Source organism: Crassostrea angulata, chromosome 3, assembly GCF_025612915.1.
Source record: "Crassostrea angulata isolate pt1a10 chromosome 3, ASM2561291v2, whole genome shotgun sequence".
NCBI lineage: Eukaryota > Metazoa > Mollusca > Bivalvia > Ostreida > Ostreidae > Magallana > Magallana angulata.
This window is the reverse complement of record NC_069113.1, coordinates 35,404,747-35,530,967: the sequence shown is the minus strand read 5'-3', so window position 1 is coordinate 35,530,967 and position 126,221 is coordinate 35,404,747. Positions and strand designations below refer to the sequence as shown.

Below are 126,221 nucleotides of genomic sequence, written 5' to 3'. Positions count from 1 at the left end.
TAATGAGACTGCAATGAGATCTGCAATTTTCTAACTTACCTAATTTCCCTTTTTATGTATAAGAGAAAGAACTGAACATTTTTGGGTAGAAGTTGATTCTTTTTCGATATAAATATGGGATATAAATGTAGCTTCATATAGAAAATTCTGGATATTTTTCAAAAACATCAAATCCAAATCCAAAACATTTACAGCTTCTGCGCATTCTTGTAATGTCGGGAAATTTTCACAATATTTTTCATCATTTTCTGATAACACAGTGGATGTATTAATTCAGGCAAGATATGATTCAATTTCATGTCCGGTATATCTTTTGAGGAATATAGATTTTCATAGAACTTACATACTTCATTTATTATATCGTAAGTCTTTACAAAGGTCGATCCTACATTGCTAACTTTTACATTTTTTGATTGATGTTTATTTTCAAGATGATTTTTTTCTCCCTCGTCATTCCATTGGACCCTTCACCTTATTTGTGCTCCTTTTGATTTGATTTCATATAATGTGTCTAATTCATTATCTAATTCTTTTTTTTGGTATCATATTCATATTCAAATGTCATTTAACCACTTAGGTAATACAAAATTCAAAGACGATATTTCAAAACATATTATTTCTAAATTGCAAGGGCTTATTCAAAAGTATTGTCACACAATGCACTCCATTTCTTGTGGGCACTTTATTAAATAAAATGATCTATCAAAATTTTCCCAATTAAACTCTAATTTGAATTATAAATTTGATTTAATTTTGCTGAATGACTTCATTACATGGTGTGTATGTGACATCATCGCATCACAAATTCACTCCTTTTTTAAATGTACATAGCATGATACACATTTTAAAAGTCTCCAAACAACACCATATTTTAAAACAGATATGGCGTGTATTTTTTCTCCACATTATTTTTTTTTAAATCAGGAAACGTTACTGCCAAATCCGTTATAACATTATGGGCCTTTTTATGTTTCTAAATCTTGGAATAAAAATGCCGGAAATACGATTAGTGATACGATGCATTTGTGCACCCCTTTTACATGTAAGTGTGTGCCTGCATTTTGGGAATAACTTAAGCTTCTATCACGTCCATTTTTTTATAGTATTTGTGTTTGTTCAAAAAAGTGTAAAAAAAATGGTGTAAATGTACCATATAAACTTTTATCTAACTTTATTTTTCTTTTCTTTTTTTTTTTTTACCAATTCTGATCGTTGATACCCCCAAAAAGCTATTTTATTTGTAACAGTATGAGAGTGAATCAAATAACCGTATTCCAGATCATTTTAGAGAATATAGTATGTCTACAAAACACTTGTTTAGTGTTCGTCTGTATCCTCACCAGTCAGTTACATGTAGTATCAGATAAAACTGCGATTAACTTTTTTCTGTCATACTCAATGTTTACGAAAACGTTGATTATGGTATTGAGACTTGACAAAACACTTAACAAACGCTGATTCTAGTGATTATGGAGATAAATATGGGCTGCATTCATGATTGTGACATCTATCCTTTCCTACGGAGAGCTATGTAGATGCTATGAATTTCTTTGCACCTCTGGGGACACAACTTCTAGGTTTAAATTATTGTGTTTCAACTTTAGCCATGTGTTGTTATCTGTATTCAAATTCGTAAATTCAAATAGTGAATTTCGAGTTTTGAAGCTTGTTTTTAAATTTAAGATTTTGAAACTTCAATGATTCTTATAAGCTTTGAATTCGTAAAACTTAGAAGTCCCATTTGACAACTTACCACAAATTCAATTTACTAGTTATTAACTTGAAATAAAATGAACAATTATGTGACAATGACATTCTTTAATTAGTGACAGAAATACATTTATCTTTAACATGTTTTACAAATAACGGGGAAATTAGTTAAACCTTTACGAATGTATTATCTTTAACAAAGATATACACACACTGGTTCTAATTTTGAACATACATAACAGATCGCATATTATTACGTACTGATTACAAGAGAAAAAAAAGATATTGATTATGACAAACCTTTCACATAAAAAAAACACAGAGATGATAAAACATATGGCATCTTGACAATTCCCCATCACATTTGATGTTACTTATTACAAAACACCATAAAAACAAAATTTAATAAGACCGCAATAAAAATTTAAACAAGTAAACAATACAGATTAAGAAAAAGAATAACATTATTGTAACCAAAAAATAAGTTTAATTGACAAAATTTAAAAAAACAAAATTAGTATATTTTGATAATATAACTGTAAAAACTTAATCCTTATAAAAAGAGCACAATAAACAAAAAGGAACACATCATCTATCAATTTATAAACTTTAAAAATGAGCCCATTTGATATAAGTAAGGATAAACAACATCCTTGTAATAATATGTACAATTTTCGTAAATGAGATGTGACATAGTGGACAATATTACATGGACTTACGCATAAATGATGCCTCTTTATCAATGTCATTGACAAGAAGCGCGACTGGTGTGAAACAAACTATATGACAATCATATAGTTCCATTATTCAAATGGTTAAACGTGAACCTTGATCTGAGTGATCAATTTAATTAAATGATAAATTTCATATGCAATGAATTCGAAAAATAAATGCAAATGAATCTCTCTCTCTCTCTCTCTCTCTCTTTCTCTCTCTCTCTCTCTCTGTGTGTGTGTGTGTGTGTGTGTGTGTGTGTGTGTGTGTGTGTCTCGTTGTCATATGTCTCGTTGTTGTTATATATATATATATATATATATATATATATATATATATATATATATATATATATATATATATATATATATATATATATATATATATATATATTCTCGCTATTGTTTACGTAGAGTACAATAAATGTTTATGTTGTTTAACTTTCTTTGTCAAATACTGTACACAGCGAAATAATTTTTTCCAATTTCGCCCTAAATTTCACGGGGCGAATTTAAGACTGGGCAAATTCAAATGTCTCAAATTAAATATCTTTAACATAACTGTATCTGGGCGTATACAAGACGGAACGAAAATGTTTGCAAAACTTACACGGTCAAAATAACCCTGCATTCAGTAAGTATATCTGATATCTATAAAGAGCGACATCTGGAAAAACATAATGCTTTTAACTTTTAAACTTTTTAAGAGTAAGGTACATAATTATATATATAGGAAGTTGAAGACTGTTACCTATTGCATTTTAAATGTTTACGAAACTGGGACGTAACACATTGAAATGTATCACGACATTTTCCTACAGATAATGAACAATGCAATTATTGCAATCATATTACATTCAAGCAACGCAGCCTTTGAACCAAGAGGAAAAATGCCGTTTTTGTCCGAAACACATTTTATAACACTGAATGTAACGATAGCAGAGGATCCGGCCAAAATACTCCTGAAATTCAAAGGTAATATTGTCCAAGGCTGTAGTTCGTCATCACTTGGAAGAACCGAACTTTGATTTGCACAGTAGCCTCTATCAGTGACATTTCCAGAAAAACAACCTCGCATTGTTCCTTCGTAGCGGACTTTCACTGTAAAATATAGATTCAGGAAAAACATTAAATACATGTAGTCGGAGATTTTCATTAGCTAGGTTATTTATTTCTGGGAAAATCTTCAAGAAAAATTGATAAGTACCTTGATATTAACGTCCAGCTTTAATGAACGCATCGACTGTCCCATTATAATAATAACATCTGGAATCTTTGGGACAACTCGAAACAGGCATCGAGGTTAATTGTTCTTCCATTTTTGCAGATACACATACCTGGTTTAAAGCAGATGAATTCAAGGATTTAGTATCCCACATCGATTTGGGAACTGTATTTTTCAATACTTGCATTTTTCGAATACCTTTGCAATTTCGACAATTCAGACCTAGAAATAAAGTAAGATTGATGCAATCTCAAATGGTAGTAAAATGTACTGTATTTATAAACATTTGACAATTATTAGCCTTTTTCAGAGGCTTTAATTTATTTGTAGTGATACATTTTTGTTTTATTTTTTCGGTAAGCTGTTTTCAATATAAATATAGGAAATAATTGATAAACATGCATGAATATTTTGCATATAATTATTAAAAACTATTAGGGATGGCAATCTCTAACCAGTTCGCATATTAATCGGTCGGAACAAAGATAACTGGTTACAAAATTAGTAATTGGTTAGTCATAAAAAATAAATATAATGTATATTTTACCTAACTTTCAAAATAAATTTTACTTTTGGTCGTTCAAGACCTTTATATAATCAGGTTAAATTGGAAACTGTTAGGATCCCAGGGCTGATTTCTTGGAAGAAAATTGGTCAGTAGATGTTAATTATAATGAATGTTAAAACAACATGTCACTGCCTAGTCAGTTCAGCCTTTCATATATCAATACTAAATGATACTAATATTACTGTTGAGTAACGTTACAATTATCATTATTGTATCTAGGTATATAATGCGTTTATTTTACTTTCTCCTTTAGTTCATGGTAGAGTGAACTGGACTGGCATGCCATAGGACCCAGTTTCAAACTCTAGCAGAGGCAAAAAGTGTCTCTGTTTCACCAGTAACCCTTACTCGGTCGAAACTAATTACGATTAACCGATCAGCAATTCTGCACTCGATTATCATCCCTAAAAACTATATTCAAAATTACAATACATATCATTTTCCAATTGACTTGCTTTGTGACTACAAGGATACAACTCAGATGTTTATCGTCATGTAACTCCAGCTACCCTTTATTTCAGATAGGACGTCATGATTTATATGACATGTAAGGTGTAAGTGATTTCTGTAAATATTTACGGTGTTTAATATTTCACGATGAAAACATGAAAAGTCATTTTCCACCTAGGTCATAAACAAATTGCTTTAAATATATCTTCCAGGAACATTGCGTTGCACAGATAATATCAAAATAATAAGGTTTCTCGTGATATCGTTATATTTGGAAAGGCTTTAATTTTTTGTTTTCTTTTAACCGAAAGTATTCTTAGATATTTATTTGTGTCGCATTTTTTTTAAAAATTTTTTCAAATAAGTCATTAGATATTGAAAAGAAATGAAATATGTTTCTGATCACTTAAAATTAAACAACTATAAAACCTGCCAAATAAATTCATGTTTTGACGAGTTTGTTTACATATAAATTTTTAGGTAGATCTGATGTTTAATTTTGTTGACCATCCAGCCTCCTTTTTATGAACACTCACTCTGATTGTCCAGGCGAATGATATTCTTATAAAGCCATGTCGTTGCCTATTGTTTTTGCGTATGGGATGTGTGGAAAACATTTTGTTCAAAATAAACAACACTTTTAACCCATTAAGAGTACAGTAGCCAGCCACGACAAAATACCTCCAAAATGTTGTTTTATAGAACATTAAAACAAAATACCAATGGTCATTAAATGAGAAACGTTATGTATTAAAAACAACAATGGCGATTGGTTAAAAGTCATTGTAAAGGGGAAGTAATAAAATGATTATTCAATACAAATTAACAAAATAATTTACTGTCAACAGCTCTTGCTCCTCACCGTCCACACTATTTATTTCAACAGAACGTTCTCCTTGGTTTTATTTGTGAAAAATTAGGGAGATATGTTTAACAATATTATTAAGCCACTAACTCAATACAGAAATCAAAGAAAATATTTCAAAACATCATAATTCTAAATAAATATTAGCATCTATTTTCTTCCATTGAAAATAGGTGCCTTTATTTCACGAAAAAATATTTGAATTACTGTATCTTGTATGTAATAACAAAAAATTAAGTCGGGATCTGTTGAGGGCCCCCTTTTAACTTATCGGGTTTGTCCTTTCAAATCATCATACTAAGCTGAAAAAATCCGAAAAAAGTTAAGCAAAGTATTTTCCAAAAAATTAAGCTCGTTTTCTGCATCTGTCAAAAAATAACAGATTATAATTTCAACTTAATCTTATTTCCTTACAAATTTCATAAAATTTTCAGTATCTCTCAAATGTCATGCAAATGAGTTGTTCAAAAAACAACGACACTTTTGTTGCCATCGATCCCTATTTTTTTTTTTACAGTTTTTCGTGTATCAAATAGAATGTGACTGATTTTTGTTTCTATTCAATGGTCGGGCTGTTAAAGTAGATTGGTTGATACTGGATCTACGTTAAATTACATGTATTTTTCAGAGGGACATAAATAATGTGATAAGACAAAATGAAAAGAATGACAAATTCAAAGCAGAGCAACACCGACCTCCAAAACGATACAGGTATAAACGGGTGCCTAGGAGGAGTAAGCATCCTCTGCTGAAAGGTCACACCCGCCGTGCGCCCAATGTCATATATCGGTAAAAATGTTATTATCGGGAAAAAATGTCGTAATTTGGGGGAAATATCATGATCCGTGGACAATTCGGTATAAAAATCCGTGGACAATTCGGTATTCAATCAATAGTCTAGAGCAGAGTAATCATGGGCCTCTGGAAAACCCCAGAGGCAGTATCAGGTGCCTAGGAGGAGTGAGCATCCTCTGCTGGCCGGTCACACCCGCTCTTTGTCGTAATCGGGAAATAAACCGGAAAGTCCGTAGACAATTAGGCAAAAGATTCAAGGGTATTTTTTTTTTGTAAAATCACATTACATTATATGTATGTGTGTGATGAGCAACAATAAATTAGGTAAAAGACGCTGCTACCACCATTCTTCTTCTTAGAGAAAAAGACAAAGTGTTGCTACATGCAGAATTAAGTTTACAAAGCAGCAACCAATGCATTGTTTTGTCTTGATTTAATATTCATTGGTTTTATTTCTAATGAGATTATTTGTAGACATTAACTTATATATACATTATTGAGGTATTATAACATTGGAAAAGAAACACATTATGCAGTTTTTAAGTCTTTTGGTAGATACTTTAGTTGTAAACACTTATTTTGAGATATTATCACAATGGAGGGATATAGATTATGAAATTTATACAAAAACGAACAAAATTTTAGTAATCTTATTCCCAAGGAAACGCATAAATTATGGAAATTGTTCATTTCTTATGTCACTTGTGAAATAAATTGATTGCAATTTATTTCACAAGTTATTGCAATCATCACTTACAAGTATCTTAACCAAACCCCTTCCCTTTATTCTTACACCATTGAACGATTCTGCCAGAAGGGTCCAATAAGCATCGTTAAAACATCAACATCATAGCTGTCTGTCTGTCTGTATATCCTACGTCTCTCTCTCTCTCTCTCTCTCTCTCTCTCTATCTCTCTCTCTCTCTCTCTCTCTCTCTCTTTCAAATGCTTGTTACTAAAAAAAATATACGAATTATACGTAGTTTGCTTTCATTTTAAATTCAAAAGTTAAAATAGCCATGTTTTGTTTTCGTATTAATTTTTATGTATAAATTGTAAACTGATCAAAACAACACTAACAGTCTGCATGTAATCTTTTGATTATCGTTGTGAAATAGCAAAACTCAAGCAGGTCTCATTTAAAAATAATGCAGATTTAAACGTTAAGATCAGGTACAAAACAGTGTGAGTAAAATAACATTGTTACTAGAGTACTTCATCCAATTTCATCGTTAAGACCTCTGAATTTTGTCCATTTTGCAAGGGAAATAAATTATACTAAAATGTAAAATTTACTTTTTTATTCTAGTACGATACTGAAAAAGTATTTACTTAAATCTAAAAAAGAAACTTAATGATATGTATCCTTATCCTTTTCTAGTGTGTGACTGCATTTTTGGAGTACACCAGTCTTCTATCTCCTCTATTTTGCTATGCATTTGTACCTGTTCAAAAACATAAAAAGCACGACAAAGCCCAATTTCCCTTAAAACACAGTGTACACTCTCTCTCTCTCTCTCTCTCTCTCTCTCATGCATTTCATATGTTCGTGTATATGATTGTGTATTTAACTCTATGGAGAGCTACAAATGTAGGTATTTGGTATGATTTTCTACGCAGCCCTGGGGACCCAACTTGTCGTTTAAGTCATTGTGTTTCAGCTTTAGCCATGTATTGTAATCCTTATTCTAGCTTGTTGATTTAAATATTGAGTTTTAAGTTATAAATTTAGCTCTTTGAATTTTATATTTTGAAGCTTCGAGGATTCTTATGAGCTTTTATATTAATTAGAAATCACATTAGACAACATTATAAAAAATTGATTTTTACTATTGATTTGAAATAAAACCAACAACTTTTTGACAAAGAAATGTATTTGATTTGTGACAGTAAATATCTAAAACATTTTTTTTTACAAAAATGGGAAAATCAGCGAATTATTTTAAGATATACACAACTGGTTCTAATTTTCAGCATGCATAACAGGTCACACATTATTACGTACTGAAAAGGTGAGAATAATTTTTTGATAAACCTCTGACACAAAATACAGAGATGGTAAACATATGGCATCTTGGCAAATCCCCATGGCATTTGATGTTACTTAATACCAAAATAGATAAATTTAATAAAACCATTGTAGAAATTTAAAAATAGTTTATAATTCGATTAAAAAGAAATTAACGTTATTGTAACCCCAAACAACGGGCTCAATTTACAGAATTAAAAATTTCTGATTTATCGATAATTTAACCGCAAAAACTTAAAATAATTGACGGAGCATTAATGTCAGATAAAAAGTATATTTCAATTTTTTTTCCTTTAAAAATTGAGAAACGTTGGAAGGACAAAAATTACAGTATCTATCTGTAGTGTTACCCTTAAAAATTGAGCAAAAATATAAAAGAAATGTTAATGTTAACATTTTGATCCTGAAAAATTAACACAATGGACAAAAAGAATACTTCATCTATCAACATTATAAACATTAAATGAGCCCAACTGAATAAATTATGGATAAATCGACATTGATATCCTGACAACCATGTGTACAATATATTGACGTTAATGAAAAATGATGTGGTGGACAATATTACATGTACTAGCACATAAATGATGCTTCTAAATCAATGTCATCGACATCGTCTGGTAAATATGACAATTATTAATAAGTTACATTAACCACTAAAACGTGTGCTTTGATCTGTGTGATCAACTTAATTAAATGACATATCTATGTGTCCTCAATTTGAAAAATAAATGCAAATAAATCTCTCTCTCATTTTGATGAGTTACTCCCAGAACTAAAAGTCCCAGAAGTATAAGTACAAAATACCGTAAAAGCCAACGTTTCAAAGTGAAGAGCTTTAACGTGTTTAAGTACGCCACTTTCCAATTATTATCTTGTGTACATTGTATTATTATCATTATATTATGGTTTTAACTTAGACGACGAAACAATTTGATCTTCGACATGAAAAGATTCAACTTATTACGAAATTTCCTACAGATAACGAAATCGAACAATGCAATTCTGGCAATCACAATACATTCTAGCAACGCAGCTTTGAAGCGGATCTATTAACAAAAGGGAATGTGCTGTTTCTATTACATACACATTTGTTTAACCACTAAATGCACGATACGATAGCAGAGGATCCAACCAAAAGACTCCTGTAATTTAAAGGTAATACTTTCAAAGAATGTAGTCACTTAACACTTGGTGGAAGAACAGAATTTTGATTTGCACAGGAGCCACTATTAATGACATTTTCAGGGAAACAACTCGTAGCGGACTTCCACTGTAAAATATAGATTTAAAAAGAAACATTTTATAATAAGCAAATAACACATAGCTGGTTGGTAGTGGATGCATTCATTAATAATGACCTTCATTCGCTGAAAATTTGACTTGTTACATATTTATTTTGTCGTTTTGTTGTTGGAGTTGTAGTCTTCATTTTCTCTAGTACTTACCTTTCCTCAGAAGCTTTAACTGATTTGTAATTAAAACTTTTTGTTTTATTTTTCTGTTACCTGTTTTTAAATGAAAAAGTTCAAAATGTAAGAGATAACTGATAAACTTGCAACAGTTTTTCAAACTGGAGACAATATTTAAATTTACACATTCATGTCATTTTCCAATTGACTTGGTTTGTGGCTACAAAGATACAACTCAAAGTTTTGTTGTCGCGAAATTTCAGCTACCATTTATTTCAAATGGGACGTCATTTTAAGTGACATACTAGTTGTAAGTGATTTCTGTGAATGTTTTGATGTTGAGTTTGATAATTAACCATGGAAAAGTTATTTAAAAGGGCATGGTCACGATTTTGGTCAAATTCCATTTTTTTAAAAATTTACAATGCTTTAGAAATATATTTCTAGTTATCAAATGGAATTTAAGAGTTAGTAATTAAGTTAGAAGCAAGATACAGAGCTCACAATTCTTTGGCTTGTAAACAAGGCTCGTGCCCTCTTTTTGTTTACATAGGTTCAATAATCCTGCAAAAAATCTTTCTTGAGCGGATTTGTAGATCTTCTTATTCATTTATAGAATATATAAACAATTCCTAACGTTTCAGTCATTCATTTCAGGTCTAAAATTAGAATTTTTACTTTAATATTGAAAATGTTAACAAAACCTTTGTTTACATAGCGAAGAATTGTAAGCTCTGTAACCCGCTTATAACTCAACGAATGGCTCTAAAATTTTGGTTGCCTATTACAAATGCTTTACTGAAGAATTGTAAATATTAAAATCGGAAAAAATTATTTGAGCAAAATCGTTACCATGTCCCTTTAAGTGTTTCGTCAATTTGCACCGAATGCATTAAATAATTGCTATGAATATGTCTTATAGGAACCTTTCGTTGCATTGATGCTATGATTTTTTATAATATCGTTGGATTTGGAAAGGTTTCAATTATTTTGTTGTCGTTTACTTGGAAGTATTCTGAGATATTTTTTTTTTGTGTATTTCAATTTTTTTTAATAATTCACTAGAGATTAAAGAGAAATAAATTAAATTTTCTGATCGTTTTAAGTATAAATAATTATGAAACCTGCCATATTTATTTATGTTTTGATGAATTTGTTTTCATATTAATTTGAATGACAGTTTGTAATCGATATCTTTGACCTTTATTGTCATACAAGAGGCCCATGGGCCACATCGCTCACCTGAACAGCAGTTCATTTCGTAGCATATGCTTTTTCTATTTTAAACATTGAACCCCTTTCTGGGGACCCAGTATTGGTCCGAGGCTTATGGTTGGCTTGAACAACATAAATAGTAACATAAGAATGAAAATGTGTAGCACTGCGGTGGGACCGCACGTACACAGCCTGAAAAACTGAACGTAGAAGAGTTCCACTTCAAGAGGAATAACTCTCAGACTGTACAGAACATCAAGAAAGATAACTCTTGGTTCCACTACATTAGAGTTTACACAATTTGAGGATCCTTGCCTAGTAATCTCACAAACTGTAGCATGATATTTCTCGAGAAAAACTTTTAAAAACATTTTCAATATATCTTTCTATGTTAAACTTTGAACCCCTCTTGGGGCCAGAGTATTAGTCCAATGCTAAAGCTTCAATTATTTGGAATCTACATTATCTAAGGATGCTTGCATAGTAATCTCACAAGCTGAAGCACTATAGTTCCCTAGAAAAAGATTTTTCAACATTTTCCCTCTATATTTCTATGCTAAACTTTGAACACCTCTTGGGGCCCCAGTATTAGATTGAAGTCACGGCTTTTGTAATTTCGAATCTTCACTATTTGAGGATTCTTACGAGGTTATCTGACAAATTGATGCATTGTAGTTCTTGAGAAGAAGATTTTTAAACATTTTCCATACATACTTCTACATTTAACTTTAAACCCATCTTGGCTCCCCAGTATTAGTCCAGGGGTCACTATTTTAAAACTGTCGAACCTTCATTATCCAAGGTTGTATGCATGATAGTAATCTCACAAATTGAAGCATTGTAGTTCTCGAGAAGAAGATTTTTTAACATGTTACCGTTATAGTTCTATAATAAACTTTGACCACCTCTTGGGGCCCCAGTATTGGTCCGGGGGTCACGATTTTACCAATTAGGAATCTACATAAGCCAACTTTGCATGCATAGAAATTCCACAAACTATAACATTTTAGTTTTTGAGAAGAAAATTTTTAAACGTTACCTTTATGTTTTTTAAAATATTTAAATTTTGAACCCCTCTTGGTACCCCATCAATTGTCAGGGAGTTACGATTTTTACAAATTAGAATCTACATTATTTAAGGATGTACATGTATGCATAGTAATATCCCAAACAGTTGCATTATAGTTCTTAAGAAGAAGATTTTAAAACATTTTCCTATATATGTTAAAATCTAAACCCCTCCTGGGGCCCCACATTTTGTTCGGGGGTCACGATTTTTACAATTTAGAATCTTCACTATATATAAATCCTTTTGTGTAAATATTGGCATTTTTGGTGAAGTAGTTCTTGAGAAGAAAATTTTTAAACATTTTTCATATATAGTTCTATGTTAAACTTTGAACCCCGCCTTGGCCTGCAGTTTTAGTCCGAGGGTCACGATTTCTACAATTTAGAATCTTCATTATACATATCAAAGGCCGGAACGCCCACAAAGGCCTCGAGCTGACATTTTCTTTAAAATAGGTATCATTAATTTAAATTTCTGTACCAATAGTCGTATATCAAATAATATCAGACTAAAAATATTTTGTGTAACTATATTCGTACATATTATAGTATTTATTGCCAAGCAGACAACATACAAATACACATAAAACATGGGTTCATCAACAAGATTTCACAATAGCCCTCGCCATGCACCGGGACACATCTGTCCTCGACCAGGGATCCCGCGAGATAGAGATCCGTCCACGCGCTGTCTGAGTTAGGTCGTACGTACAATAAGTCCATTAATACCACAATATGCAACTATATCTTTATATGCAATTTTAACATCACCATGTGATTGTATACTCAGTATATTTCCTTATAAAATACGTAGTGATGCATTTGTAATACAATGAATCATAACTCATCATGGTTACAAAAATCGAAGAAATTTCAAAGTTCAAAAATAGATTATATATATCTATATATAGATTCTGCTTTAAACACTCTTTGAGCAAATTTTACGGGTTTATCATTTGTATACGAGGGGAACACATTAACAGTGTTTCCCTAATTATAAAAAACATACTTTTTTTTAAAAATTGAATTCCCGTGTGAAACAAGATTATCTATAGTATGGTTGTTTATAAATAAATCCACACCACGTGCGTTCATCTGCCGTATCTATAATGCTCAACCAAACTAGCTGCAATATTGCAACAGAATCACAAGATAAATTAATCGCTTACATTTATTTTGGAGACCGTGCCCGATAACAAATCAATTTACATATTAATGTTTATTTTTATCGGGCATGGTATCCAAATTAAATGTAAGCGATAAATTAAATAATATTTAGTGGATTTTTACACCTTATCGTATTCATCCGTCATTTCTTGATTTAACAACCTGATATACTTATGCAATGAGTTGTCAATAATCAGGGAGACACAGTTGGTTTTTTTGGTGCACAATTTAGTTGAATAAATGGAATAAAAGTCATGAAAACATTTTTCCTATGTATTTATATGTTAAACTTTGAACCCCGCCTGGGGCCCCAGTTTTGGTCCGGGGTCACGATTTTTACAATTTAGAATCTTCACTATATATGCAAGCTTTTGTGTAAAAATTGGCATTTCTGGTGCAGTGGTTCTTGAGATGAAGATTTTTAAAGACACGCACCCTATACTCACTGTTTCGCAATTATCTTTCTTTTGAAAAGGACTGTGCCCTTTATTTTAACAATTTATAATCCCCTTTTCATAAGGTTGCTTTGTACCAAATTTGGTTTAATTTAGCCCAGTGGTTTTTGAGAAGAAGTCGAAAATATGAAAAGTTTACAGACGGACGGACGGACGGACAACGGGTGATCAGAAAAGCTCACTTGAACCTTCGGTTCAGGTGAGCTAAAAACGGGTAAAAAATATAAGAGGAAGCAAAATTTACAGTTTACTAGTGTATTGTGGTAAAATCAAACCCTTCGGATCTGGAACACAAAATTCCGGATATATGAGACAAAATAAGATATAAAAATCTGTTTCCAAATAAAATAGTCCGTAAACTGAAGCGTACGGATATTTGGCGTATAGATTGACACCTTTGATTTATGGAATGAATGTATGAAAGGTTTAGACAAAACATTAGGGTTGTAGTTCATTATAACGAAATTATTGAAGACCAGAAGTATATATGTACATTAGTATGTTTTAGTAATGGATTGTGCTTTAACCATCGGCCAATTTCAGTCACAATAGAGGCGCTCTTTTAACGCTATATGCGTCGTTGGTCACCAATTTATAAACTTATGGTATTATTTTTTCTAAAGCGTTCGATTGTTAAGATACAAAATGATATATTTGATGTGTATAGTGGATCATCTCTCCACGATTATGTTGAATAAAATCGGTTTGTTTTCCATCAGAATTTAGTAAGACTATGACAAAAATATGAAGCAATGACCCACTCTATTAATCAAAATCGTCTAAGTTCTAATAATTTACATTATTTGGATGTTTTGATGCGAATGCGCCCCTTTAAATCAACATATGATATGTATTTGACATGGTTAAGGACTACAGATCGATGTTTTGTTAAGTATACATTAATTGGAATATTTTGAAGAAAAAAAATATCGGATTGATATTATAATATAATATAATATTGATATTATAATTTTTCAGTATCTTATCCGCCTTTTATAGGCATTTGCATACCCCATCCACCAATATTTTGATCCTGATAAAAATTGTTACTTAAGTGACGTCACTTTCGTTCGGAATTAACGTCAATCGTCATTGTTGGTTTATTTAGCTATCATAGAGATCATATATGTAATAACATACGATTAGAAAGATTATATTGTCATTGAATGCTGTTTTGCTTTATCCCTTGGCGGAACACATGAATTGTTATTGTTACTTGTACAAATCATCGTTCGTAAAATTTATTTTGTAATAAATGTTTATAATTTAAAAAAAGAATAATCAGCTAATTCCATTCTTTGATAAATATTTGATATGTTATTATTGACCATTATTACGATATAACTGGTTGGTCATTATCTATCTAATGTCATACAAATGAGAACAGAACAAAAACGACTCTTAAGTTGTAAGTGGTCTCTGTTTTCAAAGTTTATCTTTTCCTAATCAGTGAACGGGTTGTAAAGGAAGATTGGTTGATATCGGATATAGGTTAAATTACATATAATTTTCAGAGGAAAATCAATAATGGAAAGAAAATAAGCGAAATATTAAAGATGTTTTGTAATATTTTTCCCATAACATAAAATGTACGTGTGTGATGAGGCACGTACGTAGCAACAAGGGATTAGGTGGAAGACACTGCTATCTTCATACTTTTTCTTAGACAAAAAAATGATGACATTAACTATTAGCTATTATCACATTGAAAAAGAGACAAATTATGCAGTCAACTGTTGTGTCATTTTGTAGATGCTTTATTTAGTTTGAAAAAAAAACAACTTATTTTGATATATTATCACATTAAATGGGATATAGATTATGAAATTGATACAAAAAATTAACAACACTTTACTTATCTAATTCCTAAGGAAATCAATTATCAAAATTGTTCAGTTCTAACGTTATTTTGAAATAAATTAATCGCAATTTCATACTTCACACTTTATAATTGGTTTACGAGCAATCAATTATTTTTTTCCTGACCTCTTCTCTCCATTCTTACACTTTTTTTACGTTTTTTTCGGAAGAGTACAATTAGCATCGTAATATCATCATCATAACTCTGTCTATCTATCTGTCTGCCTGTCTCTTTCTTTTACTCAGAATAAGGATTTGTTTAGATGAATTAGAATTTGTTTGAACAAAGTAAGATTTGTTCGCATAAATTAGTTATTTGTTCGCATTATTAGTTATTTGTTCGGACGAATAAGGATTTGTTCGGATAATATAGGATTTGTTGCGACGAATTAGGTATTTGTTCAGACAAATAATTTATTTGTTCGGACGAATTAGGATTTGTTCGGATAAATTAGTTATGTGTTCGGACGAATAAATTACATTTGTATATAAAAACATTGTTTTAATGAGTACTTTAGAAGACTTATCTGGGAATGATGTAGATTTTGAAAGGGGAAAGGGTCTGTGATCAAGCCACCCATTTCCTGGATCACGTTTTCCCTTCAAATGATAACACCCAAATGTTATACAAGTATATGTACTAGTCACTGATATGCCAAGGGTGTTGGAACAGGGGCGGCAAAGGCAGCAGTCGCCCCAATAATGTTGCCAAAAAATGAATATTAAAAATAAGACCGATTTGAAATTTAGTAACGGCGATCTGTATTCATTGGAACTGCGATGATAAGAGCGATTTATGTTCAATGGAGCGGCGAAGTGTTATCTATATTGTTTACACAGTAAAATGTGGGGTATAAACATGTATTCATGAACATGCCTGTAGCTGGCATCCCCCTCCCCCTCTAAATCCATGCATGATAAACATAAACTTCTTATTATAAATTGGAGTTGCGTTATCTTGATACAAAGGAAAGAACAAGAGGCCCAAGGGGCCACATCGCTCACCTGAGCAACAATGGGCGTTCAAAAGATATTGTGCCATATAGCCCTCGGTAGAATAACAAAAAAAAATAAATATTGTAAAGTATTCGAATTTTACACTTATTTTTGCGTACACGTAATCTTTGACATTGTACCTTCATGAAATACTCTTTTTACACAGAATAAGAAAATCCTATGCAAAATATAGAACTAAATATTTGGTAGGAATACACTGTTATATAACTTCTAATTCCCTGTATTTTCATTCTGCCCCCTCCCCCACTTGATAAAGCGATCAAAATATATGAGAGCATATAGGTACATTTTCTTCCTCAAATACTTACTAGTTATTGTATTTTTATTAATATAATAGTTACTGTATTTTATAAAAAGAATCCTACATGTATATATGTGAAGAAGAACATTGCACCTCAATGTGCTCAATTTCTCAAATTAAATATATTCAACAATTTAATTTGTCTTCTCCATTATAAATAAATGACTCTTGTTTACCTTGCGTAAACTCGTGACTTTTATAACTTTACTCACACTTGATTGATAAATACACTGGAATAAAAAATGTTGTCACGTGACATGTTAAAGAGCTTTAAATATCAGTGTTATCGTATTGACAGGCACATCACTCTAATTAACTATGGCCCACCCATTATTTTCATTTTTATTCAAAAATAACAAATGGCTACAACCCAGGATAATTTTCCGCTGTAATATTTTCTTAGGAATAGCGATAATTCTTTTATCCTCGCAACAGAAAGGTGTCAGAATTATGGAAACTGTTTTAACGATATCGTTTTTATTAACTCACATTTCACATTATTCATTGTATAAAGAGGGGGCCCCAGAGAGTAGTTATATACAGCATATCATTATTTTTTTGTGTACAAGTATTTAACATACTCTTATTCATATAGAATTTCTAATGATCAACCAAAATTTCAGCGTCAATTGTAGAATTATAAGCAAGATGAGCTCAAAATTTTGCTAGGTTTGAGTCATATTTTGTTCACATGAGTTTATTACATTCATGCAGCTTAAGATTTTTAACTTGGTATTTCCTATTCGGCATTTAAAATGGAAAAAAAACATATGGCCTCAGATCTGTGTACAAACATAGAATTGTGAGCAAATCTCTGTATCTTGCTTATAATTCGAAGCTTAACACTCAAATATGGTAAGTAAATAGAAATTGTAAACAATTAAACACAAGAAACATGCACTATAACAAATAAAGAACACAATTTATTTTTCAAAATGAATCATATACATGTATATACCTACATATTTCCGTCAGCGATATTAAACTCTATCTAAACTGAATAAACTCGAGAAAATGCCGAGCATCTCAACAAAACATATTGCATTATTCTACCATTACGCAAAAGATGATACCGAATTACCGATAGCCTGAATGAATTGCATTTTAGTTCTTTCTTCATACATCAGATGTTGCTTAATTTGCGCAGGTAAACAGTAAACTGTTTGATTTACCGAAGTCTCTGTTTGATTTGATACGTAAAAATCAGGAAATACAAGCGACAGTTCCCAGGTTAACGCAAAGCATAAATGAAAACGAAACGAAAATCACAAGCTTAAACCACTGTCATATGTGAAAACTGTCAACGCATTGAAATATTTAGCCTCAATTTACTTCACAAAATGTATTTTGCATGTTTCAAAGATTCCCTTCGTACACGGACTGTTGCACAATAAACAAATTCATCATTGTCAGATCAACCGGTTAATCATATAGTGTCATGGCTGCTGTAAACAAAGAACCTCGTTTTAGAATTATGGAATACGAGTCTTGGTAAAATGGGTATGCAAACCCGGGCCGTGGCAAAAAAAAAGCCGGGGCAGATCGGCAATCGTCAATTCCAAATACGCATTATTTTGCAGCAATATTTACAGCGAATACAAATATACTGGTCCATCAAATGTCTTGAAATTTTAATGAGATTAGCAGATTAATAACTGCCAATCTTTTGTTTTGCCCAGGCAAAGTCTTGCCTACCCATTTTACCGGATGCCGAACCCGAAGCTATTAAACTGATTGAAACACGCCTTTCCTTTATTATTATTTTCGTAATAACTCAGATTTGAAACAGAATTAGCACTTAATTTTTGCAATTTATATCTTCCTTCCCATAAGGATTATTCATGCTAAATAACGTTGAATTTGCCTCAGTAGTTCTTGAGAAGAAGATTTTTTAAAATGCACCCCCCCCCCCTTTTTTTTTTTTTTACAGTTTTGAGGTTTTCTCCGCTTTCAATGAAAATTTTTATTTCATTTCTGCAATTTATTTTCATCTTTCCATATGAATGCTTTGCGCCAAATTTGGTTGGATTTGGTTAAGTGGTTTTAGAGAAGAAATTCAAAATGTGAAAAGTTTACAGACGGACAGACAGACGGAAGGCAGACATACAGACAGACAGACAGACAGACAGACGGACAGACGGACGGACGGACGGACAGGCGGACAGACAGACGGACGACGGACAAAATGTGATCAGAATAGCTCACTTGAGCTTTCAGTTCAGGTGAGCTAAAAAAAGATAAAGTACAATATAATATCATCAAAAAAGAGACAATAAACAAATACCGACTTGGGTTGAGGGCAACATCGATTATATTGTCCCCAAGGAACAAAATATATTCGTCCAAAAGGGGAAGGGTTGGGGTTACGTATCCTTGATTATGAAATATCTCTCTCTCTCTCTCTCTCTCTCTCTCTCTCTCTCTCTCTCTCTCTCTCTCTGTGTGTGTGTGTGTGTTTGTGTGTGTGTAATGATCATTAAAATATTTACTGATAAACTAATTCGTCCGAATAAATACCATATTTGTCCGAAAATAGCTCATTCGTCCTAACAAATTGTAATTCGTCCGAACAAATAACTTATTTGTCCGAACAAATAGCTAATTCGGCAAACAAATCCCAATTCGCCCAAACATGTAACTCATTTGTTCGAAGAAATAGCTGATTCGTATAACAAATCCTATTTCGCCCGAACCAATATTTTTTTCCTCCGAACAAATCCTAATTCGTCCAAACAAATAGCTAATTCGTTCGAACAAGTAGATAATTCGTGCGATTAAATAACTTATTTGTCCAAACAAATAAGATTTATATATTTTTAGCCGGGCTCTGCTGAAAGCAGAGTCCTGGCTGTAGGCAGGCAAACCGCAAATATTACTATAAATAGCACAACTTCAAAAGTAAACAAAAAACCAAAACAGCGTCAAAGTAAAAGTTTCCGCTATACCAAATAATTACAGAAAAAGCCACGTTTTGTCAAAAGTGCTGGCATCTTCCGCTAGACCAAATAATTACACAAAAAGCCACGTTTTGTCAAAAGTGTTGGCATTTTGTTTTTTTTTTTATTTCTAAAGACTTGTCAATCTTTTTTATTTTTCGTATTACTAACGTGTTTTAAAAACAATGCATTTTCGGACACATACAATGCGCATGAATTTCCATGAACTACTTTTCTGCGCGTTGAAAAAATGGGGATTGAAAATAAAACGCTTGGTGCAAAATTCAAGGCAGCAACTGTTGAACACTTTTCTACTAGACAGACATAATTTCATTTATAGCCGCCTACAAAATTTGGTCGCTCTCTGACACTTTGCCGACATTAAAAGCATGAGAGAGAGAGAGAGAGAGAGAGAGAGAGAGAGAGAGAGAGAGAGAGAGAGAGAGAGAGAGGTGGAGAGAGAGATTTGCAGTCTTTACTACACAACATGCATAAAGACACACCAAAGGAGACCGGCTTTCAGTACTTTGATTTTATTTAGCCCTTCCAAGCCGCCATGAAATAGGAATACAAAAGCAGGTCTCATTTGAATATCTTACAGATTAAAAAGTTATGGTCATATACAAACAGTGTGAATTAACTAAAATGTGCAAATATCAGGGTACCCAACTAATTAAATCAATGTTATATCTAGAATAATTCATCCAATTTCATCAGTATAGCCTCAGAATTTTTACAATTTTACAAGATCAGTAAATCGTACGAACAGGAAAAAGGACGAAGTGCGGTATGGTCAAATATCTGCCCAAATTTTAACCAATTTTTAAATAGTGTCGTATAAATTCAAATCTTCACAAATCAATGTTCAGTGGACGCCTTTAACTTTAATCTTGATTTTAGTCATCATTGCTTAATCGCTGTTTGTCTATGACGTCACCTAAATGACCTAATTCTCGCAAATTTGCAAACAAAGGAAAATATTATCTTTTTTGTTTTATATTTTGCATTCGGAAATATAGAGCGCAGGTCTGCTAAGAACGATTTTAACATATGTTTTCTTCAGATAGTTATACACATTATACTAAAAAAAAGGTACTTGAGCAAGCCTGCGCTCGATGTCGAAAAACCATTGGAAAACACCCATATTTTGCTACCAAACTTCAATTTATCAAAATAATCCAATCTTCATGACGTCATTTGTACATTATGAGGTCACTGTGGTGATAACCTTTTACATCTTTATTTCCAATATGATTTTAACTATCTTTCACCTTATTTTTAAAGCTCTTTCTAACACTTTGATTCGAGGGGCAAAAAATGCATAAAACCGCACATAGTCCTTTGCTGTTCTATTCAATGCACAGTACTGATATAGTATTCCTCAAATTAAAGAAATAAACTTCATGATATGCATCCTTATCCCTTTATACTGTGTGACTGCAATTCGGAGCACACCAAGTGTCTATCGTCTCTATTTTGCTATGCCTTTGTGCATGTTCAACACGGTGTTCTGAAAATATAAAATGTACCATATAAACTTTAGTCTCACTTTTCTCTTGACAATGCAATTGTTTGTCCCTGATAAATGGCAAACTGGGATTGGCATTGGTATGCCTTTCAGAAAAAAATGTTAATTTCCACGTGGACACGTTCAATGCTCTCTCTCTCTCTCTCTCTCTCTCTCTCTCTCTCTCTCTCTCTCTCTCTCTCTCTATATATATATATATCAAAGATTATTTGATAAAATGTAACGTTTTTTTACAAAAAACACTTGTTCGAAATACGATATACTAAACTTTCAGCCATTACTGTTTCTTTGTTGTCTGAATCTTCAGCAGTCAGTTTCATACAGCATCAGTTTTAAAACTTGCAATGAAGTCTTTTGTCATACTAATTGTACATGTATATCAAAACGTTGATCATGGCCTGAAAAAACACTTGATGTTAGTTAATGGGGGTATATATGCGTTGCTTTCAAGATTGTGTCTCTCACTCTCACCTTCAGAGAGCTACAAATGTAGGTAGCTGCTGTTATCTCCTACGCAGTCCAGGGCACCGACTTGTTTAAATCATTGTGTTTCAGCTTAAGCCATGTTTTGTTATCCGTGTTCTAATTCGTTAATTGAAATATTGAATTTCATGTCATAAATCTTGCTTTTTTAAATTTTATATTGAAATTTCAACAATTCTTTTGAACTTTCTTAAAACCAAAACATCCCGTCAGACAGCCCGCAACAAATTGAAGTTTACTATTAATTTGAAATAAGACAAACAATTTGTGTGACAAAGAAATGTCCCTAATTAGTGACAGTTTATATCGAAAACATGTTTTATAAAGAAGAAATCAATGAAATATTTTAAGAACGAATTATCTATAAAGAAGGTGTAAATACACTGGTTCTAATATTGCACATAATTAACAGATCATATATCATTACTTACTGATTAAGCGGGGGGGAAGACAAAAAATACCGACCTTTTTGTCACTATTGATATCTATTTTTAAAGTGTTTCCTGTTTCAAATAGAATGTGAATAATTTTCTTCTAATCATAGGTCGGACTGTTAAAGTAGATTAGTCGATTCTGGATCTAGGTTAAACTACATGTATACTGTAGACGTACTTTTGTCCGCGTTGTATAAATTTACGCTATGAACGCGGGCACAAATTTTCCACGGAATTTTTTCCCAGTGTACTTAAAGTGCATTTTGGAATGAAATTTTGAAATGGCATGACATGAATAAGGATAATCGGAAGTTACTACATTATATAACACTTGCATATACGTGTACCCAATGTATATCATTTTTATCTATGCAAAATGTCAAACAAATTTGTATTGAGAATTCATATAATAGATAAGTTAATCTCCTAAGGATTTGAATTTTCTGTAAAGAATGTGGGCGCTTAAGATGTAGATTCGGCAGGAATATGGGCGCACAAGGAGAGTGAAAATTTCATCAATTAATTTTGAATATATTTCGAATTATAACCGTTATTTGGTTTCTGTTAGATGTGGAATGAGTGGAAAAATATTCGAAATGCAAAAGGTTTTATCATAATATGGGTCTAAATATAGCAACACGATGCAATTCATGCAAAGTCCTACTTATTTACAACTGTTTTAAATGATTTTGTTGTCTCTGGGTCTTCTCTCCACAAATTTGAAACGTGTAAAGATAACATATTTCAACATTTAAAATGTTGCTTTTTAAAAAAAGATGCAGAGATGACCCAGAGATGACTAATTATGTACTTTTTCAAATTATTTTGAAGGATAAAAAACTAAGTCCATTGAAATGACAGTGTTGTTTCAAACAGTACTTTATAGAGCATATAATGACAAGTCTCGCATGGCTCAGTGGTTTCGTTCTGGATTAGTGAATACATACATTCAATGTTTTGGGTTCAAATCCAACTGGTGGTCTTTTAAAAAAAAATTAGACTTTTTTGTTTTAAATGTTTGTTATTATAACATCATGTTGAATTATAATATACCGGTATATTTTAATTTGTTGTTATTGATTTCTAGATCTGCTGTATGAACACTATAAAAAAATTCTTTTTTTATTACTAGTTTTTTAGGATATACACAATATAACTTCATTAAAATATGTTTGCATTAACATTTCCAACAAGTTATCGGTTTACCTCTCATTGCCATTTTTTGAAAGCTTTGTGAGTTTTTTAATAACCGGAATAGTCATGTACTTCGACTCTCAACATAATATATTTTTGTTGAAACCTGTACATAGCCTTTCGAGGTTATAGACATTTAAATCCCAATTGATTCGTGTCGAGGATTCCTGCAAACTTACAATATTGTGCGCTCACTTTCTTTACTTGCATGAAATTTAAACTTCTCCCAGCTTGAGATAACGGCACGTGTCAGACGGGTCTGTCATTCAATGACCCACTACACGCTAAGACCCATGTTTTTACTGCAATTTTTAGATCCCTTAGTGCTCTGACTTTTAATTGATAAAACTGATCAACTCATAATTTAAACGATGTGGTGTTTCACAAGACGATTTTAGCCAGTGTCGTAACATCTTGACGGCTAACTAATGACTACCGACCAGAGCACAACCGATAATTACTGTTCACTGTGAACAGTTCTTACAATTTAAGTCCAAAATTGGACAAATTCTAGGTAATGAAATCGCTCTGAACTAAATTGAATAATAATTATTCAAATGATTTTTTTTCATTCAAAGAATCCGCGTAAATTTTTACCCGCGGATTAAATTGATATTGTGATTCCGCGGAATTATGACCCCGTGGAAAAAAATACATCTACAGTATTTCAGTGGGGAAAAAATGTGATAAGACAAGAAATTTTAGGTTATTATAATTTTTACGTGTGTGTTGAGACACGTAGAAACAAGGGATTAGGTGGAAGACGCTGCTACCACCATTTTTTTTTCTTAGACAAAAAAGACAAAGTGACCCTCTGCAGAATTGAGTTTATGAAGCAACGACCAATGTTGTGTTGTCTTGATTAGATATTCCTTGGTTTTAACAATAATAAGATTATTAGCCTCACATCTAAGTATTTTGTCATTTTGTAGACATTAATTTATAAATACATAATTGAGATATTATAACATTGGAAAAGAAAGAAATTATGCATTTGTTTAAGTTATTTTGTAGTTTTGAGATATTATCACATAAGAACGATAAAGATTATGAAATATACACAAAATCGAACAACATTTTAGTAATCTTGTTCCTAAGAAAACGCATCAATTATGAAAATTGTGCAATTCTTGTGACATTTTTCAATAAATTGATTGCATTTTATTTCTAGTTTATCGCGACCAATCATTTATAAGTATCTTTATTGAGCCCCACCCCCTTATCTTACACCATGTTGTACGATTTTGCCAGGAGGTCCAATAAGCATCGTTAGATCATCATCATCAGCATTGATAGCTGTCTGTCTGTATGCCTCTCCGTCTCTTTCTCTCTCTTTTTTTTCTCAAAAAGCTTGTTACTCTATAAATATTTCACGTAGTTTGCTTTCATTTCAAATTCAAACGTTAAAATAGCCATAATTCGTGTTTATCTCAATGTAAAAATTGCAAACCCATCACAGCAAAAAATCACCGGTATGCTCGTAATCGTTTGATTATCGTTGTCGAATAGCAAAACTCTAGCAGGTCTTATTTATATATAATGCAAATTAAAAAATTAAGATCAGATGCAAAACAGTATGAGTTGTTAAACATTGTAACTAGAATACTTCATCCAATTTCATCGTAAAGACCTCTATATTTTCAACATTTTTGCAAGGGCGATAAAATCATACTAAAATGTAAAATTTGCTGTTTTATTCTAGTACAACACTGCAAAAATATTAACTTAGATTAAAGAAAGAAACTAAATGATATGCATCCATATTCTTTTTTAGTGAGTGACTGCATTTTCGGAGCGCACCAAGCGTCTATGGCCTCTATTTTGATATGCATTTGTGCTTGTTCAAAAACGTGTCAGTGGCGTCGGAAGGAAATTGAAAGTGTGTGTGTGGGGGGGGGGGGACTCATCCCCAGAAATCTTGACAAGCAAAACCAAAAAAAAAATCTCCAAAACCTAATTCCTAAAATCATGAAAATCCTAATCCGTTGCGGAGGGGTGGGGGTATACCTATAGTTCAAAAAAAAATTTGTTGCCTACCAAAACAATTTTTTTTACGCATCATGAAATTCCTAATCGGGTGAGGGGGGGGGGGGAGGGGACGGCTAGTATACCTATTGACTCCAACTTTTGAATACTTCAACCTTTTCAAGATAAATTTTGGAAAAATTATGTTTGCTGCGATAAAAGGGGGGGGCTGGACCCTCCCTGATCCTATGTGCCAAATGGTTATGTCTAACTTTGCAAGAAGTGGGGGGGGGCTGTGCTGCGTGTTGACATAAGTATGGTATAAATGTACCATATTAACTTATATCTCACTTTTTTTCTCTTCACAACAATTATTCATGAAAGAAACTGGCAAGGCAGTATTGATACAAACGTGCCCTTGAGAAAAAAAAGACAAAGCCCGATTTCCCTTTATACCCAACAAGATGATTTTTCCGCATAAGCTCAGGAATTTACATATTTAAATAATACAGCGCTTAATACTTGTACGTTAAATTATATTTTTGTTCATTTTTGTATATAATGTGTCCAAATTTTTTCTAAATAAATTTCATAACATACATACATCTCTCTCTCCTTTTGTCTCTCTCTCTCTCTCTCTCTCTCTCTCTCTCTCTCTCTCTCTCTCTCTCTCTCTCTCTCTCGTTTATTTGTTATTTTATTTTTGTACGTTTATACATTATTTAATAACTTAATTTTGTTACATTATGAGAGTAAAAATCAAAATAACGTATTCGGATAATTTGATTTTAGTGATTTTTGGGGGTGAATCTGGGCAGTGTTCAAGATTGTGTCTCTTACTCTAGTCTATGGATAGCTATATGTACAAATGTAGGTAGCTGGTAAATCGATCTCCGACGCAGCCCTGGTCGTTAATATCATTGTGTTTCAGTTTTAGCCATGTATTGTTATCCGTATTCTAATTTGTTGATTTACTTAAATTTTAAGTTATACATTTTGCTCTTAAAGTTTCGTATTTCGAAGCTTCGAGGATTCTTTTGAGTTTTTCTTTTACCCAGAAATCACATAAGTCAGCTAATAGCAAGTTTTACTATTGATTTATAATAAAACAAACAATTTATGTGGCAAAGAAATGCTTTTAATTAGTGAGAGTAAAAACATGTTTAAAAAAGAATGGGGTAATAAGCGAAATATTTTAAGAATGTATTATTTATATGGAAGATATACACAAGGGTTTTACAATTAAACATGCATAACAGGTTACACATTAGTACGTACTGATTAGGTGAGAAAAAAGATACTAATTTTGATAAGTCTTTGACATAAAACACAGAGAAGGTAAAACATATGGCAACTAGACAAATCATCATTACAGTTGATGTTAATAAACACCAAGGATACATGAATTTGATAAAACTGGTGCAGAGGTTTGAAAAGAGTTCATAATTAAGATTAAGAAGAAATTAACATTGTTGTTTAAATGATACAAAGAGTTGCCTTCTTTGGACAAATCTTTTAAGCAATATGAGCTGTATTTTTTGGAATTTAAGTTTGCTGCAAAAACCTGCTAGTATGATAAATCTGCATGTAACTTAAACTTTGATGAGAAATAAGCTTAAAAAATCATTAAAGAACATATAGCAGATCAATTTATGTACAGGATGACAATAATTCAATTTTGCTTCAGTTAAGGCTTTTAACGGCTTTTCCCACAAAAGTAAAGCTAACAGAAATTTAAAAACCATGGTATTTTTGTCATTTTAGTAGAAAACAACATTCTCGTAGAAAAAAAAAATCAACATAAAAATTGCAGTTCATATTGCTTTAACAAATTTATCAGAAATTCAAACAATAAAACAATTCTAAATAAAAAAAGACGCTTTTGACTAGTGTTTGTCAATCAAAAAAGCAGGTCTGAAAGTCAAGCCATCTAGTTTTTTCGAAAAAAAAATCGGTTGAATATTGAATAAATCTAAGTATTATCTTCTACAACTTGGTCGCGTACGGGAAGTAACTCCTGCTTAAATATTTCTAAAAAAACTATCTTTTTTTTAATTTCCGCATGTCTCTAAGTTTCTTGTTATTTTCACAGTTTGATTCAAAATACAATTTACTTCCTTTCAATGAAACCTTTAAATACCTTTCTAATTGCAGCACGAAATGTCAACAGCGTGAAGTATAGGTTACTGTATTATATATATTTTTTAATTTAAGGCATAATTAATGAATTCGTCAAATCATTTAAATCGCCAGGTTAAGTTTCAAACGAATATTTAAAAAATCTCATTGAATTTAAGATCATACCAATTTTAAACTCATTTTATTAGGCATACAAAGCACGATTCATAAATCAGTTGAAGGTGAAAATGTATTGTAAACAACATTAAATTTTAGAAAAGATATTAATGAAAAATGACAATAAAACACTGTTAACCATCTCCAAAATCCATAAAGCTAAATACAATTCAAAGCAGAGCAACACCGACATCTAAAAAGATAGAGGTAGGATCAGGTGCCATCAAAGCGTGCAATATAACAAAATCAAAAACAGGCACAATGAATATACAATTACTCTCTACTCTTTTACACGAGAAACGTACCTACTATTATTTTAATACATTATATTGATAAGGAATTTTCTCGTTATCAAACATACTTCTTGTAACAAGAAATTTATGAAATTTTGACACAGTCAAACGGATCATATTACCAAATGATTCTATCAGGTTAGTCAAATTTGACTGTTTTGCTTTTGCATAAAGGTCAGGTCAAGGTCACTACCTTTTTTCTCAACGTAAAGGATGATAAAAATAAGTGTATCTCTTTATAGTTCTGTAGACATTTGTTTAAGATTTGAAGATTCTATTCTTCAATGAAATGATAGAATATCAGAATGTCTATCAGCTTAAAGTACTTAATTGAAATAAATATTTATACTAAAATTGATATTAATTAGCCCGTATTTCCTCATTTTCTTATATTTTGAAGAAATTTTGATTATTTTTTATGCTTCTAATAACAAAAATATTTCTGATTTTTATGTATAATGAAGACTTTATATAAAGATATAAATTTACAGATAAACTAATAAATTGACCATTTAATAAAAGAGAAAAACTGATTTTAGTGTTTTTTTTCACAAGTTATTTTCTAAACCCTCACGAATACGTAAAAAAGAAGAAAGACTTTGGAAGACATAAGATACGAGAAAAACGTGTTTGAAGGAATATTTCATTCACGCATGAATTATATATTTTGCATAACTAAGCATTATTTTTCTTGAGGACAAGACAAACTATCTTCTTATTTCTTCACTTCTTCCTATGAATTATTAGGGAAAAAATCACATCTTACCACACAAGAGAAAATTTAGCAATTTTAAAAATTTATCTATCAAATTTTCAAAATCGACCACAGGTATGTGATGTACAAATTCTCAAAGAAATTAATATATTTCGTATCATACTTAGGTAAAAACTTCGTAAAAAAAATATCGTTTTCGTATAATAAATTAAAAGAGCATTTTAACTATTCAATGAAAGCAGAATATTACGAATACACTTTACTGATGATGTACGAAGCAACAATGACAAACATATTACAACCGGTCATTGCGACGATCAAAGGGGATTTATTTACAGCTAGGAAAATTCCTTGGTTATCCGAGACACATTTTCTCCCGTTGAATTCGACGGTGACGGAATATGTACTCAAATCATACGGTGAAGTTGATATCGCTGCAGCACGTAGTTTGCTATCGTATGGAAGAACAGTGACCTGGTCCGCACAGGAGCCACTAGCAAATATATTTTCCAGAACACAATCTCGATATGTTCCTTCATAGCGGACTTTGACTGTACAAAAATGATAAATGAAATATTTCATTAGTGCGATTTTCTGTAAAGATATTCATTTTTATAAATGTTATAGGTGCGAATACTTTTCATATATGTATTGAAATTTACCCTCTCCTGATGTGCCGACTTTAATTGTCAGGTCGAGCGTTCCACTGTAATGAACACATCTATTAACAAGGGATCCACTTGGGGAATTTTGCGGGCATTTAACAACTGAGACACCCTGGGTAGACTCGCATTGTCGGTTTGATGGCAAAATTAAGGATCCAATATCCAACGTGAAATCCGGGACTGTATTTTTCAAAATTTGTGCATTTCTTATATCTGCGCATTGTGCACATTTAAGACCTGAAGAGATTTTTTTAAAGAATAGTTCTAATATGGTCTAAAATCAACTTTGAATTTGACAATCACAAAACTCAGTACATTTTAACAATTAGTATGCAGTCTTAACTTACCTTCGGAAGGGAAATTACCGTTGGCATCTGAGACACATTTTTCACCACTGAAATCAACGGTAACGGAATATGGAGTCAAATCGTGTGGTGAGGTTGATAAAGCTTCAGCACGTAGTTTGCTATCTTCTGGAAGAGTATACATTTGATTCGCACAGGAGCTACTTGCACTGATATATTCGAGAAGGCAATCCCTGAATGTTCCCTCGTAGCGAACGTTGACTGAAAAAATATTAAATCAATCATATTTTTTTTACAAAGGCTATTTCTCAACACTTCATTAATTTTGGAAAAGATTATATTTGCGAGAATATCATTCAATAATTTTTAAAACATTACCTTCTCCTTGATTCACCTTTACTGAAATATCGAGCGCCCCATTGTAATGAACACATCTGTTATCACGGGAACCTTCTAATGATTTTTGGGGACAATCGACAATGGACACTCCCGTTACGTCTTCTCCGTTAGTTGATGTCTCGCATAGAGAGGATCTTGGTGGCAACTTCAAGGATCCAACAGTGAAAACGAGACCCGAGTTTGTATTGTTTATTTGAACACTTCTAATGTCTGCACATTTTGAGCATTTGAAACCTTGAGAGGAAGACAAAAAATAGTTCTAAAGTATTAAAAAATCCTTCAAAATCTTACTGCTTTGCGTTTTAAAATTGAATACTTAACCAAAAAAAATTTTATTTGTTGTTTCAGTATTATCCAGACGTGAATTATTTGTGATGGATACAATATTGTCAATCAATTAAATACTAGGATGCTTGATTGTGTTATTGGGTTTTTGTATATTCCATGTATTTTATTGAGTATCGTAATGAGTAGTCTAAGGTTAGAAAAGCGGTACTTTAATTGAACATCCTCTCTCTCTCTCTCTCTCTCTCTCTCTCTCTCTCTCTCTCTCTCTATATATATATATATAAGAGACTTATTTTTTCTCGAGAAAAAAAAACATAATATCCACCAGCACAAGTAGCCATTGATGATCGTAAAGCAGTAACTGATGTCAACAATTTACGTGTTCGAAAAAGATTTAACAAGTTAATCAATCAATGGCGCACAGAACTGTTAATCTTACAAAGATATCTTTAAGAAATAAAGTAAATATCACTCGATTGGAATAATTTGAAATAAGCATAGACCGCCCAGCAGAATGCGTTCTACATGTACCTTAAACATCACGCGATTGGTGTCTTGCATTCACAAAGTTACCTGGGGCTAGAAATCACGTGGTGAATTATAATATTCAAAAGGTCAATAGGTCGAAATACACCATTTACAACAGAGAACGCAAACGCAAGAAGAAATAGTGTTTTGTCTGTTTAACAATAAGCGCATGTTTGTCTATTGATCTCCTCTAAACATAAGCTTATGTATTAATATACAATTACACTTAAAGGAGAACAATAGAAAAACATTCGCCGACTATGTATTAAGTCAGTAAAAATGTGGGCGTCCTCATTATCCTATGGAGATACAAGAAAATGTAATGATCCCTACCTATGAAAACAACTTCGTTCTTTATAAATATGAACTATTTTGATTTAATTACAAAAAATTGCAGTTAGGACTTTGGCGATTTCTACATTTAAAAGAAATATGCCCAGGTTTAACATTTAGTTTTGTCGCAATTTTTTAATGTCCTTAAGTGCAGTTATCCTTTAAATGAATTTAGATTATTGGTCTCCTTTTGTACCAGTTTTGCAATTATTTCGCATAATATTCACAATATTTTTATAGAAGCTTAAGAAGATCTTCGATAATGTTTAGAATGCCTGCAGGAATCTAAATATTTTATTTGCTCGTAACAGAGAAACATTTTAAAAATTCCAAAAAGAGGGTATGTTTACTGCTTCTCACAGTATCCCCATTAAATGGTAAGAAAGAGATCATGAAATCTATGTTTATTATAATGCACACCCTAGCAATTAAAAAAATATTGAGAAATTTTTGGATGTCGCATTTTGATGAATTTAAGAGTCTAAAACGGTAATTTTGAAGTACTGTATTAGTTTTTCAAAGTTTTTTTGGCTCATGATATATGGAAGCCAACATTCTAACTGACTCTAAGTATATTGCTATTTTTATCGATATGTTACTAAATACGCCTTTAAAGTCAATTTATTAAAAGAAAAAAAAATATTGAGTAATCAATGAGTTGCACCATCTAGGTCCCTTTTTAATTGAATTTGAATGAGTGGCTCTTAAGAAGAAAAATAACACCCCTAATGTATTGTATAACACGATATTGGTGAATATGATATGATATTGAAATTAATCATATGATACGAAATTTAAAAAATGGAATTGAAGTGTATCATGTGATACGATAAAGTATCATAAAATATGATATTGCACACTATTATAAAATATGATAAAGTAATGTATTTAAGATACAATATTTTATGATATGTATGATATGGATAAAAAATCATACGTTTATGTCATAAAATATCATATTGAATCATATAATATGATATCGTATGATAATTTGATATTGTATTGCGTAATTATGTTACATTACGGTATTGTTTCGTATGAAATGACATTGTTTTGCATGATATGTTATGATAAAATAATGTATTGTATAATACAATTTTGTGTCATACAATTACACTTGCAAATAAATTTGATATTTTAATATTTTCATAACACAGATTACTTAAAAAAACAGAAGTTAAAAGTTTTCGTAAAGAACTAGGTACAGTTTCTGTTAATATATTTTACCCTGTTTGAAGCGATTTTTTTTTTCACAGAAAATTCAAATGTACAGTAGCATTTATTTACACAAAAATGCCCATAAACTAAGAATATATACAGCATTTTCAGATTAAACTTTTTTTCACAAGGGTAATTGTGACGTCAAAGACAGTACATTTCTTCGTAATTTTCTTAAAACTGAGCAGAGGATACCAATAAACGAGGCCGGACCTAATTTGTTCTGCCCTAAATTTTTGAATGAAATTTTTTACATGAATTTCTATTGATATAATTATTAGTTTAAGATGACAAAAAAAGATCTTTACCACAATGTTTGTTTTTGCTTGAAATGTATCTTTTTTTTGCACATTTTTTACATTTTTTTAAACCTTCTGCCCTAGGGATTTCTTTTTCTGTCCTACATATTACAGTTACTGCTAAAAGGCATCAAATGGTCAAATAAAAAACCCTTTTACCTCCTGGTTTGTTCCAGGGGACTTATCAAAGTTGTTTTTTGTATGCCCAATTTCCCAGATTTGTCAGATAATGGCTATTTTTTATTTGATAAAGGAGGAAATGGTGATCTTTATAGTGTTATTAAATTATCCAGACATATTTAAGTATATAACATCACATATTAAGGGTAATTAAAATAAAATACATGTCTTGAAATGTATGAATTAAGCTATATATCTAGGCGGGTTAAGAAAACGTGACAGAGGGCTAGGCTTGCTAAATCCTCTTCACGTTTATGACCCGAGCCCAGATATAGCTTAATATGCTTCGAGACATTTATGTTGATTCCTCAATATATTATAAATTTTACGCATCAAACTAGCGATTTTCAACAAATTTCGCAGAATATCTGCAGTTGAAACTATCAAGTCATGGCGTCAACCAAGCAAAAAGGTGACGTCCCAATACAAATGAAACGCTGCGTGAAAGCGTGCGTACTCGATTTGCACTCAGCCTCGTTAATAATTCGGTGGGTTTGTTTTTTCTTTTATTAAAAACTGTGTCAGCAGCTGTCGTCCACGATGAAAATCACATTATAACTTTATTATGTGATATCACATTAAAACGTTAATTTCGTTGTGGGCGACGGCTGCAGACACATTTTCCTCTTTAAAAAACAGCAAGAACATGCGCCATTTTTCATCACTTTTGACTTCATTTTTAAAATATGCCAAAATGTCAAAGTCATAATTATTGTTAGAAAAGTGTATAACTTGGTACTTTATTTACACATGTATTCTCGATAGTATATATATACTGTAATATTTTAATGAGATTAAACCAACTTTTGAATTTTGGGGCGAATATTTTAAGAAACTGTACACTCTTCTTTCTGTTTGTCTATTTTCCTGCCATCAGTCCTTGTCTTTCTTTTCTTGATATCATAAAAAATGGCCAGAGTTCTACATACTGGTATTTTATTATATCATTAAAACTGGAATTGAAACGATTAATGATAAAACAGTTTGCATCATAAGGGACTGACCATGAAGCTTTTGGCTTGTTTCATTAAGCGTTTAGAATGCTGTGCATTTGCAACGTTTAATGATAAAATTGCATCATTAAGCGGCGATTTATCATTAGCGGTTGATGTTGTCAACTGTTAATGCAAAAATTTACATGTACAGCATTAGGGGTTGCAATTGCGACGCTTAATGATATTTGCATCATTAAGCGGCGTTTTATCATTAGAGGTTGATACAAAGCCGCAAATGGCGGGTCGCAGCAGGCCCACCGTAAATATATTTTAAGATCAATTCTATGTAAGAATCAATGATTTATAAAAGGGTCTGGCAACGCATAGTCACCAATTTTCCTTATATTTCACACATGGACACACCTAGGTGTAAAACGCAAAAAACCACTAAAAGTTGGTTGCTATGGGTAACCGTTGCCATGGTAATCGAGGCTAAAGATGGGAAAATTGCAAAACTTACCTACTTTGAAGCCATATTAGAAGGTTTTGCCCACTAATGTAAACTATCAAAGACATAAAACAGCCTCTTTCCTATTTTCAATTATTTAATTATATAAGAAAATTGATGGAGAAACCAATACTTTTAAAATGTTACCATGGAAACCGATACAAGTTTTTGAAATCAGTTTTCTGCGGTTTTTTAATAAGCCCAAATGGGAAACTGTTAAATTTTTACATCCATTTAAATGTTTATGTAATATACATTTTATCATGAAAATTGACATCCGTTGCTATGGCAACAAGGCCAAATATTAAGAAAAACTGAGAAATTTAAGATTATTTTGATATGCTTTCATTCCTGATTTTAGATTTTTTTTGCAATTGTTTTAGTTGGAACAGGTAAAAAAATATCTAAATTTTCATTATACACCACAAAAACCTTTGTTATGCAACAGAGAAGTGTTGTTACTATGGAAAATTAAGTTGCGTAAAAAATCACACACAAATTCTTACTTTTTGAAAAGTCCATAGCAACGGCAGTTATTTTTAGAAAATTTCAGAATTTTTTTAAGTGTCATTAAAGTTAAGGACATACTTTATTTTTTCTCACCATTTGATTTTATATATTTATTCATTATATCTGAATAATATCCATTTAAAAATGCCTAAAAATATTATAATTTTCCTTATTCTTAAGCTTGTTACCATAGCAACGGTTCTCAATTTTCATATTTAAATTTTTAATTGCACAATCATAATAGTGTTTACCAAAAAATCCAAGATTTGCACTTTTTATTAAAACTAGATGAAGAAAACATATTTTAAAATTTCTGTTTAGTAACCATGGAAACGCTCTAAAAATATGCGTTTCTCCATGAATTTTTTTGTTTCATTTGAAAAATGACAACTATTTGAAATAATACATTCTACCCTGGAAACCCCAAGTTCTGCACATTACTCACAATATGTTGTCAAATAAGCATTAAAATGCCATTTTTACATCTTTACCCTCGGTTACCATGGCAACGGGACCACATAGCAACAAACAAATGGTGTTAGGCTTTTTTACTCACCAAAGTCTATCAAATTGTCAAGTATGAAGAAAATCCGTGACCATGCGTGGCCACCGAATTTTGATTCTTACATAGAATTGATCTTAAACAAGAGGCCAATTGGCCTTAACGGTCACCTGAGTAGCATACCGGTATATCCCATACACAAACTTGTCATGGAGTCTCATATATGCATCTAATTAATTAGGTTTCATTTTTCATAGAAAAATTATAAATTTGTAATGACGACCACGTTTCAAAAAGAACTGTGAAACCTATTATTTTGGTGAAAAACTAAAAGATCTGGTCAACAAAATCATGAATTCAGTTTTCCTTTCAGGTGTGTGGGAGTAAAGAAAATAATTTTTTAATGTTATATGCATTAACATCTATATATCCATTTTGGCCCTGCCCTAGAGTCAAAACCCATCCTTGAGGGGACATGAAAATTAAAATTTCAGTAGAGGACTTCCTGGTAAACATAATTATTAGTCAGTTTTTTTTTATACAGATGTGTGAGAATAGAAAAGAAAATGCCCCCCCCCCTTCATGTTTTGAACCCCTGACTCAGGGGCCATGAATTTCACAATTTAGGTCAAGGAGATTGTGGATATCATAACCATGTATTCATTTTTTTGCCCACATGTGTAGGAGTAGAGAAGATTTTTTAAGATTTAAAACATTTTTACTATATGGCCATATTGGCCCAACCCTAGAGCCTGAACACCTAACAAAGGGGTCATGAATTTCACAATTTTAGTAGAGGCCCTCATGGACATCATAACCATGTATTCAGTTTTTTGCTCACATGTGTGGGAGTAGAGAAGAAGATTTTTTAAGATTTAAATTTTTTTTACTATATGGCCATATTGGCCCAACCCTAGAGCCTGAACCCCTGACCCAGGGGTCATGAATTTCACAATTTTGGTAGAGGACCTCATGGACATCATAACAATGCATTTAATTTTTAACAAATATATATGGGAGTAGAGAAGAAGATTTTCTAAGATTTAATACATTTTTACTATTTGGCCATATTGGCCTCACCCTAGAGCCTGAACCCCTGACCCAGGGGTCATGAATTTCACAATTTTGGTAGAGGGCTTCATGGTCATCATAATCATGCATTTAGTTTTTAACAAATATATATGGGGGTAGAGAAGAAGATTTTCTAAGATTTAATACATTTTTACTATTTGGCCATATTGGCCCAACCCTAGAGCCTGAACCCCTGACCAAGGGGTCATGAACTTCACAATTTAGGTAGAGGGCTTCATGGACATCATAATCATGCATTTAGTTGTTGACAAATATATATGATAATAGAGAAGAAGATTTTCTAAGATTTAATACATTTTTACTATATGGCCATATTGGCCCAACCCTAGAGCCTGAACCCCTGACCCAGGGGTCATGAATTTCACAATTTAGGTTGAGGGCTTCATGGACATCATAATCATGCATTTAGTTTTTGACAAATGTATATGGTAGTAGAGAAGAAGATTTTCTAAGATTAAATACATTTTTACTATATGGCCACATTGGCCCCACCCTAGAGCCAGAACCCCGGACCCAGGGGCCATAAATTTCACAATTTTGGTAGAGGGCTTCATGGACAACATAACCATGCATTTAGTTTTTTCCTCACATGCGTGGGAGTAGAGAAGAAGATTTTTGAAAATTTGGCTTTTTTTGCATATTTGGCCCCGCCCGTGGCACCTCAGGGGTGGTAGAGCCATGAATTTCACAATTTAGATTCTTCTTACCATAGAGATGCTTTACTCCAAAAACGGTAACGATTGGCCTGGTAGTTTTCAAGAAGAAGTCAAAAATGTAAAATTGTTAACGCACGACGCACGACGCACAGACGCACGACGCACGACGCACAACGCACGACGACGGACGAAGACCAATTGCAATAGGTCACCTGAGTGACTCAGGTGACCTAAAAAGATAAAATCATAATTTAAAAAATTTGACGCGAAAGAAATCCAACAGTTTTTTTTGTCTTGTTGCACAATTGTCTTAGGCTATGGTGCGCATACAAAGTGATCTATGAGAGGAGGCATTCCGCGAGAGGATCGTACACATTGACCGTGGTTTGCGACATTGATAAATAAGATAATCTATACGGGAACAATATTTGCAGAGATTTTTTATTCAGGCACTGACTTGACACAACGTTGTTGAACAAGGAATTTCCCTGACTTAAAAAAAATTATATGTCATGCTTTATCGTCATAAGTATATCGCATATATTTTGTTTTTATCATTCATAGTACACTGTTGAAGACTTTTAAGTCTATAAACACAATGTTTGTAGTACTGACAAAGAGCTGGGAAAAGGAAATAAAAATAATGAAGTACATCTATTCTATCATCTTCGCTAGCCGAAGATTTTCCGTCCACTTGGACCATTAACTTGTTTCTAGCGAAGATGCTATGAAGTTGAATGCATGCTACTTTGAAACATAGTTATTTTTAAAATTATTGCACGTGCAAAATGCTTTGCAAGCGCAGTCATTAATCAAATGTAGGTAACGAAGGTAATTGTTTACAGCATACAGGGAATAACAAATTTTATCATGACTATTAACCAATTTTTTATTTAAACTGATGAAAACTATAGGTCGAAATGTACAAAGCTGGGTTTCCTTAATCATGAAGGGCAGGTTGTAAATAGATAGTTCTTGTGATGATGCTGACTTATATCTAAGATAGAGTATAATTCGAGGAAAACATTGTTTTTCGGGGGAGGGGTTTCTTTTACCATGCTTTATCAGACACTTGTTTGATTTGTTTCTAGTGTTAAATACATTTTCATTTTTACAAGTTTCTTCCTGTTTTAGAAAAAACAGTTTAAGTACATGTCTATATGCATAAGTATAACGATTGTCCCGAAAGTGACCCGTTATTGTTGTATGCACAGTATGAATTTAGTCGAGCATGTGATCAACAGCCAGAGGCAAGCTGAATTGTTGACAAATTGATTTATATGTATTATTATGTGTGGATAGAATATAAAGCTGTAATATAATTTGACTATTTACTATGTCATGTTAAATGCACGCAGTAATATGTTTTATAAATACAACTAAAATAATCCCTTTCATTTGATTAGGTATGAACGGTCTTAAACGCTACGTTCTATATGATTTCAAAAACTAAAAAGACCATCTATATTTCGATGGAATTGGTTAAATATGCACAACACACTTCACTTAAAAAATCATTTTTTTCCTACACGTTATCGCAAGTGCGATGTTGGAAAAAGGATAATGTCGTACAACAAAAGTTGATGTAAATTTGCTGTAACGTCACAATGATCGAATGGGCAGAGACCATTGGCGTATAACATTTTGTAGATTAGAAGGTTTTATTTCTCGGGTGTATTTCATTTCAGCAACTCAAATATACAAACTTTATAACTTTTGTAACAAATTCCATGAATAGATTAATTAAATATAAATACAAATGTAGTTTAATTGAAAGCAATATGACCTGCAATTTTCATGTTGATTTTTTTTTAAGTAAATGTTATTTTCTACTAAAATGACAAAAAATATCATGGTTTTAAAATTTCTGTTGGCTCTGTTTTTGTGGGAAAAGCCATTAAGAAGCCTTATTTGGAGCAAAATTGAATTATTGTCGTCCTGTAAAATATTTGATCTGCTATATATTCCTAATAAGTGAAATCTTTCTCCTGACAAATATGAATGATTTTTTCAAATCTTATTTATCATAAAAGTTTAAGTTACAGGCAGACTTATCCTATTAGCAGGTTTTTGTAGCAAAATAAATTTCTAAAAAATACAGTTGATATTGCTTTAATGTAATTGTAAATGTAAATGTTACTTACCGGCCGTGGATGGTACGGTTATCAATGCAACATTGAGTAATAAAAAGCCTTGAAATACTTGAAAAACCTGCATCTTGCAAAGATATGCTGCAAAATCTATAATGAAAGTTAAAGGCTACGTCACATAATGGTTAATTTTTTTAAAACACAAAATATACATCAATGTAGAATGACTTAATTGTATCCTTTATTCAAGAAAATTGAAATGGGTCAATTACCTTATATACTTAGATTTATAAGTAAAGTTACCTTATGAAGCAAAGTACACACAACACTACAAAATGAAATCCCCGTCCTTTATGATGATAAGTGCATCACGCAACTAACTAAATAAGGACGATTTTTTTTTAATTCTTAGGCCACACCAATTTAATTTCCTGCTCGTCGGACCCGCACGTTCCACCCATTTACGACGCTTAGGAGGTATTTAAAGAAAACTATACAAATTTAATTTTGTTTTATTTTTTGCTCGGTTATCTTTATTCAAAATATTATTACTTTACATCCAATAAAGAGAAAATCAAAAGCGTCGGCCTAAACTTATTGTCCACGGTCTGAACTGAAAATTTCGCCTACAAATTAATACTGATAATCACCCGTTTTTCAATAAATGTCCGAAAAAGAACTTGAATTTTTGTGGCCTTACCATTTTTCGACGTTTTTGATTTCGGAAAAGAAATTGGAAAAAAAAATGGAAAAAAAAGTGATTTTTTAAAAATCAATGTCATTTACTTCTAAAAACTAGTTATTGCTCAACTTTCGTTTTGAGCTGATTTAAATGAAAACAACAGAACTGAAACCAAAACTGTTGGCGTGGGAACGCAGGACTGGTTAATTTTTACACCTGCTATTTTGAATAATAAAACGATTGTTAGGTAAAATCCTAAGCTTTTGAAAATAGGTCATTGCGACTTGTGCTCATTAAATCAATTTAACTTATTTTTCTCACAGGCTGATTTTTCCTTTCTCCTTAAAACTCTGCGCTACGCATATTAAAATCTAGATTTATACAGGATTTTAAAAAAAGGGGCTAGGGTTAGCACTTTTTTTCATACAAAGGATGATATAAGCTAAACCTTGAAGTAAATTCTGCCAAGTGTTTCATATTTATATATATATATAACAGTAATTGCAAGTTGAGTGATAGTTCATGTTCTTTTTTATATTATTTCAAAGAAGTTTTAGAACAACCTTTATTTGTTCGATATTTTATTTTTAGAATTCCCAGTAGTGGAACCGTAAATTTTGACATTTAGCTACTCTTTTTCTAAAAGAGTAATATTCATGATATATCTGATCACACTTTTACTGCTTTTTGGGGATATGACAATAATTAGCTATTCAGCAAAATATATCATGAAATACGAAGAAAATACCATAGCAAATAGCAAACATTTCAAACTTTTCAGATATTTCACAGTAATGCACAGAAAGTCTACGAAACACTTTGAAATGTTATTCATCAGTTATTTTTAAATAACATCTCTATATAATGCAAATAATTGCGTTTCATTCGGAAAAAAATGATAGAAGATTTTAGTAGAGATGTGTCAGAGTTGCGATTATATATATATATATATATATATATATATATATATATATATATATATATATATATATATATATATATATATAATTTACTGTCTCTTGTTCCACAGTCATACAGGTGTCACGATATGCTTACCTTCAATGTATGAATTTAAACGAGAATAACTCTAGACTGTTTAATTATTTAACATTGTTTCGATATTATCGGAATTGCCTAAAGGGCAATCCAAATGAAATTACTTCTTCGTGTTTTTTTATTTGGTTGCTTTCTTTAATTTGCATATAGAATTTTAAAAAAAATGAACCTTGAATAAAACAACTTCTCAGAGCTAATCTCGAGAAGTTCAACTTTGATAAGATAACTGTATGATTTTCAAAAAATCAAGAACTGTTTTTAAGATTACAGTAGGAAAGAATATGCGCACTTGTTTTCTTACAAAGTCATGGGCTTTGCCTATAGTTCGTGCTTTAGGAACGTGCGCAAAATATTTCGTTCATCCAATATATTTTACCTCATCTTTGAAATCGACTGTTCAAAAACCCTCCAGTAAGAGAAAAAATCCGAATTTTTTGGGGGGTTTAAATAAATGTGACACTAACATTAATGAGAAATTCAATCTACCAGGGTATAAGTTATAGGATGTAAAAAATTCTCAAAAGAAGTGTATCATCACTCTAGATGGAAATTTACTGAATTTCACACAAGGTTTAATCTTTTGGGTGTAAGTTTTTCAGTAAAACTGGGAGAGATGATAGATATAAATTATATACTAGTAATGGAAACCATTGATAAACTCTTATCCAGATGGAATTCTAGAAATCTTACACCGATAACGAAACAGTTATTAACAGTTATTAAAACACTATTAGTCCTAAAAATTAATCATTTAATCTTAACTCTACCGAGCCCAACATTAGAATTTATTAGAAGTTTTGAAAGAAAACTTTTTAAATTTATTTGGAACGAAAAACTAGACAAAATTTAGAGAAGCACTCTTATTCAAGGATATAAGAATGCCGGATTAAAAATGATAGATTTTGAAAACTTTATTATAGCTCTTAAATCAAAGTGAATTAGAAGGCTTATATTTTCAAATTCAAAATGGACAAAGTTGTTTAAAGTTAATTTTAGATATAAAATGCAAACATTGATGAAAGATGTATAACAATGTTGGAGAACAATTATTGATGTGCAAAGAGGAAATTGTAGTAGTCACCACTGGGCCTCCATAGCACACAAAACACATAAACAAAATATCCTGTCTCCAGTCCCGGACTCGAAGGTCTCTCACTGGAGAACTATCCACACAGGGCCTCTTAACCATAGACGTTTGTCAAACACGAGCTCCTGTGCGTCCCACTTGCGTCACGCGCTGCTCCGTAAATAGTTCTCGGTCCTAGTCCTGCCCCACATATGCTACGCTAAGCCTTCACTGACGTTTCACCACTGATATAACTATCCCTGCACTGAAACAATAATTACCTATTCTAAAACCTATAGACATACTCATTTATATAAGAAAAATAACAAAGACAACAACCTCGTAAATATACCATGAAACTGACAAAATATGTACAAAAACTTACCGGCTGGAGAAAAGCAAATGCCCAAACAGATTTACAGTAATTTATGGCTACCAGTCTACCAGACTAACTTCTGGAATTCGCCAAAATTAACAAACTGGAGGACGAATTCAACAACGTGGCCGCACACTTGACATGCAGCCACGGCTCTAACTCACCAAACCGGTTATACTAAAAATAGCCCTAATACCGAACACTCTCGATTGACAAATATGGAAGACAACTTGGTCAAAAGTTACAACTATTTACAAAAACAAATACAAAACTGAAATAAACTGAATTCAACTTTATCACAACTTCAAAACAAATTTTGGTCAATATCTCGGTCTAACAAAAGCATTTCAAGAATATGTGAAAGTATTATATTAACAGTTAACTAAGAATTGTAAAATTGGTTACCCAAATACAGTAGAAATATTTTATAGACCTAAGAAGGGTTGTAGTGACATGTACAACAACCTTTTAATATCAAAGAAAAGAACTTATCCAAAATCTGAAACAAAATGGATTTCAGAAATCGGATTAACACAAAAACAATGGAGAAATATTTATAGTATTTATAGTGCACAAATGATTCAAAATTACTGTGCCTCCAAAACAACTATTGCATAGGATCTTGCCAATCAATTATTATTTACAAAGAGTAGGGATAGTAAATTCTTCATTGTGTTACTTTTGTCAACAAACCCCTGAACAATAGGACATATTTTCGTCGACTGTTATTTAGTGAAAGAAACTGGGATTGAGTTGGAGAAATGGATGTCAGATATCTTTGTTTACAAACAAATTTTGATAAATATTCATAATAGAGATTTTCATAGGTTAGAAAATTAAATAATTCTTTTCACAAAACCATAATATCTGCAAAGTAAAATGAAAACATCAAGGCTAAATGTAAATATCATTAAGAAATCTATAACCAAAAGACTGTTTATCTAAAAAAAACTTTTGCTTCTAAAAAACTGTAATTATCATTTGTTTGATACTTATTGGAAAGATATATATATTTAAACGTTTGGAACATCCTTCACCATCTATATTCTCTCCGTTATGTCCCCGTCTCTTATTATTATTATTTTCTTTATCTTTGAATTTTTTCCTTTTCTTTTTTTTCTAAAACGAAAACCATTTTCACATATATTATATACCACTATAGCTACTCGTTCAAATTATATTGTAACTCTTCTGAGGAGTAATATGTATATGTACATATACTTTATATCACTGTTAATGGTGTAGTAATAAAACAGTTTTATGTGTTCAATTATCACAAAACTACAGCTTTTTTCGCAGAGCATCACTGCAGAGTCATAAATCTGACTGGATTGTAACCTTTTGTTCACAACAGACCCTGATTTAAAAAAAGCTACTCCCATGGGAGAAAAACTGGAGCGTTAATTGTTAATTATTATAGCCTTTAGCATCCAAAAATACAACAAATATATCAACATTGTTTTTAAAAAATATTTTAAAAAATCAAAGAAGACTTTTAAAGATAAGGATGATATTTTTATTCCTTAGGCCACACCAATTTAATTTCCTGCTCGTCAGACCCGCGCGCTCCAGCCCGTTACGACGCTTAGGAGGTATTTAAATAAAAGTGCAAACAAGATATTTTGTTATAGTTTTTGCTTGGTTATTTTTATTTGTAATATTATTTCGAGGGTTTTCCAAAATAGCGTAGACAAGTGGCGTTATTCAGTTAATCAAAGACACAGAAAGATGAAATATGTGCCATACACGGTTCAAGCAATTTGCATTCAAATAATTTTTTTAAATCATATATTGTTTGATATTAAGTTAGTGAAATAAAAGCATGTTAGATCAGAAATTCGATATGCGGCGCAATGTCAAAAACAAAAAGTTAAATTGAACATAATGAAATGAAAATTGCGAGGAAAAGTACTTATTGAATGAAAAATTAAAATAAAACATACATTTATATTGGATAATAATTTTATTTATTCAAATTTTTTTTCTTGTTATAACAATACTTTTAAATATTGTATAGCGCGTTTTGTGACAAGTTGAAGAATAAGGTATCCGATCCATATTAGGACCAAATTTTTCCAACCTTGAATATCCATCATATATTTAATACTTTGATATTTCTTTATAGCATTTAAGGTTAGAAAAAGATTCACCGAGAGAAATTTCCAAAAATAATATTAACTAAGCAGTAAATAATTAATGAAAATTGCATTAAGGTCTATGGAGACGAGCACATTTTTCAAGATAAAAACGTAATTACTAGGAATATCAAAAAATGCTTCGGTAGAAAGATGTTTTCTTTCATAAGGATCACAAGAACTATTGAAAAGAAATCTTATACCGTGTAGATTTTTTTAGAATTTTTTTTAGAATAAAAACAATGGGGGCAACTCTTCAAAAAAAGGAAAAGGTCATTAATTGGGACACATTCCACTCTTACATCTTGATACCTGAATAGAAAAATTATGTCCAAATATACTGAGTATTAAGCCCATACATATCTGTTATGCACCCAGATTCATTGAATCTGAGGTTATTATGGATCAGATACCTTAACTCGTAATAAAATTACGACGTCAGCGTTTGAGGCGGCGCAACAGTATCTGATCAAATTTTGCAAAGGCCTTGAAACAAATCCTAATCGGCTTTTCAAGTAAATAAAATTAACAAAATTGATTCGAAATGCGTTTTGTGAATAAGTAGTTTAACAACATTGAAAATATTGAGACGAGTATGATAAGAATAGGTTGAAAGAAGAAACACCGACCGATAGCAATGGACGTCAAAATGTTGAACGACACATTGCGGTAAGTCGGATGTCAGACAAAAAGTCATGCAGGGCATTTTGGAGTCGTCAGATCGTTAAGACTTATAAACTATTTTTTAAAAAATCGAAATGTATGTTGAATGTGCACTCATGGTACATGTTCAAAGAAAATATTTCTTCCGAGACATTTTCGGAAATAAACGTAAATGTTATCGTAAACATTAACGATGTGGAGGGTCTTAGCAACAAAAAACACTGGACATTTCTCACGTCGGACATTGCGCCGCCTGACAAAACCTGTTGTTACTAATTATTCATTTTCTTAAGAATTAAATAAAGTACAGATTTGAATTTTTCAGTATTGTTTGCCAATGCTTCATTAAAGAAAACTAAGAAGTCTAATGAAATTGCAGTGAACAGATTTTAAGTTATGTGTCATGTCTACGCTATTTTGGGACAACCCTCGTACTTTAAATCCGATAAAGTAATAAAAAGCGTCGGCTTAAATTTCTACCGCCTGAACTGAAAATTTTGCCAACAAAATAATACTGATAATCCCCCGTTTTTCAATAAATGTCCGAAAAAGAAATTGAATTTTTGTGGCCTTACCATTTTTCGACGTTTTCGATTTCGGAAAAAAAATAAAAGTGGAAACAATTGCGATTTTGTAAAAATCAGAGTCATTTACTTCTAAGAATTATTGTTCAACTTTCGTTTTGAGCTGATTTAAATGAAAACAACAGAACTGAAACCAAAACCGTTGACGTGGGAACGCAGAACTGGTTAAGTTTTACACCCGCTATTTTGAACAATAAAACAATTGCTAGGTAAAATCCTGAGCTTTAGAAAATAGGTCATTGCGACTTATGCACATTAAATCCATTTAACTGATTTTTCTCACAGGCTGATTTTTTCCTTCTCCTTAAAACTCTTCGCTACGCATTCTAAAATCTAGATTTATACAGGATTTAAAAAAAACAGGGCTAGGGTTAGTACCTTTTTTCATACAAGGGATGATATAAGCTAAACCTTGAAGTAGATTCTGCCAAGTGTTTCATATATATGTAACAGTATTTGCAAGTTGAGTGATAGTTCATGTCTTTTTTTATATTATCTCAAAGAAGTTTTAGAACAACCTTTATTTGTTCGATATTTTATTTTTAGAATTCACAGTAGTGGAACCGTAAATTTTAACATTTAGTTACTCTTTTTCTAAAAGAGTAATATTCATGATATATCTGATCACACTTTTACTGCTTTTGGAGAATATGACAATAATTATCTATTCAGCAAATATATCACGAAAATACGAAGAATATACCATAGCTAATAGCAAACATTTCAGATATTTCACAGTAATGCATAGAAAGTCTAAGAAATACTTTGTGTTTTTTTCAAAATCTTTTTATGTTCGCTATACTTTAACAGGTTTCAAAACTTTCATTTAACTGCAGCCACTCTCATATACCGAACGAACAATGTTATTTATTAAATAACATCTGTATATGGCAAATAAATTTTATGTTAGCATTGAGTTTTATTCGGAAAAATGATAGAAGATTTTTGTAAAGATATGTCCGAGTTGCAAAAGCCAGCCAGTAAGAAAGCCAGCCAGTTTTTTGTTTTTGCTTTTTTTTTGGGGGGGGGGGGGTGGGTTATATAAATGTGACACTAACATTAAAGAGAAATTTAATCTACCAGGGTGTACGTTACATGTAGGAGTCACTGTTAATGGAGTAGTAATAAAAAAGTTTTACGTTTTCAATTAACACTAAATGTATCTTTTTACGCAGTGAATCACTACAGAGTCATTAATTTGACTGGATTGTAACCTTTTGTTGACAACAGACCCTGATATAAACGTTTTACGGTGCGACCGTCAGGGGCGAGAGCAGCATTTGATCAAATAATGAATTATGAAATATCAATACAAATAAAAGTAGCAACGTATCATAAATAAATTGGAATGCAAAATACAATAAAACATACCAATTTTTGCATTAAAATTTCATTTTTCATAATTAATAAGATTTTTTATTCATTTATATTTAAAATTTATCTCAGATACAATGTTTTTTAATAATAAAGATTTTAACATAATGTTCATTGCAGTGTATTTCCGTTTTTCTTGCAGCAGACACTTTTCTTACATTAGAAAAATTGATTTATCATAGAGTTGCCCTCCCCCCCCCCCCCCCCTGCAACCACCCCTTTAAAAAAATATTTATTTTTTTGATTTACGTATTTAAAAAATTTGCTTGTCATATAAGATACCATCGAGCAGCTAAAGAGCTAAAGGCTTGCTATGCACTCCTCATTTCTCACCCCGGATTAGAGTTTTCCTGTTTTTGAGAATTTTTTTTTTTTTCCTTGTGAATTTTTTTTATTTAATGAGACTGCAACGCCCCTTTTAAAAAACGTTCCTGGAAATTGTAAATTTAGTGAATAAAATTAATGTAAGCATTCATCCAAATGAGAGCAAGTTACAAATGTTTCCTATCTCTGAAGAAATGTCCCCATTCGATAGCTCTGCAAGATTTTGGGAAGATTTTGGTATTTATATTTCAGCAGTTTTACAATAACTAGTTATAGTAATTTCCCCTTATTGTGACGTCAAAGTTCACGTCGGTCAAGTGTCGTCTGTCTCTTTAAAAACTACCCTGAAAAAAATACGCAAAATATACTGTTTTATTTACTTAAAAAGCATGATGTTCTTGAAATTACACATTTTACTATATATAAAGGCATGAAGTTTCAAGAAAATAGCATACTTGATATCAAGTCCTACGTAAAGCAAACAAACGATTTTCAATATCTTCAAAGAATACCATTAATCATTGTATTTTTTCTTTTTTTCCTATTTTTCATTTTTCATCTACAATTCTAAAGGATTTCAAGACACACCTATCAAAGAGAGGTTACTTTGATTAGGAAATAGATCCCATTATAAGTACATTGGAAAACACAAATAGAAAAAGTATATATACTTGGTGAAAACAGATCTGTAATGAAAACAAAGCCAACCAAGATAACTATGATAACCAAGTACAACCCACATTTCAAGGGTCTCAAAAAACTGGACCGTCCTTTAAAATGATGCAGTATGCAAAGAACTATTTACGAATGGACCTATAATCACATGCAGTTAACACACGAATATCGACTAAATGACAATTCAATCACCTTTACTATAACTTAAAATCATAATAGGTAGACCCCTAATGAGGTGGGCCTTAAGAGTTAAAATCATAACTCTATTAAAAACCGCCGAAACACTCTATGCATCCATAATAACAATATCATTGTATAACGTGTACTCATAATAACAATATTATTGTATAACGTGAAGTCATAAGAACAATATCAGTGTATTACGTGAACTCATAGTAACAAATTATATATATATATGTAAATCCAACAAATTATATATATATATATGTAAATCCAAAAATCTGCTTTACTGTATTACATGCAACCACTGTGGCGAAAATTACATCGGCCAAACCGGAACACAACTTACCGCCCGCATGCGCGTCCATCGCCAACAGATCAATGATCCCAGTACCAGAAACACCCCATGCAGTGAACATTTTGACAGATGTGCTAAGGGAGATTATAAAGTATTCCCATTTTATAAACTTAAAACCGATTCAACCGCCATGAGACTTGTGAAAGAGAACTATTTTATTAAATTATTTTCCCCAAAACTCAACAAACATTAAATATCTGTGTAATCATCTTTGTTCTAGCCAGTCTTTGTATTTGTAAATTTATTGATGTCATTATGATCATACTGTGTCTTATTCAGTTTTCCCGAACTTTGACGTTTTATATTGTATTATGACGTCATGGATTTATTCATTCCCTGAAAAGACTCTCGTTACATCCTGACGTCATAGTAAACGTTTCTAAGGAAAACAAGTTCATAACTTATGTACATTCACCTGAAGAAGGATGTAAATCCAGAAAGCGCTAGCGAATAGAAACTTTGGAACTGTTCATTTTCTTTTTCTTTTTTGATTATTTATACTGTGTGATATCACCTTTCACTCATTTTGGATTTTATATATATATATATATATATATATATATATATATATATATATATATATATATATATATATATATATATATATATATATATATATATATATATATACAATAAAACAAAAAACCGGTACAGTTTTATAATGATTTAAAAGAAAATATATCCAGAATAAAATCACAATTCGATCAAACTAAAAACGTTTTGCAGTATGATCGAATTGTGATTTTATTATGGAAATATATTCTTTATATATAGGTTTTCTGACTTTGCATATAATGATGCGCATTTCTTGAATTTTTAAAACCGCTATTCAGCAGTGTAAGATAAGATAAGATAAGATAAGATGTTTATTTGGTACTTAAAGGCCATTGCCCACTGTACATCTAGGCATCATATTTATATGCAACATAAACATGTTATATGAGCCAATCCTATGATATCGCAGTAGTTAAATTATTTTGTGGAAAAATCTATCAATACTGAAATATTTCCAAAAACTAATGTTATTGGGGGATTCCTCTATTATATACTCCAGTGATGTTCAGCGTGCCTCTGTTTACTATGTCTAAAAATATCCCAACCTCAAATGTCAATTTCAGCGCGTGCTACTATTCGTAAACAGAAATACCGCGATACAATAGAACCCGCGATATGATAGGAAGCTACTATATACATAATGCATATACATAGAAAATTTGTAACAATACTGTATTGTTTAACATAGATTGTCATAGAGTTAGCATTTCTTGTCTTATTGACAGACCTTTTTTGATAAAAATTGCTGTACATTTGATGACATTTTGGTCATTGCTGTTAAAAAGATGATCGATACAAATTGGAACATCTTTTCTTTCTGATGGACAGTGAAATAAAAAAATTTCTTAAGTCCGCTAACATTGGACAGTGAAATAGAAAATGTACTTCATTTTCAATTTGTCTTAAATTACGAAGTTGACATAATCTATCCGCACTATCAATTCCCTCAAATCTACCTTCTTCAATACGTAATTTATGTAAGGAACACCTGAAAGAGGCTAATGCCTGTTTTAAGGGGTAGCTTAGAAAGGTGAGGTAACTTTAGCAGTGTAAAAGACATTGCATCAATATAATTAAGAAATATGGTTATTGCAAGTTTTAATTCCTTTTTAATATCCATATTTGAAAATAGTTTTGATTTTGCATTCTGATTACAGTTTATGACCTGAAAACGATGTATATTGATGCATATTAGCTGGTCCACTGAAATCTCCGATCCAAGCATTATCTCCTTGCTCTAGCTTCACTATGGTCATTTTGCTACAAGGTAGCCATGTCTTAGAAGCACCGTCATAACAGGTGTTCCATGACTTGATCTGGTCGTTCACGAAAAGGGACGTGTGGGCATATTCACCTTGCCATGCAAGAACTGTCCAGTCAAACACGTAGATCCCGCCGCTAGGGGCCGTGAAGACTCCTGTAGATAGGTTGTATCCAAGTCCTTCGTTTAGATCAACTGTTTCGAACACAATGCGGGCTTTTGTAGCAAGATTTCTTTTATGATTTTTTAATCGAACATCAAAAGCAACCACTCGGTGATCTATAATCATCGTAAGAAAATAGGTAAGAATCATATACATGTATCACATAACTTTACATACTTAGAGAGTATAGTTTTAAGTAATTTCCAAAGCTACTGATACGCTAGGATTTTTAGTTAAATATGAACATAAAGTTATAGCTTTTTTATGTTATCCGGAACAAAGGCAAAATAACTTACATGAAGGGAAGATTTAAAAAAAATAGTATTATTATTTTTATTCCGATCATTTAACAAGAGAAACAATAAAACCCACAATTATCATTAAGATTGCATGCAGTATTGCAAAAAGGTAATACTTTCACTTGTCTTTGTAGTCTTAGAATCATTTTTACAGTTGTTTCTGACGAATCCAACAGCCAGGCAGGTCTCCTCCACGCTTTTATAATCCTCTCTGAATACTTTCAGGCCTGGTTTTGGTGACACCTTGTCACACTATCCACATTGTATAGTGATCATCAGTACGACAAATGTCAACGACATCCTCAAACTTATCAAATATATTTAGAAATTAATTGAAAGTAAGACATGTCAATTTATAAATCATAATATTTCAAAGAAAAGTGAGTATATACTCCGATTAACGAAAAAACTGCATGCAGATAGTAGAAAATACTACTTTATTATTCTATTTTATCCCAAGAAAGCAACACCCCGAATTTGAACAAATTGTTTTTCCTATTTTTAGATAATTTAAACATTAGAAACTTCTAAATGTATTTTCACTTGCACAGAGAAAAATTCTATACTTCAAACAAATTTTAATTTTATACACATATTGTTAGTTATTGATTGAAATTATCTGTAAGTTTTTGTCAGTTGACATGGATATTAGATCGAATGCATTGAATGATACTTTATACCATTAAAAAAATAATACAATTAGAAGAGCTTTAAACAAGAAATGGTCAGTACTTACTTGTATAGCAACTCTCAGTTCAATCGCAAAAGATTTGTACAATTATGAAATGAACATCCGTCATATATATATATATATATATATATATATATATATATATATATATATATATATATATATATATATATATAGTATTTCATTTATGAAATAAATATATAGAAAAAAATCACTTTACGTTTTCTAACAGCTTGGACATTAAACTGTAACATAATACCAGATATATATATATATATATATATATATATATATATATATATATATATATATATATATATATATATAAAGCACAGAGAAATTCACTTTTGTTGGAGCTCCACCTTCCGCCCCGACCGAGGCTTGAACTCACGACCTCTGGCACTATTCTCCTAGCAGTGAGCGGCCACTGCGCAACCCACTCCCACTCGGCCATCTAGGCAAGACTAAGTGTGTGCTTATATATATATATATATATATATATATATATATATATATATATATATATATATATATATATATATATATATATATATATATATATATATATATATATATATATATATATATATATATATATATATATATATATATATATATATATAAATATATATATAAATAACTTTAAGTTACTGTCTCTTGCTCCGCAGTCATACAGGTGTCACGATATGCTTACCTTCATTGTATGAATTTAAAAAAGAATAACTCTAGACTGTTTAATTATTTAAGATTGTTTCGATATTATCGGAATTTCCTCAAGGGCAATCCAAATGAAATTATTTATTCGGGTTTTTTTATTTGGTTGCTTTCTTTAATTTGCATATAGAATTTTTAAAAAATGAACGTTGAATAAAACAACTTCTCAGAGCTAGTCTCGAGAAGTTCAACTTTGACAAGATAACTGTATGATTTTCAAAAAATCAAGATCTGTTTTTAAAATTACAGTAGGAAAGAATATGCGCACTTGTTTTCTTACAAAGTCATGGGCTTTGCCTTTAGTTCGTGCTTTAGGAACGTGCGCAAAATATTTCGTTCATCCAAAATATTTTACCTCATCTTTGATATCGACTGTTCAAAAGCCAGCGAGTAAGAAAAAAAAATTTTTTTTTTTTTGGTTTAAATAAATGTGACACTAACATTAATGAGAAATTTAATCTACCAGGGTGTAAATTACATGTAGGAGTCACTGTTAATGGGGTAGTAATAAAACAGTTTTACGTGTTCAATTAACACAAAATGTATCCTTTTACGCAGTGAATCACTGCAGAGTCATAAATCTGACTGGATTGTAACCTTTTGTTAACAACAGACCCTGAAAAAAAAACAGCTTCCCCGTGGGAGAAAAACTGGGGCGTTAATTGCCAATTATTATACCTCTTAGCATCCAAAAATACATTAATATATCAACATTGTTTTTTTTAAATATATCTTTAAAAAATCAAAGAAGACTTTTAAAGATTCTTATTTACAAATTTATATATTCTTTGTAGCATGAATAACCATTAGATCTTTACCCAAAATGTTGGTCAAAATATCCCGAATGTCAAGCAAACAGAACAAAAAAATTTGGAGGACATTAGTTGTATTTTTTTTGTATGTTTCGTGTATGAAATAGAAACTGACATTTTGTAATTAAACTTTAGTTATTTAAAAAAAAATAATAGTGGAAAAAACAATGTTGTTAAAAAAATATAAGTCAAAAAATTAAAGGGTATTGTAGTTTTTTGATAATCGCACTGCACTAAGCGTACATAATACATGATATAAAAATAAATTTGTACATGTACATATTTGATTTTGGATAATAAAAAAATTGACAATAATACGTCTAGGCTTGAAATGGAAGCACTAGCCGCCAGTCTCTGAGAAACAATAACAATTTTGTAATAAAAAAAGTGGACAAAGGCAATACAATTGTTATTACGGACAAAGACCAATGTATCGCAGAGACCTTGCGACACTCAAATCAAAAAACTTCATGTAGGTTGATGAAGTAGATCTACATAACTTCCATCATATCATACAAATTAGAGTAACGCAAATGTACTCTGAGTGCTCAATAGATAAAGATACCTATCGTTATCTCTGCGATATTTAATCTTCGTTAAATTCGGCCATCTTTTCTTGCTCCCTAAAATACACAAAAATCAAAGATGAAGTTCGATATGCCCTTCAAAACAGCATATGCAGCATCAGACAACTACTACCTGGCCAATCATTTTACAGTGTGATACGCAAACTCGAAAAATCGACGCACAGTGTGATTACTTTCTCATTCCTATAGTACTAAATCAATCAATACCGCCGATTTTATCAATAAAGTTGAGACTCGAGAACTTCCAGCAGAAGTGTTACCTATTACATATGATGTGACTAGTATGTTTACCAACATAGAACTCGGCGAATGGCTCAGCGCCGTCGATGAAACATACAAAAACGCTAACAAACCACAAATTGACATTCCTAACCCAGACCGAAGATCTTATCTTATTGAAATGCGTCTTAGAAAACAATTCCTTTGAGTTCAATGGAAAATATTTTAAACAAATTATAGGATGCAGTATGGGTGCAACACCATCTCCAGAAATTTTAGATAAATTAATTTATCAAATTACCAACCATATCATGTCAAATTCAAATTTTCCTATCAAGTTCTTGACTATGGTGATTTAATGGCCATTTTTAAGCCTTCAGCGACACGCAAGATGAAATTCAAGAATTTTGTGATATCGACAATGCATGTTTCCAAATATTTCAGACACAAGAACGTATCAAATCACCAACTATGTCATCAAGTATCAAATTTTCCTAATATGTTTTACGGTGCGACCGTTGGGGCAAGCGCAGCATTTGATCAAATAATGAATTATGAAATATCAATACAAATAAAAGTAGCAACGTATCGTAAATAAATTTGAATGCAAAATAAAATAAAACATACCTATTTTTTTCATTAAAATTTCATTATTCATAATTAATAAGATTTTTTATTCATTTATATTTAGAATTTATCTCAGATGCAATGTTTTTGAATAAGATAGATTTTAACATAATGTTCATTGCAGTGTATTTCCGTTTTTCTTGCAGCAGACACTTTTCTTACATTAGAAAAATTGACTTATCAAAAAAATTCTGATCATATAAGGAAAATGGAGTGCCCTCACCCTCCCCCCTTGCATGATGTAATAAATGGAAGTGAAAATAAAGATACCGTTGAGCAGCTAAAGAGCTAAAGGCTTACAACGCACTCCTCCTTTCTTACCCCGGATTAGAGTTTTCCTGATTTTGAGAATTTTTTTCTTTTTGGCTTGTGAAATTTGTTTCGAATGAGGCTTCCACGCCCCTTTTAAAAACGTTCCTGGAAATTGCCGTAAATATAGTGAATAAAATTAATGTGAGCATTTATCCAAAAGAGAGCAAGTTACAACTGTTTCCTATCTCTGAAGAAATGTCCCCATTTGTTAGCTCTGCAAGATTTTGGGAAGATTTTGGTATTCATATTTCAGCAGATTTACAATAACTAGTTATAGTAATTTCCCCTTATTGTGACGTCAAAGTTCAAGTCGGTCAAATGTTGTCTGTCTCTTTAAAAACTACCCTAAAAAACTACGCAAAATATACTGTTTTATTTACTTAAAAAGCATGATGTTCTTGAAATTAAACATTTTACTATATACAAAGGCATGAAGTTTCAAGAAAATAGCATACTTGATATCAAATCATATCTAAAGCAAACAAACAAATTATCAATATCTTAAAGGAATACCATTAATCATTGTATTCTATCCTTTTTTTACCTATTTTTCATTTTTCATCTACAATTCTAAATAATTTCAAGACACACCTATCAAAGACAAGTTACTTTGATAAGGATAATAGATCCCATTATAAGTACAATGGAAAACACAAATACAAAATATACTTGATGAAAACAGATCTGTAATGAAAACAAAGGCAACCAAATGCTATGATAACCAAGTACAACCCACATTTCAAGGGTCTCAAAAAGCGCATTCTGAAATACTGGACTGTCCTTTAAAATGATGCAGTAGGCAAAGAACTATTTACCAATGAACCTATAATCAGAAACAGTTAACACAAGAATATTGGCGAAATGATAATTCAATCACCCTTACTTTAACTTAAAATCATAATAGGTAGACCCCTAATGAGGTGGGCCTTAAGAGTTAAAATCATAACTCAATTAAAAACCGCCGAAACACTCTATGCATCCATAATAACAATACCATTGTATAACGTGTACTCATAATAACAATATCATTGTATAACGTGTACTCATAATAACAATATCATTGTATAACGTGTTCTCGTAATAGCAATATCAGTGTATTACGTGAAATCCTGATAACAATATCAGTGTATTACGTGAAATCCTGATAACAATATCAATGTATTACGTGTACCCATAATATGGTCTAGAGAGTCGGGTCTTCATAAATTTACAAAAAATTTTAATTGACTGGTGTCCTTTTTATTCGGTTTTGCCTCGGGGAATAGTTGCCGTCGCGGATGACAATAAACTTGCTGTCGTCCTCATAGCCAGTAAATAGTTATGTACTATTCTAATACATTAAAAACGTTGTGGATAGTACATGTAATACATGTATCTATCTCTTACTGTCTCCATTTCTTTCATCATTTGAATGTAGGTATATATTCTTGAATTACTTTTCTTGTATAAGAGATCTGAACAATAAACGATAATAAATGTATTTGCTTGTTTATGTCGTATGCTTAACCACTGAGCTTTTTCGTAATCCTGTTAAATAAACTCACGAGGCCTTCAAAGAAATGAGATATAATTTCCCCTGATCTCGACTATTCACTCGCTGTTTCATGTGACTGTCTAGACCAATCAGATGACGCATTAATTAGGGCCGCTCCTCTCGTTTGTGTAACTATTTTATGTCATCTCTTGACTAAAAATTCTGCATCATATATTAATTGCACTTGTGTATTAACATTTTACAATGCCAAATAAGTCATATTGAATGAAATTGTTAAAAGAAAATTATATATTTAAGAGTTTAGTAAGGAACTATATTTTGTGGCGGAAGGTTTTCAAGAAGAAAATAAACAAATCCAAAAAATGGCATGTGACATAGTTCACAAATAAAACAAATGAACATCTTATGTCCCCATCGTTATATCCAAGATGTTTTAGATGATTGACATTACTTCTATTTCAGGTGCCAACCTTCTTATATAGAATTTTTAATGGGGTTAAAATGATATTTTTGACACTCGATCTAGTGTTAATATTACTTTTTGTACAAAATGTTCTAATACAACGCATATTTTGCTCAATTAGTTCATGCGAATGGATGCTGAAGGAAGAAAATGGACCAAGATTACAAACAAAACTCATAACTGATTTCCCGAATTTTTTTATCCCGCGCAATTGTTCTAGAGATGGTCCGGGGAGGGGGGTTTACTGGTAAGAAATTATAACATTTTTACTGGCTTTATCGTAGGTTACATTAAGAAAGTTGTACATGTTTTACATTGAAATGTCTTAATACATGTAATTCACACAGTACCATACGACAATTACTAGCATATGTAACGTACGTTAGCGTAGAATTTTAATACATCGCACATGCTTGTACATCTAGTACGTGTATTCAAAATGAAATTATGATGATCACGACAGAAAAGTGTGCCCTACATCATAAAGGCGCAACTCCTTAAAAACAGAAAACTTTCTATATGTTTCTCAAATCATCGAGGTGAAGTGTCATCACTTCTAATTTATTCACGTGAGAGACAACTATGAATTGCTTTAATGTACTTCTTACAACTAATTTGAACTATGGCATAAAGAATTACTCGTAAATATAATAGGTGTTTTATTAAACTAAAACATTAACTCTCTCTCTCTCTCTCTCTCTCTCTCTCTCTCTCTCTCTCTCTCTCTCTCTCTCTCTCTCATTTATGACATGTACAAAATACAGTGACAGCTAACGGTTCAATTACGATAAAATCCCAGACATAAACTATAATAAACTATTACTTTTAAAAGTGAATTACCTTAGAGTGTTTTGAGGATTGTATGCATAAATACCCAAATATTATAATTGTTTTACATGTAATTGCATCAAACAATACGTGAGCATTTCTATATAACTAAAGTATAATTTCATACCTTTTATTTTATTTTATGAAAACAAATAAACAATCTCCAAACATTTGTTAAAAAAAATAATTAAAAAATAGAATTTTTGGATGGTTGGGACGCAGTGTCAATTGCCCACAATTAGGTCCTGCATTAAATTTCCTCTGTGTAAGCTCTAAATAGCTGACATAAGAAAAAGCGTTTTATTGTGTTTACGCATGCAACTCTCTGATTTTAAGGGTACGTAGGTTACAAGTACGTAAATCTGCTGGCCCACGACTGCGAATGTTAAGTAGATCAAGTAAGAAAACAATAAGGAAGTTTGAATTGATTTATTCTCTGCACGACTTTAAACCATCCTTCAAACTTTGGAATAAATAAAATTCTAATACAAGGTATGGAAACCACTTTAAGTTAGTGATTTGAAAGAGCCCGCATGCCTTAGCGTAAAAAAGGAACTATTTTAAAACTAAATGCAATTAAAGCTATATTATTAAAGTGCAGGTAATAAATATCAAGCCACTTTACAGGTTGTTTAAAAAAAACAATACAATTCAAATTAATGTTCTGTATTAAAGAATATAATAAAGACTAGAACCAAAATTATCTAGAATATCATAAAGTGCATGATGAAAAGCGATGACAATGTGGAATCCTCGTATTGCGTACTATAGAACTGAACTTAACTGGGTATTTTGACTTATTAACCGGACATTTGTGTACTTTAGTTTACATTTAAAGTACATTTTCTAATTTGCTATCGTTGGAAGAACCGGCTTATCTAGAAATACTAGTAGTCAGTTAGATCTGGTATTCGATATGCATATATACTTACAATGTATATTTTTTAATCAAATGAAGAATCGATACAGTTTTGAAATTATTCAGATAAAACTAAACATTGCAATTGAAATGATTATTACAATTCATTGATGTTTCAAATTACTGTAAACCTCCCTGCCATTATTCCTGGCTCATCAGGCAGTTATGTACAAGACATGTACAGTTATACAAAAGGTATATACCTTAATCCATGTATAAGGTAGAAAAATACCCCCCCCCCCCCCCCATTAAACAAAACATGGGGCTAAGTTCAAATTTAAGCCGGTCCGATATTGATGTGTCATTGATTCACGTGAGTCAATTATATGTGTTATCCCATCAATAAGGGGGGGGGGGGGGGGGGGGGGTAGAGGGGGGGGGGTGCAAAACTGATCGATCTCAAAACACAGTATAGATTGTACATAAATCAATAGAATTGCGGATACTATCCCATTACAACGCTAAAATTTCCCATCCACACTCATTTGGAAAAAGTAATTAAAGTTATTTATAAGCGAACTGTAATCGATCGAAAAAGGATTAAACGGGTTAACAGTACCACATTGTATATACTAATATAATTTTGTAATTCAAGGATAAAACTTATTTTATCTTTATACATTTAAAATATGTTTATTCATATCAACAAAATGAAATTTATATCAAAATACAGCAAATAAAAATCGTAATGGAAAAATGTTTAATAACACAAAATCAAAGAGCATACAAAAATTTCTAAATCAAATTATGATAATGAAAACAAATACAAAGGTATGTGCGTCCAATTTAAAGCAAACTGTACTATAAATCAAATGAGAGTTTGGCCTACAAGAAGTTTTAAATGATGAATCAGTTGTTCATTTTAATATAATAAATAAATGCTAAAACATTGTGAAAATGATGACTAGTATATTTACAGCAATCGCAAACAGATTACTTTCTATAAATACAGCTTTTGAATTGGGTTTAAAGACAGCAAAGAAGGTTCCGTTATTATCTGATACACATTTTTTCCCGTCAAATTCCACGATAATTGAAGGCGAGGCCAAGGGTAAAGTTGATAAGGCCTCAGCACGTAGTTTGTCATCTTCTGGAAGAATAGACTTTTGATTCGTACAAGAGCCGCTTTCACTGACATATTCGAGAATACAATCCCTATATGTTCCTTCATAGCGGACTTTGACTATAAAAAAAAGGATTGCAATAAAATTTTATACTTTCGTTTTTTGGTTTTTTTAATGTTTATTTTTTATATATCAAAAAAAGCCAATCGTATTTGAAAAATCTCAAAGATAAAGAAATTTAATATGACATTTTTGCAAAAAAATTACTTTCTCCCGATGTGCTTCCCAGGTCCAAGGTAAGTGACATATCGAGCGTTCCGCTGTAGTGAACACACCTGAACTCTTGGGAACTACTTGAGTTATCTGGGCATTCAACAACTGAAACACCAGCTGCAACTTGTCCATTTTTCACAGATTCACATAGCTGGCTAGTTGGTATGTTCGCGGGATCAACAGTGAAAGTAAAACCGGAGACTGTGTTTTTCAGTACTTGCACATTTCGAACGTCTACGCATTTTGAGCAATTCAGCCCTGCAACAAAAATTGGATATATGATCTAAAATCAACATATAAAAGAGAATGTACAGTGATATCATTTTGTTAATGGTAATTTTGGATCAAACTGCATATTCAAAAAATGTTTAAAGATGAGGAAAAATGTCTTCATTGTTTAGTGTCAGAGACATTTTTAACGTCGCAATAAGAAAATGAAGAAAATCGTTGCAAAATGTCTGGAATTAAAGCGGTTTAGAAAGTTGTCTCTTCTTGATATAATGATAAAAACAATGTATATTTCACAAAGCACTACATGAAATAGTAAAAAATAATACACCTCAACTTACCAGCAGTTAATGATATCGTAATCATGGCAATGCTGACTGATAGTAAACCTTGATGAACTTGAAAAAACTGCATTTTGAATGGAGACGGTGATGAAAAAAACTGTGCCAAACGAAAAATAAGAGAAAAATGAAATTATGATGATCACGACAAAGTTCATAAAGTCACAACTGCTTAAAAACAGAGAACGTTCTCTATGTTTCTCGAATCATGAAGGTGAAGTGTGTGTCATCACTTCTAATTCAATCACGTGAGAGAAAACTTTGAATTGCTTTAATGTTCTTACAACTTACGTGAACTATGGCGGAAAAAAGGATTACTTGTAAATATAATAGGTGTTTTATATAACTTAAACATTAACTCTCTCTCTCTCTCTCTCTCTCTCTCTCTCTCTCTCTCTCTCTCTCTCTCTCTCTCTCTCTCTCTCTCTCATATTACACACTGTATGTAACCCAAATATATATTTACATGATGGAATCCAAAATGCACACAACTATGGGGCGGGAATATTACATCGCGTAGTGAAGATTAATTACGTTCAAAAACTAAACCAGCTAGTAAAAGGTAACAAACAAAGGGGCCGTTTGAAGGGATTTTGATACATAATGAAAACGCTTGGTAATAAAAGCAGATTTCTATAATTCATCGTTTGGAAAATAAATCGTTAAATATTCAAGTTTAATGGTTGGTTTTAAAAACTACAGAATGATTTACAAAATACATATTGAAGAACATGCATGATTTAAGTGAAGTCTACAGAAAACAAACATAAGCACACTTGTGTTCGCGCATCCGCACAGACTCTCACACGAATTTGTTGTCTATGATAATGCGCTCACTGCAAAATAAAACACATTATACATACAGTGTAATTATCTTTTTTTTCTAATCAGGATGCGTCAATCGTTTCAGCAATTAATATTTAATCAAAAATAGAGAGAAGGCATCGGTAGGATTTTTTTTTAAGTTTATTCAAGCCATACATATATTCAATCTGAATAATAAGAAAAATTAATTCGTTTTACTATAATATGCATCACTATCATAAAAAATTACTATTATAAAAAACCCCGACAGATTACTTAATTATGTGTATTGGTATAACTCAGGTTCTACTGGGGAGAAACTATATAGACAGAAAGCAGAGAATTAAAAAAAAGATTATCTGCACACCCTTCTCCATGATACAAACCTCTTGTGCCAGTTAAAAATATACCCACTGGTAGTTTAAACCAAAATTTCTACAAACCTGCAATCGTGCTGATAAACATTTGCTCACATATCAATTTCAGTCAAAGAAATAAATTCTTTAGATAGAAAACATTTAGGAGGCAACATTTTAGCAGAAAAGTTAATGTACGTGTGTCTGGTTTGAAACAATGTACTCAATTGGCGATAACATTGGGAGCATGTATTCTCTGGAAAATACTTATTTCTAAAACAATTAATACATTGTACTTTGTTCAAATGAATACATCCATGATTTATTGTTGATAAGAAATGTTTACAAGTGTTAGCTTTTTAAGCTTCATTATGAAAATAACACTGTAGTTATAAAGTAGGGAGGGGTTGATTTTAAAGATGCAATTCCATTTTCAAGTGTTATATCCGTAAAGGAACCTTTCTAATGACTCGTACATTCATGCCGTTTTTCAGTGTCAGCGTCATATAATTACTGCGTACATACTTGTAAACGTCGAATGAAATAAAATTCTTAGTTCATGTAAGGAGTATAATGGCATATTATCAAATTAACAATATATATATATTTTTTCAACCCCATTCCACAACATGTTCATCGGTTGTATGGAGGAAAAACAATAATCGATAGGCTTCGTGCAGCAGTATCGAAAAATATCCACAACTGAAATCTTGTGAATTAAATGAATAATTATGAGGACATTGACAGAATAGCTGCCAGAGATTGCAATCGATATGCCTATATATTTTTAATGTTCAACCTATCAACCAAATTATCCACCTATCTTTTATCGATTCATTCCACTCACCCCCTTTAACTTAAGTCTCATTCGAAATTTACGTTCATGTACCAAAATATACACTGCGCATTGGCGGATCCAGAGGGGAGGGGGGGGGGGGGGGTTCCGGGGGTCGGAACCCCCCCCCCCCCCCCCTTTCTCTGGGACATATGAATTTTTTTGAAAACGTTCAATGCCTATTTAAAGGCAATTTTCCCATTTTTAATAGAAATACTGTAATTATCTCAAAAGAAATGCTTTTAAAATTGTTTATTTAAAGAATTTCGTACTGCGTCCCATAATTTTGTTCTTATATGAAAATACCCTACCGATTTTTTATCGAAATAAAGTACATTGTACTACTTTTCAGCATCTGGTGTTTACTACACTGAGTAAACATGTGGAAAATCAAAGATAAAAATACACAAAATTAAGCAGTATCGCTAATAACATAGATTTATAATAACAGCTACAATGTATTTTCTACTCTATTTCTTGTTTTAAAAAATTGATTAAAGTTCATACAGTTTTGAACTGACAAGCCATCAAGTAAAACGACGTTCAAGTACGAGTACACGCATTAGTTTTACTTTAAAAAGCCTCTTTCAAATGTATTATTTAGTTAATTAACTAAAGTAATTATAATAGATGAGTTTTACTTCGTTTCATACGAAAAATACTGTACAAAGAAAATTACATGATTCGCTTATGCGGGTTATGCTATTTTTCTGGAGTGCTAGTTACCTTCATACCCACATGAAACACAAAAGAAAGCCATTTTTTGTTTCCAAGAATCGGAAATTCTGTAACAAAAATACCGTGTAAAGGGTTTATATGTAAATTATTATGAAAATGCCCAACTTTTCAAAACTTTTCTAAATATGATCGCATCTTCACTAGTGCCGGATGATGTAGCGCACCCATTACACAGGTCACATCAAGATCCCTGGGACGACAATTGCTTTTACCACTGTATTACACACGTACCATTTATTCAGCAGATAAATCATCCCCTCTCTCTTGTCATATTCTATCATTTAGACCTTTATTTAAGAAGGCAATCGATAGAAATCAAAATCGATAAATAATTCAGAATTTAAAAACATCAAATATACAGAAAAAGTTACCAAAATATCCATTTTCATAATAGTTTGTCGTAATTAGTCTGAGTTATTTTTTGTTTCTTAGTGTTTCTTTTCTATCGAGCATAGACGTACTTTCTCATTGCTGGATACTTGAGTTTCTTTAGGCTAGATATGCAAATTTTCCTTACCTACACTAAAACGGCAAAACGCTCAATAATGCAGTGCACTCTGCTGTTGAAATAGATGTGAAATTGATAGTGATGAGATAAATGTTTATTAAATACAGTTGTAAACGCACGGAAAACGTTCAAAAAGTCCTTGTTTATTGACAAATGATAAATATTACACTTAGGCCTATTGGTTTTCATCAAATGGAACCCCCCCCCCCCCTTTTCCAAATTGCTGGATCCGCCTCTGCTGCGTTTATCTTTATCGTAGGGCTTTGTGTTATCAGATGGCCATGCATAGATACAATTTTCATGATTTTATTATGTTTTATATTAATTCAACTTATTGCTTGCTTATTATGCATTTGATACATGTACTTCATTATACTAATGCAAAGGAAGAAGCGCTTATGATAGACTATCTAGTAAACAGTGATAAAGGTCATAAAGTCAAGTATATTGACAAGGAAGAATAATTGACAATGATCGGATTCATTAAATCAAAGTACTGAGAGTACTGAAAGACGGGGTCTTGAAAGTTTGAATTTGTAATTGTCCACGTTTTCCTCGAATATGTTCCAAAAATTATGAGTTTGAATTAGTTGTTTCAATCTATATAGTATGTTAAAATTCGGCTTTTTGCAATGCCTGATTCACGACCGGGACTGTTTTTCATAATTGTAGAAAATTGACACAACGGTATTTTATGTAAAATAAGACCCCAAGGAAAATTTTTAAAACTACAACTAACCGGGAAAATTAAAACAGCTAAAGTTTGGTAGATACTTTAAATCATTAAATTTATTTAATTTTACGATCCAAGGGAAAATCCACAAGTCGGACGGTATCTGTTATACCATCGTCGAATACCCACGGGTGATCGCGTCTTTTACTTATCACCCGTGGGCAAACCAGCCGAAATATCGCTGTAAAATATGCAAATTCGTTCATATTTAACAACCGCACTGTCACATAAAGTTATATACAAAAAATGACGTCACAAAGTACTGGCGAGAAACGGTACTTGGTGAGAACTGGTCGCACACCAGTACACAGATACAACATTTTATTTCATAGATTTTAAACTATGTACTGGCGAGAAGATTAGAATTTAGATTGTAAAAAATGTACTAGCGAGAAACGGTACTTGGTGAGAACTGGTCGCACCCAAGTACACATATTCAATGTTTTATTTCATAGACTTTAAATTATAGCATAAAAAGCAGGAGATTTGATATCTATGACTATCAAACAAATTCAAATTGGTGAACTTTTTATCATTGTTATCTTGAGAAAATCAGGTTATTAAAATTGACAAATAAATTTACTGTATTCAACATGTTCAATATCATGTTTTATATACCTGGTACATACATAATAGAATATCAAAAATAAAATAAGCAATTATAAAATGTGCAATGATCATTGTGGCATCATATTATGACCTCTTGATCCTTGGCAAAGTTCACTTAGATATGAACATATACCGGCATATGTACAGGACGTTTTGTAAAGATCAACGATTCATTTATTTATTTTTTGATAGATCACAGTCAAGTACCCACATGGTGAACGCTCCAAGTATGTTAACACTGAACCTGAAAAATCGGCCTTGAAAGCTATGATGAACAGCAAGAAACCTGAAGCAATTATGAAACATCACAGGAAAAATGATAAATACAAGGATGCTATTATGAATGTTGTGAAAAAAGAGATTCAGAAAGAAATTAATGTTTTTGTTAGTAGAAATGGAAATGTCTTCCAAAATCAAAGTTCAGAAAACCTTCTTAAATTTGATTGGACAGCTGTTTCTCATGAATTTCAAGCCAAAGCTCCTTACTTGCATAATATTCTATGTGGTGCGGCTAACCTGGATTTGAGAACCAAGAAAAAATTGCCTGGTGTGATAACCTCTGCAGCTATATTACTTTACACAAGATCCCAAGGACTTAATCAGCTGCAGTATATCTTAGGACTTATTGCAGACAAATGTGGAATGACCAAAGAGGTGATAGATTTTTAATGTTTGATATTATGTTCATGAATGTAAAAATGGGACTGAAACTCAATACTTAAAATACAAGTCATTTGAATTATTACAAATTGAGTTAAACTTCCAAACAATATACAAAATTTTGCTGAAACAGATACAAAACAAAATAGTACATGCACAGTACTATAATTAAAAAGTTAAAATTTTAAGTTCAACACTCATGGATTGATTAAATTGTTTATCTTTTCAGGGTTTGAAAATACTTCATGATCTTGGTGTAGTTGTGTCGCCTACAAGCATAATGAAAAAGAAAAAAACAACTTGTGAAACAGCAAGAAAAACAGATTATGGAAACAGTTTCAACATATGTAAATCACAAACAAGAGTTCACAAGGAATGCTTCAGGACTGCCTCCTACTGCAGGGCTTGAAAGTGATACAGAAGTAACTTCGCTTGCTGCTTGTGGAGACAGTGAGACACAAGGCTTACCGTGCCATGCTGCTGTTGTTGAAAGTGAAGCAGACAAAACACAGTACCATACTGGTAGAACTGAAAGTAGTGCAGAAAACAATTTGCTTTTTTCTGCTGCATGTGAAATTGATGATAAATCTGATACAGGAGATCATTCAGTTCAGAACATTATTTCAAAACCAAAGCCAATAGAAATTCTTGGGGATAATTTGGACGTCACGATCAGTCCAGCAAAGATGACCATGGAGAAACAGCGCAAGAGCTTACTCTGGTTCCTAGTCATGGCCAAGCAAAAACGAATTACAGCAGAGGACTTGAATTTACCGTCCGATGTGTTGAGAGAAAGAAATGATGTTTTACGTGTACCAACAAATAGTTGGATACCATCAATGGTACAGACTGACAACCTTTGTAAAAACATTGTTTTCCATGTATCTCACATCCTGCTGAAGTATATTGAATTTTTGAAACCTGCAAGTGCAAGCTTTCCAACTTATATTTCACATCCATACATAGAGAAGACAAAGGAGAAGTCTATTTTTCTCAATTGTGACCTAATTGAAGCCAGTGAGAATTCTTCTCAAGGTATAATTAAATGAGAAAAAATTAAATGTAATGGAATTTTTTCTATGTGCATATACATGTTTTAATATGACAGTGAGAGAACATTTCTTAAAATTAGATCTCCACACTCTCTAAGGAAATATTTTTCATTATCTTTTATTATTTAGGCATGATTACTATACTTCAAAGAATCCATCACCTAGCAGTTCCACATGTAGACAATGAAACGCCAGAAAGAATTGTGTTCGGTGGAGACGTTCTGACGAATGAGAGAGCTTTTTCTGCGCAGGAGGCCATGCAGAATGTCCCATCTGAATTTGAGAGCCTTAGTGGATTAATTCACAGGCCAGAGGGATTGCACAGGGAAATGAACTTTCTTTTGGTATACTGAGCGTGGATGTTTCAAAAGTTGACAGTTCAAAAAGTTTGACGTTTATTTTTCACCTTGTTCACATGTAAGTTTTTCTTTTGTTTTCATTTGTGTTTGTGTTTTACTAGTTGATTATTATTGTTGTGTGTTGATATAGACTGGAAATCTTACAAATTAAGTTCACATAGTAATGTTGATGAAAAATAGGTTTTAATGGCTTCTCCGTCCTTATATACAACACCCCCCCCCCCCTCCCCAGAAAAATGGAATTATTTTTAGAGAAATCACTGGTCCATTGAGGACAGTTTTTATGTGTAAAAATAAGAAAATTTATTGATAAATTGTTATAACATAAACCAAGCCTTTATAACACATGTATTAATTCAAATTGATTTAAAATGTTATTTTTAAAAAAATGCAGTTTGTTTTAAAGACATTGCCATATTAGATATTGCTTTACTTTTCAAATGCATGATAATTTTATTTTGGTTTAACATCATCTCTCAATTTTATGGTATTGCTTTTGTGATAATATGTAGACAGACTTCAATGAATTTATTATTGGGTGGAGGGGTTGATTTTAAACCTATTGGGTATTTAACAGATGCCCATGAAATTGAGAGGGTTACTTTTTTGCTGATTTTTATGTTTACAATAAATTTTAATGTTTGTAATTCTAGATGAAGAGGAATAAGGTAAACTTTACAATAATTTGCCATTAACTTTTATTTCTACAGAGCATTTACCAACTCTTCTACAAAGAAAAAAGCTCATCAGATGTTGGGACATTATACCAACTTCGCAATCTCATAAACAGAAGAGATGTTTCAGGACCTGATGAAGTAATCAATAAATTCAGGTACTGTAATTGTTGCAAACTATTGCATACAATTAATATATGTAAAAAAAGCAACAACCCCATTTTTGCATTAATACTGTTTACATTGCCAGATATCCACAGATGATCATATCTTTTACTCATCACCCATGGTCGATGAGGAAGGTGTGATCACCTGTGGGTATCCGACGTTAACAGTAGGGAAATTATTAATGGTATAGAAATTGTTGTTAGTTTGTTTAATCTATTGTTCAGTGCATTTTGGTTTCTTTATTGTGTGTATATATGAAGACAAAGCTCTATACCCTGTGTATAAATGTACATTATGTTACATCAGTTTTAACGTTTTCAAAAATCTTTAAATTTTAGGCCACATCACCAGTTCATTGATGACGTCACGGATGGGCACATTGTAGGAGCTTTCCTGGATACCATGGACATGGATGACATCAATTCAACACCTGTTGATGTACCTGTGTTTTCTATGATGAATGACCAAGAAAAAGCTGACTGGGTTCTCCATGCCGCAAATAAAGTGGTCGAATCTTTAGGTTTTTGTGATTTTGGAACAATACACCATTTGCGAGAAAACTTGCAGGCTTTGGATCAGAATGATTCCCAGATGGAAGCAATGAAAAATGAAGACTTGTACGAGTGTCCTCTTTGTGCTAAAACATACTACAAATATGGTTGGTTCAAGAAACATTTAAAAAAAAAACATTGCTGGACGTTTTGTAGTGTTGAAATTATGGATGCAGATTCAAATCCTGTTCATTGCTTTCTTTTAATGTCTTTATTGTTAAGAGATACATGCAATGCTTATCAAATGGGTGATGGTGAAAGAATTGTATGCAATGCTTATATGGAATGGCTGTATGCTTCTGCAGTAAAACACTCAAAATATAAAATTTGGCTTTGGCGAATGATTACATACATAATTGCCATACTAGATACCAAAGAAAGCTTTGAGTATAAATAGAACATGACCGTTAACTTGAAAGGTGGAATTAAAAACAATATTCCGAATGATAATTGTGTAGAGATACAGGTACACAATATTAAATCTCAGTTAAACACACAAGGTGCAAACAAATCCTTTCAATCTGCAAGGCTAATTTGTATGACAACACAAGTAGTAGATGGAATAAAAGATCAGTTAATGAAAAGTACTAAAACTGTAAAATCAAGGAGTACGAGACCAACAGTTGACAAAACAGGTGATATTGTTACAATTGTGAAAGTATTGCGACAAAAAGGACAGGTGAAAGATTTAAAATGGGAACGTTTTTCAAATTTTAAGGAGCCATTGTATTCTATTAATAGTGAAGTCTTGCACAACTGGATTAAAGCTCAAAAGAATGTTGCAAGTTTTCTTATGTAATTACAATATATAGATACATCTATGAGCATAATGAATTATGCTTTACCTCATATTATAGCCTTTTAGGTCTCATTTTTTATGTATTGACCAAGTATTTACACTTATCATATGCATTTTAGAGTATCGGTAGCCAAATAGTATGACTGCTTCCTTAATATATCCTAAATTAACCCTTGTTTTGACATGCATACTTTGGATCTACCTCAGATTATGTATATTATATGATTAAAATTTGTACAACCTAAGGATGTTTTTTCTCATTTTACTGCAATATCAATAACAGGACATATAGTGAAGAAATGCTGTCTAATGCAACAAAATTTGAAATTTTTCCAAAGTGAAGATTCTTATTTTTTAGATTTTTGTTCTAAATATTTTCAATTTACTTGAATAATGTTTATTATTCTTCAATTTTGCTTTGGTAGAAAAATAAGCATTCTTCACTTTATGTCACCATACCTTTAAATGAAATAGAAAACAAAACCAGGAATATAATGAAATGATTTGTTTTAATCTGAATCGTCGTCAAACATGTCATCAGCACTATTATCAGAATCTGAAGAACACACAGGCAATTCGTATTTATAAAATGGATGTTTAAAATTTGAACAGTCAGTACTATTACAATCACATTGGACATCACAAATATCACAGCACATGTGCCTTAATCTTTTGGGGTCAGAATTTGATTTGTATGCTGAAAGTATGATGTCCCTACGACAAGTTTCTTTATTTTGAGTATAGGTTTTCATGTCTTCATTCAATTTTCTACACTGTTTACCATTAAAAAGTAACAAGGCCATGGCCACTCCTTCATCACGACCTGCTCTACCAAACTGTTGGACAAATCCATCCATATCTTTGGGAGGTCCATAATTTATAACATATTTAACCGATCTGAAATTCACTCCCATCCCTGCTGCACTTGTTGCAACTAAAACTCTGATGTTACCACTCTCTACACTCATGTCTTCCTTAATCTTTTCTTTAACTGTGTCTGGTGATTGTGAATGAAACATGTCAACATGCTTAATGATATGCCCAAGTTTCATCCTTAAGGCAGAAAATAATTCACTGCATGTTTTGATTGAAGGACAGAATATCAAAAATCTTTCACACAGTTCTTTGTTCTTTTTTTAACAAGTGAATAAGAAAGTAGAAAATGTCTCCATGTGAAACTGTGCTCTTAAATTAATGAACAAACAGCTTGATATTTTCTCTATCAGGATTTTGAATAATTTCATGACAATCTATCATGCAAAACTTCTTCTGCATTTCCATTCGAGCTGATCTATTAGCTCTTGCAGTTATCAACAGGACAGGACACTGTATTAGGGATCTGATTTCGCCTAGCTTGCTGTACCAGATACGGAAAGGCTCCATCTCGATTTCACTTTCACCCCTAAAAATATACACATTGAAATCTTGTGCAATAAATAGTAAAACATCTTGTAAGGGATATTTATTACGTGTGTTATATACCGTTGGAATAAAATTTTCTTACCAATGCAATACAGTATGGGCCTCATCGACGACGAACAGTTTGAAATGTTTGCTAGCAACGAGCATGTCCCTCAACTTATTTACAGACAAAATGGATTCCGGTGAAGCAAACAGGAATTGAAAATTACCATTGATAATGTCTATGTCTTCGCTACTATCTCTGCCAATATACGTTGAGGTAAAATCACAAGATTTCAAGTATTCACATTGTTCTTTCATTATCGAAAGCAATGGCGAAACTATCAAAACACTGCATTCGCATCCGTTCAATTCCGTCCACATCAGCTGGAAACCTTGATAGCAAATACTTTTGCCACCGCCTGTTTTAACGGAAAGAAATGAATCCCTGCCTTTCAACAGCTGTGTAATTATTTCCTCCTGGAAAGGTTTTAACGCATCTAAACTGAACCTTTTACACACATTTTGAAACTTGCCCGCCATGTTTACGATAGCCGAACACTGATACGTTATAAGAATTCTGATTGGTTAAAATGCCATCGAGGTTTTGCGATGGAATCATATGATGACCAATCAAATGATCCATGAATATCAATTAACTTACAACGATATTTCGGCTGGTTTGCCCACGGGTGATAAGTAAAAGACGCGATCACCCGTGGGTATCCGACGATGCTGTTATACAAGGTTTATGAAAACTCCGAAAACTCTCAAACTGCTGAATTACCGAACAAAGTTAACATTTGTATACCGATAACAAACACAGGTACCTGACGTTAGATATATTTCTTTTTACAATGAGATTTACCAAGTACTATAACAATAAAAAAAATGTTCGTCACGGTAGCCATTTTGATTTTTTAGATCTGTCACGATTTTCTTGCAGCTATTCATATAAAATTAATAGGTAAAAATAAATTCTTTCGTCAATTACTACTTTTTTGTGTAAACTCGTGCATCATCTACACGAATTACGATACAACCGTTCCTATCATTAAAAATCATACTCTGAATTCAGTTAACTGCTTTTAAAATCGATAAAGCTAGAAAATGGAGACCAAAAGTGAATGAATCACGTCATAGTTTGAGGTAGACCTTTCCTGATTGACTGTTATATATGTCGTTAAAAATAAATCAACAGAATAATAAAGACATTCACTGATAAATGTACAGAGATAAGTCAGTTAAAGAACTGGTTAGAAAAAAAAATAAGGAAAATGTCCAGATCAGTTACTTAGTGCTAAGGAAGGAGAGTTGGTTTCATGTCTAGGAAAAAATATTCTCATGACGGTAATACGTTTACTGACAATTGATAGAGCAATAATTATTGTATGATAATTGTAAATTGTTAATTTTAGCTATTAATTCAGAATCATTTGATTTTAAAAATTCTAATATAAGCAAAATCAACGCTTTTAACAGCAAAATTAACAAATGTTGTAGGACATTGTCATTTCAGGGAACTGTGTCCTTTCAATATACTCTTGTCTATTAAGCGCACATTTTTATGCGTGTCTTGGAAAAAATGATCTTAATTTTGAAAGCGATTTAGTTTCAAATTTTTCGAAGAGCTACAATTTGTTGGATCAACAGGATTTGTAAATCAGGTTTTAAAACTACGATAAAAACTTGTAATTTTTAATCTTTTTAAAATTGAGATAAGTACTATTTATTTACATGTACTACCACACGGTAAATTAAAAATTTAAAACATAACAACCATGCATTATCTCTGAATTCATAGATTTAATATTGGTGCGAGATATATATTTTCCGAAGTGAGAGTTTCTGATGAGAGACATTAAGATATTGATGAAGAATTCTTTTTAATCATGAATATGACTTGTTCTGTCCGTTATGAAGTATAGAAAAAAGTGTAATCTTATGCCTCATAAGATTAAAAAAAAAAAGATTATGTATTCCAACTAAGCCGGACAACATGAACATTACCATTTAACTTGGTCGATAAGATTGTATATATCATTTGATCTATTGGTCACACAAAATGTATAATCTTTATAGATTTGGCTTACAATGCATTGTTCAAAATTTAAATTCAGTTTAATTAACTAAAGAGTCAATGAACGAGAGGGCAAAAGACTTGTTTTTATTTTCTATGTTCCTTTAGAGACTCGAAGCCAATGAAACACTTATTACGGGCCGCCGGAAGGCGGTCCGTTATTGCGTGGACCCTGAGGTCCACGCAGAAAATATGTAAGCGAGGTTAAACCGGATGCAATTGGGAAAATTCAGCTTTTTCCGCTTTTTTTTTCAGCTTGGGGAAAATACGCTTTTTTATAAACCGCTTCGCGGTTTATAAAGCGTAAACTGCCCCAAACCATTTTATATCGTATAAAACTAAAAAATATTGAATTCATTCCTTAAATAAAAGTATACATCTTGTTTAAAAGATTTACCTAAAAGTCATAAAGTAAAGACTATGTGCGGTATGGTCAAATATCTGCCTCCGATTTCAGCCAATTTTTTAATAGTATCGTATAAAAATAAAATCTTCACAAATCATTGTATAGAGGATGCCTATAACTTTAATCTTGATTTTAGTCACCATTGCTTATTCGCTGTTTATCTATGACGTCACCTAAATGACCTAATTCCCGACAAATTTGCAAACAAATGAAACTATTCCCATTTTTGCTCTATATATTGCAATCGGAAGTATAGAGCGCAGGTCTGATCAAGTGCGATTTTAACATAATTATGTTTTTCTTCAGATAGTTATACACATTATACTATAAAATGGTACTTGAGCAAGCCTGCGCTTGATGTTTCCTGGGCAGTCGAAAGACAATCGGAAAACACCCATATTTTGCTACAAAACATCAATTTATCAAAATAATGCAATCTTCATGACGTCATTTCTACATTATGACGTCACTGTGGTGATAACCTTTTACACCTTTATTTCCAATATGATTTTTACAATCTTTCACCTTATTATTTAAAGCTCTCTCTAAAACTTTGATTTTTGGGGCAAAAAATGCATAAAACCGCACATAGTCCTTTACAATGTTCGGAAATGAACAGCACAACCTCTTTTTAATGGCAAACATTTTTTTTTAAAATTATCAACTGGTCTGTTGGTTGTCGTTTTTGGTTTTGTTTTTTTGTTTTTGCTTTGCACATGTGTAAGTAAGAATTTGTATATGAATTTGTATATGACTGAAATATTTCACACGTTGTTAACAACCATACTTTGCAAATTAAGAACTGTATTTAATGACGTTTTTACAAATATAAGATAGAAATAAAGAATACCTCTACTGCAAAGTTAGTAATATTAGATATAATTCATGTGAAATAACAACATAAATATGAATGAAATTATCAATAAAATGTATTGGTAATAACAGAAATTACTGAATAGATATAAAAATTGATGTACATGTATAACTGTGTTATTGTATTCACTTCTTGTGAGTACTATGTGCAATATACATTTTATAGAATAATTTGTTGAGTTTTAAGCGAGTTGCGGAGCTTACAATTCTTTGTTATGTAAAGAAAGCCTTTGTTAACATTTTGAATGTTGAAGGGAAAATTCCAGTTTTAGACTTAAAGGGGCATGGTCACGATTTTGGCCAAATTCTATTTTTATGTTTTTATTATTTACAATGCTTTGGAAATGCATTTCTAATGATCAAATAAAATTTGAGAGTTATTCGTAGAGTTATAAGCAAGATACAGGGCTCTCAATACTTTGTCATTTAAACAATGCTCGTGCCCTGTTTTTGTTTAAATAGGTTCAATATACCAGTAAAAATTCTTTTTCCAGCTTTCTTGTCCATCTTTTTATTTATTTTAAGCTTAGATAAACAGTCTCGAAGGTTTAACACATTCGTTTTAGGTATAAAACTAAAATTTTTACTTCAACGTTCAAAATGTAAACAAACGCTTTGTTTATAAAGCGAAGAATTTCAAGCTCTGTAACTCGCTTACAACTCAACAAATAACACTCAAATTTCGGTTGCCTATTAAAAATGCCTTTCTGGGGCATTGTAAATATTAAAATCGGAAAAATAATTTTTGACCAAAATTGTGACCATGCCCCTTTAAAATGAATGTGTTAAACGTTAGAAACTGTTTATTTGTGCTTAAAATGATAAAGAAGATTAGACAAATCAGCTTAAAAATAGATTTTTTGCTGGTGCATTGAACCTATGTAAACAAAAACAGGGCACGAGCCTTGTTTACATGACAAAGAGTTGTGACCCGTGTATCTTGCCCATAATTCTACTTCTGACTCTCAATTTTCGCTTGATTATTAGAAATACATTCCTAAAGCATTGTAAATAATAAAAATAGTTCAATTCTATTTGACCAAAATCGTGACCATGCCCCATTAAATTGACATTGAGTGTAAGTTGTAAAGTAGCATTATAGGCCAAATTGGTCTGTCCCTAGATATAATGACACATGCCCTTTATCCGAATGAAGTGAAGATTTAATAGCGAGCGCAGCTCGCCGGCGCGCAGCGCCGGCGCGAAGCGAGCTCTACCGGCAAGGCGTGTGTGAATAGAAAATTCGGACTAGTTGCACATTCATTCAACGGATTTTTTTGGCGTCAGTAAATCGGACCAGTAATGCATCGTTTTAATCGTCCCAGTAGTTCCCTGTAATCATGGCAATTTTTATCACTTCACACTCTCACTGAACGAGAATCAGCAAGACAAATTTAGACAGTAAAAACAATAACGATGTAAGCGACATACAGTCAATGTTACCTCTAAAGTTCATCTCAGTACACTTTCAATCAAAAATAATCGTGTGACGTCACAAACGTTTACACATTGATCCGATATATTTTTTCGGAGTCAGTAAATTTTGACCCACAATTCATAGTACCAATGGTTTCCAACCTCACGTTCCAACATCACGTTCTCCCGAGAATCAAAGTAAAACCTTTGAAAAGCTTATAAGATGTGTAATTTTAAGAACATCATGCTTTTTAAGTAAATAAAACAGTATACTTCGCATACTTTTATTTCTCAGGGGAGTTTTAAAGAGTAAGACGACACTTAACCAACGTCAGCTTTGACGTCACAATAAGCACTGATAAGGGGAAATTACTCTAATTGAAGTTATTGTAAATCTGCTGAAATGACCAAAATCCTCTTAAAATCTTGCAAAGGCTAAGATAAAGAACAGCTGACGAATAAGGACATTTCTTCAGATACAGGAAACAGTTGTAAATTGCACTAATTTGGATGAATGCTCACAAATATTTTATTCACTAGGCCTATAATTACGGTAATTTCCTGAAACGTAACGTTATACGTAGCTGCGCCTTTTTTTAAAGGGGGTGGGTGGGTGGATGGCAGCCTCATCCAAAAAATCTTTGCAAGCAAAAAGAAAAATAAATCATGAAAATTCTAATCCTTCAGCTCTTTAGCAGGTCAATGGTTTCTTTATTTTCACTTCCATTTATTACATGCGGGGGGAGGGGGGGGGGGGGGGCGGACAACACCATGTTCTTTTAACATGATAAGCAAATATTTTTAAGCGTAAATTAAAAATAAAATTAAACATTAATTATTTTTTTTTAAGTGGAGGGGCAAATCCATGGTAAGTCGATTTTCTATGTATAAATTGACAAAAATGAAAAAAAATTTAGCATGGGGGGAGCTCTATGATGAGTCAAGTTTTATATGTAAGTTTAAGAAAAAATGTCTACTGCAAAAAATGGGGAAATCAATCAATCAATCATAATCACAATCACTTTAAAAGAGGAGATGCAGTGCAATGAATATTTATATATTAAAATCTTTATTATTTAACAACATTGTATCTGAGATTAAACTATTGTTCTACATATAAATAAATAAATTATAACAAATCTTATAAACTATGAATAATGAAAATTTACTGAAAAATAGGTATGTTTTATTTTTTGGCATTCAAATTTCACGTTGTTAATTTTATTTTATTAATTTATTATAATTCATTGTTTGATCACATGCTGTGCTCGCCCCAACGGTCGCACCGTAAAACATATTATGATGTTAGCTGTAAGCGAGTTATGTTGCATAAACTCTTAAATAATTGTTCATTATAAAACTTTCAGCAACCGGATTTTTAGGTTACTAGTAATCTTATTAGACTTTGTTGAATATGTATATTTTGACTGTACGTGTACATGCATCGTTAACATAATTTCTTATATAGCATATAGCACACGATTTGCACTTTGTTTATAAAAATGCGTAACTATGTTTAGTATTTGTATGTACGAGGGTTGTCCCTAAATAGCGTAGACAAGTGGCGTTATTCAGTTAATCGAAGACAAAGGAAGATGAAATTTGTGCCACAAAGGGTTCAAGAAAGTTGCATTCAAATAATGTTTTAAAATCAAATATTGTTTGAGATTAAATTAGTGCAATGAAGGCTTTATTAGATCAAAAATTCGACATGCGGCGCAATGTCAAAAACAGAAAGTTAAAATCAACTTACTGAATTGAAAATTGGGCGGAAAAGTACTTTTCGAATGAAAAAATTCAAATAAAACAACAATGATATTTGATAATAGTTCTATTATTTACTCAGAAAATGTTTTGGCTATAACAAAACTTTTAGATATTTTATAGCGCGTTTTGTGGCAAGTTGAAAAGTTAACTGGTAATAAAATGACGCTGTCAGCGTTTAAGGCGGCGCAGCAGTAACTGATACAATTTTGTAAAGACCATGAAAAATCCTGAGCGGCTTAGGAATTAAATGAAATTAACAAAATCGATGAGAAATGCGTTTTGTGAATAAGTAGTTAAACAACATTGAAAATATTTGAACAAGTATGAGACAATAAGTGGAAAAAAAGAAACCCCGAACGATATCAATGGACGTCAAAATGTTAAACGACACATTTCGGTAAGACGGACGTTAGACAACAAGTACAGGGCAAGTTTGGAGCCGACAGATCCTTTGTACTTAGACAATATTTAAAAAACAAAACTAGAAATATATATTGATTATGTTCAAAGATAATATATATTCTAAGACATTTTCGGAAATAAAACGTAAATGTTATTGTAAACGATGTGAAAGGTTTAGCAACAACGTAAAGCTGGAAATTTTCGACGCCGCATATTGCGCCGCCTGGCAAAACTTGTTGTTACTAATTATTCATTTTCTCGAGAAATAAATAAAGTACAGATTTGAACTTTTCAGCATTATTTGCCAAAGGGTCATTGAAGAAAACAAAGAAGTCTAATGAAATTGCAGTGAACAGATTATAAATTATGTGTCCTGTCTACATTATTTTGGGACAACCCTCGTGTGTGTGTGTGTGGGGGGGGGGGGGGGTCTCGGATTCCTCATTTTTAGCGGTCATTGCCCGTTCAGATTATGAATAATTAACTTTAATATTTATTCTTATTGCATTTATAGTGTTATAACGGATAAGCAGTTCCAAATCTGTAATCTTAGACAGAAATTTTCTAAATCTTTCCCCATGTACTGAAACTCTGCTATTAGTGTATATGTGTTAATAAATCATTTAAACTGACTTAAATTATGCAGATAAACCAAAAACTTCCAATAATTTGGACGAAATAAATTAAATATACAACGATTGTTTGGTGATGTTTTATTGTCAAGAAATGAACAAATGGCCGATAATTTTAGTACAAGCATAATACATTTTTTCTCCAACAAAAATACATAGATTACATTAACATAGCTGATAAATATTTTGAAAAAAAACTGTGTCAACAAGCATTTTGAGAGTATTGCATAAGCAATACACGTCCCCTACCGGTTTGTATTATTCTATGAAAGCTTCCAAGCAACACAACTATTTCAGAGCTGTCATGCTTCAATCAGAGATAAAAAAAAAAAAAAACAGAGGAAATTAAAACTATATAGTTGATATAGAAATTAAATAGGAAATAGGTAAAATAATACTCTTTATTTCATCTCCTGTAATTTCGCCAAGTCTATTCTGTATTCGCTGGTAAAAATTTGTGAAAACAATGCACTGTTATGCACAATATCATTTCTTACCGTCTTCTGTACCCCGAATCAAACCAAACAGTTAAACAGCCCAACCCGACAACGAACCCGATTGTAATACCGAGCGCAGCGAGAGGCGGGCGAAGCCCGCCTCGCGAAGCGAGGATTAATGGTAACACGTATATATAAGAAAATCAGTTAAAAATGAAAGTTGAATCAGGGGAACTTAGGCCAAAAAAAATTTCTTCCAGCCCTGGGCGCCGCCATATTGGCAGCCATTTTGTTTTTAAAAAGTTAGTTCGATCATTGATTGACTGGTACTTATCAATGTTTATTGCCCCTATACTCGATTAAAATGTTCTAGTGTTTCAATAAAAGGTAATTTGAATTAAAAGAAATAAAAGAGGACACCAAGATAAGTTTCAATAGTGCTTCAATCAAGAAACACTAGTTCTATGTATATCTTATCAAATTATCAGATGGAAAATAAAAACATTAACATCAAGGAACTGATCTTTTAGATACTGAATAAAGTATTCAATTTTATTACCGCGGCATTTATTTGAAATAAATTGATAAACAATGAGAGAAGAAATTAAAAAAAAGTTCGGAATAACGTAACTCTCTTCGGCTATTTCGGAAGACAAAACGTGCACGTTTTACGTCTGAAACATGACGTCATAATGTAGACTGAGCACGCGACGTTTAGTTAAACTTTATCTAATGATCTGAGTAGGCAACCTGGCTTCGGGGCCACCAACATATAAAAATCTCAGCTCAAATATCATGTTAGTAATATGTATAAGGTACCGGTACATAAAGTAGTAAATTGTAAACTGTAATTTTATAATTAAAATTCTAAGATGTTGACTTTGCATAGAAACGTACTCATAAGAAGTATGTATCTCTCACGTGGTCCCTCACGGTGCGTCCTACAGCGTCTTCTGGAACCCTAACGTGGACGTCCACGGCCACATCAACTGCATTCGTCAAGTCTGAGTCTCTCAGAATGTCCCTCCGTTGAATACCTATGTTGTGGAGAATAGCACATGCTGTCACTATTCTGCACGCTCTTTCAGGCTTGGTCCGAAGGCCACAGTGGAGGGCATGAAATCTCTTTTTCAAAATTCCAAATATTTGCTCAATCGTGACTCTGAAATGTTATTGAAGAACTTACATGCAGCAATAAATAAGATTTTTAAAGTGAAATGTAATATCGCTTTACTATCATATTCCACTATACATGATTGCACATTTGATACTACATGTATGTGCCTTATAGAGGTAGCAATAATTTAATGACATACTCAAGCATTGTGGCTGATTTTTAGAAAATAACTGGTGTGAAATTGATTTTTGTAAGTTTTCAATTTATTTACAAAGTTTGTTTCGTTTTGAGGCAGAAAACATTATGCAATATGTAACCTTGTTCTACAATGTGCTGCATTATAGCGTCTGTTTCCAGGAGCATCTTCCGCTATATACGGGGTCAAGAGATAAGGTTTCAGGCCGTATCCAGAATCTCCTAGTAGAAAGCCCGATAGATGCCCTGTTTATCAATATATTTAAAATAATTACTCATTGAAATTTCAGCTTGTACTTCGTGAAATATCTCATACACAGTGTATCAGGAATTAAAAAATACAGGACATCTTGGTACAGAATTTCCACATGCCTTCTTCCATAAGTGTGCATAAGTTGGATTCCCTGAAAATCCGAGCATCGTGCACACTTCCTGGCCACTTTGCAACGACATCCAACACTCTAAACTGAGGATCACATGTCATCTGAAAATGTTTATATATATATATATATATATATATATATATATATATATATATATATATATATATATATATATATTTTAGAAGGGTATATCTAAAACATGGGGGAAAAAAGATGTTCAAGTTGACTTGCTGTTTAAATAGTTTTAAAAAAATACATTGAACAACAGATGTATTATCTTTCAATATTTTAATTGTTTATTTACCTGTACATTGAGCGCATAAAAGCCTTTACGGCATAAATAATCTGCTTCATTTTCTGACGGGGATACAATTTTCATCATTGTTCCATCTATACAACCAATAACACCCGGGAATCCTGTGATAAAATATTATTATTAAATTGCATGAACATAAACATGAATACACGTGTTATTTTATAATTGGGGGTGGGGGGTGGGTGGTGGAAGGGGGTCCTCAATTTTGTACTTTCTTTAGATCTATCATCTGCCCTTGTGATACCGATAATTTTAATTAAGAAACATTTGAGTTCATTAATTAAAAATTAAAAACACGAATATTTAAGAAACAAATGAAATGAAACACGGTAAATTTTGACAAGTCGTTTGATCCACCACTATTATTCTTATACTACATGCGCGGATCCATAACTTCTCATTGGGGTCATAGGGATAAACTTGTTTACCATGGGGGTCAGAGGCTTATTTATGGTGTACTTCATGTTGTGAATTTAAGGTGGAATGGGGGCACCTTTCGATATTAATGTAGATAAAACTCTAGATCCGCGCATGCATTGATAAAACCTTTATTTGCTTCAAATGCTGTTGTATGTAGAGTTTTTTATTGATTTTTTTTGTATGAACAGTGTTATACAAATGTGTACTGTAAGTAAAGAAGTACCGTTATATACCGGTAAAACATTTGCAAATTATGTAGGTCTATGTGTGATCGGGTTCAGGATTCATTATTTATTGGGTGAAGGTCAACAAAATGCAGACGCTATATTTACCTGCAAGTTTATGGAAGTTGTTTTTTATGCCAGAAATCTCATCTCTGCCAGGCAGACGAATAAATTCATTGACATGATGACAGAGAAGGTCGGTCACCTGACGTACGGCTCTCCCTGCAGAACTCTTGGATACTAACAGCGTGTCCCCAATGGTAATATAAAACGACCCCGTAGCGAAATAGCGTAGCGCTACTAAAACTTGATACAGAGGGGTAAGAGGGTTGCTACGATGGCTGTGGTATGTTAACCGGTCTTGCATTAAACTCACAAGGAACATAATAGTTTCTGGGACAAATCGATACCTTTCGAATACCTCAGCTTCATTGAGGGTCTCTAGGGGATTGGAACGATCATTGAAACGTCTCGGAACTCTATTGCGACGGCGACGTTGACGTTGCAGACGTTGTCTGACGGCCATTTTTGATGAGTGAATTCACGTGAGATTTTATTTGAGGTTACTGTATACCAATCTCAAGATTTTCTGAGAAATCTCAAATTTTTTTCTCATTTGAGTCAGAAAAAACATTGGTGGCACGCACGTTTAAGAAAAATCTCAAATTTGAGACAAAACTCAAAGTCAAGTCTGAGTTTGAGAAAAAATTTATTTGGTGGCACAGTTTGGTGAGAAAAACTCAAATTTTCTGAGAAATCTCAGATTTGAGAAAATCTCAGCGTTGGTGGCCCCGAAGCCAGGCGGATCCTACTGTGTGCGATTCAAATAAATTTTGTTCTACAAAAATCAAACTGCACTGTGTGAAATCTGTGCTCGGTCCAACGGTCACACCGTTTACATATTAATAATACAAAAAAAAAACCCTGCCGATTAAATTTACAACACAATGCTTGACACTATTTTATAGACTTTATTTGTTTGTTAAAAATGATAAAAGGAATGGTACAGGAAACGGAATGGTACAAGTAACGCACGATATTATTACTGACTACATACCATACTGACCTCGTTTATTCAGTTACACACCGAACCCGATAACGAACCCGAACATTAAAAAGTTGGAATATAAACAATTAATTTCTCGAAAATATGTCAATCAGACGCTACAAAAGTGTAAACTTGATCTGTAGTTTGACATTTTGAAGCTGTTCAGCAAGTTTCATATTATTCCTCAAATGCATAAAGAAAAAAAGTGTGGAAAACTGAAGTGGGACAGACTGACGGACGGACAGACGGACGGACGGACAGACAGACGGACTGACGGACGCAGAGGAAAGCTATAGTCCCCTCCGGTGAAACCGGTAGGGGACTAATAATCGGAAAGTTTTCCTAATAAACGAGTAATGTACAAAATGTTAGTTTGATATGCATATTATATTTTACAAACAACGTAAATTCGATAAAGGCGTTAACATTTCACCAATTGAAATGTTTTGTTTTCAGCACAGGAAAGGCACAGATCAAAGTTCTATAGATTGGCTTTAAACAACTTGACAAATAAAGAAGAGTAAGACAAGGACAAGAATACTACTTTCCGTCATTGTAGCGTTAGATTCAGTAATTCTGACAGTATCAAAATTTCCGTTTACATTCGATACACATTTCGTACCATTAAAATTGACGATAGCGTTGTTTGTGTCTATCAGCAATTGTAACGATGATAAAGCTACTAAACTCAGTTTGCTTTCTTTTGGAACAGTAAAATTTTGATTTGTACAGGAGCCACCTGAACTGACATATTCAAGAAAACAATCTCTGTATGTTCCATCGAAGCGGATTTTCACTGTGGAAAAAGAAATCATATTAGTTTCTTTTTAATACAATGATTACATTTCCGACTTTTTAATCTCAAAGATCAAGAAAATTGAAGCAGATTTTTATCAAAATATTATTACTTTCTCCTGAAGTGATTCCTTGGTCCAAGTTGATTAACGTATCGAGTACTCCATCGTAATGAACACACCTGAATTCTTTGGAACTACCTGAAGAACTGTTTTGGCATTCGACAACAGACACGCCATCTACAGTTTCTCCATTTTTTGCAGACTCGCATAGCAAGGATCTTGGTAACTGCCATGAGTCAACAGCAATATCAAGACCCTTAATTGTATTTTTCAATATCTGTATACTTCTCATATTTATGCACTGTGAGCAATTCAGACCTAAAAATGAAAGAAATTTTTATTTGGTCTCTGAATTTTACACTATACATGCATGACAAAGAATCTGAATAAGACTACGACCACGTTATCTATTAATATTTGTATCGTTTTCATAATTATTATTTTCCATTTTGATATGTACTCTTGCATTTAACTGTACATTCCTTATTTTACGCCAGTACTTAATTAATTCAGCGATTCAACCGTTTTGCACCAAATGGCAATAATATAAAATCGCAAACGAAAATGTTTTATGCGAGTACTTTATTCAGCGATTCAACCGTTTTGCATCAAATGGCAATAATATAAAATCGCAAACGAAAATATTTTTATCATAGTTTCATTTATAGCTTATATCTGTCCGAAAATTAAAAGCAAAATATTTAAATACGCGATTTGCTTCCCGCGATTTCCCACGGATATTGATTTCTCGCATTTACGTAATTAAAAAATCTACAGTATGTGACGAGACCGTATATGAGCACACGATGATAATTATGTTTTACAAATTAAGGATATTACTTATGTTAGAAGGATCAGCCTCATTGTCAGTCTCAATGTGAAAATGATAAGTTTGTTTAAAAAAATGAAATATCTATAGTTTAAATGAAATTGGAATTATATAAAATTTTCAAAATATACTTTAAACTAGTGTAAAATTTTATACATTTTTTTAGATGTATAATTGAAAATACCATGAATAAATTTAGCCATGTTAACTATTATTTACAAGGTAAAGCATTTCAAAACAAGCTGTACTGTGATGAAAGCCAACAGAAAATTTAATAAATAAGGATGCAATGAGCACCTTTCATTTTTAATATATTTATAAAGTTATTTATCTATTTTCATTTTTTATTCGAATAGAAAAATAAAAACAATTTTACTATATATTTTGTTCTACCAAACTTGAAAAATCATAACATTGTAAAACAATTCACAACCTGTATATGAAGCTATCATAAGAAAATGTATTTTTTACTTACCAAAGGTAAATGATATAGTTATCAATGAAACACCCAATTTCACCAGACCTTGGTATTTATTAGAAGAGGGCATCATTCAGAGGAAACTATTGTCAGTCAAACACCGGAGCAAATATTAGATGCAGTTTATATAGTGTTGTATTATTCAGGAAATACGGTTGGGTGAAATAACATTATGACATATTAACACGTAGAGTAGTATTGCAATCGTCTTTTTTTTCTAATCTCTTGAAAAGGTGAATTGATTTTTCTGCTTGTCGCTCTTAAAGTAAACAAATTCAATGACTGTAAGCACCATAGATTTTTATAGAACTGAGATGAAACATTGCTTCTCAAAACATTTTAGATGTAAAATTGATAAAACGAAAGTTTTCAAATATCTGTTTAAAAAATAAATTTCTTGATATTCAGTAATACATGTATATGTTTATGCCTGTTGTTCTGTGAAGTGGTGTCTGATATTTGTAGAAAGGAGAACAGCGGACTAGATTACCGGATATCTTTAGTAATTTTATTAGGAAGATTTTTTTGGGGGGGATATTCATTGGAACTTTAAAATCTCAGTGGGATGAATATATCATAAAAAAAATTTCAATACTTTTGTTTTAAAGATTATTATATATGTGTATTTAATCACACACACACACACACACACACACACACACACACACACACACACACGTGTGTGTGTGTGTGTGTGTGTGTGTGTGTGTGTGTGTGTGTGTGTGTGTGTGTGTGTGTGTGTGTGTGTGTGTGTGTGTGAAACGCATTCAAACAAAAGAGTACTAGAAATATGTTGATCATTTAGACAGAATAGAAAGTTAGTTCTATCCAAGAAGTGGAAACAAAGATAAACTTCCCGACTGAATCAATATTAAGACATGTTTTCATTGTTGTTTACTCTATGAGATTAAAATAGAAAACAAAAACTCTTACACCAGCCAAATTATAACCCTATCCATCTGAAAATATTGTGGAGATATCCATAATTATTACATACGTTTTATTGATGGATATAATATCATTATATTTTTTAGGCGTTGTGGGTTGTATGTTTGTATATGTATGTGTACAATGTATATATTGATAATCAATGCATACAGTGAGTCGTTCCTCGATCAGTTATGAAAGCTGTGAAGTATTTCTATGAATTAAATAACGTACAAAATGTGACCCTCCCCCATTGTGGCTCCAACTTACCCCTGGGGAAGATGATTTGAACAAACTTGATTGTACACTATATGAGGATGCTTCCACACAATTACAAATTTCAGCTTTTCTTGCCATTTGGTTTTTGAGAAGAAGATTTTTGAAAAATATCAACACATTTTTGTTATCTAATTATCTCCCCTTGGCGTGGTCTTCCATTTAAACCCCTTTACCCAATGATACTTTCTCCCAAGTTTGATTAAAATTGGCCCAGTGGCTCTCGAAAAGAAGTCGAAAATGTAAAAAAAAAAAAAAACCCAAAACTTACAGACAAACAGGCGGGCGGGTGGGCGTGCAGACGCCAGACAAAAAGTGATCAAAAAAGCTCACATGAATTTTCAGTTCAGATGAGCTAAAAATGTTTCCGATTCTACACTGATAAACTTTCATGAAAATAAGATTAAAAAAAGGGTTTAAGACATTGGTCACTCAAAAAGATATTTCAAATTGAAAAAGTAAATGAATTAATAAAATTAAATAAAAAGAATCACTAAACAGATGATTTCAACGTGATTTTTATTAACTAAAAAAATGTTTTTATAAATAAATAATGCATATAATTTAATTATTCCCTCTTTGGAGTCTCATAGTTTATTGAATTAAAGCTATTATGGTAATTCTAAAACAGACTATAGATCACCTGTAATTGATTTCTTTTGTTCTCTCCCTCCCCTTACCTGTACACTATTCCGACCTAACCGAAACCAGTCGCCTGTGTAAATTTCAGATTTTTTTAATGTACGTGATAAAGAAAGGAATTTTATTTCTTCTTCATTATTATACTCAAATAATTCTGCATTAGTTCGATGTTAAATAAGCGGAAATCTTATTTCAGCCAATATAGCGAAAGTTAATGCCGATAGTTCATTTCCTGTTATACAGAAGTCTCTTTAAAATCCCATTTGATATTCCGTATCAAAAATTTACATGTATGTTTAAAAAATGAATGAATAAAAATGTTTATATATTTATATATATATATATATATATATATATATATATATATATATATATATATATATATATATATATAAATTCATTCTATATGCAATATTCAATATGCAAAAAAAAACACTATTTGAGAAATAATGTCGTGAAACCGTGAATGATAAATGTACTTAATCCGACTGGGCACCGCCATTCATTATGTCCACAAAAAAGTTTACTATTCAAACGCGTGCTTTCCTATCACGTGATTGACTTTCTTTAAAAACCTTTCTACATTATACCCCTATTTCATCTTGCACGCGTTTATTCACTTGTTCGCATACATGGAGAAGAATATCAAAATAGAGTCATTCTGACAAGGCCAATACCGATATTGTTTTGTCTCGAGCTCCAAATGAGATTTATTCGACGAACTTAGTTTGAGTCAGTCATCTATGTTGAGTTTTTGGAAATTTTGACCGGGAGGAATCTCTTATTATGAACAGTATTATGGACGTGTAAGAACATTTATTTATTTTTTTACCTAAGATAGTGGACGTAGTTTTAAAACAAAAACGTGGGGTATGTACAGATAACCCACACTTTTAACAATAGAAAACACGCCAAGCTATGGTACACTACACAATAATTCAATAATATTATAAAATACAACAGCCCCTTGTAAAGATTTGTAACGATTTTCTCAAGGGGCAAGATAGGTGTTTATTTTGGTATTCATCCCCAATATTATTACATTTCTTTAAATATTTTGCACAATTGTTTAAAATGTTTAGTATCTAACGGTTATTACTGTGAAGTATTTAATGACATTGTTAAGCAGTCATCAATGATTTTCTTAAGTTATCCACATTCACTTCAATTTTTTTTCTTCGTGTATGTAGAAATAAAAAAATCTTTAAAAAAAAGTACAAATACTGGCACAATTATTGGTTTAAAACATCAAAAAGAACACCGTATTGCTTAGACTTGCATATCAATCTATAATTCGTAAAAGACTTCGTCATGGTATATAGCACGAGCAAGGGCCCTGACATTGTATTGACTATCCCTATAAATGAAATATTAAAAAGATATACATTTACTAAGACTAAAGGTTAAAGAGACAGTACAGCTGAAAACACATGTGTGAATAACTTCAGATTTACCTATTTTATCGTTAAGAAATAAGAAATAAAGGTGATTGTAATAGTTGAAATACATAAAAATCCCTTTTACATACTTGAGAAACGTAATTATGAGCTTCCGCAAATTTAAGGGTCGTACAAACCGGAATAATCTTATATCGTTTATTTGTACCACGTGGACTTTGATTGACAGTAATTGACACGTGCTGAAAACTACAAAATTTTCGTCCGACTACGGTCATCATGAATCTCTAAACGGAACACACCCTCCCTTACTCGATAATTTATAAATGTTTTACCAATTTCGGTTCATTTTAAAATGAACGGACATAAATACCGGTATGTCAAATAACCCCTCAAGGGACGTCATTTACAAAAATGAATTTAGGTTCTAGCAACTCTTACGATAAACACGAAAAATACATGCTTACAAAATAATAATTGTGGTTTTTAAACATTGAACAATTATTACCTGGGAGAAGTAGAAAAGACATATTTTATCAACACACGTGTCCAAGAAAATCTTCGCTAGCCCTGCATGTGTTTTGTTTACGGTAAATACGCATGCGTAATAGTATAGAACTCATAAATAAAAAGCAATTACATGTGTCGATATAATCTAGAATACCCTTGTTTAAAACCAGTTATTCTCGTGTTGATATTAAATAAATTGCTGTTATCGATTTAAGCAATTATTTCATTATTATATTTTAAAAAAAACAGTAACAATTTGGCGCAATTTGTATAAATCTGCTATTGTTTCAGTTCAACTTAGTACATGTTCATGACACCAATCACTTAATTCATATACGGTATATTTTCACATTGTCATTTGCTTTCGGATGTGTCAAACGAGTTGTTTTCGTTTTAAAAAAATAGAGTCAATACTGATGGGGTGAATTACTTGAAAATGTATCAAAACAAAATAATGAATCATTTTATTCTAATTTTCATTAGATATTGGTCTAATTTTCATTTCAACTTCCTTTAGGGAGTAATTGGCTCCTGTCCATGGCTTCCAAGCAACACCATCAAATTTTTTATCGTCAACTTTTCCATTTCTGTAGTATTTTCCGTTCAAGTTGCTTTGATAACACTTATAATACCACCAAGCTGCGTGAAATCTCTTCGCGCAACTTCCTCCGAATTCCTTAACAACTTGGTCATTGTCAACGTCTCTAGTAGAGAACTTCTGATTGTTATGCTTAATCATGCCGTCACCAGCATCTCCCTTATATCCACCAACATGTAATTTATATCCTTCATCTTCATGGTCCACAATAAATTTTGTATATTCAGCAAACCGTTTATTTTTATCCCAGTCCATCATTTCAATTCTGAGAATGTAATGATCTTGATTTGTAAGTCTATGAATCAAGCTGTTCCCAAGCCAGTGCTCTCCATAGACGCCTGAAATATAATAGTACTAGTATATTCTGCAAAACTCATTTTGAATCTATTCTCTTACAATATCATTTAAATGAATACTTTTTATGTTTGTTAGTAATATATATTTCTGGCTTCTTGGGCACAGAGAAAATGGTCAAATAACATCCTACAGAATATATTAATTCATTCAAAAAATATATGGTTCTCCTGATCGAATGTTTTCCGAACAAATATATGTTTGTAAGGTAGATGGTTATTATGCAGACAAAGTCAAATACTCAATCAAAGTACTGATAGTACTGAAAAGCGCTAACCTAGTTTGGTTCTAAAAGAAATTAACTTTGTGCAAGCTTAGTGAAAAAAATCGATTTGATTTTTCTATAGTTCATCTTTGGTATGCGGTATAAACTAGTATTTCCTTATCACTTCGTGGCAGCCCCTGCAGTGATGTACGTAAGCCCCGCGCCTTAGATTCACAATAGTCCGAACAACAATACCCCTATGTGCGTAAACCTTTGAAAATGGTTCTCTAACCAGTTTAAGTGATGTCTATTTCTGCTCATAAGGGGGGGGGGGGGGTATTCGATGCACCAGAAGCAGACGTCTAACGACAATAAAGCGCTGAGCTATGCTTAGCACTTTAAAAATGATTGATTAAAAACCTTATACATGTATTATTTAATTCTATAGCTTCATGGGTCATTTACAAGTTATTTCAATTATTTTGTTTCGTTCAAATATTGTTCTTACAAAGAATTACAATGTACCTCCAAAGCCCTCTTTGTAATCCTCCCAATCACGAAAGAAATTCGTAGTTCCATCTTGTCGTTTCTGAATCAATGTCCATCCTCCATTCTTCATATCGCAGTAAACTTGTACAAGTCGGTTAGTACCATATGGACGAACCTTATATACCCCATTTCTTGAGTTTCCTTTCAGGAAATAGTCGTAACAGTCTGAAATGAACCAAAACTGATTGTCAATCGGTTTCCATAAGAATTTATTGTAATTATCGTGATTACAATTTATCAATTGATTTATTGATTGATTTAAATATTAGTTTTGTCATGTCATAGCAAAACTGATAACGTTACACAATACAAACCTTTTGGGTCGCTCTGTCCATTTGAAGCATATCTTACAGGTTTACGAGGAGCAGAGTTTGTTCTACCTAATTTTGGTTTCATATCTATTTCTTTTTTATCATCGCTCTTTAGGCTACTTTTCTCTGATTTTAATGTTTGGTGCTTTTCTTCAATCCCAATTATATCGTTCTCTTTTTCATTTTTATAATCGATACTTCCACTTTCATTTCCATCTGATTTTATCATTGACTCTTGTTTGAAAGAACTTTTTATATGTTTGGCTTTTACATTTCCAATTTTTGTGTTATTTTCTATACTTAAGTCCATTTCCTCTTTAATAGCTATGTTTATATCTTTTACATTTTGAACAGTGTTTTCCTCGACAATTTCTTTTGTTTTGATCATCAAGTTGTTAACATGTTGGTCCTTTGTTTTTACTTCAGCGATTTGTTCAGTATCATTGGATTTCATTTCTATGTTCACTTCATCAGAATTCATAGCATTCGCAAACTTTTCATGTCTAAAGTGTGAGCCGTCATCAGGGTTAGGTGGTAAAAGGTTTTGGGAGGAACCTGATTCGTTTATTTCTTTTGACGTTTGTTTTTCTGTGGTTTGTTCACTATTTCTTAACATATGTATAGTGTCTTTATCTGTTGTTTGTTTCTTATGTTCTAATATATGTATATTGTCCTGATCATCTTTTTCATTGCCATGTCTTTCACTCTGAACCTCACATATAGAATAAATCACAAAAGAGTATGGAATACAATCGGACAAAGTGATGATTCCGTTGTAACAATGCACACGAGAATCGCACCAATGGCCTGGTTTTAATAAGTGAGAAACGGATGCAAAATGTAAATATTGTTTCAATTGTTCATCCACTTCGTCTTCCACACCTTCTTCGGAAGTAGATATAGCATGAACATTTTCTGCACCTTCTAATTTCTTATCTGACACTAAGTCGTCTAACTGTTGAAGCAGATGTTGTGACAGGTCTTCTACAGTGAGTTGGTTTGAATCTATGGTCGATTCTTTTTCCTGTTGTCTACCTTGATCATTTTTCATTGCTTCTACATTTGCTAGTCCATATTTAAGTTGCTCTTTCATCTCATTTGCTTCTTGCTGATGTTGAAGAGACTGCTCTGTTAATGTTTGTACTTTGGCCATGATCTGTGAAACCAAAGTAGTTTGATTTATGATCAAAGAGTGTAGTATCCTATTTTGATCATCAATGTGTTCTGATCTATTCTTTAGACGCAATATAATGTCGGACTGATTCTGTAGTTTTTCTGAAAGCATGCTTATCGTTTTTTGTTGTTCTAACAACATTTCATCGCGGTTGTTTTGTCTTTGTAAAGAATGGTTTTCAGAAATGTGGCCAAGTTCAAGGTATTTGCGTTGCGTTTTCTTCAGTTCATCATTATCAATTTTCATGTGATGAAAGTTTTGCCTCATTCTTAAAAGTTCATTTTCTAACCGAAGTATGCCATTTTCTAACCTTGCTATAGTGCTTGAGTGGTTTTCTTTGTTAAGTTTCTCCATCAACATTTGATTTTCTAGTTTAATCAGATTAAGCTCCAGAGAGTGTATCTTCTTTGTGTATTCCTCTGTTTTTGATGAAACTAAAAGTTTAAGTTCTTCTATATTTGATGTCTCTTCTAATTTAAGATTTTCTATAGATTTTATTGTATCTTTTTGACTATTTGACAAATTGTCATCGAGGACGGTCCTTTTAAATGTAGTATATTTTGCATTTGCATTTCTGTCATCTACAGATGCTACATCGTTTCCTTTCCATTCTTTCTTTTCCGTTTGTTCCATCTGAACATTAGGTATAACGTTGAATTTTTCTGTCGATACTTTTGTTATGAACTCTGTTGATACTTTGTCTTCATTCCTTGTGAGGCCGTTCTGATTTGGTTTTACAATTGTCACATTTTGCCTCAAATCATTTTCTAATAAATCTCTCTTTCGTAATCCGCAGTACGTAGGCGAGATGACGTAGAACGCCTGGCAACTGTGTCCGATTAACCGTTGGTTTTGAGTATATCCTTCCTCCATTGGCGAGGTTTTTAAAACCAGATGACGCTGTAAGCTCCAAGTGAATCTTTTGCAAATTCTTTCGTTTGGAAGTGTGTCATTCTGTGTCTCGTTGTTTCTATTAGCAGGCTTATCAGTTTTACCCCGACTACCAAATTCTGAAGAGGATGAATAGCTATTTGGAGCTGTGTTGATTTCTTCGTTATATTTCTCGTTGTCTTCGTCGTCATCCCTTTGTCTGTCGTCGTTTTCTAGATCCCCGCCATTTCTTTCCTCTTCTTCGTCGTCGTCGATTTCTGTTTCGTCTTCCTCGCTGTTATTTGCCAGTGTAATTTCTTCGTCTTTTGTGGTAGACCCGGAATTGTTGTTCATATCTAACTCATTATTGTGCATTGGGGATTGTATTTGTTTAGTGCCATCAACGTTTGAATCACCATCTTCCTGTACAATGGATTGATCGTTTTCCTTCTCTTTTTCTCGTAATTTTTCTTTATTTTCTATTGTCACTGACTGCTTTAAATCTTTGTCTATCTTATGTGACTCTATCGTTGGGCTTTCTTTGTTTTCCTTCTCTTTGTTTGAATTTGTCGATGTTGGTTCATGATCCAGTTTTTCTTTTGATATGATCGTTGTGTGCCCTTCCCTTACCACCTCTTTCTTTGACTGGGTTGCTGTAAGTCCAACACTTTCCATTTTCTCTTTTGGCAATTTTGCTGGACGACCTCCATTTTGAGCATTATTCCTTATTTCGGTCTCCACGTGATGCTCATTTCCGACTCTTTTCAAATCGTTCTCAAATGCCTGCAAGATGTGGCATTGAACAAGCCTACGTCTTCCTTGGGCTAAAATATTCTTAATTGTGTCGTGTGTTTTTCTTTGTTTGATACTCATTGGCCTGTCAAACAGGCCCTCTGATGACACTCTGGAATACCAAGTGCTGATGTCACATTCTTCAGGATTGTTTCTGTAATATATATATATATATATATATATATATATATATATATATATATATATATATATATATATATATATATATATATATATATATTAATGGAAATAATATAAATATATTAAAATTCAAAATACTCTGTAACTGAAGCAATCATTATAGAACACATATGCATATTAGTATATCAACATCCTGTCGTGGAGGATTTTGGGCATCCCTTACAATAGTATACTAGTATAATGTTTTGTAGTATTAAATAAACTTTTAAAAAAATAAGAGAATATTCTAATTACTGTGAAAGAAAAATCGTTGATTTTAATTTTCTTGCAGAATTCTCTATATAACCTGTAGGGAAAAGTATTACTTGTAATCCCTTGCGAGTTATTATTCATGCACACTTTTTAAACTAAAGGCAAATATTTACATTTACCGAATACAATTCCCTCTATTTCTTACTGCAACTTATAGTCAATTCATAGCTCTATACAAACAGTCAGACTGAAAGTAACGGACTGCACGAGATAATCATAATGTCAGACTCAAATTCCAATAGGAGACGATTTGGCTGTTTCTTTTAGCTGACACACTGATGTACATTAACAGTAATTTAATGGATTTTACTTAGTTATTAATTTAGATTTTAATACAAAAAACATGCCTTCTTTGATGATTCATGCGGGTTATGAAGGTAGCGATCATTGTAGAGCGTTAGCTGGTTATGTATTTTTTCTGCAATTTCGCCACCTTCATATCCCGCATGAATCACTAAAGAAACCATTTTATTGTGTAAATGAATCCATCAATTACTACTTGTATTTAAGCTCAAAATACGAATTTGGAAAAAGTAACATATATACAAGTAATTGAAAGTCTGCGCACCCACCCAATACATTTTTTTTCACATGATTTTGCACCACGTCTAGTACTAGTAGTTTAATGGAAAGGTATTAAAGTTCATAAATGAAGTGAAAAACCACGTTATGGCCATATATTTACATTTTCCAGTGTCTTTGCCTGTGATAACACTAGTATCGATTTTGTACTATATAACCCATAATACAAATGACGCCAAATTGACGCCTTATTCATATTTGAATATTTAATCGTACGATGGCTAAAAATTACATAAATATAAGTAATAAGGAATCATTCTTTGAATATCATGAGGTGATAATTTCGGTCGGGGCGTGATCAAATCTATCATAAAGCCCTTCGGGCTTTATTGGATTTGATCACGCCCCGACCAAAATTATCACCTCATAATACTCAAAGAATGATTCCTTATTCCTTATTTAGTATCTTTCAACGAAGTGCGTCGTAAAGTTTACATATACAAATCAAATGTATATGTATGTATAGCGTTCTTTTTCATTTGAAATTCACTTGACACATTGCAGATTTTTTTTTTATTTTAGCAATTTATCTGCGTGAAACAAAAGGAATTGGCTGTTTAGTAGGAAAACAGTGTATATCATATCTGAGAACAGGAAAGCTTCAAACTTCAGCTCAATATTAACCTTTTAACCCTCCACAACCAGACAAAAACTGTTTACAGTGTAGTAAAACCTTACCCATGCATCCCTGTCAACGCTGAAACTACTATAAAGGTGGCGAGTAGCTTCTGCATAGTCGACAAATTAGAAGGTCTTTTAGTCCTGGTCCGGAGCGGCTTGTGTGATAGAAGTACTAGGGGATTCTGTCGAGGGTGCAACGTGTCCAGTTCGGATGACGTAGCATGGTTTCTTCGTGTTTTCTTTGAATGGTTTGTATAATCGACAAATCAATCAACAATCGCACAATATGTCGTGCATTTAACTTCATTGATCTATACGAGGTCACAGCTGGTAGATGTCATCTGGGTTTCTTTCTTTTTCTTTCCTTTTTATTCTTCCTTTGTTTAGGGTTTATTTACCGATAAATTAAAAGTGTATGTTTAATTTCCAATAAAAGAATGTATATACCTGGTATAAAAACAGTTATCTACATGGTATCATTACAAAATAAATTTCAAGAACAAAATGAATTTTTAGATCGTAAAGGGAGTAATTATCTTATTTATTTTTTATTTCTTTCATTATTGAACTGAATTAAAATGGATGACTCTGTATTTATATGCCATCATTGTTCGATATAAATACGACTACATTTTACTTTCATATTGTTCAACACTACTGGAGTGACAAAAAATTAAAGAGTGTTAATATCTCTCTCATAGTGCTGCTTCACCTGCTTTAGGGGGGGGGGGGGGGTCGAATCCTTGGACATTGTTTCTGTGATCATCTCCCCTGTGGCAGCAAAGGCTTTACCTGTATAATTAACTGTTTAAACGTGTCTCAAATCATAAGTACATGTACGTTTCAAAAACCATGTATCACAAAATGTATTACAAAAATTCAGGAACAGAAATATTTGTTGAAACAAGATGGCCTTTTCAGTTCATATACTTACAATATTTGATATTTATTACTAGTATATGCTTGCATTTCAAAATGTACTAGTGTACTTATCATATGAATATACATCAATTTGCATTATTATCATTATTTTTATTAATATACAGTATGTGCAAGTCTGCGAGATGGGATAGAATAATTATTACTTTCTTGTATTTAGATTGACTTTAAGGTTCCACTCCCAGCGAGCCGCAGCATAGATTATAGTTACAATATTGTTTTATTTAATAGAGTTAAAAGGTCCGGGGAAAAATAAAATTCGAAAAAAATATAGACTGTTAAGCGGGAAAGATGGCGGTTTTACATATCAGACAGTACGTTAAAAAATATAAATTAATCCTTAATTGTTTGATAATGCTGATGCATGTATTAAAATATAAAAGTCAAACTTTTTATAATTATAATGAAATTATATAATAATGTGTTTCCTATGGCTTACCATCGTCACAAAAGGCTTGCAAGAAATCTTTGAATTACCATAAATTAAAAATACACGTTATTGCCGTATTCTTTTTTCACGTTTACGTATGAAAACGTGTAAATGAACATTCTGGTTTTGTACAAAAAGTGGCACATCTCGCACGATTTGGAATTGTGAAAACGTAAATTAATTTGAAACTTGTTTTAAAACAACGAAATGTGACTCTACGCAGGGAGTTCCAGGCCTAATTTCATTACAATAGTTTCAATTTGAACCTTCATTTAGCGTCAGTAGCGCTGCTAGTGATAGGAACCAGCAGATTTTTGTGTTATAAAATCGGTAAATTGATTAGACGAAATAACGTACATTTCATGCACGTGTTGAAAAACGAGATTTACCGACACGTCATGTTAATTTTCGTAGCATATGGCCTTATTATTTTTTTTATAATCAATCAAACATGTTGAAATCCGATCAGGGAATATTTCACTGTCTCAGAATTAAATGCGATCCGTTTGTGTGAAATACCTGTCAAGCCATGAGGTGACAAAGAGATGAGTGCACGGAACTAAGTGTAATGGTGGTCGAAAATGTTTTCTATTAGTTGTGCCAATAATTAAATTTTCAATTCACACTTGTATTGTAGAGAGAGAGAGAGAGAGAGAGAGAGAGAGAGAGAGAGAGAGAGAGAGAGAGAACTTTAAGAGAAAATATCATCATTGAATTCTAAATTTGAGCTTTCAAACATTCATTTTGTCGATTTAACTTTGAAATTTTAAAGAGGGAGATATCAAAAAATTTTCTGTACATTTCCCGGCATTTCATATACATATAGATCTTGCAATTGCCAGCGTGCGATTTCCCTTGTATATTTTAAATGGTTTTCAAGAAAATACTTGTATGTACATTAACTTTGTTGGTCATATATAGCTCCTCCTGTAGACATCCCCCCTGCCGACCCCCCCCCCCCCCCCACCACCACCACCACACAGACTCACTTTTTTTTAAAGAAAAGTATTATTACAGAGCAAATTTTTAAAAAGGCGGGTTTTTTTTTACATGTATGTGTTGTATGAGTCAGCCCACCCCCCCCCCCCCTCCTTTTCCCCAAAATACGACAAGCACAACGTTTGTGTTTGTATTATCACACAATTTTTTCAAAATATTCATCTTATTCGCACGTTTAGTCTTTTAAAATATTTTACCCTTATTCTAATATAAAAAGAATTCTGAAATTAGATATGTAAACTTTTCTCCACCGCCTTTCAATCCGCCCTCGCTATCATTCGGGGTAAAAATAGAACAAGTGTGGTTTTCCAATACACCTGCGCACTTGTGCCAATTCCGACACAAACTTCCGCTACGCGCACTTTGAATGTTTGGGAAATGAGGTGAATGTTTTTTGCAAGATATGATGAAAATGCCTGTCTTAGAAAACGGAAAAGCAGAAACAGAGGAAGAAGAAATGGAGCAAGAAACCCCAGGGAGCAATAATAGCTCTGACGATGATTCGGAAATGGGTTCCGAAGATGAAGATGGGTCAGGTAAATTCTATCTGGAATGACGGGGAATTCCTTCTTTGCGTATAAAAAACATACATTTTTTCAGATGATCTGTCACTCTGGTCTTCATAAATACATTCCTTTATGCGATAATCGTATTTTGATTATTATTGCTCATGGTCCGCCCTAAAGTGTTTAGTATTTCGAATTTTCTCGACAAATTCTGCACTGTTGATAAATTATCGATATGTGAACCATAATTTACATGACTTACAATTACAGAGCTGGATGAAGAAGAATGTGAAAGAAGGAAAACAGAATGCCTCGATGACATGGCAGATCTGGAAAAACAGTTTTCAGATTTGAAAGAAGTGTACGTGTTTGCGTTAAAACCAATATTGTGATGTATAAACTCTGACCATTAAGTCATATAATTTCATGATTGTGCAGAAGTATAATGTCAGGTTGTTCTCATTACAGGTTATACAAAGAGAGAATGGGACAGGTTGATCATAAACTGGAGGAGGTTCGAGCAGGTAGAGCTGCTGAGTACCTTAATCCTTTATCACAGTTACAAGAAAACATGAGGATTAGGACAGAAGTTGCAGGTGAAACAAGAAATTTGTTTTTTCCCCCTAGGCCTTAGTATGATATTGTCATTAATTTCTTTCATATATATTTCTTTATTTGGAAGGAAAAAAATTGTGAATTCCTATTAAATACAAAAATTTTGGATGAGAAATGAATGTCAATATCATATTCAGGCTAAAAAAATTGATAGAAAGCAGTATTTAACAGTTTAAATGCAAATTTAATCAAAAAAAGCATATTTTGGATTACATTTGGATATTGCATTTCAATTATCCTTGATAATTTTATCCTCAACATTATGAAACAGTTGGATTTTGAGCACCTATCGAAAGTTTAAGAAATACGGAGTCCTGATGATTCTCTGTAAAGACGTTTTTGAAATGAGAATAATGTTTCCACCATTGTTTAAAGCTGCATGGTCCGATTTTTAGCTACCGGATATAACATTATCAAATAATTTTTAATACAAACTTATTATCGTTGTAAGTTATAGACTTTCACCAATGAACACCAGCAGAATTGGTCTTTTCTCAAAGTTGAAATATTCAAACTGAAGAATAAGAATTTCTTTATGGGAATGCACTATATCAAACCAAATGTATCATGGGAATGTTAAGGAGAGGACATCGTCTGGTTTTGTCCCCTGAATGATAGAGTTTATTCAACAAACATGGATATGCATCAATTGTAAACAAAACAAACTTCAGAAATATTAGTGAACGAAATGTACAGAGGTACCGGGGTATATTTTTAATTTGTCAAAACATTATGACCTTTATTAATAGCGACGTCAAAGTCGTAATACCGTATATCTCAATGTTGGGGGCGAATTTTAATATGACACTAATTGACACAAGACCCTTTTATGTCGTTTGTTTTGTAAACAAATTTTTGTACCTCATATTTTTTATTGAAATATGGTTTAATTGACTGGGAAAACAACTGCATGGTGTCTATTATAATACCCATGATACTTACTAGCATAACCATTGTTTAAAAGCATACACAAAATTTTATTTCAGATCTAACCAGCAGCTTTAACTTAAGCCTTGAAAATGCATCTGTCTTCAAACAAGATCTGACAAAAATTCAATATGTATCATGGTTAAAAAATATGTGATAGGGATGTGTTAGGGAGCAAAAGGTGAACAATAGACCCAAAACAGACCTGTATTTACTTGACTATGAGATGTTGCATGTAGCTCTAGATATATTTTCATTTCCCCCTTGTTCCATTGTTTCTAATAGTTCCACCAACAGGCTGCTTTTCTATAGAAGGTGAGTTCTGATAGAGATCAACGGGGAACAACAAATATGTCTAAGAATAATAACATAAAATACCACTTCAAACTCTGTATATTAAAAATATTATTGTATGTGCAACATTCACATATGAATGACAGGCTGTCAACAGTCACATGTACCAGTATTCAAATAAACAGGCTTTGAGAAAATTATATTGGAAAAATAGAGGTAATTTTTTATATATTTTTTTTTCATTTTTCTTAGGGATTCTTCGAGAATTAAGGATAGACAGCATTCAGAATAAATTTGAAAGTGAAGTATTAGCTGCCCAGCAAAATTTAGAGGTAGACTTTCATTTAGCAGACAGTAGTTCTTGACTGTATTAATCATGAATTCAATGTTAACACAGATATCAAAATGTTTTGGTTGTAACAATGAACAACTGATATACATGTATCATGGCATTGAGAACCTTTTCTTTATTCTGTTGTAAAAATCAGTGTTTACACAGAACAAAGAGAATTATCATAGCATTTTACATTTACTACCTCTATTACATGACTACATGTTACATTTTAAATAACATGAAAAATGTTTTTGAACATTAATCATGAAGTTTTGCTGTAGATGATTTTTATAGTGAATTACAACCTGTATTATTTACTTCTTTGATCTCAGATGGTTTATATTTATTCCGATACTTTATCAAGTAGGATGAATAAAGTTAGTAGTAGTATGAATAAAGTTAGTATTTGCCATCTTGTTGAAACTTTTAAAATGTTAGATGATGCAAGTACTTGTAAAGAGTAATTTTATTCTTTTTTAAATTCAGAGTGATAAAGAACTCTTATATGACACAGTCAAAAATGAATTAGAGGAAAAAATCCGCAGACTGGAAGAGGACAGACATAATATAGATATATCATCTGGTAAGTTTGTATTTTCTGTATGTACCGGTACTCGCACTAAATATGGGGCCAATGAATATATAAGATATGTTCTCTCTCTCTCTCCCTCTCTCTCTCTCGATTGAAATTTTTATATACTACATTTTCGTACATACAAAGGAATGAATTCATGTATTATTATTTTTCATTACTGATATAAATTTATCCTCTTTTAGATCTCTGGGATGAAACACAAACAATGAGTAAAAGTAAAAAGAAAATTGATGGATCCTCATCAGAAAGAAGAAAAAAGCCCCTTTCTGTGTCAGGTATAGAATACCAAAAATCAGTTTAAATTTAACTCTGTAGTAATATTGTTCAATTTTTTTTGTTTCAGTTATATAGCAACATGTATATATGTATTTTAAACTATGTTCTAAACCCGCACTTTGTAAAGAAAGTTCGGGTATATTGTTGTTTTACAATTACATATGCCAGTAACATAAACTCCAATACTCCATATTAAGTTGACATGAGTCCCAGGTGTCACATACAGAAGAAACTGGCCACCACTTTCGCTTTCATATGCAATGAACATGTGTACAAGACACACACCCTTCAAGCCTCCCTATTCCTTCATGAGGGAAAGGCGGGGAGTCCTTCCATTCAACAAATTTGGCTTTTTCCTATCATTACAGTAATTAGGGGCATGAAATATATTCAACAAGTCTTAACACTGCTTTCATACTGTAGATCTCTGTAAAAAAAAAAATATGAAAACCATGTTAACAGTTATGAGAGTATGTGAAAATAATATCTATCCACATTTAAAAGAAGTGCATTACCTCAGTATTTAACGTGTAATCATTGTAATGCAACTAATCATTTCTCAATGAATTGCACTCTTTTAATTTGTCCACTGATTATATATGTACATATTTCCTTGCAGGGCCATATATCATATACATGTTAAAAGATGTAGAAATTATTGAAGACTGGACAGCAATTAAAAAGGTAAGTGATATGTCATGGATTTGATATACATGTACATGCATGTGTGGTAAAACAGCTTATAGGGACTTAGACACGATTTTATATCAAAATTATATTTTCTGTGGGGGTTTTTTGTATGTAAATGGTTTACTTGTGCATTTTAAATGATTGACCAAAATTTGAATGTTAGATGTGAAGTTATAAGAGAGATATAGAGGTAAGAATTCATTTATGTAAACAAAGCTCGAGCCTTATATTTGTTTTCAAATAATGTAAAGTATGGAATTACAACTTCTTTGACAAAATGACCCATGGCAAACAAGATAAACTGATTAAATGTGTTCATGAATATATTATCAACAGAAGAAAGCAACATTTGATTGAAACTTATACCAATAAAATATATTTGTAAACAATAACAAGTTTACAAAACAAAGAATTTCAAACTCTGTAACTTGCTTTTAACTCAATATTTTAATTTCAAATTTTGTCAAAGCATTAATTATATGTACATTAACCATTCTAAACATTAAAAATGGAAAAATAAAATTTCAAATTTTGAGTTCAAATCGTGTCCAGGTCCCTTTAAGAACAATTCAAATCATAAAATAATGCAAAATCTATAAACAATGTTTACTATTCTAATTTCTTGTTGTTGTAGGCACTAAAACAGAAACGAAAGTCAGAGTATGATTTTTGTTGAAGCTGGGGCTTTGTGCAATGTTTATGAAGGTATAAAAATATTTTGCTACACTCAATTTTTAGCAAACACATTTTGTTCCTTTCTATTCATTCATCTTTTTTTTCCTTTAGACTTAAGTTTAGGTGGTGCTTTTACAGCATATTGCTGTGGCTACAAAATCCATGATCCCTCAGGTAAAAATGTCAAGGTCATGTCTAAACTTACGCCGGACTTCTGTCCCGTAGCTAGCTATCTGCCTGCAGGACACCAGAAATGTGAATCATCCAGAGCTCAGATTGAAAATTCTAGCTGTCATGGACATGTTACAGTTCGTGTAGAGATGATAATTACATGCACAGAACAACAGATTTTTTGTACTCTTAAGAATTTTGTACAGTGTGTACGGAATGAGACAATTTAGTTTACTAAATCTGGGAGACACTTGTGTATGTTCGACATTAAAGTGTATATGTGTGTTTGTGTGCTATGTGACTGTTTTACCATGTTTTCATGGAAGACTTGCGCCAAAAAGTTGGGTGAATAGATGCATCTTCAAAAAATTTATATGTGTGTGTTTAAAGTTCAACATTGTGACATGATTCCCTATGTTTTATAGATATATTTCCTTGTAAATGTTTCAGATTTACATGTATTGTTAGTTAATAACATCATTTCATAATTAATTTACTCTCCTCGTAGAGGGTACATGATATGTATTAGTACATTACAACTGTGTGGCATTCAAAGTTCTTAATGTTACGGGAAAAAAAAATGGACAAATTACTGAAATTGTTCTCCATTTTATTTAATATGTGTTGCATGTTTATCATGGTTGTAAGTCAAGAAGGCAGACTTTACAAGTATTGCATTCAACAGTAGTGCTTATTTTATATGTATGTCTAGGTAAAGTTTCTACCCAGATGTTGGGCAGAACTGTTCAATTTTTTATTTATGTTAGCCTTGTCTTGCATTTAAGATTTTTTTCATTTAAAATTATTCTATTTTCATACACTTTATTTTTTTTTTTTTACTTACTAGTCTATAAAAAAAGGAAAATAATATCCGTTTTCATAAGTTTCTAAGAATGGCGGTTTTTATGATCTTATTGGACCTAATGCAGTTGCTTAAAATGTTAGCTCTCCTATTTGCAGGTTCATGAAACTTTGTTGAAATTCTTTATTTGCTTATTATACAATGTTGCAAAATCATGAGAAAAAAGTATGAGTTTTGAAAACGCATATGTACGATTTACAGATGCAAGATTTATTAACAGTCTTTTTTACAATGAAACCCTTTGTAAATGACTATATTATAAATTATGTGCTATAAAAATATATATGATTTCATTGTAAATACCGTATAACATTAAAAGTCATTTAAATGTATTTGCATTTCTTTGTAATATCATCCCTCACTACAATAAATTATTAACAAAAGGCCAGTGTGAAAGCTATTATTTATTTTATTAAAACACATATATGTAACATTATGTACAGATAAATGGCATAAAAAATGATAGTCTTCCATTGATACATGTACATGATTTACAATGTCAACATTAAAATTCAACCATTGAGGTGATAATCAATAGTTCATTTTACTGTTTATTTTTTATCACTTTCTGGATCTGTGTATTGAAATCCTTCTTTCTCCACTTTTTCTCGAAATTGCAGGTAGTTTCTTCTTTTCAAAAAATATTTTGACTGAAACAAATTTTCAATAGGTATCACTATTTTTTAATGACATGCTTTAAATATAAGATGTGATTTGTAAACTTATTTTTCAAAATAAAAGGCAAGAATTTTTTCAGGGATGTATATGCTTACTTAAAATATACGCCCCTGGGTTTATCTATCATATATAACTTACCCACATTTTTTTACAATTATTTTCAACACCTTGTATTTCTTCTGTGCATTTCGATAGATCATCGTTATATTTGTCAAGACAATCAAATAATTTGTCTCTATATGACCAACAAATTTCTCGAGCTTTTTTGTTTGGTGCAAGAGCAGAGTCTGAGCTCATATTGATGAAATTCACGCGACTCTAGTTTTCCTGTTAATTAAAAAATGAAAAAAAATTTAACTTGTATAAAACTGTTGAAAACTAATTGACTGGCGTCATGAGAAAATGGCCCTTAAGGTCAAATTTTCACATTTTTTGTTTTTTCGTAAAATCAATTCGTTGTCATTTTTTATTTATAAAAATTCTAAACTTTTGCTTATAGCACATAATTTAACGATTTTATGGGTATTTTTGTGATGCAATGTTTAAAATATCTGTAACGTCGACGAGGACATGTTGACGTCAAATGACGTTAAACATTTGCGGAGTGATAACGCCGGTCCGTTTAGTGATATTTGTCAAACATTTACTTGATTTCGTGCCGTAAAATCTTAATATCATATGGAAGGTATCAATAATTATCAGGGATAACTTGGTAATCGGTAAACTTTAAGTCCCGTTTCGTATATCTTACTGGTAAATCGTGTAATTCTTTAAACACTCCAAATTAACGTACATGATAATTATTGATATTTTTCAAACACTTTTAATTTGATCATTAGAATTTGTAATACATTGTATGTTAAACTGAAAGAAATTTATGATACAAGTTATTCGTAATTTAAGTAAAAATAAATAAATAAAAATAAAGTGTCAGCTAATACGTTCCGATATTTTAATTTTAACTACATGTATTTCAAAACTAAATTCGAGAAAAAAATCTAATCAAACTCAACAATTTTTAATGCCGTAAACAATCGTTCCAATAGACTAATCGGTTAACAATTGCCATCTCAAATGATTATGCATTTCGTTTCAAATTTAATTGTCGCTTTACTTTAAATGATCGAAGGGAGATTCAACAACTTGAATGATAACTTCATAATTCATCCAGAAAGATCCAAAAGCTTATTTTCAATAAAAACAATTCAGCAAAAATGAACATAACATCCGTCGATAGATGAATGAATTGAATGAATAACAATTCAAGTGAAGATCAATGTTAATGAATGAATGAATGAATGGATGAATAACAGTTCAACAAAGATATGAATGGATGTGGTAGCAGTCAGTTTATTCCTCAGTAGGAGCGGGGCACGTCAGATCCCTCGCATGTTCTCTCACAAACGGTCTCAGACTTTTATATAAATATCTTTGTCTCTCAGAAGAAAGGCCGCCTGGAAACAAACAAATCTTTTAAATATTAAGTTCCATGTTTACATTTTTTTCTGAATCAAAAACGAAACGATTCTAGCTATACTTTTGGCTAATACTAGAGGAAGAGTACTGCTGGAAAAATCAGCGGTGGGGCTGCGGCATAATGTGATCGGCCTTTCATCATCCTCAGAAATCTTCTTTACAAACACGACCCCAGGATTAAGAGCACTAAATCTGAAGTGATGGTAGCTTCTGATGCCTTGAATTTGACAAAACTCATCGGCAAGGAGGGACTTCCAGTCCCTCCACTGAAATGTTTCATCAACGACAACGGCTTTGTTGCCTTTCGATGACTTTTCTACCGTTCTCACCAAATCCGAAAGGGAATCATTGTCGGTCCTGGAAATTTTGTATGCATGTCAATGAATTTCTGTATGTTCTTTTAATTAAATTTGCAGTGATTAAACTTAGATATCTTAAGGCCCGGACACACTGCCCAGAAATGCGTAAACGCACGAAACGCGCACAAATTTTGATTTTTACTTGATACATGTACATCCGCGATTTGAGCATTTATTTACATCAGGTTTTTTTTCTGACGTGGAACCTCTGTAGTTGTCCGCCGATATACGTTATGCACGATTCCAGGCTTTGAGTGCTCGGATTTGTGTAAGAGTTTCCGATGCAATGCGCTCTATGTTACGTTAATTGTTTTGCGTAAATATTGTAGTTCTGACGCGCACAATGCTTGAAATATGCGTGGACTATAAGTGATCGTTTGAGATAAATGTTGCCAACTATCGCGTTCATCAACGTTAGCAGACATATAAGTGATAAAACGCATATGATCGTTCCATAGTTCTTGCGCTATTTATCTTTTCCGCGGCTTTGGAACAGTGTGGCCGGGTCTTATGCAAACGCAATACCGATATTACCGTCTGTAGAGTTTCTTAATATGAGCGAATCCAGCATCAACTAGACATTTGGTGTGACCAGGAATTTGAAATCTAACCGTCACTTCACGATGTAACCCAACCATTACCCGCCAGCAAAAGTACGCCATTACATAGCGATTTTTATTCTGTCCTGAAAATATATTGAATTCGTATGTAAAGGACCAATGGGATTGTGTAAATTAAGATTTTGTCATTTTAAGAATTTTTTAATGTATTTTATAAAATTTGAACCTGCACAGTTATCGCAGTGAATATGACAGGCCATCTCGCCAAAACCATGATGCTGAAATGCATGATGCAGCATAGAAATGACAGTGTTTGGGCCGTGGGACTGAGAACCATCAGTGCCGATTGTGTTGTTTTCATCTATCAAATAGTTGTATTGCTCTGCTGACCCTTCTATGCATACCCCGAACAACTGAACTTTTCTTGGCGACGTGAAGTACAATGGTCCTTCCTGTCTGGAATGGTGTGGAAGGGTCAACTGTTGGGCAAAGTCAAACGTGTAATGGACATGAGCCAGACCGTTTGAGCATGGTAGACTGCCAAATGGACGATGCCCATACACTGCCTGCTCCTCTCTGGCGAGGTGAACGCATTTACGGTACTCTGCGTGTTCAGCTAAAAAGGTTCACAACATTATTGGTCGTTGGATCAAAGGGATTATGAAGAGTGCAGGGATAGACATTAAGTGCTTTGCACCACATAGTACAAGATCAGCAGCAACTAGTGCTGCAGCGAATGCTTAGCTGTCTGTGGATACAATTCTTCGAACCGCAGGATGGACAAGTGATAATACTTTCAGAAAATTTTACAACAAACCAGTGAAACTTTGCAGTGATTTCAGTAATGCTTTACTGGACAGTTTTCATAAAGCATAGCATAATGTTGCATGTTATGTACTTAAGTGAACAGATTTTTCTTTTATTGTAAAATAAAAAATGTTCAACTCAAATATGTGTTGAGAATTTTAAATCTCATTTATTTATTGGTGGAATGATGTTTATTGGGTCATCAACTCTGAAGTCTCATTTGAGACTGAGGCTCTCAATGGGGAAAAATTATAAAGTTAAACGAGACTTACCTGGAAGGTGAAGTTTGACTGTAATTTTTCCACCATTGAGAGACGTAGGGATCAAATGCCCAACCCTAAGGATTTTTTCTAGTCCCGCCCTATAATTTTCTGTTACTTGATGCCCCAATAATTATAAATACTCCTCTGAATTATGATTACGTGACCTTGAACTTCATCTCATTTGATCCCTACGTCTCTCAATGGTGGAAAAATTACAGTCAAACTTCACCTTCCAGGTAAGTCTCGTTTAACTTTATAATTTATCGTATTCAACTTGTTTATAATCATAAATTTCTGCAGAAAATAATTACATGATGATTCACATTGAAACAATTTCCCTGTAATTTTTTTTTTTACCGATTGAACGATTGATAACGTGTATTTACGTTCAAAAACTTACTGATGTCAGACCATTAATTAACAGATTTATATATTTAAAAAAAATTCGATTAACTCGTCCTACTCAACTCAAACAGTAAATATAAATTTGAATTTTTAGGGCGATACAACCGGTACGAAAATGCAAACTCTACGAGACCACCTTATACCTGCTATGGCAACATGTAAACAATGTCTATAAATAGGCATACATTCTGGAATTTCTTGTTAATTTCACATTGGGGTTATATTAGTACATTGTTTTTATAATCATGATCTCGTGTTCAAATTTACACAGCGCATATAACTTTTCCTCAAAATAAAACTTCATATCTTTTGAATTGAATGTAACAAGGTAACCTATAGTGTATGTAGAGTTCCGAGTAAATGTTTATACGGTTGTGTCAATCGATCTGTTTTGAAAGCAGGGGGTTAATTTGGCTACAATTTAAATCTGCGAGAAAAGATTTACTTCTGCTTTGTAATATTGTACTAATCAAGACTTCTAATTCAGTAATTTAAGTAAGAATTTTTACAAGACAGTATAAATCACCTATTATAAGTGCATCCGATTCTTCAAAATTTCTTTTCTGGAATATTATTTCATATAATCAACATTGAATGCATAACACAATTGTACAACAGGATTTTGCAACTTTTACCTGAAAATCCATTTCATCGTTCTCTTCCTGGATACTGCCATATGCACACCAACAATATTACTGGCTCAAACAACGCAGCAGTTCAATGCAAATGTAAACAAATGCAGCCGATAATAAAACTTCCGGAATTATTTTAGCGCGATTTTGACGTTAAAAGTTCACAAACTTTGACGTCGTTTTCTGATAATTGTGACGTTGAAAGATAAGGGCCCTTTTCTCATGACGCCAGTCAATTTAGAATGGATTACATAGCATATTCATCAAAGTCTGAACACATATAATTGTTATGCTACTAAATTATCACTAATGATATATAAATCAAACAAATGGTTTAATTTACAGAAGGGTTATGTGATTATACAACTGTATATCCAACATTACATAATTTTATTTGACATTGTAATGACCACAAAGGACTTGGTTCAAATAGTGCTTACTTTTTGGGGGTTGGCTGCAACTTGACGCACCTGTGGAGTTATCTGTCAGTTTCTTTCCAAATTTTTACGATGTTCAGTGTGTATCATCAAGTTTGAATGGTCTGACCCTCTATAAAATATTTTGCACATTGGTCGTTGCAATGCTTTTCATTTGAGCGGAAGTGCCCAGCAACTGCTACGGAACTAAATTCGCAGTAAATAGTTCAGTACATATTATGGCTGGGATAATAGATTAATGGTATACTGGTCTAATGTTGATACGCCTTTAGTTTGAAATATTGTCAAACATTATTGCTGAAAGCTGCACATGGTTTAAAGGCAAATGGAGAGAGCGCATTAATATATATCGAAACCGGAAGTTGACTATTCCACAGCAACATGGACGATACATGAACTTCGTTTTTACTGTTGCAAGGGCAAGTTTGTGGTTTTATGTTAAAATGATTTATTTTTGGAAAATCAGACCTTTACAAAAACCAGAGTATTGACACAACTATTCAAAGCAATGATTTCTGAATCAGAACATCCTCTCACTGGCTCGGACGTGAACAAAAATTTAACCCTCCCCACTTCCATAGAAGATAGCAAACCACGGATTGAAGGGAAAATACCAAACGGTAAAATCAACCACTTGAACGACGAAAATGGACGCATTGTGCGAAATATATCTACAGATCAAGATAATCATAAGATGGACTTAGTGGCTCAGTGCACATGTGGCAGTGGTGTGCAGCATTCAAACGAAGTGGATAATGATGATGAAAGTTCAGAGCACCTGCTTTGCGAGTCTGTGAGAAGAGTCCACATTGAATCGCAACTGGAAGATGACATTAAGGAAATAGATGGAATAAGTTACACAGTATATGAATCAGAAAAACAAATGCCAGACATTATGAGGCTCATAACCAAAGATCTTTCTGAACCGTATTCCATTTACACATACAGATATTTTATCCACAATTGGCCAAAGTTGTGCTTTTTGGTAAGACATGAAAAAATGATGAACAGATTTAATGTTCAGTGTTGGTCGAGAATTAGTTTATCTGAAAATGTAAAGGTAGTGATACAGACTCGCTCTGGTGGTTAGAAAGATGCATTTTAGAGGATCAGAGTGAATCATCTGTATGGAAGCAGAACCAAGATATCCTCACATCCCAATATGCATGAATATTGGATATTTATTTAGATTACCTCTTGGTTCAAATGGTATGAAAAAATCCCAGTATTTCTCCAATATAATAATGTACCAGTAATGCCCCCCCCCCCCTTTAGAGTTACTGACTTCAATACATAGTTAAAAATAAAAAGTCTGCAGTGATTTTGCATTGCAAGTGACCCTGTACCTGGATGATTACATTAAATACCATTGTGCAAGAAGTTTTGAGCGACTCCTGAATGATAAAAGACTATATAAATTCTAAATGATACAAGACCATTGTTATCTTTGATTGGTTTCTGTCAATTTCTCCATGTAAAAGATGTAAATATCAATGAAGAAATCTTGGATTTTTCTCTTGCAATTTCATTGACACCCCTCAAAAACCATTGTCAACCAAGTGACCGGTGCTTGATTTACAATGGTTTTCTTGGGTATCAATTTTAACTGTTACCCTCCCAAACAGGCACTATTTATATAGTGATACCCACTGCCAAGTGTGTTGCTAGAACTGAGGTTAATAGAACAAATTATACACTGCGTCTAAACCAATCAGATTTCAGTATCATGGAAGTATAATGATCATGATGATATAATACATGTAAATATGCAGTTCAGTTAATTTAATAATTCACTGTACAGTACATAATGTAATGCATTGTGATGTGTATCGTATTGTGAGGTTGCTCACAATGCTTAAGCCTAGTACGTGTAGCATTTCATTCAAAATATTTATGCATGCTGATTGCATGCTAGTTGCTATTTATTAGCAGCTAAAATCTTACCAAAACAGAAATTGAATTATTATTGTCAAAGCATCTATTGTACTCTTTCTGAATTACTTTTGATCTTATTTCATAATTTGTTCTTTATCAAAATCAGATCTATTCCAGTTACGTTTATGTTTTTGTACTGTTTTATTCTATAAATAATTAAGTTCATTAAAGATCCTTCGTCTTTTGTAAAAAGAAAAAAATTGGAATATATATAATACTGTAAATTATATTTGTTTGTAAAATGTTGTAGGCCATGGATAAAGAGAAGTGTGTGGGTGCCATAGTTTGTAAATTAGATATGCACAAGAAAATGGTACGAAGAGGGTACATAGCCATGTTGGCTGTTGATGCTGACTACAGAAGAAAGCAAATAGGTAAGAGTTGCCACCAAGGGAATAGAATTCTGACATGGTTTCAATGATTATTTGTAGTGATAATGCTTCTGCATGATTAGATGAATGAAGTGTTTTGGGTCTTTTTGTGTGTGTTTTTTCCTGTTTCCTTCATGCTTGGTCATTCTGGTAGAAAGAGTAAGGGGACTAATGTTATATTGGCAATTCATTTTTACTTGAGTTTACTAACATTTTGTGGAAAGAAGTTTTTACTTGTCATTTAATATGAAAAAAGTGGTATTTTAATACATATTAATATTTCACAGCCTATTATATTGATATCTCAGCTGCCAGTGTTTTCATATTATATTAGAAATTGTTTTTGGCATAATAGTTGAATTTGAAATACCAATAGTTCAGTAATTGTTTGCATTTTAAGGGACTTAAGGTCACAATTATATACTGTAGGTACATTGTATAAGTTTACTTATGCAATAACACACTAGTTATTACTATCTATTTTACATTAATATTTTTTACTCATGATAGCAGGCACAGTTTGTCAACATACTTTAGATTTGATCATAAAAAAATAAAAAGATACATGTGTTCTCTAATTTAAACATGACTAAAGAAAAAAAATAATGCAAAGCTTACTAAAGAAACCAAGTACCAACATTCAATATATTGGATATCACTTTTTAAGATATCATATTGCATAGATTTTCTTATCTCAATACGTAGCTTTTATCATTTAGGTTTTTCATGCATCAGTAATTTGTCTGATAACTTTATTAACAAGATTAAGACAGTTTTTTTTTATATAAAATTACGCTGCGCTATTTGATGCATTATAAATACATGTAATTTGTAAATATATTAAATTTATTTGATAACAGCCTTGAGTTTTTCTCGCATGCAAAGATGACGGGAATTATAGCAGACATTTGAAACTTACATTAATATATTGAGAAACTCCTTTTAAATCTGCTTCTTTAAAAAGCATGTAGCCACAAAAGCTCAAAGTGTGAAAGCATCCTCATTTAGTGTAGATTTATAAAGATAAAATCTTTGAAACTTCTTCTCAAAAATTATTTGGCTAATAGAGCTCAAATTTGTGTGAAAGCATCCTCAGGTAGTGTAGAATCAAGTTTGTTCATATCATGATCCCGGGGGTAGGGTGGGACCACAATGGGGGATGAAGTTTCACACAGTACATGTATCATATAGAGAAAATATTCAAAAATCTTCTTCTCAAAAAGCATTTTACAAAAAGTTCAAAGTTTTGTGGAAGCATCCTCAGTTAGTGTAGATTCAAGTTTGTTCAAATCATGATCGATCCCCAGGAGTAGGGTGGGGCCACAATGAGGGGTTGTCAAATTTATACATAGGAAGATATTGAGAGTAATCTTTTAAAATCTCCTGGAAAAGCTGTCAGCTAAAAAAAGCTGAAACTTGTGTAAGCACAGGTTGTGCAGATTAAAGTTTGATCCAACCATGATTCCCTGTGAGAAAAGTTGGGCCACGAAAGGGGGGGGGGGTAAAATAGGAATTGAAAAAAAAATCTTCTGAAAAATACTAAAACAACAAAAGGGGCATGGTATTTACCATAAAAATATGTGGATAAAAATCGGCAGATTTTTTAACCCTACTCTACTTATTTGTCAAGATACTACATGTATGAATTTGGTACTGTAATGCTGAATTTATCTGTCACTCAGGTGAGCAATGTGGCCCCTGGGCCTCTTGTTTAAAATATTATATGAAAAACAGACATCTTTGGAAAGAAAACAACAAATTTGAAATTCAGTGGACTTGGCAAATGAAAAACTAAAAAAAAAATAGTTATTGATATTAGAGTCACATTTTCTTCTCCATCTTTCAGGATCACGTTTGGTTATGAAGGCCATTAAAGGAATGATTGCTGATGACTGTGATGAGGTAAACAGTTTGAATATTTGATAATACATTGGATTATATCTTTTTCTGGTTCCTTTTTACTAAACAGTTAATATCAGATGCATATATGTTTTGATATGTGTGTATCTTATTTCTCTTTGAAAATATGTCTCATGAAATTTAAATGATTATGAATTAACTAATGTATAAGTAATGCTATATTTGAAAGAGCACAGCTTTTAATTATGTTGTGCTGTATTTACAGTTATAATTTTTTTATTGTGTTTCACATGGTATGAATACTAGGAGGTATTCCAAGTAAGGATATTTTTAAATGATCATATGATGCACATTTGAATTATTCTGAGTCAACTGAATTTTATATCCACTCTTTGATGAGTATCAATAAGCACAGAAAGTGCATGAAAGAGTTTTCAAAAATTTCATATGAATCATTCTTAAGTTATTTTGGTATACTCGTTTACTTCATTTTATTTGCAGGTAGTCCTTGAGACAGAAATTACAAACAAGGCAGCGTTGAGGTTGTATGAAAACCTTGGTTTTGTGAGAGACAAACGATTGTTTAGGTATTATCTGAATGGTGTGGATGCTCTACGGTTAAAACTGTGGCTGAGGTGAATCCTTAATTTTAGCAGTGTTGCAGTGTGTACAACCGAAAACCATCATTCTTTCAACAAAAAATCTTAAAAAATCCAAACAAACTTTCGAAGAAGATGGATGTGATTTCTTCACTGATATGTAACTGTCTTATTTACAACCTAAAACATGTAGTTTTATTTACAACTTAAAACATGTAGAAAATTATTACTTGTATTACAGATTGTTCTGTTGGATTATTATGCGAGGTATTTTGTTTGCACGGGTGAACACTCATTGTAATGTTACAGTTTGTGAGATATCATGTCATTGAAAAGTGAGTCCAATAAACGATGGGATGGTTTTACTGTGTTTTTGTGTTCCTTTATTTGATTTTATACATCTTTAAATAAGTTTGATACTGATTAATTTTATTTTGTTATATTTACATCTCCTCTATTTCTTACGGAAATGTATCGTAATTCACAGCATTATAGAATCAGACGGGACTGAAATCTTCACGATCCTGAGTTCTAACCAGTTTAATCATCGGTTGAAACCGTTAGCAACTTTTGAACCGTTAGCAAATTTCTTTTTTCGCTACCTTTATACCCGCATAACTCACAAAGGAAAGCAATTTATTGGGTACACATATCAACAATAAAATGCTTTCTTTGGTGATTTATGTGGGATATAAAGGTGGCCATGTTGCAGAAAAATACCTAACCAGCGGGTTTTGTAAAAAAGAAAAAAAAATCTGCAATGGTCGCTACCTTCATAACCCGGATGAATCACCAAAGAAATCATTTTATTGTGTATATTTACTTTTTTCTTTTATTTAAAAAATAATTAAATTGATTTTAAAAAGTAAGTAAAATTTACTAAAATACTGTTAATGTACATCAGTGCTTTAGCTAAAAGAAACAGCCAAATGGTCTCTTATTGGAATTTGAGTCTGACATGATTATTTCATGCAATCCGTGAATTTTCTTAGGTTGCTGTAAAATTGGTTTCGACCAATCGTATCCAGAACGTGAAGATTTCAGTCTTGCTGTTTCAATATATATAGAGAGAGAGAGAGAGAGCTATGAATCAACTGTAAGTTTTTGTAAGAATTAGATGGAATCATACTCGGTAAATTTAAATATATTCATATATTTAAATACAATAGAACTAAGTTTGATAAAGAACTAATATGCATATGTACAACTTAATGCGCATGGATCAATCGCATTTGTTATAAAAAAAAAATATATGGCTTTTTAGGCATATTGTACATTCGTACCTGATACACGACAACACCCCACATATTGTAATGTCTGAGCACACACATTCCGAGGGGCTTTTACGCCCTTGAGATCACAACAAACTGTATTGGCTCTATTCTTACACATTATATTATTTAGTATACTACTATAGCTAGTATATACAAGGTCCACTTTATTGAGACCTTGCCGGATTCAAAATTTTAGGTCACAATTTTCTTAATTAAGAGGGCTGGATGGTGAAGGCCTTTTTTTTTACAATATTAATCTTCTTGAAAAGAAGAGCTCTTATCTAAAGAAAAATTTGTAAATTTTAAAGATAAGATTATCGGAATTTTTCTTAACGAAACAATAGTCTACAGCTAAGAAAAACATTTTTTTTAATTTAAGGCAGATCTAATGGTGAAATTGTTGATCACCGGTACCGAGTCTACTTAAATTTTTTTTTTATAAATTCTACAATTGCACAACTCATTTCATATCCATATCCGCCTCCAATTCCATACCCATATTAACTTTAATCTCAAGACCAAAACTCTAATTTTGCAAGCTTTCGTAAGCATTCAATCTTTTGTTTTATAAGCAAAGTTTTGTAAAAAATAAATCACCAGACCTGTTTTTTGTTCATATATCAAGGTCAAGAAAAAGCAGAAAAGAAAAGGGTGAAATGGGAAAAGAAGAATTGTATAAAAAAAATTTTAGGAGGTGAAGAAAATAATTGGAACTCTGGCTACATGTAACCCATAACCATTTTGGTTTCATTCAGTTTAAATGTTTAATCCATGAGGTATTCTTGTGATATTGATATCACATTATCAATTGTAAAATATTTTTAATACAGAAAGGAATGAAATGCACGCGCGGATTTAGAGGACGGGGGGGGGGGGGGTCAAGGGGTCCAGACCCCCTCCCCTTGCAAAATTCAAATTTCTTTAAATTACATTATAAAATTACCAAAAATATGCCTCGGATGCCAAGGCCCCCTACCCTCCCCTAGCAAACTCAAATAATCGTCGGAACCCACCCCCCCCCCCCTTTGGAAAAAAATTCTCGATCGCGATCCGCGAAAAAATGACTGCTTACATATATTCATAATCCTTAACATCGAGAGAACAGATAATGACCTCGATATGTCTTTGCTTTTTTGAATTTGAATTTGCTTTGGTTCCTGATGTAATTATTCAATGAAACACATCTTTCATGCAGGGATCTAAATGGGGTAGGGGGTCCCCGCAAAAAATATAAGCATTAATTTCCAAAATATAGACATTGGACTCATCCCCGGCAAAGAAAATTATCTCTCAACCCCCAACCCACCCCCATCCCCCGAGGGAAAAAAAACTTGATCCGCACTTCTCTTTTGTTTTTTTAAGTGAATATGTTAACAGCAGTTGATGTTCCTCTATCTGCCTCAAAAAACGAGATTATTCATCACGAGACCATTGTATAATAAACTGCGAAAACCATTCACAAGAAAAATGGACACACAAGTTTCTTGCATTAAATATTGACGCGCCTACAACAAAGTATTGAAAATACTCAAATGAAAATCAATACTAACGCAAGTACTTAAAACAAACAGGTAAACAGTATAAGGGTTATTTAATCACAAGTTGGTTTTTAATGTAAAAATATAAGGATGACCAGCAACTCTCTCAGAACAACTATTATCACGGGTGGTGTATTTCTTTAACCTACAAAATAGATGTAAAATCGCATTGTAACAAATACAAATAAACAGGCAAAGGAAAATGAGAAATCCAACAAAAACAGCAACAAAGTCATCATTTTTATTAAAAAGAAAAGTAAAGGTGTTTTTACTTACCTGCATAAGCGGGCCCGGCAGTTCCAAATGTTCCTATGGAACCAATGGCAGTAGCTAGAGAAGTTCCAGCGGACACTGGGACACCAGCTGCGGCGGCTCCAGCGGCTCCAGCTGCACCAAATCCAGCACCAGCGCCAAATCCAGCACCTCCACCAAATCCAGCACCTCCACCAAATCCAGCACCTCCACCAAGTCCAAATCCACTACCAAATCCACCAGAGGAGTAGGAAGGATAGTAGGAGGCGCCACCGGAATAATAGCCTCCACTGTAGGAAGGATATCCGCCAGAGTAATATCCACCAGTGGAATACGATGGATACCCACTGTAATATCCACCTCCAGTGGAATACGATGGGTATCCACTGTAGTATCCCCCAGAGTAGGATGGATATGATCCACCATAATAACCTCCATAACTCATGCTGGGATAGTAGCTACCGCTCATTCCATATCCGTATCCGCCTCCCATTCCATATCCATATGCGCCTCCTCCCATTCCATATCCATATCCACCCATACCAGCACTGTACATGTCGTAGCCACCCCAGTTACCACCGCCGCCACCGCCTCCTTTACCGTATCCTTTACCATAGCCTTTGTAAACTGAAAATAGGTAACCACATTGTGTACATAGGCAGGTAGAGTCTTCGATTCAATATATGTTATGTATACATGTACACCTACATGCGTCACCAGCGAAATTTTACTTTCGAAATAAACTGTTTATGCAATAATACATGTATCAATCCACTATCATTTATTTTGATTAATATAAATATCACTCTTTATCTTTATGAAAGAACATTATTTTCATGTAATATAACATGTTTTATTGTTTGGTCCTTTGATATCATTTGTTAAAGTATAGAAATGGGGATAGACCTGTGTTTTCTAATGATAAACTTGTAAAACTCGAATATTTGCTAGCGAAGATGATTTTCTAGCATACGTTTTTTCGGTTTACGTTTAATGTGTTAAAAAAGGAAACCTACAATCCTTGTTTCCATATTTTTGTTTAAATCATGTCATTCCATCTTTTAAAATTAATATAATATAATGACAAATGTAGCTCGGTAAATCCGTAGATATATCGACATCGCAGAAAATCATATATACGCTTTTCTGTGAAGTCGATATATCTTTGGATCGACCTATGAAATATATTTGAATGAAACCAATAATCGCTGAAAATAAAAGGATAATAAACCCCAAGTTTACATAATTGTTTGGTCATAGAACTAAACTATGATTTCTGAAGTTTTTGATGTATCTAGTATTTTTTTTTATGATTTAATATGAGATAAATATATTATGTAAAAATGACCACAGCCATCCAGCCCTCTTTACATTGAAAGTAGCGCAACCAATCTAATCAAACTAAGCCTTCTCTCTCTCTCTCTCTCTCTCTCTCTCTCTCTCTCTCTCTCTCTCTCTCTCTCTCTCTCTCTCTCTCTCTCCGACTTACTAGGCCTTGGTCGAGGGCGGGGGCGTTTTCCATATCCACCGGCTTCAACAGAAGCGGCGATCCCCAAGATCAGCAGCACGTACAGGAACTTCATTTTCACCTTCAAACAAAAAGGAAAATTGGATGGTTTGAATTGGTTTAAAATATTATAATTGTAGTGCAATTTCTATATTATAATAATAGCAGAACATGAGACAATTTAATTAGAAAAAGAAATATTTTACGCCATGCAGGCGTCTGTGTCTCCCAATGAAACATCTATTTTTTTTTTAAAATATGTTTAATAAGTCGCTATAATTACTAGTTTAATTTGCAGCCCAATACTACATCAGATATCAGTCCCACAAAATTAAGCGGAACCGAAATTCTTAGAGTAATACAAAATCAGCGACAAACACCGTCAACCCTCGTCCTCATAATCTATATAAAATATGATTTTTTCCGATTCTGTACAGTTCATTGAACTAATGTTTCATTAACAAAAATCATAATATTTCAACTTATAAGCACGCTAATTGCGATTCAATCGTTGCATTCACGCCCAGTTAATTAAAATTCATGATTAATTGATATTAGTATATCATAGCCATACCCCTGTGCAGGCCTGTAGTCCTAAAAAGATTGAATCGACTCCTGCACACGCGGAAATAAAGCTCTCGATTCTTATAGCACAAGCAATGTCACGTGGAAATACCCGCGTATTTGATTGGTCGATGGCGTAATAGCCGTGTTTGGTAAGAAAGCTATGTGTAACTGTGGTGATTTGATGGATGACTAAGATTTGTCTTATGTGAAGTTTTGTCAAGAGCGTGTACTGGTCAGGGTACATAGGGTAGAGATGTGACTCTTGATGACGAAATACCGGGAAATTACTATGACAAAGATAGCTCTGATTCGTCCTAATTTTGGGAGTCGGTATATCATAATTGATCAAGATCATAAGCTCATCTTTGCAAAGTCTGACATTTTATTAGACACATATTAAAAGACTTTGAAAAATATTATGTAATTTTAATGCAGTTATACTACACGAATAAAACGCATAGTGCTCAATATGTGCAAAAAAGTACAAGAATTCGCTCAAAACCTAAACTGCTGATGCGGCTAATATATTATTCTTTAACAGATTTAGTTTTAAATGAAATTTATAATTTTTATATAAAAGGTTGATTTTTATATATACCCAGGAAGTTTGATTTTTCGGTTCGCTATTTGCCATACGATTCTAAATAAAACATGATTCAAAAATTATACAATTGACATCGAATATGTGCAGTGCATTAACATTATTACATAAGATACCCTTTTAAAAATGAAACATGTTTCTTGTCTAGTTAAGGACGCTTAGTGGTCAACAAATTAACCCCCCCCCCCCCCGGCCATCTATCTTAAATTATCAGATATGATTAATTCATTTAGTTGAAGCATTAATTGATTTTTTGAGCTACAAAATACATAGTAAAGAAAAAAAAGTAAATATAAGCTTAAAATTTGAATATTTTCCTATCATCTTTTTATAAAAAGCTCTGCTGTGAGAGAGATAAATATATTATGTAAAAATGACCACAGCCATCTAGCCCTCTTTACATTGAAAGTAGCGCAACCAATCTAATCACACTAAGCCTTCTCTCTCTCTCTCTCTCTCTCTCTCTCTCTCTCTCTCTCTCTCTCTCTCTCTCTCTCTCTCTCTCTCTCTCTCTTGAAACATGCACAAAAAAATCCACAGTGGTCGGCGAGTTATAGGTAAAAGGTAAAAAAGAAAACACGAAAAATATTGAACGTTTTTCGTGTTCTCTCTCTCTCTCTCTCTCTCTCTCTCTCTCTCTCTCTCTCTCTCTCTCTCTCTCTCTCTCTCTCTATGCATGTATTTGATTATTTTAAGGTTGCCAATTGTGCCGAAACATGTACTCCTGACCCCACTCCGAGTTCATTGTCTGCTGTTTGACCCCGTGTCCTTACATGGGCTTTTGGTGCACATCAGTTGGTCCATGACGATTTGGCCAGTTCGTTAGTGGTCTCTGTTCATTTTATGAGGCGAGGGGAGGAAGTAATTTTGTTTGCAGAACGATAAACGACAAAAGAGAAGAATATTATGTTTTAACAAAATTTTGAAACTACGACTTCGGTAATAAAACTTTAATTCACCGGCGCTTTCTGATCACCAACGAACTAGCGGATCTAAGGGGGTCGGTGGTAGCAGTCCTTGCCCCCCCCCCCCCCCCCTAAAAAATTCATAGTTCCAGGGACCGATCGGATTCACCCGACCTATCGCCTGCGGAAAAGGCTTCTTTGTTTCTTTATTTTGATAAACATATTACTGCATGTCTAACCTAATGTTTTGTCATAGAATCTACTATTCTATGTTAGTAGGTGATGCAAGATTAATAGTTATCATATTATGTATTTATAACGAAAATGTTTCACATATCAAGGAACTATAACTTAATTTTATTTTAATTAATACATGTATTCCAGTTTACATTTTTTTCATCATATCATCGCACCAGTATCGTTGAATGTTATTTTGGAGAAAAACATTGTACAGTAGTTAGCATTTTTTTGTTAATAAGAAGAATATTGTCTTATGATTACATGTATATATCTACTGTACATTTCCCCTTAATGAATGCATATATGTCTACAGCTTACAACATCAAGTTGCATTTGTGCAATTTGCACCAGGTAAAACACTCTAATAGTGTCAGTGACGGAAGCATTTTTCGTGCAAGCATCACGGTACGGTTTATTCTTGATCTGCTGAATGATCTTTGAATATAGTTCATAATATCAACAAATTTTAAAAGTCTTTTACAAACATTCCAAAGAGTTTTTTTGAAGTTAGAGACAATCTGATTTTTCAAAGTTTATTCTTATTTTAGAAAATAAGTAAATAGCAAACTACTGTTTTATCAATATTCGTTGAATACCTATGTTCGCGGATTTCGTTGTTAATTTGATCCACAAAATTTAATGTTCATTGAAGGGCAATTTCTTTAACATTTTGTATTGGTAAGGTCATTGGCCCCGAATTTAGGTACATGTATCCTTGAAACTGTGATTTTCACTTTGTCCACGAAAATTAAGACCCCTGAATATTAATGAAACCACAGTATTTGATAAGAAATAGCTATATTTACATGACTAATGTATCACTAATACATGTTTGTGTATTTTATTAATGTTCCGGGCAAAATTTTATACGTAAATATATACTATTCTTTCAAGTATAATGACTGTGTTAGTTTAACTAATCATCATTTCTGTAGTATTAATTTTATGCATTGTTTTGCATGTACATTGTACTTACGTACATGCACGTATGTATGTTTTGAAAGGTTGGTAAATAACACGTATTTTATGAATTCTAGGGTCGGATTCAAATAAGTACCAAATTTTGCTTAGGAATTCCACTAAATAAAAAAAGTCACAAACATTTCAACAAAGTCAAAAATATATTTGGAATTCTAAAACAATAGGTACAAAATAACGATGCTTCGATGAATCAAGATCTATAGTACATAATGTTGGTTATAAAAGGAATTATTGAACACTTTGTTGACTTTTTAAAAATAAATTATCAACAGGATTTTTAAAAAAACCACGAATGCATGTACACAAATGTGAGAAGGTAAACTATCAGGACTGTCAATACACACAGTCAACAAACAGTTTGTGACATGACATATATCCAAGAGATGCACGTTTGATAACGTCGAAGATTAATGTTCATGATAAAGATTTCTAAATGATTCTGGGTGAAGTGTCAGAGCTGCTCATAAAAGAACCCTTTTTCTGTTTCTGTTCATCATGTCTGAAATGTATAAAAAAAAAAAAGGTTATATTTCATCAATGATATGCCATATACCTTTAATTATCACACTCAATAAATCTATCTTTAAAGAAATAAACTCACAAACTGGCAGCCTTCTCCGCGTCATGCTTCCAGGAGGCATAAAAACAAGTCTTCTTGATGGACGTCTTAGGAAAACAAGCCGTCTGCGGGGCACTATCATTAGCCTTCTCATTGGCAGTTGAGAACGAGGTAGCCCTTCTGATAAAGGCACCATTACAAGTCCTGATCGACCATCTATCATGTCTACATTGTCTCCAGGAAAATCATTTTGAGAAGGAGCAGCATTGCCATTGAAATTGTTTCCGTTTCCACCATTTCCATTTCTACCATTTCCGTTGAAATTGTCTCGGTTTCTACCATTTCCGTTTCTATCATTTCCGTTTCCACCATTTCCGTTTCCACCATTTTCGTTGAAATTGTCTCCGTTTCCACCATTTCTATTTCCACCGTTCCCGTCAAATTCGCCATCAAATCCACCATTTCCACCGTTGCCATTGAATTCATCTTCAAATCTACCATTTCTACCATCAAAACCGCCATTACCGTTAGCTTCTCCCTCGAACCCACCATTTCTTTCCTGGAGTCTATCATTGTCTCTCATTCTACCACTGTTTTCATTTCTGCGGGATCCGCCTCGGACTGGTCTAAAACCGTTTCTCATCCTCCCTTGATTTCCATTATCCATGCCATTGAATGGAGAGGACCCCAGAGGTGTGACCATAGCAACTAACCGAGAATTTCCCACTGGTCTCATTGGTATGCCACTTACATCAGTTTCACCGTTTCCGTCGCCATCATTAAAACCCCCATTACCATTGAACAGAGGTAACCCTGTCTGTGGGGAAATGGCAACAATCTGAGGTTCTCCCACCGGTCTCATAGGTATGCCATTTATCATAACCGTTTCTTGAGATCCGCCATTGGTCGGCATCATATTTGGAGGAACGCCGCTAACGGGAACCATTGAAGTGGCTGGGCCACCATTGATTGGAATCATAGTAATTGGACCATTCATTGGGACAGGGCCATTCATCATAGGACCACCCATGATAACCTGGGATCCGGTCGAATGTAATAAACACAGCAGCACAATTGTCAGCATTTTTTGGTCCATCTGTACAGAAAATGGGAATAGATACATTTTGAAAATCAATCTTAAAAAAACATTTTTCGAAGAATAATTAACATATTAATTTAAAGGTACATTTTATGAACTTAAACTCAGTTTGGACTTGTACGATATTTTCTAGATTTTATCATATGCGTAATGGTTTTTCTTGCAAAAAATAAAATATGCTTCAAAATATATTTCAAAATAAAAATCACTTTTTCAAGAGCGTAACTGTAATTTCATTTAAATATATCTACCCTCTCACACTTATAAGTTATAACTTTCTTACGTACCTTTGGTCAAAAGCAAATTCTACAGTGTGCTCATGGACCATTTGTATTTATAAAGACTTAACGAAGGTCATGTGATCTGTCAATACAATTAATAGATCAAGGATCATTATCTGGAATTAATTAGCAACGTATTCTTTAATGTTCATTTCATTTGTATATTTGAAAAGGTTACCTGTAATTATTTTTAAGGTTTAAACATTAGTGAATTTGACGTGATATGCCAATATGTTTCACATTTTTTTTTCGTTAAGCGGAGCTAATAGGTCAGAAATAATGCGGTTGTTTGATCCAAAAAATTGTAAGGCATGTGTACACATCCATCAACTTATTTATTTGCTCCCCATATGCGCATGCATCTACAGGGTGTGCGCGCGTTTATGCAGTTTATTTACATTTTGAACGCAGTTAATGTATGCAACAAGGTGGGCTGTACCAGTTGAGTGGTTATTGGGAAAATTTTTACGAGATTGAACGAGAAAATAACCAGGAGAGAGAGAGAGAGAGAGAGAGAGAGAGAGAGAGAGAGAGAGATTTTTTCTTTATCTCTCTCTGTGTTAGATGTTGCTAAATTCAAAAATCTCATACTTGTAACTTTAATAATAAGATAAAGGGGTAGCAGTAGAGTATTGATTTTTTCGTTGTTTTTTTGAAAAGGTAAATCACTCATAATATTTCTTTGTGGTTAAAATAATGTCGGAATTTACATTAAAAAACATTTATTTTATCATCCTTTGAAATGTGATTTAACATTTATTTTCGCCCTTATCAAAATTAACTTTTACAGGGTTTTTATTTTATTTTTAATTATATATATATATCGACAGTTGAGGAAAAGTATGCTTTTGGAAAGACGCCAGTACTAGCTTCTTTCATGCATCTTATTCAGTACATACTAGTACTAATTAGTCAGGTTCCGAGACCCCTCTGTTTTTATTATTAATAAAAACAGAGGGATCTTGGGAACCTGACTACATAGTAATATGTTATATCGTATGCTATCGTGGAATTGAAGTACAAAACCAGCTCTAATAAAAATAGTATTCAAAACCGATACATGCTTTTGGATCTGACGACCTATTTCGTTAAATGTACTAGCTTTGCAACTCTCTTAAAAGTTTCGAAACGCACTATAATTTAGAATGCAGAATTATTTAGTATATATACACGTCATGTCATTCTCGCGGCAGCAAAACAGGTCGTGCATGTATCAGATTTGCATAAATACATACAATCCTTTTAATGCATTAGTTCTTGTAAAATCATTGCAGTTACATAATTTCTTTCAACTGCGTCTTCACAAATAATAGTGCTTATACACTGCACTGAATATTTTCTTTTTTCTTTTTAAAAGGATTTCATATAAATCATTTGAAATTACACTAAGATTGAAATTGATTTCAATGGCTGGATGGTTGTGGACATTTTTAGATTAAATTAAGACGAAGGAGACTATGCAAAAAATATGAGAAAATATTCTTCAAATAACCTAATTTCAAATCTAAATACTTGGATTTTACTATATCAAATAATAATGGCCAAAATCGTCATTTTTTTTAAAATTATAAGCCTGGTTTAATGGACATATCTTTGACCACCCAGCCTCCTTGAAATGCATTGCCTTAGTTACACGTACCTTCAACGTTTGCTCATCCAACTTCTTGCACCTTTCTAATTAATCAGAAAACCGACAAGAATTTCGGAAAGAGCCACATCGTTTTGTATTTCTAAGGTCACTCGTTTGTAGGTCGATCAAATGGGTTGAAAGTGATTTATTGGATTTAAGAAACACATGTCAATATTAAATAGGTCTATGAAATGGGTTGAGTGTAATCTATGGGATTTAAGAAACAAATGTCATTATTAAATTGAATCAAACACTCTGCGACACCTAGCAATTAAGTTCAACTTACAATCAAATTAAAACACGCTTTACGACCAAGTTTTTGGAAAGTGAAAAATTACATCAAGCATTAGCAGTATAAGCACCTAATATTGTTTTGGAGAGAGAGAGAGAGAGAGAGAGAGAGAGAGAGTTGCTAGAAATTATGTTACATTAAAGTTTTATAATTCAGAGAATTTAAAACTATCTATAACAATTATATATAGTATGTAATGTAACAGGTTATAATTTCTGAACTTTTTAGTAATTAAGTTCAACTTACAATCGCATTAAAACACGCTTTACGACCAAGTTTTTGGAAAGTGAAAAATTACATCAAGCATTAGCAGTATAAGCACCTAATGTTGTTTTGGAGAGAGAGAGAGGGAGAGAGAGAGAGAGAGAGTTGCTAGAAATTATGTTACATTAAAGTTTTAAAATTCAGAGAATTTAAAACTATCTATAACAATTATATATAGTTTTGAATTCTCTGAATTTTAAAACTTTAATGTAACAGGTTATAATTTCTGAGTGTTAACTCAGCACAAGTTATAACCTGTTACATAAAAGTTTAAAAATTCAGAGAATTTAAAACTATCTATAACAATTGGAAAGGAAAAATATAACCAAAGATTACACTGGTGCATTTTCAAGAGTCGCTAAAAATTTGTTTCTAATTCGGTCGTCTTTTCACGCGCAAGTTTACGAAAAGTACGTTTGGTAGATGTACTGCAGTACACAGCAAGCTCAGCTCATTAATATCAATAACTTTCCCTTCATTTTCTAAGGGGTGCCGCAATTTCGTTTGCTCCATAGATCCATCAAACACACTGACAATTTAAGTCCTACATTATAAGACACACGCGACTACAACTAAAATTAATTAATATATTGAAAAGGGCATCCCAGGTAACAACCTCGCAT

At 32.4% G+C, this 126,221-nt stretch overlaps 10 protein-coding genes and 3 pseudogenes across 14 annotated transcripts; 3 read left to right on the top strand and 10 right to left on the bottom strand.

The window, feature by feature from the left end:
- Nucleotides 1-26,680: 26,680 nt before the first annotated feature.
- Nucleotides 26,681-40,538, bottom strand: LOC128177929 (uncharacterized). Of its 2 annotated transcripts, none has more exons than XM_052844851.1 (6): nt 39,474-40,538; nt 39,256-39,351; nt 30,042-30,296; nt 29,706-29,924; nt 29,356-29,595; nt 26,681-29,244 (listed from the first exon to the last, which is right to left on the bottom strand). In XM_052844851.1, exons 2-6 carry the CDS (start codon nt 39,326-39,328, stop codon nt 28,940-28,942), a joined length of 1,092 nt encoding a protein of 363 aa, XP_052700811.1. In that variant the 5' UTR covers nt 39,329-39,351; nt 39,474-40,538; the 3' UTR covers nt 26,681-28,939. The 2 variants fall into 2 exon arrangements, with proteins under 2 accessions (XP_052700811.1, XP_052700810.1); XM_052844850.1 differs by having other exon boundaries at nt 39,505-40,536.
- Nucleotides 40,539-50,131: 9,593 nt separating this feature from the next.
- Nucleotides 50,132-51,664, bottom strand: LOC128178030 (complement C1q tumor necrosis factor-related protein 6-like; annotated as a pseudogene).
- Nucleotides 51,665-58,994: 7,330 nt separating this feature from the next.
- LOC128177079 (uncharacterized) lies at nt 58,995-60,774 on the bottom strand. The gene is made up of 3 exons (XM_052843608.1): nt 60,526-60,774; nt 59,951-60,214; nt 58,995-59,802 (listed from the first exon to the last, which is right to left on the bottom strand). The coding sequence occupies exons 1-3, from the start codon at nt 60,596-60,598 to the stop codon at nt 59,501-59,503; spliced, it is 639 nt and encodes a 212-aa protein (XP_052699568.1). The 5' UTR covers nt 60,599-60,774; the 3' UTR covers nt 58,995-59,500.
- Nucleotides 60,775-64,745: 3,971 nt separating this feature from the next.
- On the top strand, nt 64,746-68,413 carry LOC128176857 (uncharacterized; annotated as a pseudogene).
- Nucleotides 68,414-69,880: 1,467 nt separating this feature from the next.
- On the bottom strand, nt 69,881-71,231 carry LOC128175034 (uncharacterized; annotated as a pseudogene).
- Nucleotides 71,232-78,650: 7,419 nt separating this feature from the next.
- Nucleotides 78,651-81,753, bottom strand: LOC128177507 (putative nuclease HARBI1). Its single transcript, XM_052844229.1, has 4 exons — nt 80,785-81,753; nt 80,470-80,581; nt 80,220-80,343; nt 78,651-79,947 (listed from the first exon to the last, which is right to left on the bottom strand). The coding sequence occupies exons 1-4, from the start codon at nt 80,860-80,862 to the stop codon at nt 79,683-79,685; spliced, it is 579 nt and encodes a 192-aa protein (XP_052700189.1). The 5' UTR covers nt 80,863-81,753; the 3' UTR covers nt 78,651-79,682.
- A 516-nt stretch (nt 81,754-82,269) lies between these two features.
- On the bottom strand, nt 82,270-84,788 carry LOC128177949 (uncharacterized). Its single transcript, XM_052844882.1, has 3 exons — nt 84,650-84,788; nt 83,397-83,663; nt 82,270-83,284 (listed from the first exon to the last, which is right to left on the bottom strand). The coding sequence occupies exons 1-3, from the start codon at nt 84,723-84,725 to the stop codon at nt 82,983-82,985; spliced, it is 645 nt and encodes a 214-aa protein (XP_052700842.1). The 5' UTR covers nt 84,726-84,788; the 3' UTR covers nt 82,270-82,982.
- A 2,154-nt stretch (nt 84,789-86,942) lies between these two features.
- LOC128175822 (protein PFC0760c-like) lies at nt 86,943-95,171 on the bottom strand. The gene is made up of 4 exons (XM_052841664.1): nt 94,971-95,171; nt 90,425-93,411; nt 90,087-90,275; nt 86,943-89,340 (listed from the first exon to the last, which is right to left on the bottom strand). The coding sequence occupies exons 1-4, from the start codon at nt 95,024-95,026 to the stop codon at nt 88,874-88,876; spliced, it is 3,699 nt and encodes a 1,232-aa protein (XP_052697624.1). The 5' UTR covers nt 95,027-95,171; the 3' UTR covers nt 86,943-88,873.
- Nucleotides 95,172-97,616: 2,445 nt separating this feature from the next.
- Nucleotides 97,617-103,558, top strand: LOC128175824 (breast cancer metastasis-suppressor 1-like protein). Of its 4 annotated transcripts, none has more exons than XM_052841669.1 (10): nt 97,617-97,817; nt 98,058-98,148; nt 98,256-98,383; nt 99,615-99,644; nt 99,876-99,955; nt 100,444-100,540; nt 100,735-100,827; nt 101,448-101,512; nt 102,153-102,223; nt 102,317-103,558. In XM_052841669.1, exons 1-9 carry the CDS (start codon nt 97,685-97,687, stop codon nt 102,192-102,194), a joined length of 759 nt encoding a protein of 252 aa, XP_052697629.1. In that variant the 5' UTR covers nt 97,617-97,684; the 3' UTR covers nt 102,195-102,223; nt 102,317-103,558. The 4 variants fall into 4 exon arrangements, with proteins under 4 accessions (XP_052697629.1, XP_052697628.1, XP_052697627.1 ...); XM_052841668.1 differs by having other exon boundaries at nt 102,312-103,558; XM_052841667.1 differs by having other exon boundaries at nt 102,305-103,558.
- Nucleotides 103,559-104,716: 1,158 nt separating this feature from the next.
- On the bottom strand, nt 104,717-106,919 carry LOC128176856 (uncharacterized; the record flags this gene model as incomplete). Its single annotated transcript, XM_052843401.1, has 3 exons — nt 104,717-105,737; nt 106,274-106,424; nt 106,526-106,919. Coding segments are annotated over 3 exons (885 nt in total), but the record flags the coding sequence as incomplete, so codon positions are not given.
- Nucleotides 106,920-109,197: 2,278 nt separating this feature from the next.
- On the top strand, nt 109,198-113,973 carry LOC128175823 (N-alpha-acetyltransferase 30-like). Its single transcript, XM_052841666.1, has 4 exons — nt 109,198-109,828; nt 111,029-111,152; nt 112,996-113,051; nt 113,511-113,973. The coding sequence occupies exons 1-4, from the start codon at nt 109,352-109,354 to the stop codon at nt 113,646-113,648; spliced, it is 795 nt and encodes a 264-aa protein (XP_052697626.1). The 5' UTR covers nt 109,198-109,351; the 3' UTR covers nt 113,649-113,973.
- Nucleotides 113,974-116,456: 2,483 nt separating this feature from the next.
- Nucleotides 116,457-118,812, bottom strand: LOC128175825 (uncharacterized). Its single transcript, XM_052841671.1, has 4 exons — nt 118,754-118,812; nt 118,162-118,261; nt 116,697-117,299; nt 116,457-116,565 (listed from the first exon to the last, which is right to left on the bottom strand). Exons 2-4 carry the CDS (start codon nt 118,253-118,255, stop codon nt 116,561-116,563), a joined length of 702 nt encoding a protein of 233 aa, XP_052697631.1. The 5' UTR covers nt 118,256-118,261; nt 118,754-118,812; the 3' UTR covers nt 116,457-116,560.
- A 3,154-nt stretch (nt 118,813-121,966) lies between these two features.
- On the bottom strand, nt 121,967-123,194 carry LOC128176855 (uncharacterized PE-PGRS family protein PE_PGRS20-like; the record flags this gene model as incomplete). The annotated part of the gene is made up of 2 exons (XM_052843400.1): nt 121,967-121,972; nt 122,079-123,194. Coding segments are annotated over 2 exons (1,122 nt in total), but the record flags the coding sequence as incomplete, so codon positions are not given.
- Between the last annotated feature and the right edge of the window lie 3,027 nt (nt 123,195-126,221).

Excerpts from the sequence above, each read along its gene's own strand:
- LOC128175825 (XM_052841671.1), bottom strand. The coding sequence starts at position 118,255 with ATGAAGTTCCTGTACGTGCTGCTGATCTTGGGGATCGCCGCTTCTGTT. Across the intron at positions 117,300-118,161 it reads CCGCCCTCGACCAAGGCCTA|TTTACAAAGGCTATGGTAAA; the intron begins GTAAGTCGGAGA and ends ACCTATTTTCAG.
- LOC128177949 (XM_052844882.1), bottom strand. The coding sequence starts at position 84,725 with ATGATGCCCTCTTCTAATAAATACCAAGGTCTGGTGAAATTGGGTGTT. Across the intron at positions 83,664-84,649 it reads AACTATATCATTTACCTTTG|GTCTGAATTGCTCACAGTGC; the intron begins GTAAGTAAAAAA and ends TTTCATTTTTAG. Across the intron at positions 83,285-83,396 it reads AGGAATCACTTCAGGAGAAA|TGAAAATCCGCTTCGATGGA; the intron begins GTAATAATATTT and ends CTTTTTCCACAG.
- LOC128177079 (XM_052843608.1), bottom strand. The coding sequence starts at position 60,598 with ATGCAGTTTTTTCAAGTTCATCAAGGTTTACTATCAGTCAGCATTGCC. Across the intron at positions 60,215-60,525 it reads TACGATATCATTAACTGCTG|GGCTGAATTGCTCAAAATGC; the intron begins GTAAGTTGAGGT and ends TTTTTGTTGCAG. Across the intron at positions 59,803-59,950 it reads GGGAAGCACATCGGGAGAAA|TCAAAGTCCGCTATGAAGGA; the intron begins GTAATTTTTTTG and ends TTTTTTTTATAG.
- LOC128175823 (XM_052841666.1), top strand. The coding sequence starts at position 109,352 with ATGATTTCTGAATCAGAACATCCTCTCACTGGCTCGGACGTGAACAAA. Across the intron at positions 109,829-111,028 it reads GGCCAAAGTTGTGCTTTTTG|GCCATGGATAAAGAGAAGTG; the intron begins GTAAGACATGAA and ends AAAATGTTGTAG. Across the intron at positions 113,052-113,510 it reads TTGCTGATGACTGTGATGAG|GTAGTCCTTGAGACAGAAAT; the intron begins GTAAACAGTTTG and ends TTTTATTTGCAG.
- LOC128177929 (XM_052844851.1), bottom strand. The coding sequence starts at position 39,328 with ATGCAGGTTTTTCAAGTATTTCAAGGCTTTTTATTACTCAATGTTGCA. Across the intron at positions 29,596-29,705 it reads CGGTAATTTCCCTTCCGAAG|GTCTTAAATGTGCACAATGC; the intron begins GTAAGTTAAGAC and ends AAATCTCTTCAG. Across the intron at positions 29,245-29,355 it reads AGTCGGCACATCAGGAGAGG|TCAAAGTCCGCTATGAAGGA; the intron begins GTAAATTTCAAT and ends ATTTTTGTACAG.
- LOC128175824 (XM_052841669.1), top strand. The coding sequence starts at position 97,685 with ATGATGAAAATGCCTGTCTTAGAAAACGGAAAAGCAGAAACAGAGGAA. Across the intron at positions 98,384-99,614 it reads GATTAGGACAGAAGTTGCAG|TTCCACCAACAGGCTGCTTT; the intron begins GTGAAACAAGAA and ends TGTTTCTAATAG. Across the intron at positions 100,541-100,734 it reads TAATATAGATATATCATCTG|ATCTCTGGGATGAAACACAA; the intron begins GTAAGTTTGTAT and ends ATCCTCTTTTAG.
- LOC128175822 (XM_052841664.1), bottom strand. The coding sequence starts at position 95,026 with ATGCAGAAGCTACTCGCCACCTTTATAGTAGTTTCAGCGTTGACAGGG. Across the intron at positions 93,412-94,970 it reads GCGTTGACAGGGATGCATGG|AAACAATCCTGAAGAATGTG; the intron begins GTAAGGTTTTAC and ends TATATATTACAG. Across the intron at positions 89,341-90,086 it reads TTACAAAGAGGGCTTTGGAG|GCGTCTATGGAGAGCACTGG; the intron begins GTACATTGTAAT and ends ATTATATTTCAG.
- LOC128177507 (XM_052844229.1), bottom strand. The coding sequence starts at position 80,862 with ATGATGAAAATTGTATCCCCGTCAGAAAATGAAGCAGATTATTTATGC. Across the intron at positions 80,582-80,784 it reads TTTATGCGCTCAATGTACAG|ATGACATGTGATCCTCAGTT; the intron begins GTAAATAAACAA and ends AAACATTTTCAG. Across the intron at positions 80,344-80,469 it reads ATGCACACTTATGGAAGAAG|GGCATCTATCGGGCTTTCTA; the intron begins GCATGTGGAAAT and ends ATTGATAAACAG.